The following is a 121896-nucleotide window of genomic DNA, read 5'->3' on the forward strand; positions in this document are numbered from 1 at the left end:
CGTGTTAAGAAGGCTGCCAGAGGAAGAGCACTGTCAAGGGTAATGGTTGCCTAGCGGCTGTTGACAAGATTGGTTCAAGAAAGTAAAGAACTGGTGTAAAGATACGAACGGATGTTCCAGTTGGCATCGCAATCAGATTTCCACAACATCATTCATGACATTTTATTTTCAACCAAAAGATTGTATGTTTCTGAAGGTTGGTAATACAGATTACAATCTAAGTCGTGAGCGAAATCGTGAATGCATTGCCCCATTTCCAAATATTTTTCTTTGGTATAATGAATATGGGAGGTTCAGAAATGTAGAATAGATTCCTTGGGAATTCTGAAGTAAAGGGAAGAAGCTGGTGGTCTGTCTCGTATGTTGCTATATGAGAAATAGATGCAGCTGCAATGTATATCGTCATAGCTTGCTTCTTTGATCGTAACCCTCTGCTGCACTTACACATTCTGTTAACTAAGGCAATTGACTAACATAAATTATTATATTTCGTCACTTACAGTTCACCTACGCGACACGGACCTTCGGAGAGTTGCGTGCACGTACGGCGTGGCTTCTGTACAACGTGCACAATCTGGGCATCGGCAACCAATGCGGCGATCGTCCGTTCTACGTTATTCGTCAGTTTTGTTACTCCCTGAAGGGCTCCTCAAATGTTGGGTGCCAGGGCAGCAACTTTTTCGTCAATTAAACATGTATATATAGCTAATGAATTAATGAATGTGGCTACGAACAAATGGAGACCAAGGTCGGGAGTGCTTCCGTTATGGGGCGTGATATGGGGTGATCTATCTATCTATCTATCTATCTATCTATCTATCTATCTATTTATCTATCCATCCATCCATCCATCCATCCATCCATCCATCTATCCACCCACCCACCCACCCACCCATCCATCCATCCATCCATCCATCCATCCACCCATCCATCCATCCATCCATCCATCCATCCATCCATCCATCCATCCATCCATCCATCTATCTATCTATCTATCTATCTATCTATCTATCTATCTATCTATCTATCTATCTATCTATCTATCTATCTATCTATCTATCTATCTATCTATCCATCCATTCATCCATCCATCTATCTGTGACATACAAAAGAAAGCGCACTCAGGGGAAACTTTGCACGATCTCACAGAGCTGCTACCAATGTAATAAAACATGTATATTTATCAAACCCAATATTAACCTTTCCCCTGCCTTGTACCTGTGCCAAAAATAGCACTAGTGTTTCAAAAATTTCATATTAGCATTTTCAAACATGTCACTTGTCTACCTGTAAGTGCTATTGAAGGCGTCCTAAGGCAGTTGCCAAACTTTCCCGACATCATGAAGTAAGCTTCAATGATTGTTGTTCTGATTTTGTGTCTTCTGTTCGCCAATGTAGTCGTTTCCTTGAAGTCTTGATTATATACACAAATAAAGCGCTATTGAGCGAGATTCTCCTCGATTGCAAACAAAAGATTGTGCGTTCCTGGAGCCTTTCATTTAGGCTTCTGCCCATTTGCCCAGTGTAAAATGCACCGCAGGTAAAGGGAATCCTGTGCACTGATCGTGTACGTTACACTCGACAAGTTTTTCAACGTGCCTGACACCACATGCTTCATCTCTGGCTTTTCTTTTACAACCCGGCAATTCGACTAAATTTGACTGTTCTACAAAAGCCCACCAGTTCTTTGGGTGCCAAGAAATGCACTTGCACACCATTCTGAGAAGCCACTTTTCTCAATCAATGCGCTAAACTATGCATGTACACGGTGGCACTAACAGAGGATTCTTATTTCTGTCATTTAACTTAACTGTGCTGTTGTTCTCTTTTAGGCAGCGTTCTATCTCAGCTGACAAGATCCCGTTTGGATAACCACTCTTTTTTAAGTGCTTTCTTCGCAGTCTCACATTTTGGCCTGTTCCGCGCTGACACAATAATTTATTCGCCTTCAACAAGCAGAATTTTGTAATGCATCATTTCATAAGTTTTGTGTGATTACATTCAAATGGCAACATAGGTTTACCACTGCGTGTCTTGTCCACTCAGCACACGTGCTCCAATCAAGCACTAATTTCAAAGTATAGGAACTGCAGCCAGTTGTCCACCGTGAATTTGACGGTGGCTGCTAGACCGTTATGTAACGGTTGAAAAATAAGAACAAACGCTGTGCATACCAGAAACCATGCTAGTGTCGACAGTAATGCACAAAAGGTAGTATGTTAGGTTTGACCTATTCGGTGCTCTAACATGTCACATCAACACTTATGTCACCGCCCTCAATAATTTATTTGCCATGCCCTCGGGGTGCCTATTCAGTTCAAAAATAACAGCTTGTCCTGTTGTAATCGTGATTGTGTGCGTAGAAAAAGTTCTTAACAATTTAGAGGTTGATGTACTCTACTACGAGAGAGCAGAAAGCCATCCCGTGGGCCTTACGTTGCACGTGCAACATAACTATCGCAATACCAAAGCTTGCGAATAACAGTTCTGGTCTTGACTTTCGCACAGCTACCACTGGTTTGCGTGTAGAATTTTATTGTCTTGCACTCTCTTTATAAGTGACAGTGCTTTGCCGTATTCACATTTTTGATACTACTTTTCCGCAATGATCTTCTGCGAAATAGGCAAAATTTACAATCAATTTGTTCATTTACAAGTACGTGAAAGCATCCCTTAACATTGAATTATTTTATGTGCTGGTGAACACAGAACTGCGTAGCGTCATTTTCATGATGCGAATAAGGTAAGGAAAAAGGCGTTGCCTATTGGTGACAAACAAATCTCTAGAGAAACTGTGACTCAGTTACCAAATGGGTGAGTCGGAAATGCTGATTGCTATTCCACGAATGAATCATGGCATTGCTGGCATGACTGCATTTGACATTCTTTCCACTCTTGACACACACAACGTCACCATCTGGCAGCCATGCAGTGCAGTACTGATTTGAAGTGTTACATAAATCTTTGTGCTAAGCAGGTAGAAGCGAGAATCGCATAGTTTCTTGCCGATAAAGAAATTACGTTACACAGCTTGTGATTTTCAAAAGAAATGGTGGAAAGCTATAGTCTGAAAAGCCGTAGGACTACATATCCTTTCCCAAAGACCGGAGCTATGGCTTACGTGTGCAGTTTTCTCTAGAAACCGGAGAGCACGATAGCATCAGTTTTCCCGGCGGGTGTAGTTATGAAAGTTGACCACAGCTGTCATCAGCTTCATAACGTCACATTCGTTGTTCCAGTTTTGATACCACCCCTCAATCCTATCACTAATTTTCAGCGGAAACCACACTTGCAGTGTTCGAGAAGCTTGAGATCTATAGTTGATTGTTTTGTTAGAATAGCGCCCACTTCGAAAACATTACAGATTATTCTGAAACCAACGTGGGGCCTACGGATAACGGAAGAATATTCGATGGCACGTGTATAAATGCTGATGCATTTTATCGCTTGTCAGTTGATCGACAGCCGACGGTCTGTTCACTGTTATTGGTGTTACAGTGTCCTGCTGTAATTCAACGTTCCGTTTACGGGCCACAACTTCAGACAAATAAACAGTTTCATCTGAACGCACAGTCTGTTCCTTCCTCCACGTCGCGACCCAAAGAAAATATCATAAGACTAAGTTATGAATTTCTCACACAAGCAAACACTCTAAGACTCCTATAAAATATACAAACTTTTGGGTTATATTCACAAAGTTTCCGTCATCACACTTTCCACACTCTTAATGCCTCGTATCACTCCTTGTCGTCCAAGAATTATGTGCAAAAATCACAACTTTAGTCCGTGCCGACGTACTTATCACTTTAACTGCAGAAACGCAATCTTTCTCATCAATATTCAGGTAACGTTTCACAGAAATGTTGACGTTTAAATTAGTAGTTATTACGTACTGTATTTTCAAAATTACTTTTTTGTGTAGAGATTCTGGCTCAGATTACGTCAGTGCTTTGTAGACTTTCAATGTAAATATATTCTTTTCGCGAAATGATTTCCCCACCGATAAGGAAATAATACATTTTCTATATGAATATTATTGCCGCTAATTAGTATCGAGGCTATGAACCAGTGCAACGTACCTCGCAGGTAAACCCGACTACTTCCGCAGCCTAATTTGTTGGAACGTGAGTGAGCTAATCAGCTGAGCAAATGGGCAGCATTATGGTCACGTTTCGAACCAGGCAGAGATAGAAGCAAGGGTCTTTTTCTTTGTCAGAGCTGTTCCTTGTTGCTCATGAATGCGATATCACTTTTGGACTTATGCACTGTGCTTAGAGTAATGATCCGTGTGCTCGCCTTGAACTAGATGACACAAAAATCCACTTTGATTGAATGAAATAAGGAACCGCCATGAACTAAATATCTCTTTTTAGAGCCATTAGGAGCTCCGAGCTACAAATTACCTTCCTTTTTGACTAGGAGCGGGTACGCGCTATCTGAATCGACTTGCCGTCCTGACATATTTATTATTCAATAGCCGATGCTTATTTGCTATCGGCGCACTTTCTTGCCACGGTACCAATTTGCACCTGATATATTTTTTTTCTTTGAAGAACACCACAACTATTTCTTCAAAGAACACCAGGCAGTAGCACAGGTGTTCTTGCCACACACGAGGCGAGCTTCCTCAAGGCGAAATTGTATCGTAACAATACCTTTGTCATCGATACATGTGCTCTCTCGGCCCATAGATAATTTTGCGGCATGTACGTCAGCGTGGTACTCTGTTATCGCGTTGTAGTCTCTTTGCTTCAGTTTTTATTCTTTCATGCATTGATTTGTTATGAATATTTTTGTATGAATTTTAGAGTTGTGATTCTATTATTTGCTTTCATGGGCCACATGCGTGTTTCTTTTTGTATTGTCGCTTTCCGCTGCCTGTAATGTTTGTAATTTTTTTGTACATTTGTAGTTTAGAGTTTTCTGGGTGAAGGGGCCAGTCAAGCTGTGAAATGCAGCTTTTTGGCCTTCGCACCAAACCACGTATACATTGTATTTTCGTGTACTTGTCACGTGGTTGAATAAACTCACTCAAACTCAAACTGCCTCTGCGCAAAATTATTTCGCTGACCTGTAAAGTGCTTGCTTTTGCACGGCTGCTTCTCAGTTATTAGCTTGAGTCCAGCTCGGTGAGTTTGAAGAAAGTGTGACCTAAATCTACGGTTCTTGAGCGCCATTTTTCAATTGAATGACCGGAATACCTTGTTCTGGCAGTCAGCTTTGCTAATAGGTCATACATATCAATGTCATTCAGCTGCGAGAGTTGTTTTGGTACGTGACACATGTGTACTGCAGCTTGGCCGAAGAAAGCAGAGGTACCTAAGAGCCCCTGTAGAATTCTGTTCTTCGCATGATATCGGATCTTGAAATCTCAATGACAGATTAGTGTTAGTGGCCACATTTTTTTGGATTGCGCTCATTCGGGCAAACCTGGTTGAGCTTAAGCCTCCCATCTGGTATGATCCCAAAAGTAAGCTTATGTCAGTTTCAGCCTTTAATTCAGAAATAAATGCTAAATCTGAAAAAAACACGTTTTGATGCAGCAGATCTTGCGCAATCGTCTTCCTGTGTGGAAGTTCCATCAGCTGCTCACAGAGAAATTGTACTTCTATCGCTTTTGTCATGTTTTGAATAATTGAATTGATTCATGAACACCGCCTTGACGATGTTCACTTGTTTTTTGGCACCCCGCCCAATCCTCTATATCCAATTATGCTCATTTCAATGATGCACAATGTTGGTAGGTCTCATTACTGAGATATGTGTGTTCTCTAATGTAAGTTCGTATATTTTTGTTACGAAATACCCCTCGGACAAAGCACGAGTCCTATTCGTGTAGCAATGATGCCTGGATTGTTTGTAGTAGAACCACGTTTACTTTACGTCGCAATGAGTACTTATCCATTTTAGCTTGTAAGCTAGGGGTCCTCGCTTCGCTTCAGCACTGCTTCTGAGCGTATTAGGTGTTGCGAACAACGGTTGCGTGCTTTTCATTGCGCTTAAGACATATCGGTTATTGACAGAATTCCTTAGAGCGATGACCCTTGTTCGTTCACTTGAGTGTTTGCTAGCACTGGCTAAGCGACTATTCTTCCACCCAAGAGCATGACTCCGTAGTGCGGGTTGATGAAAGACAAAAGAAGCAGCTACCTTGTTCATTTCTCACGTGGCTAACCAAAGCAAAAGCTGTAGCTTGAACCTCGTGAAGCGTGCCTTGCCGATGATCTCGGGCAACACTACCATAGGTGTTCACAAAGGCACTTGTCTCACGAGCGTCTACCTTTGTGCAGCCATAAATGAGAAATTCCTGCAGTTCTACTTTTGTTAATTCAAGCGCTTCGACGCGAGTCTTTCGGTTCTTTTGCTTCAAACATTCCACGAAGATATCGTCTCGGATTGCTCTTGTGAAGACCTCGTTGGGCATGACAGCAGAGTACAGCTCTAAGCATCGAGCACTTTGGTTCATCTGATGTTTATGTGGACCCTGTCCAATAGGTTGCACAACGAAGCCACATCAGTGGATGACTCTACTGGGTTGGGACTTAACAGTTTTGCCTAGTATTGCTGCCAAATGATGTTCTTGTTTTAAAATACATTCAATGGAAGATCGATGACACCTCCATAGGACGACTCCGTGGCTTGAATGCCGCCGATATCCTTCGCAGTCTGTCCGATGAGAAGCTTCTTCAAATAGCGATACCATTCGATGTTTGAAAGCCTGCAATTGTCATGGATGAAGCGTTTCTACGCGTCCGAGAAAGGCTACTACTGTGTAGGGTTTCCAATGAAGTAAAGCATCTCCAGTTTAGGGAAACGAGAGCCGAGAAGCTTGTGTCTCACCTGATCTCCAAGGGCGTTGTTTCCTGTGGTCACGATTCCTTCGTTCTTGCCGTCCGTAGTTGCACCACTTCGATGATCCTTGGCGCTAGCGGTTTGAGCTCTTCCATGTAATGGTAGAGCAACAGCAACGTAGTAGCAGCGTTGTCAGCATGTTCAGCTATGGAGAGATTTTATTCTGTGTCTTTCTGACGATTCTATGCGAGAGGGCAATGAAAGGCACCCTATTTCACTCCTAACTGATTCAAAACGGGTCCTTCAAATACTTATGACTCAAAATCGCCGGCACACAATACATCGCATAGTAAAGAAATACTTAAGTATAACATTTTGCCAAAGCTCTCCGCTTATTGTCAAAGGTATCACGAAGCGCAAGGTACAATGTAATATATTCAAGTGCCGTATGCTCCGGTGTACCTTTTTAACCTTTCCCCGTGCGAAATAATGTGTGCTGTTATTTCTTTCATTCTTGCACAGCACGTCCTCCTACAACGACAAGCCCTATGACTGCATCAAGTACAGCAGCGACAAGGGCTACGACACTAAGTACGGCGAATTCAACCATGACACGAAGAACCAAGGAAACAACTCTGACCCCAACCACGGCGATGATCATTACAACAACGACAGCGAGGGCGACTGCGATATGAACCACGACGAAGACGACTACGGCACCAACCACAGTGAAGCGACTACAACGCCAACTATGACGAAGGCCTCTACGACACCAACAGCGACTAAGACGCCTACGACACCAAGCACGATGAAGACGCCTACGACATCAACCACGAAAAATACGACTATGACACCAGCTACGACTAAGATGCCTACGACCCCGACCACGCGGAAGACGACTACCACAACCAGCACGACGAAGACGCCTACGACATGAACGACAATGACGACGGTGACTACAACAACCACGATGAAGACACGTACGACATGAACCACAAAGACGACTATAGGACCAATTACGGCGAAGATGACTACGACGCCAACCCTCCTGTTAACCGCCGCTCGCCATCACCTCGACACCGCTCGCTATCGCAGATGCGTCGTCGTCTTTCATCGCCTGAGCGGGAAAACTAATTGCCGCAGTTCCAGAGGCAGGAACTGCGTCGCTATCGAGAAGACCAAGGCCTCTCACTTCACCAACGAGTGTTCTGGACGTACATGTGGACGGCGTCGCTGCACTCGCTCTTGTCGACACTGGTGCCGCAGTTTCAGTGATAAGTGCTAGACTCTGCCGCTTGCTCAAAAAAGTTATGACGCCACTAGCAAGTATATCACTTCGTACAGCCAGCGCAGAACACGTCACACCGGCCGCTGCCTGTACTGCTCGCATCGCGATTGATGGCCTCATTTATGCGTTCAATTGCTAGTGTTGGAATCCTGCTCCCATGACCTCATTTCGGACTGGGATTTCCTCTCCGATAATAAGGCCGTCGTCGACTGCTCTCGCGCTGAGGTGGCATTTGAAGTGTTTGACGATGCTCCATTATATGATGCTCATGAAACCGGGAACAAACTATTTGTTGCTGAAGACGTCATCATACCGCCGCACTTCTTTGCCCTTACCATGGTGTCCTGCAACTCTCTCGGCGAGTCTAGTGCCCTTTTCACTCCATCTGCTATTTTCGTTCCTCGCAACAGTTCGCCGCTAGCTTACGCCCTTCTATAACTTCATGACGGCGTCAGCAGACTGCTCATCTCGAACCTGTTGTCATGTCCTGTAACAATACTTCTTGGTGAGTGCGTCGGGCGTGTTTACAGTCTCGACCCTTCTGCAATTATCGACATGCTGGCTGGTCCTTCCGCCGCACACGAAGTCGCTGGAGTGACCTGTGCCTCTTCGCCACAGACTACTAGGCCGGACGTACTGAGCAGCTCCATCGCCGACACGTTAACCGTTTCGCAACGTGCTCAGCGTCTACGACTGCTGAACAAGTTTCGTTATTCCTCCGACTGCCAGCATGCTCCCCCCTCGGCCGCACGTCAGCCGTGTGTCACCGCATCAACACGGGTACCAATGCGCCATTGCGTCAAAGACCCTATCGCGTGTCCGCAGATGAGCGCCAGGTTATCGATGACCAAGTAGCTGACATGCTCAAGCGTGGCATCATCCTGCCTTCGAACAGCCCCCGGGCATCTCCTGTCGTTCTCGTTAAGAAGAATAACGGGTGAATTCGCTTCTGTGTTGACTACCGTCGTCTTAACAAAAAAAACTCGAAAGGACGTTTACCCATTACCGAGAATCGACAATGCCCTTGACTGCCTCCAAGGTGCGGAGTTCTTCTCTTCTATTGACTTGTGGAGTTGCTACTGGCAAGTCCCTCTGGCACCTGAAGATCAGCTGAAGACGGCCTTTGTCACACCTGATGGCCTTTACGAATTCTGTGTCATGCCTTTTGGTCTTTGCAACGCACCCCTAACATTCGAGTGGATGATGGACAATCTTTTGCGTAGCCTGAAGTGGAAAACATGTCTGTGCTATTTAGATGACGTGATTATATTTCCACCGGCATTTCCAACGCATCTCCGCAGGCTAGATGAAGTGCTGCAGTGCCTAACTGACGCCGGCCTTCAGCTCAACCTGAAGAAATGCCGCTTCGGCGCAAGTCAGCTCACCATTCTCGGTCATGTTGTATCTAAAGAGGGTATTCTTGACACCGCCAAGTTTCGGGCAGTTGCAGAGTTCCCTAAATCTGCGTCTCTGAAGGATCTGCGCAGCTTTCTTGGCCTCTGCTCGTACTTCCGCCGCTTCAATTGGAATTTCGCTATGATCACCGCCCCCTTGACTGAACGTCTACGTAGTGACTCGAAAAGTTACGCTTGGTCACCCGCCTGTGACGATGCTTTCGAAAAGTTGCGCCGCCTGTTAACCTCGCCGCCAATCTTGCGTCATTTCGACCCAACTGCCCCGATGGAGGTACACACCGATGCCAGCGGTGTTGGACTCAGCGCCGTGCTCGCGCAGCGCAAATCGGGATTCCAGGAGTACGTAGTCGCATACGCAAGCCGTACCCTCACCAAAGCGGAGAAGAACTATTCTGTCACAGAGAAGGAGTGTCTGGCAATTATATGGGCTCTAGGTAAATTTAGACCGTTCCTATATGGTCGCCCTTTCGACGTAGTCACCGATCACCATGCGCTTTGTTGGTTATCCACGTTGAAGGACCCCTCCGGCCGTTTAGCTCGCTGGGCTTTGCGGTTGCAAGAGTTCGACATGCGTGTTGTGTACAGGTCTGGCCGACGTCACACTGATGCCGACGCTCTATCACGCTCACCTATGTCCTCCGAAAGCTCTGCATGTTTATCTGCCATGGACGAAATGGTTGCGTTCCCAGAAAACTGCGACATGGCGTCTGAGCAACGCAAGAATGACTGGATCAGCTCTCTTCTGCGATTCCTTTCAGATCAGTTGACTTCTCCATCTTCTCGAACGTTGCGCCGCCAAGCGGCTCACTTTGAGGTCCGCGATGGCCTCCTTTATCGCAGGAATTACAAGTCTGACGGCCTAAAGTGGTTACTGGTCATACCTCGCCATCTTCGTGCTGCAATATGTTCAGCTTTTTATGCTGACCCTCAGTGCGCACATGCGGGCATCTTCAAAACATAGGCTTGGCTTTCCTCCTGGTTTTATTGGCGAGGCATGTACACCTTTTTGCGCAAGTACATTCAGTCGTGCCCGCAGTGCCAACGGCGGAAAGCTCTGCCTCATCATACCTCTGGTCCGATCCAGCCAATCCTTTGACCAGCCAGGCCTTTTGACCGCATTGGGATCGATCTGTACGGGCCTCTTCCGTTCACGGCTTTCGGAAACCGTTGGATTGTTGTCGCTGTCGACTATTTGACGCGATAAGCAGAAATAGCCGCTTGCCTGCTGCCACGGCACGCGACGTATCTTCTTTTCTCCTGTGGCACCTCATTCTCCGTCACGGCGCACCGCGTGAACTTCTCAGCGACAGAGGACGTGTACTCTTCTCTGAGGTCGTCAACGCACTCCTTGCCGAATGCCGTATCATTCACCGGACTACCACCGCCTACCATCCGAAGACGAATGGATTGACGGAAAGATTCAACCGTACCCTAGGGGATATGATATAAAAGTATGTTGCCTCAGACCACTCCAACTGGGACCTCATTCTGTCTTTTGTGACATACGCCTACAATACTGCTCCACAGGCGACTACGGGCGTTTCACCATTTTTCCTGTTATATGGCCGAAACCCTTCCACCCCACTAGATACCATTCAACCCTACCACCCCGATTCCTCCGAGTCTAAGCCCATCTCTGAAGCTGGCCGCCACGCCGAGGAATGTGCCCGCCGCGGCGAGGAAGCTGCCCGCCGCGCCGAGGAACACCTGCACTTTTCGCCTTCTTCCTAAGATAGCTGCTCCCTACATGAAAGTCCCCGGAATGCACCTCGACAAATACGCCTAAGCTGGCGAGGCCCGCGATGGCCGCATAACAAGTAATAGAGACAAAAGAATTATCACACGAATGCTGATAGATGGCAACCGATGACCGCTTCTGGGGCGTCAAGGTCTTTGAGAACGAAATACCTCGTCGTAGTTATATGTTGGCATAAAAAAGTACGACGTTAGACTATTGGGTGATTGCATGATGGTAGCCACTGATGGGTTATGTTGGCTAAAGGCAGCTTAGCGCTAAAAATGATTTCAGTTGGATTGCGATTTTTTCTGCTTTAGTTTCGCTGTATAGACGATTAATGTGTGCAGGTTCTTATTATGAGTAAAGTTTGAGGGTTAGATTATGATTTGCTATTTTATGCATTCCAAAGATGTGTTTGCTAGGCTACCTCCGATGCTCGCCTCTGTCTCTCTCAAGTTGGTTCGCTGCAAGTATTCTTGAGATAATCGCGAGGCGTCCAGCGGGCTTAAGGCAAAAACTATTGGAAAATTGTGATCTAATTCATTCAAAAAATCTCAGACTTTACAACGTTGTCACCTAAACTTACTCTCGCCAGTGTTCTACCTAAGCGCAAGCACTCCCAGTGAACATCACACCAGTTTCCCTCTGTGTGGCTCGATGGTCCTCTCAAACACAAATAATCATACCAGTCGGACACACATTGTCATGAACTCAGCTTGGGCCTTTATAACCACCAGTATTCTGCCCCGTTTGACTCACTGAGAATGAGATTCAAAGTTTAGTTTCATTCTAAATGCATCTGAGTGTGCTTGATAAAGAGAAAGCTTGTGTTTTTTGGGGGGGAGAGATTCTTGAAATGAAAAATGTTAACGAGTGGGTTAAGTAATGCAGTAGCTGTGTCTAACGTGAAAACACCAAAAGAGCCACACTTGAGGGGAAAAGGAGGAAAAAGGTAGGGAAAGAATTGGAGGGGAGGGAAAGGTCTATACGTGAAGAGTAGAGGCGACAGGAGCTCCTAAGTGGATGATTATAGAACAAAAATGGGAGACACATCAACTGACTGAACCTAGCTGTCGGGTGCCATCTTGAGTTAGATATGAAAAGAGGACAGTGATTTGTTAAGCAAGCCAAAGACCCCACAAGACATCGCGGTTTCTCTTACCAAAACGTGCATCGCCTCACTGCCCTCCTCACTGTTGTTGCTTGATGCCACTTTGGAACGAGTGTCAGTGAACATAGTTCGAAACAGGCACGTTGACACATGAGACTTATGCCTATGAAAAAACGTCAACCACTCCTCCCGTAAACGTTGCCTTTGTATGAGCCGAACGCCACCTATGCCTTGAACTAGCTCAAAGCATCACTGTTAGTTGATTTTGTGCCTGTTTAAACTTGCCTCACGTTCTACATGGCGGCAGATTTACTTTGGGGAAAAGAAGGAGGCAAGCGATCTGCTTAGAAACTTCTTTTGCACAATCATCATACGTCTTCTTGTCAAGAAGCGCAGAACATGTGCTTCGAACCATTCGTATTGTTATGTGATTCCGTCTGACTGAAAGAGGGCAATTGGGGCATACCCAAGTAAGGTGCCTCAGACTGAGAGTGAAGAAGTGGACGTTGTCGGTGAGCTGCGTTGTGGCTGCGGACTCACAACTGTTATTTTCCACGTAACATTTTGGTGGAGGTGCTGGGTACTCTTCTGACAACGGAGCTACGCAGTGGACGCTTCCTTAGGTCTGCTACCATGTCTCCGGGTGAGGATACGGCTTCGCCACCTACCTCAGCAACGACAGCAACCGGGTACGTCACCCTAACGCAACCCCGTGATCCCGGTACCTTTACTGGAGAGGACAACGCGAATGTAGACAAGTGGCTTAGCATGTACGAGCGCGTCAGCAAGCAATATGGCTGGGACCCAACCGTTATGCTTGCGAATGTCATTTTCTATCTTGACAAGACCTCTCGTTTATGATTTGAGACCCACGAGCACGAAATAACAAGCTGGGAAATGTTTAAACAATAGCTCCACGACCTTTTTGGCAACCCGTTTGGACATAAGCTTGATGCCCGAAAGCAATTGGCTGTACGTACACAGACGTCCACTGAGCCCTACTTGACTTATATTCAAGACGTCTTAGCGTTGTGTCAAAGGGCCGATCCCAACATGACTGAGGCCGACAAGATTTCGCACGTTTTAAAAGAAATCACCGACGATGCGTTCAGCCTGCTTGTATTTACCAACGTAACGACCATCGATGCCGTGATCAAAGAGTGCCGCTGTCTCGAGCAGGCGAAGAGTTGACGCATTTTGCAGCAGTTTCAGCGCCTACCCAACACCGCGGCAAAGTCGTCTTGCGAAGCCACTCTTTGGCATCCGTCTACATTCGAAGACGTGACGCGCATCGTCCGACGTGAACTCAAGGCCACTTACCCGGCTGCCAACAAACCGACGTTGCCCGACGCCTCAACGCCAGCTGTCGTCTTGATCCAGGCTGTTGTGCGCCAGGAATTCGCTAACCTTGGTATCCTGTCCACTGCACCCACGCTGGATAATACTGGTCCCTCGATAGCTTCTGTGGACATGAGACGTCGCCGTCCGTACTCTATTCGAACCAGGAACCCGTCTGAATGGCGAACAGCTGATGATAAGCCAATATGCTTCCGCTGTGGTCGCGCAGGACACATCGCTCGTTACTGCCGCAGCCAATGGCCATCTATGTCTTCTGGCTCGTACCACGCTTACAGTAACTCATTTCGTCCACCAAACCACTATTATCCGACCCGCACTGAGTCTACAGCATTTACTGCCCCTGAGGACTACGGCCACCCTGTCCCGTCGTCGCCACCGCCTCAAAGCCGCCCTTCTTGTTCAAATACGCGTCGCCGCTCCCCCTCGCCATCGTTCAACCGCCGCATGTCCCCGGAACACTAGGCTGCGCAGCTTCTGGAGGTGAAGCGTCCCTGTCGACCTTACCAAAAAATCCTCTGTTGCCCTTACGTTTGAACCGGAACACCCTAGAAGTATATGTTGGTGGCACACCTGTTGAAGCTTTGATAGATACGGGCGCTCACGTCTGTAATATGAGTTCGCGTTTTCGTCATCGCATAAAGGAGGTCCTCACGCCCCCCTTGACCAGTTTCGTCTAAGTTGCAGATGGTGCAACAGTCCCTGTCGTCGGCATGTGCACAGCTCAACTTACCGTAGCCGGTCATCAAGTGGTCGTCCTTTTTGCCGAGCTTGCAACATGTCCCCACGACCTCATACTAGGCCTCGATTTTCTTGCCGCCAATTCTGCTCTGATTGATTGCTCCGCTGATGCGCACCGCCTTGAACTGCCACAAATCAGTGCCGCCCCGTACCAACCTACATGCCGATTACAATGCAGCGACTTTGTTTGCCTGCCCTCCAAAACTGTGACGTACGTCGATTTTCTGTGCTCACCAGCTGTGCCCGACGGTGACTATTACGCTACGCCTCTCACCGACGTACTCCATGCGCACAATGTTGCAGTGCCCTATACGGTGCTCAGCATCACAGATAACAAAACTTGTCTACCTCTTGTCCATTTCGGCTACATGAATCATGTGCTTCCACAAGGCATTTCTGTGGCCCACCTGTGTCCGTTGCTCGATTCACAAATTGAAGTGCTTGCCTTAGACACACTTGTTTCACCGCAGCGCACATCACTCGCAACACATTCGGGCAGCCGTCAAATTGTAGACATGATCGCCACTGATCTTCCGCCTCCTCAAGTTGAAGCCCTACAACATCTTCTCGAGGCCTACCAGGATATTTTCGATTTTGGCGACCGACCTCTTGGGCAGACGTCCTTTGTCCAGCATCGCATACACACAGGTGATGCCAACCCTGTTCACCACCGTCCCTACACAGCGTCTGCTTTTGAGCGGAGCATAATTCAGAAGGAGGAGAGCAAGATGCTAGCGAAGAACATCATTGAACCATCCTCCAGTCCCTGGGCCTCCCTTGTGGTATTAGTTAAAAAGAAGGATGGATCATGGCGATTTTGTGTGGACTATCGCCACCTTAATAACATCACCAAGAAAGACGCATACTCTCTGTCCCGCATTGACGACGCCCTTGATTGGCTCCATGGTGCCGCCTACTTTTCTTCCATCGATCTTCGTTCTGGTTATTGGCAGATTGCCGTGGACCCTATGGACCGAGAGAAGACGGCTTTTGTAACACCCGATGGCCTCTACCTACTCAAAGTCATGCCTTTCGGCCTATGTAATGCCCCCGCCACTTTTGAACGAATGATGGACTCTCTGCTCTATGGATTCAAGTGGTCTACGTGTCTTTGTTATCTGGATGACGTGATTGTGTTTACTCCCACTTTTGAAGTGCACCTTGAGAGACTGTCAAAAATTCTTGATGTATTCCGTCTCGCCGACCTTCTGCTGAATTCATCCAAGTGCCCGTTTGGTCGCCATCGCATTACAATACTTGGACATATTGTTAACGCTTACGGCGTACAGCCTGACCCAGAAGAAGTTCGAGCTGTGAAGGACTTTCCTGTGCCAAAAACCGCCAAAGATGTCCGCAGCTTTGTGGGGCTCTGCTCCTATTTTCGGCGGTTCGTCAAGAACTTCGCGGAAATCGCTCAACCCCTAACAAATTTACTCAAACCAGATGAGACGTTTACCTGGGGTTCCTCGCAAGCAGCAGCATTTTTCGACCTGACCACTTTGCTCACTTCTTCTCCTGTGCTGGCTCACTTCGACCCTACGGCACGGACCGAAGTGCGCACCGATGCCAGCGGTTCCGGATTAGGCGCTGTGTTGGCTCAGCGACAACGTGGGCAGCATAGCGTGAAAGCTTATGCCAGCAGGCTGCTGCCCACCTCGGAGCGTAATTATTCCATCACAGAGCACGAATGCCTAGCGCTGGTGTGGGCAGTCGCGAAATTTCGCCCTTTCTTATACGGCCGACCATTTATAGTTCTCACCGACCACCATGCTCTCTGCTGGCTCGCCTCCCTCAAAGATCCCACAAGTCGTCTCGCCCGCTGGGCACTCCGACTCCAGGAGTATTCTTACACCGTAGTGTACAAATCAGGAAAACTGCACAAAGAAGTGGACTGTCTGTCACGCTACCCTGTGGCCGACTGCGATCCTACGAGCACTGATTCTGTGGGCTGCGTCCTTTCCATCTCCCAGCTGCTTCATCTCGGGGACGAGCAGCGTCGTGATCCGGATATCAGCCGCCTAATACAACAGCTCGGATCTTCACCGCAAGACGCTTCTGTTCACATGTTTACCTTAAAGGGCCACACCTTATATCGGCGTAATTTATCGCCCAATAGTCACGACCTACTTCTGGTCATACCAAAGCACCTGCGTTCCACAGTCCTACGCGAGCTCCATGACGCGCCAACCGCGGGTCACCTTGGTGGCTCTCGCACATATTACCGTGTCCGCCGCCGCTTCTACTGGCCTCGCCTTTCACGCTCTGTACGTCGCTATGTCAACGCTTGTGAAATTTGCCAGCGTCGCAAAAAGCCGTCGGGACTACCTTCCGGATATCTTCAGCCCATTGACATCCCATCGGAGCCTTCTTCCGTGTTGGTTTGGACCTTCTCGGTCCCTTCCCAACATACGCCTCCGGAAACAAGTAGGTCGCGGTGGCTACGGATTACGCGACCCGTTATGCAGTTACGCGAGCCATGCCAACAAGCTGCGCTACAGACGTCGCTGATTTTCTACTACGCGATCTCAATTTAGTGCATGGAGCCCCTCGTCAACTGCTGACAGACCGAGGCCGTACGTTCCTTTCGAAAGTGGTTGACGATATCCTGTGTTCCTGCTCTACCCAACATAAGCTCACGACATCGTACCACCCCCAGACAAACGGGCTTACAGAACGTTTAAACCGCACCCTGACAGACATGCTATCGAAATACGTCTCGGCCGACCATCGTGATTGGGACCTTGCACTACCCTACGTGATGTTCGCATACACTTCCTCCAGGCATGACACTGCCGGGTACTCGCCATTTTACCTTCTGTTTGGACGCGAACCAACATTGCCGTTGGATACCTTCCTGCCAGCCGCTGCGCAGTCTACTTCTGAATATGCACGCGACGCTATTACCCGAGCTCACCACGCTCGTCAGCTTGCCCGCAGCAGATTAATGGCGTCCCAAGACTCGCAGAAGCATCGTTACGACGAGCGGCATCGCGACGAACACTTTCCGACGGGTTCCCTCGTTCTTCTTTGGTCCCCTACGCGACATGCAGGCCTTTCAGAAAAACTTCTCTCTCGTTGACGGGCCCATACCGCGTGCTTAGACGAGTGACCGACACTACATATGAAATTGTCCCTGATAATCCATAAACCTCTTCCGCTCTGCTGTCAAGGGACATCGTCCACGTATCAAGACTCAAGCGTTACCACACTGCTCCTGCTGTGGCCCCGTAAACTCGCCGGGTCGGTGCTTTTGCCGCCGGGGGTCGTGTTACGTGATTTCGTCTGACTGAAAGAGGGCATAACGGGGCATACCCAAGTAAGGTGCCTCAGACTGAGAGTGAAGAAGTGGACATTGTCGGTGAGCTGCGTTGTGGCTGCGGACTGACAACTGTTATTTTCCACGTAACACTGTAGCGATGACTCTTCGTATAATAACGTGTCTTTGTACTGTTTATGCCAGAAGCAAAATTTAGGCTTAGGCAAAGGTAGTAGCATACCATTACTGTTTTTGTCGAGTTTTGTTTTTTATAGATGTTTGATAGGGCGCATCGTAAATGTTTTTATTCATGAGCATGCTTCTGTCTTCGCAGCACGTTCATGGCAGACATCGTCGTTGCCATCACTTCAACAGGGTGGATAGGTTTCGAGCGACTTTGCAGCAGCGTGCCACCCAATTCATTATACACGGATAACCTAGGCCATACCGTACTGGTAAGCGTTATTTATGGCAACTATAATGAAGGTGGACTGATATTGCACGAAAAGAAAAACAGAAGGACAGGGAGGTTAGCCAAATTCAGAGGGCAGAAATTGAAGTGATAGATACTTCAGGGGATGCTCTGTTGTTGTTAGCTGCCGTGCAGCAAGTATGACGTGGCTGACGACTAATCATAGTTTAGCAAGCTGTCGATCAGAACTGAACGCATGAACTTGTAAAGCTGGAAGGTACTGTGTTCTTACATCTGCTCGCACTTCAGCACTTGGGTGGGTCAAAAGTTCACCATAAAGTTGCTGTGATGTAAAATAATCACAAAGTCACAGTCACCATCGAGAGCAGCAGCAATACAGGATAGGATTTCTAAGTGGTGGAAGTAGAATGGATGCACGATAGACATTAGAAGTGTACACTTCAGCAGCACAACAGGTTTAAATATTTCGGGTTCTGGCGGCTTTATGTGAAGCACTTTGGCAAACTCCGCTAAATAGTTGGAAATTTGGGAACCGGTTTAAAAATACCAAAGAAAAGTTACAGTTTCGCCGCAAGGGCGAAGCAACGAATGTGTTAGAAACAACTTGGAATGTAACACGGAGAACGGCAAGCAGATCCAAACATGCAGCACGGTGCTCACGCACAAATGACGCGCGTAAACAACACACACGCAGAGAGTGAGCGAACTAACAACGTTTCCCGCTCGACACTTAACGCGCTGTTTAAAAAAATGACGCGCGAAACGTAATCACAGGTTCAGATCAGCAGAATCTAACAGGTAGCCCAGCTGTTACTTCGCTGTGTATGAGAAGTGTGCTCATTTCGCAAACAGGGTCTATGCAGCGAGCGAACTGAACTTTGTGTGCTCAGTAACTAACGCAATCGTGTCGGTGAAATTTCAAGGCACACGATTCTCCCCACCGAGCGAGCGCACTCAAGCATCTCACTCCTGCCACCCCCACCCCCTACATTCTAGGGACAAAATACGCGTGGGAGATAAACGCCCGTCAGCGCATCGCGACGAAATTGGTGCCGAGAGCTGGCGGGTTTTTTTTCTTTCTTGAGTTTTCATACTATATATGTTCTCTCGCGACAATATATATATATATATATATATATATATATATATATATATATATATATATATATATAAGACAACACCCGGTCCCAGGCCAGCTGTTCTTATTCTGTCTTCTTCTTCCTCTACCTTCCCTTAGCTGCCGACGCGCCGAAGCACCAGCGTCTTTCTTGGTCATAACACTCGGCCATGACTGCGCGCGCACGGATCTGGCACGGATCTGGCAAAGTTTCTGGTGGGCGGGTTTGGCTGCATCGTGGTGGTCAGCCCGGACCACAATGCAACATGGAGCGACGGTTTGGGGGAAGCGTCTCTGGTGAATGGCACTGGCTGCCTCGAGCTGGTCGCTTTTTTCCACGCCACGATGTTTCTTGTAAAAGTGCTGTGGACTCAGGCAGCCGGCACGGACTGCCCCGTTGCGGCCGACGCTTTCGGCCATGCCGCGATTTGGTCCCGGTATCCCAAAGGTAGATCTGGCGGTCGTTATACTGGCTGCATCTCGGAGGTCGGCCTTGGCCACGCTGAAACTGGGTGCCAGAGTCTTTCACAAGTCTATCAGTAGGTAGAGACTGGCTGCATCGTTGTGGTCTGTCTCGGCCATGCAGAGACTCTCTGTGGGAAGCAAACATGCACCTGACAGCGCGCCTCAGACGGGCCGCGAAATCAGCGGCAGACGTTGAACTCCAGACGAGGGTAGTCGAAAGAGTATCCCAAAAGACGCGCTGGGTACCTTGGCTTGTGTGGAGAATGGGTACGCAACCTCTGAGATGTGTGCCAGAGAACATAATTTACGGCCGGTTTTGGCGTCTGCGGCAGGATATTTTGGGAAGCTGTCATCGTATTAGCTGCTGTCTGCATCTTGAGCGCCAACTTTCTCTCCATGATATTGGTCAGTTAGACCAGCAGTGGTTACCTTGGGCCCTACCGGCGCCATGACTGTAGGCGATTCAAGCATAGGCGATGCTGCTGTCTCCACTTGCCTCAGTAAAGGTGATATTGGGGCTGACTTCTCTAACTGAGCTGTATGAGGACTGGTATCAGCCTCTTCCACTGACATGATGGCGTCGCGTACCGGCGTGGGTACTGAGAGCAGCAGTGGCATGTCGCACCTGCGTCTGACGTCATTCGTAGGACAGGCGGAAAAGCTTTCTGCCGCACGACTGTAGGGCTCCGAGGAACTTTCGAGGTGTTGCTCCACTTCAGCTCGGTGTGCGAATGGGGGTGTGTCGGTGAATGGCAATGCAGCACAGTCAAGATGATTCTCTGTGGCTGTTTTGTTGGAGCAACGCCCTTCAAGAGGTCCGGCTTCGGTAGCGGCCTCTAACCGCAGTGAACTTGCTTCGGGTATTGACAAAGAGTCTGACTTCTCGTATGGTAAGCTGCAGCGCACAGCTGCAGCCTCGAGGTGGAAAGCCTCTCGAGCTTGCTCCTCGATACCGGCCAGGTTGGACGGGCTGGTGGTGGAGAGGTGGTAAGGATTACGACCAAAATCAGCTATGATCTTGCAGCTCTACTCTGCTCATGACTGCTGCTTCCAGCCTTCATACCGGTGCCACGCCACTGCACCTTCCCGAAGACGGTCTATGGCCATATACCATTTTTGATTCTCTGTCCAGGCCGCGCGCATTGCTAGCGCGTTGACGGTTGCCACCCAGCTGTCGCGTCGTTCCGGGCCCCGTGGAATTCCGGTAGTTTGCAGATGGCTGGTGATTGTGGGGTGGCAGGTGGCAACGCAGAAATCACCGACGCGAATCATCGAGCTAGTGTGAGAGCTCGATGAGAGAAGACCGAAGCTGCCTGCGTTGCTCCAGTGTGCTTGCCTCAAGGTTGTACGAGGGAGCTACATTCAACACTGCGTTAATGTCACACAATGCTGGCAACATTGTAGGAGCTCGCTCGGCGATCAACGCTGTCAGTTCACTAGTCTCGACGCGGAGTAGCACGATGGTACGTCACAGGTCCGCGGGGCTGTCGGGCATTAAGCCCGAAGAGTCAGTGGTCGTGGTCGTTAAGTAGCAATTGCGGCACTCACCCCGGTGAGGTCGACGAGCAGGGAAGCCTGGACCGCGTTCCGTGGCGGCTCGTTTGTTGAAGGAGTACCGCAACGGTAATGTAGGCCATGGGGAACGTGAACGGCATTCCCAAGGGACAGGAGCCGGTGCGGATCCCTGCCGTGAAACGATGGCAGGGTTTCAATGAGGTCATGGCCTAGAACCACAGGGGAGAATTGGACGCCACCCACAGGTGGTCTGAAAGGTGGCTGAAGCGGCGGATGGGACCCCATCGCTAAGGAAGCGTGAACGGCGTTCCTTGATGGAGACGCCCGCGCTGCCGACGAACCACGAAGACACGTACCGGTGGCTTTCTGCAGAGGGTTCACTTGTCGGCTTGCGCTGACGGCAGAATCCATAGCCAAAGACACGTAGACGGCGTCCCTTGTGAAATGGTACCGGTAACATGTACTGCAGCCGCCGAGGGGGCCTTGACGCTGTCCCCGAAATGTGGTGGCAGTGGCGGCAGGTGAAAAGCTGCCGAGGAGGCCTTGACGCCGTCCTCAAGCGGCGCTTATCACGGCTGTCCTGGGTGACGAAGCAGAGACGTAAGACTTCTTCTTCGTCAACTGCGCCATTGTATGCACTAGGCAGAGAACAAGAGACAACACCCGATCCCGGGCCAGCTGTTCTTATTGTCTTCTTCTTCCTCTACCTTCCCTTAGCTGCCCACGTGCAGAAGCGCCAGCGTCTTCTTAATCATGACAACATATATATATATATATATATATATATATATATATATATATATATATATATATATATATATATATATATATATATATATATTTATATATATATATATATATATATATATATATATATATATATATTTATATATATATATATATTTATATATATATATATTTATATATATATATTTATATATATATATAGCTGCCATTTTTTAACGTACCATGATACCGCACAGTACACGTGCCTGTATCATTTTACCTCCATCGAAATGTGACCACCGTAGGCAGGATCGAACTCGTGACCTTTGAATGAACAGACGAGCACCCTTACCGCTTCACCACTGCGGTGGTTTCTCCCGCTCTTCTGATGGAGAATCCCGCACGCCTACTTTACATCGTAATACTTACTGTAACTGGGAGTGGGGAAGGGGGTCACATTGGTGCTAGGTGAGAGTAATTTTATCAACAGGTTGAACCAGCAGTACAAAATATAGTTCTGCTCAAAAAATGGTGTAGGCTTGATTCGACTAGCCGCGGCTGCCCCCTTCACGGAGCCGACAGGCCGAAATATTTGAGTACTTACATCCGGTACTTATATCGATACTTATATCGTTGATGCGCTCATTAGTATGCCTTTATCGCAGGCAAGTGTTCCTCCCTGCGTTCTCTCGCACTATTCTTTTCTTTTGCTCATTATTACTTAATCACAGTTTTTTGCTCACAATAACTGCATTTGATCTATATTTATTTTTATTTCACATGTCCGTTGCCTTACTTTCAGTCCTTCTGTTTGTCTGCGACGTTGCCGATCATCCGCGCTGCGCTAAGCAATATTTCACGTGGTTTAAAGTGGCGATGTCGTAGTGGTTAGAGCATCCGACTCGCATGCAAGAGGTCCGTGGTTCAAATCTCGGTGCCGCGCAGTTCCCAACCGGATCGAAAAAAAATCCGCGTGTTGATGGAATTGCATTAAGAGGCCTGGGGTGCGGCCTCACCGGTAACCACCGCAGGGAACGCACTTCCTCACCAGAGAAGGATTGGCCACCCTGGTGCAGTATCTGGCCACTACCTCCCACATGCATACGTCAAATAACTCACGGCCCTGAGTCCCCAGCAGCTGCAAAACAACTGACCACGGCGGCGGTCAGATCTGCAACGCAGCAGAGGGTGCTAAGAATGTCTGGATCCGGACAGGCCGCCATTGGAACCTGAACTTGGCAACGTTTAACGCTAGTACCCTATCTAGTCAGGGAAGTCTAGCTGTACTATTCGAAGTGCTAGAGGGCGTTAAATGGAATGTCAGTGAGGTTAGTAGGACAAATGAGGCCTATACGGTGCTACAGAATGAGCACGTCCTTTGTAATCGTCACTTGGCTGAAAGAAGATAACTGAGAGTGGTATTCTTTATCCACAAAAACATAGCTGCAACATTGAGGAATCCTATAGCATTAATAAAAGAGTGGTAGGTATTGTAAATAAACTCAATAAGAGAAACAAGATGAACGTCGTACAGGCTTATGCGCCTACGTCCAGCCATGATGACGCGTCAGCTGAAAGCTTCTATGATGACGTTGAATCGGCAATGAGTAAGGTAAAAACACAGTATACAACACTGATGAGAGACTTCAATGCAAAAGTAAGGAAGAAACAGGCTGGAGACCAGGCAGTAGGACACTATAGCATCGGTACTAGAAACGCCAGAGGAGAGCTACTAGTAGAATTCGCAGAACGCAATAATTTATGGATTTTGCATACCTTCTACCGAAAACGAGTAAACCGCAAGTGGACATGGAGGAGCCCTAATGGTGAAAATAAGAAAGAAATAGACTTTATAGTGAGTGCACACCCAGGAATCGTGCAGGATGTGGAAGTGGCTGGCAAGGTACGATGCAGTGACCATAGAATGGTGCGGTCTCAAATTCGCCTAGACTTGAAGAAGGAACGACAGAAACTGATGCGCAACAAGCCAATCAGTGAGCTAGCACTGAGAGGGAAAGTACAGGAATTCAGAGTGTCGCTGCAGAACAGGTACTCGGCTCTTAGTGAGAAAACCAACCTTAGTGTAGATACAATGAATTATAATCTGACGAGTACCATTACGGAGTGTGCAGTGGAAGTTGGAGGCAGGGTAGTTAGACAAAACACTGGCAAGCTTTGCCAGGGAAACGAAGAATCTCATTAAGAAGCGTCAAATCGTGAAAGCGTCAAGTACAACAGACAAAATAGAACTGGCAGAGCTTTAGAAGTTGATTGATAGACGTAAGGTATGCGATGTAAGAAGGTATAACATGGAGAGAATTGAAGACGCTCTGAAAAACGGAGGAAGCGTCAAAGCATTGGAGAGGAAACTTGGGTTAGGCAAAAGTCGGATGTATGCACTAAGGGACAAAGAAGGCAAAATAACTACCAATATGGATAGGATAGTTAAAATAGCGGAGGAGTTTTACAGATATCTGTACAGTAGCCGAGACAACCACAACCTTAATACTATAAGAACTAGCAGTAACCCAGATGACACCCCGCCAGTAATGATAGAAGTCAGAAAAGCTTTGGAGAGCATGCAAAGAGGCAAAGCTGCTAGTAAGGATCAGGTAACATCAGATCTGCTGAAAGATGGAGGACAAATTGTGTTATAAAGACTAGCCACCCTGTTTACGAGGTGTCTCCTGACGGGAAGAGTACCAGAGTCTTGGAAGAATGCTAACATCATCTTAATACATAAGAAAGGAGGTGACAAGGACTTGAAGAATTACAGGCCAATCAGCTTGCTCTCTGTAGTATACAAGCTATTTACAAAAGTAACTGCCAGCAGAGTAAAGAAAACATTATAATTCAATCAACCAAAGAAACAAGCAGGATTTCGAACAGGCTACTCAACAATTGACCACATTCATACTATCAATCAGGTAATAGAGAAATGCTCAGAGTATAAGCAACCACAATACATAGCCTTCGTAGATTACGAGAAGGCGTTTGATTCAGTAGAAATATCAGCTGTCATGCAGACACTGCGCAATCAGGGCGTCGATGAAGTATATATAAACATTCTGGAAGAAATCTACAAGGGATCAACTGCTACCATAGTGCTTCATAAAGAAAGCAACAGAATACCAATCAAGAAGGGTGTAAGGCAGGGGGACACAATCTCCCCAATGCTATGTACCACGTGCTTACAGGAGGTTTACAGAAGCCTAGAATGGGAACAGTTAGGGATAAAAGTTAATGGAGAGTACCTTAGTAACCTGCACTTCGCCGATGACATGGCATTGCTGAGTAACTCAGGGGACGAATTGGGACTCATGATTACGGAGTTAGACAAGGAGAGCAGAAAGGTGGGTTTAAAATGAATCTGCAGAAAGCGAAAGTAATGTACAACAACCTCGGAAAAGAGCAGCGCTTCGAGATAGGTAATAGTGCACTTCAAGTTGTAAAAGACTATGTCTACTTAGGGCAGGTAATAACTGCGGAGGCGAACCACGAGATTGAAGTAACTAGAAGAATAAGAATGGGGTGGAGCACATTTGGCAAGCACTCTCAAATTATGACAGGTAGATTGCCACTATCCCTCAAAAGGAAGGTATATAACAGCTGTATCTTGCCGGTACTTAGCTGCGGAGCAGAAACCTGAAGACTTACAAATAGGGTTAAGCTTAAATTGAGGATGACGCAGCGAGCAATTGAAAGAAAAATGGTAGGTGTAACCTTAAGAGACAAGAAGAGAGCAGAGTGGATTAGGGAACAAACGGGGGTTAAGGATATCATAGCTGAAATCAAGAAGAAGAAATGGACATGGGCCGGGCATGTAGCGGGTAGACAGGATAACCGCTGGTCGTTAAGGGTAACTGACTGGATTCCCAGAGAAGGCAAGCGGGTTAGGGGGAGACAGAATGTTAGGTGGGCAGATGAGATTAAGAAGTTTGCGGGTATAAATTTGCAGCAGCAAGCACAGGACCGAGTTAACTGGCGGAACATAGGAGAGGCCTTTGTCCTGCAGTGGACGTTGTCAGGCTGATGATATATATATATATATATATATATATATATATATATATATATATATATATATATATATATATATATATATATATATATATATATATATATATATTGAGAGAGAGAGAGAGAGAGACGTATTCACATACGGTGCATGACGCTGCCCCCGGCGGCAAAAAGCAGCCGAGAGTATCCATATAGTTTTTATCGCAATAATACTTGCATACGTCATAAGACAAGGTGCATCTGAGAAGCCAAGTGCACCGAGTCTAGTAGGCCAAAACTTTTTAAATACTGAATAAAATTGTAGGGATACAGGTGGATGGTGAAGGAAACAGTGCGCAGCGTGCAGAATTATTAGGCTATAATCACATAGTTTGTTCGGTCTAGCTGAGGCTAGACTTTTTAGGCATGCCATGTTTTGATGGCACATCGTACTTAGCCGATAAGGGCTGCTAAAGGACTCTTCCTACACCCACATCGTTAAGCTTGCTGGCGTGAAACCTTCGCTTCGGGGCTCTCATGGGGGACAGATAAAGTATATAGATATAAGAGTGAACACAGAGACGTGGGCTTGGGAAAGCACACCATTGTATACCCAGAATGCTAGAGAGGTGTAGCTGATCTAGTTTCTGTGACCAGTTTTTTTAATGCAGCACCAAAAGAATGGTCATTGTTGTCGAGAGGTACGTTGGTGGTTGGAGTTTCGTTTATCAGAGAATCACTGCACGTTATAGCAATGATATTCCCAATACGTAATGATTCGGACGAATTAACTGTGTTCAAAATATGGGACCATTGTGGTTTAGGAAGAGCATTTCAATTTTGTGGACCTGTATGCGTGTTCGTGGTGTCGATAACCTCCCATAACGAAGATGTAAATTCATTATACCGTCCCATGTGAATAAAGATGCCTGAAAATCAATTTACTGCGTTTGTCCGCACGTTGTCAGATTGGGTGTTGGCATTATCATGTACGAGAACACTCAGATGTGTTTTTGTCTATGTTCTTTTTTTAGCAAAGTGCGCCCATTTAGTTCAAGGCGTCGTGGCAAATGAAGTGCAGCTAACTCAAACTGCTAGTCGTACAACTGCTAACGGGCGATCTTTTGCACACCAAAACATGTGACAAAAGTGGCTACCATAAAGTAGGCTGTTTTATTGTATATATGACCAAGCGCTGTGTGTGATGGATCTTATGTGAGAGCTTACAATGTGGGCTCAACTTTGCGGCTCGTGAAGGTCGAAGAATTAACTGCTCGCACAGGACACACAATGTCGGTAGAGCTTTCTGACTGAGTCAAAACTACGAGACATTCTTGTTTGGTCTTGGTCATCTCAGAACGCAGAGTTTTAGCAGGTGGCAGACAGAAACAATCAACTGAAAAAGTCATTGCACCACAGCTACATTAGAGACGCAAACAGCGGCTGCATTTGCAGAAGCAAGCTGTAATGGCGTCTATTAGAGCTTCTGTGCACCGCTTTAAATCGCTGCTGCAATTTGTGCTAGTAACCTGCATGCGTGAAGTTTGCATAGTTATAAGATGCCCTCTAACGTGCTGTATGTAGCCCTGGACATGGTCATTTCTTTTCTTAGGGGCGAAGCTCCTTACAGCGGCACCCATTCGTCTTTCGTAGCCGTAGTAGTAGTCGTAGTGTGGAACCAGTATCACATTTTGACCTCCAAGGCGGTGCCGGTGAGTGATTTCTTCTGTGCGTTGTTGAAGAATAAAAGATAGTGCTCAATGTACATGCCAACGGCTGCTAAGGGGAAATTAGAGACAAGAGAATTCGGTTCTTAGTTAATGCGCACGCTGCGAATTTTTAATTGATCGACAACGCACAAAAGACAAGAAAGGGTTGCTACGTAATACCCGCTGGGCTTACCCTCCTAGGCTTTAGAAAGTTTTAGCGAGCGTTGCACCACAGAGCCATGAATACAGTAAACTATTATATACCATGAACTCAAGGTGGTTAAAGGTGGGAAGTAGACACGAAGCGCAAGCCGTAAGAAAGTGTGCGTGTGCCTCCTCTCGTTCACTCCTCGGAATATCCGCTGAAAGGCGGTGTTTCTATATGAGGAATATATGATGATAAGATGCGAGATGGTGGTACTTGGAGTGTTGAATAGGTGGACGAACGGACACACAGACAGATGCATGGATGGACGCACGGATGGCTGCACGGCGGATGGACGCATGGACGGACGCAGGAGTGGATGCATGTACGAAAGCAGGGACGGACGCACAAATGAACGTGCGGATGCATGAACAGACGCACGCACGGACCAGCGGATGGATGCATGGGTGGCCGCACAGACGCGTGCATAGATGGACGGAAGCAAGAACAAATAGACGGACGGATGCTTCGCCCCACTATCCATAATTCAATCCGTGGATATACTGCTATTTTTCTATTTCCTGGATATAGCCAGCGCTGCACCAAAAATGGCTAGCAGTGATGAATAAAATCCGTTGATGCGCACATTATTATGAGGTGAGGACACCTGTAGCGTCTGCTGCAGCACGGCTGCCATACTTAAGCCCACGGTGTCGTTTCGCTGTATAGCAATTCAATAGCGACTCTGCTGAGAAGCGCGAGTTTCGAGGCAAAAAAAGCGGTTTAGCGTTGGCTTCAGTCCATTGAAAGGGTGACAACACCTGAAAGGTGGCGTAGGCACTGAGGCACACTAGTAATAGTAATGCTACCACGACATATACATTGCAAGACAATGGCTCACAATGACTGGTGGAAAGTGTCTCCACCAAGTATCGCGACAGTTGCGAAAGAGGCAAAGGCGATTTGCAAAGGCGGACATAACGTTTGGCGCAAGGGTGATGCGAAAGGGGCAAGGGGCTACGAGCATTGTTTTTCGAGGCCTTTATCCTACGCAGATGATATCCGCCACAACCTATGCAGCAACACTGATGGAAAAACTGCCCGTGTCCCTATTTGGTCACCTGCTTCGACCAATTGTCTTTTAGCGTGTCGGTGTGTACCAACTTTGCTCTTTTTCGTACTGAGCGCTGCTTAGTAATCAAACTATGAGTGTGTCTGGTAGAAGTTCTCCCAGTGCCCCTCCACGGGTAGCCTTTGACAGCACTTCCTTTTATGGCTCTTTTCAGGGATCTCATTGGTTGGCTGTGTCAGCAAGAACTACGTTCATGAAGCCGTCGATAATCACAGGCCTGTCCTTCGAACTGTCCGCCCTAAAATACGTCATGGAGAAGATCCCGGCATCACTTAACGATAGCGTCTTTCAGCCGTGCTTGTCCGTAACGAAGGCTGGACGAGAAGCGGTGTGTACGTTTTGCCTTCATTTACATTCACTTTCTCCGGCACGTGTAATAAACTAAATTGTGGGTGACTGTAATCGTCACTTCGGTGCCTGACACCGTCAACTTAGGTGTCCCCTGGTTTATTAGCCGCGTATATGCGCTTTTCGCTACAAGTAGACACTTTTAGTCGGGCGTACGTAGCGAGCCCACGTACGCAACACTTCCGCGGTACAGAACTGCGCATGTGCAGTACGTAACGTATTCATTCCAGAGATACGCGCGTAAGCCCGTAACAAGACTATGCGTACGTAACGCTACGCTTACTGCGTTATGTTCTCGCGAGACCTACAAGAAACCAGAACGAGAGTATATGGTGGCTGCAGTAGCGTTCAACGAAGACAGAAACAGCTGAACTGATGCAAGGCATGTGCACTTCAAAGTTAAAGGCGGCGTTTTCATGCCAGCGAAGGTACATTCAAGCGGTTCGTTCAGGCATCCATAGAGTTTCCTTATTTAGCAAACTATATGCCGGCATCCTGATAATTCAGAAGATATTGCCTGGCGTCCAACAAAAATCCTAAAGAATAACCTTCGATAGGTAGGATAGACGCCGTTCTTACATTGCGCACCGAAGTTTAAAACAGCATAGGTGAACGCGTGCAGACAGTGCACCAAGGAATGATGCTAAAGATCTACACAACGAACGCCATGGCCAGACTTGTACGCTGGTGGCCCTTACCCTGGGAGTCAAGATGTTTTTCGTGCACTTCACGGAGGCTGAACAGTACTGGCACCTAGCATACTTCTAACGTTGGTGGTGCTGATAAGAATTCCATACCCTTGAATCTCGCAAATCATTTATCTAATCGAGTGAAATTCATCAAGGTACGTCAAACTAAATGTGTTGACACACGCTTCAATTGCAGCGTACGCAACGTAATTTTGTCAGCGTACACAACTCCGCCATACGCCCAACTAAAAGTGCCTAATGTCGTCGAGAAATGACAGTTTTTTGGTCGGCCTACTTTGGTGCTTTACGTAGCATTTTCACCGCACCCTAAAGCACTACTGTTTTGAAAATTATGTAACTATGTGTTTTATATTGAAGAAACATCCGCACAATATCTACGTATTCGCGTTGAACTTTCAATATGCGTAATATTTGCTTTTCCATAGATTACGGTGAGAAGTATGAACGCAGCAACAGTTCAAGATGGCTAGGTGTTCAGCAAGTGCATAAACATTGGGTAGCTTTGTATGACAGACAAATGGATCAAGATATTCATGTTCAGGTGTGTCAAGAAATACTATTGTTCCTTATGATTTGGGAATGAATATAATGCTTCACATGGCTGTCTCGCACTCCCACGTGGACGATTGTCTGACCTGGTGTATTCCTTTTGTCAACTATACGCTCTGTGCACCGCTGAAACCCATTTTAGAGGCCCTGTAAAGAGGCGCGCGTCATTGGGGTGGGCTCTGCCCGATACCAAGACGATCGCATGTGCTCAAACAGTTTTCAGTGAACTTCATTATTTTGAATAATTTGTGCAACTGTTACTTCGGATTTATCTAAAGTAAATGTATGGTTCAGTATTGTATCTACTCACTGTATATATTAACTTGAAACAGAACCATGAATAATTTTGTATACAATGACGCATTTTGAAAGTAAATGTGCAGCAAAATTGATGGCTGTCGATGAAGAGGTACGTCTTTACCAGAGAATAAGTTTTCCGACGCAAGATGTCACTTAAGGCTTTTGTGTAAATGAGTTCACTGAAAATGCATACGGTTTTTGTGTGACCACCTTTCACTTATTTTTATTTTCGTGTCATTACAATTGTTCGAATGCCGTTATATGGTGGTTCCAATCAAGATGGGATAATTTGATTGATATACGAAGTTTAACGTCCCAAAACCGCCTTATGATTACGAGAGACTCCGTAGTTGAGGGCTCCAGTAATTTCAACCACCTGGGGATCTTTAGGGTGCACCCAAATATAGGAAACGGACCTAAAGCATTTTCGCCTTCATCGAAAATGCAGCCGCTGCAGCCGCGATTTGATTCCGCGACTTGCGGGTCAGCAGCCGAGTACGTTAGCCACTAGACAACCACGGCGGGGACAAACAAGATCCAAAAAAAAGTGAAACGAACTTGGTGGTCTACGGTACACCAATTGTAAAATACACAAAAAAACACATTTCAGAAAGATATTTAATAAAATGGGAGAATAGGTACAATGCAAAGAATAAGAGCCAGATATAGTATCCCATGACTCCCGCGAGATGAAGTTGGTGTAATACAAACAATACTGAGAGTTTTGACGACGTAAATTGAATCTAAAAACGAAAAGCTATGTCTGTCTTGCCAAAATGAAAAGTTCACGTATTCCAGTTTCAAACTCACCTACAACATTTACTGTCTGTTGTTCGCGTGGGATTCCTCTGCTGTTCTCGAGAAAAAATATTTATAGGCATATATTTGTACAGGAATAGGTAAAATAAAGTATTGATCTCCACTTCCGATGATTCGGGACCCCCGTTGTTTTATACAGTTTTAGGTATTAAAAAACTAGTAACGATGAATCAAATACAAAACCATTATTTTATGTTTCGTTCAGAAAGTAGAGGCACTAATAATTTATTAATCATCTCAGTTACGGAATAGGCTTAGGGTTGTTGCAACACCTATCAGAGTAGATCTCAATCATTGGTGTCTTTCGACATTCCTCTGCGAATTTGCTTTGGCAGAGAATGAACGTTGACACTAGGGCTAGGGTATGGGTCAGTTGATTATACGTAGCAAAATCTTTTAGCGCACAACAATGAAATCAATCCGGCAAAAAAACGAACAATATGGGGCAACACAAGCGCTTCTGTTGTCCCGTATCACTCTCTCAAGGTCAATTTTGTTTGATTGAATTGGGAAAAACGCTTACACGTTTACTGGAGGAAAAAACGAGGACACACGATAACCAAAATAGTAGTGACACTACAAGATCGGGTTCGAAAATTTCTTCCTCCTTCAATGTTTTTTATGTCTTATTACTTTCTGTGCAAGTGAAAAATTGAGTCGTTTTTAACCACTTTTTGTCACTCTTGCAGCTTTCCAAGCATAGCGATTTCAAAGGTGACCCCAAAAACTACCTCGGTGATCCTCTACATGTATATGGCATTTTCTTCAATACCTCGAAAACGCTTACACTATGCGAATACAAGGACTCCTTAGTTAAAAAGGTCAGCAGGCGCCATCGGCTCTCCTTCGTTTGAAAACTTGCTCTGTTTTCTTCCTCCCACTGCTTGAGATACAGTGGAAATATTGTCAGAAATATTGAGCTACATTGCCATAACGACAAAGCAAAGCATCGCTAATTACTGACAGGAATGATGTAAGACGCTTTCTGGGCCCATTCAATCAGTTAGCAGATGCAATGAATATTTTTAACAGTAACTCAACTAGGCGACACCCGTTTACGTAATTACACACAATGCCGTGACGCAGCATTTGAGGAAAATTTGAAGTATGGGCTGATTTTGGCAGTTGTAGAGACTCTACGGTCGAAATGGGCAAGAAGCAAGACCAACGAATTTACCCAAGTTTGCAAAGCAGACACAGATAATTTTATGTCGCTAGATGAATAGAATTTTTTTTTTCTGTCCTGAGCATTACGAGCAACCATGCGCCGTTACAGGGGGATGTCAGAGAACAGTGTACCACCTACAGCGCAAGAGATTGGGGGCGGCATTTTATACAGAAGCGCTTATTAACAGACACCGACCCAAATAACTGTGTTCGCGGAGGTGAACCAAAAAAGTTGTGAAACGGGGAGACGTAGAAAGACGTCGTGACACGTGCGTTGCTCTCGAAAAAGAATCACGCGCACTTAGTGCGCCGTTGTAGTTCTAGCACAAAGAAAGCAATAGTCGGTGTTTTCAATGGAGCAGGAAAATATTAAACCGTGTTTGGAACGAGTGAACTATGGTAAAAAAAAATCGCGACTTTCATGTCGCTCATACGAGGGTGTGTGATTACGTTTCCATATATCAAAAGCCTTTTGAAAGTGATGTGCCATGGTTGAACAGTTCTACGGGTGGCCTCTAGTAGTTCAAAAGAACCATTTCGTGTGTTTGGCGTAGTGCCCTACAAACGTCAAACAATTAGTTCTGGTTATGATAAAAGAAAGAGCACGTACAATGCAGTGGAGACGCACTTATAGAAGTGGAAAAGAGCAGAAAAGCAGGGAAATGAGCAGTGAAAATATGAGAAGATAAACTCAGACCAACAGTACATAGCTGGCGTTTTGTTAGAACTTACTGCGCATGTGCTATTGCACCCGAACCACTGGCATCACAGATTCTTGCGGAGATGTCGCTTCTGAGCTCGCTCCTGGGGCGGCTTGAAGCAGGAAACCGCGTACAAGGTGTCTACGACATTTTCATTCCCAATTACCTATGTTTCTCTAGACACCGTAGTTAATCTTGAGACAGCTCACGTAGCCATGCACGCTCGTGTTCATAACTCCTTGTACCATAGGTCTTGGCACAAGGCAGCTGGCGGTATCTCCTTACTACTCCCGTGGTAGCCTTTACACAGAAATTGTAATCTCGCTGCTGATGCAGGCGCATTTTTTCGTACGTGCGAAAAGAGCTGGTGCAAAGCTGAGCGAGCTAGTACAGGGCAGAGAAGACGAACATCCCGTGTACGTTTGCAAATCATATTGTAATACCACTCTATTGATATTGCAGCGCAAGTGTTGTCGTTGCAGCCACTGTAGGCCTCGCCGTAAAGTTCCGTATTGAGACGAAATAGGCAACAACCCTCACAGTTTGCTATATTCAATGCACCAAGCAGAGGGATTACCCAACCCCCATTTTCATTCGCGCGAAAATATTATCGGGAGTCCCGGGAGCACCACTTCAGAAATGACTGCGCAATTTCATCTTTTGGTCGCGGTCGCATGCGCGCTATCTTGACCAGAATGAACACGCGGCAAACACCTTAATCTTGCTGGCTTGTCACCTTACTAGCACTCAAGGTTTAGACAGCACAAAATGAACTACCTTAAAATGCCGCGATGACATTTTCTTGCGAGAGAGATTTGTGGATAGATAGATATGTGGGGTTTAACGTCCCAAAACCACCATATGATTAAGAAAGACGCCTTAGTGGAGGGCTCCAGAAATTTCGACCACCTGGGGTTCTTTAACGTGCACCCAAATCTGACCACACGGGCCTACAACATTTCCGTCTCCATCGGAAATGCAGCCGCTGCAGACAGGATTCCACCCTGCGACTAGCAGGTCAGCAGCCCAGTACCGCGGCGGGGCAGACCGATTTGTGGAGTGAGGCCACATGGGATGCTAAAAGAGGTCCGATAGCCTTATTACGTATAGCACTTCTGTTTTTCATCGCAGTCACTGGCTTACCTTTGCAGTGTGTCTGGGCGTATACCGATGAAAAAGGTATCAGGTGCTAAAATATTTGTAAGAAAATGTTTCAGTCAATAGTGGTGCAAATCACATGATTCAGCAAAGCCAGCTGCCTGTTGGAAAAGGCACTTATGAAAGAGAACTCTTAAAGGGCCAGTAAATAGGCACCGAAATTTTTATTACACCCCCCCCCCCCCCCCAAACAAGCTCGCGCATTCTTGCTACGCCTGACCAACCTCCTTCCACACGCAGTGACGTCAACTCGGCGATAAGTGACGTTGACTTCATTACTCTTTGTTGAGACCTGGTTTAGACCGACCGACGAGCTGCGTGCTGCCTCACGCCGATGATCGCCGAGTTGACGTCACTGTGCGGGGAAGGAGGTTGGTCTTGCTAGGAAAGATACGCGAGCTTGTTTTGGACAGGGGGGGAGGGGGTAAAAGAGTCGGAGCCTGTTGACTGGCCCTATCAGTGGGGTTCTGGCTTTTTTTTTGTGTAGCAACATGGAAGAGGTAGGCAGCAGGTTTGTTCTTGCTGTTCTTTGCGATTCCTGTCTCCTTATCTTCAATCTGACCAGCTTTCTTAAATTTTTGTGGCTTGTAGCCAGCGTCTAGAGAGCGGATTCAATTTCGATGTCAGTCGAGCCAAAACAAGCACTTGCGTTTTTAATTACGTCTTTTTTATTTATGCGCATTTTTATAATTGCCTATGCAGAGTTATTTCCCCCTGTCAATATAATTTGAAGTATACGATGCTTTAGAGGTTTGGTACGCTGCGATGCCTATTGTAATCCTAACACCCCAATAACTATATCAATAATTTCATTACAGTGCTTGAGCACGTCTAATTTGCAATGATAGTGGACATGTCATTACATTCAAATGGCAATTGCAATAATATTTGGAACTATTCGGCATCAACATATGCTTGCAATGCACTTACTCGATTGAGTGGTATTGTTCGTGTGCCATGCGATAATTCTTATTAGCGCCTTTTCAATATACACAAAATTATAACTAGTGGCATGGCAGGGCTGACGCGTGTTCAACCCAGCGCTCGGGAGCAGCTTGACAGGTGTATCATTAGAACATTCCACACGATTCAGCCCTAATGCAAAGGACATGCGTTCTACATTGCAGCAAATATGGTCTAAGGCAAAGAGATATATATTACCACTAAGTGATTGAGTCGTCAGGGGGGCGTTGATCACCATAATTGTCACTGAATCTCTATGCTAGAAAACATTTGTATAGTGTATAGCGTGTGATATAGGAGGACAAAGGAAATACAGAAGGCTTTTGATAATATGGATATACTTGTCATATGCTTCGTTTTGAAGGTTTGTTGTTAAATGTGTGGGATTGTTAAATATGTCCTACAAAATACATTTAGGCATCTCTCCCTTCAGGTCGTTTCGTGTATTTGAAAACACATCTGTCTGTTTAGAAAATGATTAATCTCCCATTCAATGTTGCTCACTGTGCGCATATCAGCTTCTCTTGCATTGTGCAGTCGTGTTGCGCAGTTGCGCAAAATAATGAATGACATAACATTTCATCATTCACAGTTCGTCAAAGCCGTAGAGGACATCGCAGTCTTGCGTAAGAGAACTGCGTGGCTCCTCTACAATGTGCACAACCAGGGCCCCAGCACCCAAGGTCCTGAACGTCCATTCACGGTCCTGAAACTCTTTAGTGCGGCACTAAAACGCTCGTAAGAAACAACATACCACTCATAAAGCTGCTGTTTATATGCATGTTATTCAATTACCGTGTTAGTAAGGGAATTCTCACTCAGCTCTTTGTTTTATTTAGAAGATACAGTCTAAATAAAGATGAACACACTACAATTGACTGATTGATGCCTCGAATTTCTGTCGCGGAAAATATACTCGTGGAATTTTGAAAAAAAAAATTGGCAGCATATCCACAGAGCGAATGATGGAGAGTGGGGCAAAGCATCCGTCCGTTCATGTTCATTCATTCTTGCTTCCGTCTGTCCATGCGTCCGTTTGTGCGACTGTCCATGCGTCCATCCACCCGTCCGTGCGTGCGTCTGTTCGTGCGTCCGTCCCTGCGTTCGTCCATGCATCCGCCCCTGCGTCCGTTCATCCGTCCATCCATGCATCTGTCTGTGTGTCCGTTCGTCCATCTATTCAACACTCCAAGTACCACCATCTCGCATCTTTTCATCATATATTCCCCAAGTAGAAGCACCGCCATTCAGCGGACATTCCAAGAACTAAACGAGAGGTGGAACACGCACAATTTCTTACGGCTTGCACTTCGGGTCTACTTTCCACCTATAACCACTTCGAGTTCGTGGTATATACTAGTTCACTGTGCTCATGGCACTGCGGCCCAACGCTCGCTAAACCTTTCTAAAACCAAGGAGGCTACGCCCAGCGAGTATGACGTAGCAACCTTTTCCTGTCAGATAGTGCTCCATGTACAATCTAATGTCTGCTAATGGGGATCGCAGCGTGCGCGTTAACTAAAAGCCAAATGCTCCTGTCTCTCATTCCCCATTAGCAGCCAATGGCATGTACATTGAGCACTATTTTTCACTGTTCAACAACTCACAGAATAAATCTCTCTCTGGCACCAACTTGGAGGTCAAAACGTTTTACTTGTTACACACTACAACGGCTACGAGGACGAACAGGAGCCGCTATAAGGAGCTTCGCCCGTAAAAAAAAAGACAGTTTCGCCTCAAGGGTTGTGTACCGAATGCGATAGCAATAACGTGGAGTATGACGCTAAGAGCGGCAAGCAGATTGAAACGTGCAGAGTGCTGCTCATGCGCAATTGATGCTCGTAAACAACACGCGAAGGACGAGAACCAACTAACAACGCTTCCAGCTCGACATCTGACGCACCGTATACACAAAAAGTAACAGCTTAGCCGCAAAGACGAAGCAATGAACGCGATAGCAACAAATTGGAAGGTCGAGCGGCGAATGACAAGCAGATTGAAACGTTCCCCGCTATAATGAACAAATGACGCACGAAAAGTACTCACAGGTACAGTATAACACAAATAAGCATCTCAGTTGTTACTTCACTGTGTCTGAAAAGCGCTCCCTATTCACAAACGAAGACTGTGCAACTATTGCAGTGACCTTGGTGCACCCAGTAACTACAACATAAACGCTCCAGTGAAAGCCCAACGCCAGCCAAGACGTACGATCATCTCACCCTGAGTTAAAAGCGTGTCAGCGAGCATCCATCTTCTCCACTCCGAAGAACAAAGTACGCGTGGGAGGTGAAAATGCGCTCTGCCATGCGCTCGTTGCGCCATCTTGCTGGTAATGCTGAAAACGCGATAGTTCCCCTCACTTTCCGAGATGCCCATCACTAGCAGTAAGTGGTAGATATAAACAGCTTGCCATTTGAGCGTTTAAGGACGAGCTGCTCGGTGGCTCAGTGGTTAACGCCTCGAACTCACGTCTTAGAGGCTCACGTTTGATTCCGCACGCCAGTGTCTTTTCAGGATTTTTCTTTCTTGCGTTTTCTTATATGTAGACACGTATACACATACGGTGAGTGATGGTGACGCCGACGGCAAAATCTAGTGGAGAGTGTCGATATAAATGCTATCGCACTCAAATGACGCCCGAAACTTTATCACAAGAACATATATGAGGGCGAAGTAACAAGTGTCCCAGTTGGTATTTCGCTGTGTTCGAAAAGCGCACTGCTTTCACGAACGTGGCCTGTCGTGTGAGCAGAGTAATCTTGTGCCACCTGTAACTAAACGCAATTGTTCCGACCGAAACCGCAAGAGCGGATTTTCCCCTACAACAGGATAAGTGCGCGGAAAAGGCTCCTCACCTCAGCACAGCAAAGCACGCGTAGGAGATGAGCGTACGTCGGCGCATCGCGACGAGCTAGGCACCAACCACTACTTCGAGCGCACTTTTCGTGCCATCTAGCCAGTAATGTTAAAAACGCGCTATTTCCTCCGTGGTAGGTATAACTAGCTCTCTGTTTCAACATTGAAGGAGGTGATCCTTCGTCTCTCAGTGGCTGACGCCACGTGCTCACGAACGAAAGGTCGGACGCTCGATTCAGCACACCAGAGACTTTTTTTTTTATTATTTTTAGCTCTCGCGTTTTCATACATATAGATACGTATACATATACGATGAATGATGGCAACTCCGACGCAGGCGGCAAAATTCAGCCGAGAGTGTTCATATAATTGCTTTCACAATGAGGACAACATCGTCCTACTTAACATGCGCTATGGCAGTCATTATATACGGTAGTCTACAAAAACATGCACACTCCACAGTTCTGACTTGGATAGCGTATTGCGTAGATGGGTGTGTAGTGGGTCCTAACTTGCTAACTGTGCAATGTGGTACACAAAGTCTAGTTACGTTTCAATGTAACACTGGGACTCATGTTCAAAAGCAGACAGCAATGCTTGCGAGAATAGGTGGACGCCACGGCGCGCTGAAGCGCGTTTCATATTGTAACGTTGCGAAAGCAATAGAGACGCACAATTCAGATGGAAAAACGAAATGTTCGTTTTGGGTTCTGCAAATATTATTATCATTCATTGCTCACTTCATTAGAAAGTATTGCTGAAATCAGGCCACCCGAAGCCACATAAGGCTTGAGCGGCAGTGCCTGGCAGCAGCGGAAGGCAACAATCGTTGAAGCCATGTATTTTCTTATATAACAAAATACAAAAAAACAGTACAGCAAAAAGAACAACTACTTTGTTTAGGGCGATTTGCCCAAGAACCTATTCTATCTTTTGTTTTGTCCGGTGTCGCAGTACACTTGGAGGCAGCCTATGGAAGTGCATAGAAACGCTAAAGGGTCGTATGCTCTCAGCGTACTTAACACGAGGCCTGGGTACGAAAAATGAGTCTTTGCGACGGAAACATTTTGAAAAAAAAAATCCAAATCGGTTTTGAAACTATAATTCCAAAAGTGTCAAATCGCAACACTTTCCACTAGTGAGCAAAGTCCAGCATACAAAACGTTCGTAAATCAGTGTTTTCGGCATTGAGGTTAAGATCATAACTGATGTCAAAGATATGTCAAAAAATGTAGTTTAGCCTCATTTGTAAGCGTGCTTCACAGTAGCCGTACCCTCTAAATCACAAGCTATTACTATCTCGTGCTGTTTTCTTGAGCCAATAAAATAAGCTAAGATACGCTATAGATAACCAAAAGAAGTTTGTGCTTGACAAAAGTAGTTAACACTGACTGATACCACTTCTACATTGAAAAATGCTTGACGAAAGTTCGGGAGGACTGGAAAACACTAACATAGAGCTATGCAGTGTGAGCCAAGAAAGGTTCAGTAGAAAAAGTCACAGTGTCACCGCCAGTGGCAAGGAGTGATTAAGTTAGCAACAAATTAGTTAGTCACACAATTAAGAGGAAGCAAAGTGGTATTTTAGGAGCTTCGCTGAGGCACGAAGAAGTAATAAAAAACAGGCACTCACAGGACCAGGGCGAAATATCAGCTGTCGCAGCTTGACACTCGCACCACGCTGCACAAACATAAAAAATGCTGCTCCAAAACGCGCAGGTATAGACAGGACGAACGCGAACTGAGCATAGTCACAGTGGCTCCTTTCTGTTTGATTCACGCTAAAAGTGTTGATTACGCCAGTGCCGCCTCGTGAAACCTGTAGTACACGAAGTGATGCACCTGCGCCGATGTGATGCACCTGCGCGAAGTGATGCACCTGCTGTGGCATTCGAAATGTTGCTGCACTGAAGTTCCACATCGTTAGTGGGTACAGAAAAGGGCCCGTTATTAATGCATCTATCAAAGAGTAAGTGTTCTAAACATGAACCACAAACTGACGAACTTTCGCTTCTAGTTCATGAAGCAATGAAGGAAGCAAACAGAAAGGTAGAAGTCAGAGAGGTTCAGCAGAAAGACTTCCGGTTGGCTACCATACATTGGATAGCACCTCCTATGTTTGTGCATCTCCAGCGTTTCTATGCACACCGTTAGAATTCGAAAAAATGAGCGCCACATGGCTAAGCTGCCTAGAGCGGCAGGCGACGAAGTGAGAGGTCGCAGGTTCAAATTCTAGAGGCGCACTTCGCCACTTCTTATTTTTATTTATTTGCATTATGTAATGTACTTGTGGCATCACGAGTTTTCTGCCTCAATACGACTCACGTGATCTAGAACTTGCAGTACTCATGTGCACGTTTATACAAGTATCTACAAGCCTCAGACGAAACGCCATCTATGTTGACTGCCACTTAGACTCTGACAAGGCATAACGGTGAGTGTAGTATGGAGGAAGTAACGCCCAATAAAGTAACGCCCAAGACAGATAGTCGTGCACTGAAGTCGAGGCTTTTCAGACACTTTAGTTTGATACTTCTGTACAGTCGTGCAAATAAGGTGAAAATTGTAGCTGGGAGTTATTCGTCGTGGGGAGAATTTGTGAAAGGATGATAAGGATTGTAAGAGGCTGCCTGCGGAGAATATTAGGGAACTGTTACTTAAATTATCGGGGTGGAGGATGTATTAGGTTGCTCGTGACACGGACTGTATAGACGAAGAAGGGTAGAAGGGTAGGGGTTTGTTTGTTCTTGGACTTTTTGAATGTAAGTAAATCAGTAATAATCGGTTAGGTATGTGGAGACAAACTCTTCTCTCAGTGTACTGCATGTACGTTCGCCCGCTGCTTGAGTTTGGGTGCGCGGTATATGCTGGGGCACCTGCTTATCAGACAAATCCGCTGGAAGTCGTCGAGAGACAAGTATTAAAATCTTCTAAGTTTGTCGCAATCAAGATCTCGTATCTGCATTCAAGGCTTCCCTAACTTACTAGCCGTTTTAAAGTATTAGTGGCACAGTCATTTCTCGGGCAGTAATATTCTACGGTAAGGCCATTAGAATACGTTTTTGTTGCCCGTCTTGACTGTTTTTTTTTTTTTCGAAAAATCTGGCCGAGATTTCATGCGGCCCAAATTCTAGAAAAACAGCGTTTTTTTGGACGTATTAAGTGTTCAAATTCATGTCGCGCGTTCAATCAGTTACAGGAGGAATGCTATTAAAACGCAGTTTGATGATATTTTACCAAGAATTCAAAACTGATACCACCCAGCTTTTTAGGAGCTATAATAAGGAATTACCTCGTATATACGTCAAAGGAAACAGTGGTACGGACTGATGCGTCATAATCTGAAGAAAAGTGTGAAATTGATATTTTCTCTGCGACCATAGATTGGTTCTTTTTTCTTCGCCTTCAAGACATTGTGCCTATTTTTGAAGCAAAAATTTTGAAGCAAAAAATGCACAACAACCCCGGAAGAGAACATTGGTTCGAGAAAGTGTAAAAAAATGGCAGATCCCACGTACTGTGGGAATTGACGATATTCCAAGCACAAATGAGGAAGGGTGATAGGTCACAAGTCAGCACAACGTTAAAAGGCGGAGGTAAATTATGTCATACATGACTTTGGTGTAATGACGTTATTGTAATTAACGTCACCTGATAGCAACTTTGGTATATATGGAGCTAGCGAAATGGCCGCCAGCATGCAATGAGAGTAACATGTAATCATGTTTTACAGGACAAGCATATCGCGATTATCATGTTTGGACGGGTCATCTACATTAGTCGTCAATTCACTTCATGTAATACCAAACTTCGTATATGTAAAAATAGTGAAACGGCTGCGAGAACGCTATGGGCGTAGCATGTAGTCAAGCTTTAGAGGAAACACATATTATGATTATGAGGTTTGTACGTGTCATTTACCTTCGTCGTCTATTCATTTCCCGTGATAACAAATTTGGTACATGTAGAGCTGGCGCAGCGGCGGCGAGCACGTCATGAAAGGCCCAATATACTCCGACGCAACGTTGACGCACGCGCAAGCGGGGCGCAGTGACAACAGGTTTGAAAAACGCGAACACTCTTTAATGTGACACAAGGCGCGACCGGCGCGACCAACGTCTGTCGGCGCGACCCGGTGGCAACCGGCGCGAAATGCGATATGCTGCATTTCGCACCGATGACGTCACTTAGACAGCACCGCGTCTGCCTCTCTTCGTGAAGCAGGGACCCTGTGTGCGCTCAAACGTGCATGCGTCAAAGCAACGCAGCGCTGCGCACGCCTGCGAGTATATGGCATGCAGATCCACACAAAATACCAGTGGGCAGATCCACTTATCTTTAATATAGGGAGATATCAGCGCCTGGCGTGGCATCACGGACACGACGCGATAAAACGAACGTCGGCGTGCACGCGCGCCGGCTCACGTCGAAGTGTATGGGCACCTTGAGTGTGGCGTCTAATAATGTTCCTACATGACACGCATGTCATGATTATCATGTTTGCACCAGTCACATACCTTCGTCATCCATTCACGTGAGGTAATACTAAGTTTTGGCATGTTTGAAGTTAGCGAAACGGCCGCGAGTGCATCATGAGTGTGGGACGTAGTCATGTTATTACATGACACGCATGTCATAATTTTGATGTGAGGGTCTTTCGCTTGTGTTCGCCATGTTGTCATGTCATGCCACACCAGTTTTCAACACATCTTGTGAATGAGACCACCGCAAGAGCAGCAAGACTATGGCATGTGAATCATGTCATTCATGACATACACATCATCATTTTTATGTTATGACTAGTCAAATGTGTCCTTCATACACCCATGTTATGCCATACCCAGTTTAGTATTGATACGATTGTCGAAACGGCCTGGCGAGCTAGAAGTCGTAGGCGACTAGACAGACAGACAGACAGACAGGCAGGCAGGCAGACCGACAGACAGACAGACAGACAAACAGACAGACAGACAGACAGACAGACAGATAGATCCAACTTTCAGGTGTCCTGCATCAGTGATGAAACCGGTCCTCTTTGACACAAGCAATATGAATCTCTGAATAAAAAGTTTGATGTCCCACTTCCACTGATAGCCCAAACCGCGAAAATCAGATAATCACGAGGTTTTCGCGTGTAGGTTGAATAAATGCTATTGTCAAACCTTTCAGTTGCAACTCATCGTTTTTTTTTGGCTTTTGTGGAGCGTTCTTTAGTTATGCATGTCAAGCGTGAAGAACGACGCACGTTGCTTGTGTCCTGTTATTTTTGCAGACCACGTGTTTTCGACGACAAGCCCCCGAACTATGACAACCAGAAGAATGAGTAGCACGACTACTGCGACCACTCCATTGATAAGTACCATGACGACAAGAACGAGGACAATGTCTACAACGGCAAGAACAACTACAACAACGGCAGCTACCACAACCAGAAGAATGAGTAGCACGACTACTACGACCACTCCATCGATAACTACCATGACGACAAGCACGAGGAGAATGACTACAACGGCAAGAACAACTACAACAACGACAGTGACCACAACAACAACCTCAACGACAACTACAACTACAGCTGTTCCTTCTGGTAAGTCTTCCATTTTATGAGGCAGCTTGTACTGCCCCATGAAATGACGTTACTGGTATCCTGTTGTTTTTGCAGACCACGTGTTTTCGACTACAAGTCCCCGAACTATGTCGACCAGAAGAATGAGTAGCACGATTACTACAATTGCATTGACAACTAACACGACGACAAGTACCAGGAGAATGACTACAACGACTAGAACATTAACAACAACGACTACCACCACCACAACGACAACGACAACGACCACAACCACAACAACAACGTCGACGACAACTACAGCAGTTCCATCTGGTAAGGTTCATTTCATGGGGCAGCTTCTAATCTACAACACGGCGCATGCTTTCAAACACGCGCACAACTCAAACGCGCCTCGCAAGAAACCGGGGTTTAAATCCACAAGTCAAGAACGTCGACTTGCGTGCACTCTGAGAACAACAAACTGGCAACTGTATTTTCGTGCAGCCTCGCTGATATAGCTTAAAAGTGTGCAACACAGTTTGGAGCAGTTCCGGTCAGTCAAGCGGCAGTCGGAAAAGGTCATGTTGTACCATGTAGTGCGATCCACCGGCAAAGATAAATGCGAACTCGTATGCAGATAGCAGCATTATCAAGTGAGTGAGGCACATTGTGATGCCAGGTGACAGGCTCGTGGGGACGCGGAAATAAGACAGTAAAACAGCTATCAAAGCACAATGTATGTGTTTGTCTCTTTTCCGTATCAATTTTAGGTGGGTACATCACAAGACAAATGTTCTGAGCAGGCCACCTACCTTCTAATTGACTGGCGGAGAGTCAGATTCAATGGTTGTTACTTTAGCTAAGCTCCTTTGTATTGTATTCTGTTTGCAGTACCGCTGACTTCGTGATGCGCATAGAATGTCACGCCACCAAGCAGGTGTAACGAGAACCTCCATGGAAAGCGTAACCAGAAATTAAACAGGCAACTCTGGTAGCCATTTGCTGGTACGTCTACGCTAGTCCGACCATTAACGTTTTGGCAGGATAGAAAGACTGCAACTTGCCAGTGTCCTGCATCAGAGACGCAGTGTGTTCTCCATGACGCGAAAAACTTCATGTCACGCTTTGAATGTAAGAGCGTGACCAGGCTTTCCGTAAGTAGGGTAGTTGAATGTTGTCGCCTGACCTTATGACCTCAAAAGTGTCGTTTTTTCCCTTTATATAGAATTCTTCAGTTGCGTTCGTCAAGCGTGAAAAAGGAAGGCACGTTACTGTTCTTCTAACGCTTTTGCAGACCACACGTTTTCGATGACAACGCCTCGAACTAGGCCGAGTACAACGAGAAACACGATCACTGCCACAACCGCATTGACAACTACTACAACGACAACCATGACGACGACACCTACAGCGACAACGATGGCAATCACGACAACGACTACCCCTTCGACGACAACGACCTCGACGACAAGTACAATCACAGTAGTACCCTCTAGTAAGGGCGAATTTTACAGGGCAGCTTGCATTCTCACAACCCCGTGCATGTTCCAAACGTGCGCACGACACAGGCGCATCACGCCAGGAACTGGGGTTGCAGTCTATACGTTGAGCAAGCCGGCACACACCTACTGCAAGTGCACTCAAACCGGGTGTCTTCATTTTGTGCAGGTCTGCTCATATTGCTCCAAAATGCGCAAAGCAATCTTGAAAACATTCGGTAAAGTAAGCCGGGGTTGCGAAAAGCCTTGCCCTATCACGTAGCACTTTCCGCAAGCGCAAATAAACACGAACGGGAACTCGTGCGGAGGTGAACGAGAAATATGAATCTCCCTCAGAGTGACTCATAAAATATAGTTTCAAGCTTAGAGCTCCCTCGGAGTCACCGACGCAAACATTTTCCTGATCAGACTCACAAGGACTCAAACTCCACACAATTTTACTCACTCGGACTCACACTCTTGGGTCGATTCGGGTCCGAGTCCTGGTGAGTGGACTTACGAGTCCTCTTACCCAGATTAGCTTTTCCAGCTTTGGTGTCAGTGGTCTTTCGCACCAGTATCCCACGTAATCGGGCGTCTTTTACATGACCCTGTTTACCTTCGAGCACTAGTTACGAGTGATTGCTAACCAGTAAGTACTTTTTGTCTTGTTCAAATGAATAAAGACATGAAAAATATTTATCACGAACTTCTCTAGAAGAGTTGCCGGGATGTAGACAAAGGGTCCGCAACGTAATTTAAGCCTCTGTTTATTAAATATTGAAATTACGTATGAATAATACTGCTTTGAAAAACATGCGAGTAGACGTGAGTGCCAACCTGAAATCTTGTAAGGTTTATTGTAATGCGGAAAATGAGTAAATCGCATCCGAGGTTGCAAAAATTGGGCAAATTTCTCACTCTGGCTCAACAAAAGCATTGTAATGCTTTAGAGAGCAGGATATTGCAGAAGAAAGGAACTACAATAATTTTCAGAGTAGTCCTCTGCTCTTCGAGACTAAAACGGGAGTATTTCGGACCGAGACGTACCGAGCTAAATACGGAGGCACAGACCTGTTATGCAGTGCGCGTGGAGAGGTAGAGAAAACGGTTGAACATTTGGTATTGCTCTGTAAAGAACTCCACCCTATAGTGCAAGATAATGGGGCGCAATTTTTTAAAGCATTTGGGTTTAGAGGCGCTGAAGGCAAAATTGACTTTAAACGGGTAGAATTAACCAGGAGGAGGTAACTGATTGGTGGCTAGACTCACGGCATGCGCAGGTGCAGTGCTTCACCACTACTTCTCTCCTCTTTCGCTCTCTCCTTTCTTTGCCCCACTTTCCCGTCCGCTCGCTCATACGTATATATGATTGGAGTGAAGCGCATGCCTTAGTCTCGACCGTTTGCTGGCTGATGAATGTATAAATAAATGATTCCGGTACAAATCCTCCGGTCAGTAATTTGTCCCACTAAATTTACTGCACCGTGCACCCGGCGCAAAAAAAATGCATTCACATTTCCACACAGTCCCCTTCGGGTAAAGGTGGAGGCAATTTTTTTACTTGCGTATAGCATTCTCTACTGATGCATGTCAAGCGTGAAAAACAAAGCAAGCTGGCATTTTGCTGATCACCGAACATCTTTGCAGACCTAACGTTTTCGACAAGCCTCAGAACTACACCGACTACAACAACGAGAAGCACGACAACGACAATGAAGTCGACAGCTATAACAACGTCAACCACGATGACAACGACTACAAAGACAACCACTACAACAACAACATCGACGACAACTACGACTACAGCAGTTCCCTCTGGTAAGGGCGCATTTCAGTTAGCGGCTCGTAATCTACAACCAGGTGCGCGCTTCTAAACGCACGCACAGCCCAAGCTCGCCTCGCGATGAATCCAGCTTTTTACTCACACGATGGCTTAAATTTGTACTCAACATTTTGTGCAGAGCTGAAAGTGTATAATAAAATTTTGTAAAGCAGTCTTGAGCTCTTTCAGTAAATGAAGCTTATGTCTGAAACTGCGTAGTTTATTATATTAACAATACAGGCGGGAAGTATGCGCGACTTCGCATTGTGCTCGTCTATACTTGAGCAATCTGAAACTGACACTACATTAAAATAGGCTGTATAATGAATTGTCGGAAATCACTGTTATGAAGTGCGTGAGTGACGTATGAGTCGCTCACAGACGCGTTCGCGGGTCCAACGCTCGGAACGTTATCTTAGGAGTACCGGCTGATTTCATTCCTATGCGTCGTGTTGCTTGTTTCAGTACGTCATCGATAGATGACAGCGCAACAGAAACTATTCATAAATTCAGACATAGTGACGAGGAGAAGCACAAGTCTTCCAGAGGGGGAAACTCTCCAGATTGCTTTCTCCAGTACTCACAGAAACCATCTTGGGAAGGAGTATATTTCCCTGGACGTGAAAGCACCGAGATGGACATCCTCAACAGCGATCAGTTGATTGCTCTGGAGGACTGAATTTCACTTCACGTCCCCACGTGATTGAATGTATTTTTCGCACTCGCAAGTCACCTACAATTTACGTAATGTATAATGTTCTTGAGCAGCGTAGAAAAAGCACGATGTTTCTTGCATTGCAAATAGGGCGACTAATTGTGCATGCATCTGACTCCTGAATCGAATAAATTACAATATCTCAGCACCACATCTCTTTGGGATTAGCCTGCCTTTTACCAAGCGCGAAGATCCCGTGGTGACATCTCTTTGACGTTATTATACTATCATAAATTTCTGCAACGTCTGATATCCACATTACGTCACCAGTGTCGGTGGTCTCGCGTCATGATGACGTCATACGGTGAATTTATTAGGTGCCATGTGTCCTTCGTTTAACTGGTGTTCACGCAGCCGACGCTAATGCTTACTTTGTGTTGAGAATAAGTGACATATAATAAATTAAAACAAGTAAGAGATACACAGTAGATTTGTACAATGATTTATTATTACTTCCTCCCAGTGAAGTAGATAATCTGCACCGTAAGCGAGACAGCCATCTCAGAGGACATGTACCCGGACGACAAGTACTGCGACTACCTCTTCTACACCAACGTCATCACATCAAATAGCCACATTCAAGCGGCAAAGAACCCCGTCAGCTGGGATGTTTTCCAGAGGAGGAGCCCAAAGTACAGGCGCGTGCAGCTGGGAATTTCGTTCGACTTTCAGTAAGTCAGAAACTTCAGTAAGTCAGAAAGTCAGTAAGTCAGAAGCTGTCCGAAGATAAATATGTTGTTGCAGGATTTACCTTTGAGTTAATGCGGAGAAAACCTGTGCGAAAGTGCGTTCTGAAGGTACCCTTCATTGCTTTTATAAAAAGCAGCAGATGCAGCGATGGCATACTTGTTAGTCTAACGTACAAGAGCATGGCCGCAGGATCTTGTGTGCTTTGATCCAGCGGGCTATTTAGGCTACTTAGGCTATTCAAAAGTACAGTAAAACCTCATTCTTTTGCAGTTTATGGCACAGGAAAATATCTTGAAATTACTCATTTGTCAAATAATCGAAAGTATCAAAAACCAATGAACTATTGTCTGTTCTATATCTGTATTTTCAATCTCTTGGTGAACATAGAGTCATCTTACATTAGAGTTATATAAATAGTACGCCTTTTGTTCGAACTAGTTCACAATGTGAACGAGGCTCAGGCCCCCGTGTTTTAGGTTGAAATGTCCTCTAAACGATACCCGTTTGCACATCATTACCACCAGCAGCACCACGCGCACGTGCGGACAATTTTGCCGCCGAGAAAAAAAACTGGAAGTGACTGTTCAACTGTACAACAGATTGTAGCTGATCATTTGTACGTAATTGCAGCCTCCACACCATGGCTCTTGTTGTTAACCTACAAAAGCCCAGTTGAATTCACAAAATGCACTTCCTTTTCCTAAAAATTGAAAATACCCGAGAGAATATTCTGATCTTGCTTATTAAAATTTTGAATGATAAAGGCTGCATTAAGATAATCCTAACATAGTATGTTTACCGGGTTCTATTCTTTCCACTCTGAATTGCGCTAAGCATTACAAAAACGTGGCCAGTCAAACGCATTTGGACAGCGCTGCTGTTTTCAAATCAACTTAATGTTTTACAATATTGATACGCAAAAATAACGTCCCAAAACCACCATAGGATTATGAGAGACGCCGTAATGGAGTGCTCCGGAAACTTCGACCACCTGGAGTTTTTTAACGTGAAACCAAATCTGAGCACACGGGCGTAGAACATTTTCGCCTTCATAGAAAATGCAGCCGCCGCCGCCGCGATTTGATCCCGTAACCGGCGGGTCAGCAGCCGATTACCTTAGCCACTAGACCACCGTGGCGGGATAATTTTTTACAATATATATGCGGAACAGGGGTATGCTTACCTTACCAATTAGGGCAGTTGTCCACTTCATTATCCTAATCTTCAATTGTTCCCAACTTATATGCATATTGTGACTTTCCACGTGCACTGCCCCAATTAAAAATCAATGTACTCACATATGACTGTTTCGGTTGTTCGCGAATGCTGTTTCTGCACATTTCGGTCGCAAAGCTTCAAGCTTCTTTCATGTCGTGTTTCGAGGATCGTCTTTGCAATAAGCAGGTTGGGCCCCATATGCTCAAATTCATCATCATCATCATCTTCGGCCTGACTACCTTCACTCCAGGACAAAGGCCTCTTCCATGTTCCGCCAGTCTACTCGGTCCGGTGCTTGCTGCTGCGATTTTATACCCAGAAACTCCTTAATCTCATCTGCCGATCTGAATTTGTCTCCCCCTAACCCCCTTGCCTTCTCTGAGAATCCAGAAAGCTACCCTTGATGACCAGCGATTATCCTGTCTACGCACTGCATGCCCGGCCCATATCTATTTTCTCTTCTTCATTATAACGCCGATATCCTTCACCCCGGTTTGTTCCCTGATCCACTCTGGCCCATTCTTGTCTCTTAAAGTTACACCTACCATTTTCCTGTCCATCGCTTACTCCATCTGCCTCAATTTATGCTGAACCATCTATGTAAGTCTCAAGGTCTCTGATCCATAGCTAAGTACAGGCAAGTTGCAGCTGTTATATACCTTCCTGTTGAGGGATAGTCGCAATCTACCTGTCATTATTTTAGAGTGCTTGCCAAATAGGCTCCACCACAATATAATTCTTCTAGTTACTTCAGTCTCGTGGTTCGGCTTCGCGGTTTTTACCTGGCTTAAGTAGACATAGTCTTTCACAACTTCAAGGGCGCAATAACCTATCTCGAAGCGCTGTTCTCTTCCGAGGTTGTTGTACATTACTTTCGTTTTCTACAGATTAATTTTAAGAGCAACTTTTCTGCTTTCCTTGTCTAACTCCGTGATCACGAGTTGAAATTCGTCCCTTGAGTTACTCAGCAATGCAACGTCATCGTCGAAGCGCAGGTTACGAAGGTACTCTCCATTTACTCTTATGCATAACTGCTCCCACTCTAGGCCTCTGAAAACCTGCTGTAAGCACGCGATAAATAGCATTGGGGAGATTGTATCCCCTACCTTACACCCTTCTTGATTGGTATTCTGTTGCTTTCTTTATGGAGCACTTTGGTAGCAGTTGATCTGTAGATTTCTTCCAGGATGTTATATATAGATGCTTCATCGACGCCCTGATTTCGCAGTGTCTGCATGACTGCTGATATTTCTACTGATTCAAAGGCCTTCTCATAATCTCTAAAGGCTAAGTACAGTGCTTGCCTATATTCTGAGCATTTCTCTATTACCTGATTGATAAGTTGAGTCTGTTCGATTTTTGAGTAGCCTGTCCGAAATTGGGGTTGTTAGGTTGATTGAATTTCAAAGTTGCATTTATTCCGTTAGCAATTACCTTTGTAAACAGCTTGCATACTACGGAGAGCAAGCTGATCCATCGAGTCCTTGTCATCTCCTGTTTTATGTATTAGGATGATGTTAGCATTAATCCGAGGTTCTGGTACTCTTCCCGCCAGGAGACACCTCCTAAACAGGATGGCTAGTTTTTCTAACACAATCTGTCCTCCCTCTTTCAGCAGATCTGATGTTACCGGATCCTCACCAGCAGCTTTGCCTCTTTGCATGCTCTCCAAAACTTTTTCAGACTTCTATTATTACTGGTGGGGTGCCATCAGGGTTACTGCTTCTTCTTATATTAAGATTGTGGTTGTCCCGGCTAGTATACATATCTCTGTAAAACTACTCCGCTATTTTAAGTATCCTAATCATGATGGTAGATATTTTGCCTTTGCCTTCCATGTCCCCGTGTCTGAAGTTTCCTCGTCACTGCTTTGACACTTCCTTCGTTCCTCAGAGCGTGTTCAATTCTCTCCAAGATATACCTTCTTAAATCAGATACCTCAAACTAAGTAATCAAATTTGAAAGCTCTGCCAACTCTTATTTTGTTTGTTGTACTTGAGGCTATCATGCTTTGACGCTTCCGAATGAGTTTGTTCGTTTTCTGGGACAGCTTGCCAGTGTCCTGCGAAACTACAGTACCTCCAACTTCCACTGCACACTGCGTAATGAAACTCTTCAGATTATCATTCATTGCGTCAACGCTAACGCTGGTTTCTTCGATAAGAGTGGAGTACCGGTTCTCAATGTGAGACTGAGAATTCCTGTACTTTTCCTCTTAGTGGTAGCTCACTGGTTGGCTTCTTGGGTATCAGTTTCTGTCGTTCCTTCTTCAAGTCTAGGCGAATTCAGGACCGTACAATTATATGGTCCCTACATTGTACCTTGCCAAGCACTTCCACATCCTGCACGAGGCCTGGGTGTGCACTAAGTATAAAGTATATTTAGTTCTTATTTTCATCATCAGGGCTTTTTCATTTCCTCGTAGCGTTCGCTCGTTTTCGGTAGAAGGTATTGAAGATCCAAAAATTATTGCGTTCTGTGACTTCCACTAATAGCTCCCCTCTGGCATTTATAGTCTGCTTTTTCTCTACCTTGGCATTGAAGTCTCCCATAAGCATAGTATACTTTGTAGCTTACTCGATTTCCCATTCCACATCTTCACAGAAGCTTTCAAATGACCCGTCATCATGGGTGGATGTAGGCGCATAAGCCTGTACCACTTTCATCTTTTATCTCTTGATGAGTTTATTTACGGTACCTACCACCCTTTTAAAAATGTATACTATTCCTCTATGTTGCCAGCAATGCTTCTGTGGATAAGGAATACCACTCCCAGTTCTCATCTGTCAGCCAAGCCAGGATAGTACAGGACCTGCCCAATATGTAGCACTCTAATGGCCTCATTTGTCCTCCTAAGCTCGCTTAGCCCAATTACATCCCATTTAACACCCTCTCGCTCCTCAGATAGTGCAGCTAGACTTGCCTCACTAAATAAGGTTCTAGCTTTAAACGTTCCCAAGTTCATGTTCCAATGGCTGTCCAGATCCAGAGATTCTTACCATCTTGGGCTGCGCTGCCGATTCGTCCGTCGCGGTAGGCAGTTCCTTCGCAGCCACTTTGTAATGAAGGTCGTCAGTTACTTGACGCATGCAGGTGGGAGGTAGCGGCCAGATACTGCACCATCGGGGCCAATTCTTGCCTCGTTAGGGATTGTGTTACCGGCGGTGGTAACCGATGAGGCCGCACCCCAGGCCTGCTAATGCAGTTCCATCACCACGTGAATTTTTTTATCTGGTTGGGAACTGCGAGGCACCAGGATTCGAGCCACGGACCTCTTGCATGAGACGCAGATGGTCTAACCACTACGTGTCAATAAATTCATTAAGATGTCAATAAATAATATCATTGCTTGCTGGAACCAGACAACATATAAAAAAATACGAACTTTCGTTATAACTATTGTCGAAATAATGAGTTTTTACTGCATGTACCGAACAGATACTGAGGGAGAATCGAAAATGGCCAATGTTGCACACACTGGCTGGTGTGGGTCCGTGACACCTATACTATAACTGCTTACCAGAAGCAGTTAAGCTGTCTACAAACAGGACTTAAAACCATGTTTAAAAGAACGGGAACGTCTTTCAGCCCCAAGGCATCCACTTTACCTTGCGATAGCGCAAACGGAAACAGCAATGTACAACATGCGCAAAGTATCACTCTTAGCTTCTCTCCCTTTCTTGTTCCATGGTTGAGCTCTGCATCCAAATGCATAGCAACGTTAGCTGTTTGGAGGGTAATACTAAGACGACTCAATATAATTTTGTTGATATACTTCTAAAATGTAGCTTGAACACACTTAAAATATTTTTTTCTAAATACATCCGGGTATTCGCAAATGACGCTGTTTGTAAGTTTCCTACGTGATTACTCAGATGAGTCTGCTAATACTAAGATAGTCACGAGAATGAGGAGAAACTGTCTTTTACGAAGGTCTATAGAGGAAAAGGGCTTTTATGAATATCTGCCATGACAGTGAATTTCCAAAGTGTACTTCTCACAAGCATATTTTTTGCAGTCATATGCTTTGGTTGTTATAACATGTCGAACGACGTCAACATCTAATGTCGTTTTTAGGAGCGAAGCTCCTTAAGGCGTGGGCTGTGCGTCCCCTGTATGTAGCCACCTCTCGTTCAGTTCTAAGTATTACGCTAGCCACCGCCCGATCTAAAGGGTACAGCCATATCCATCCGTCCATCCGTCCATCCGTCCGTCCATCCATCCATCCATCCATCCATTCATCCATCCATCCGTCCATCCGTCCGCCCGTCCGTCCACCCGTCCGTCTGTCCGTCCGTCCGTCCGTCCGTCCATCCGCCCATCCGTCCGTCCGTCCGTCCGTCCATCCATTCGTCCATCCGTCCGTCCGTCCGTCCATCCATCCATCCGTCCATCCGTCCATCCGTCCGTCCATCCATCCGTCCATCCGTCCGTCTGTCCATCCATCCGTCCATCCGTCCGTCCGTCCGTCCGTCCGTCCATCCATCCATCCGTCCGTCAATCCGTCCGTCCGATCGTCCGTCCGTCCAAAAGATGCAAGATGTTATAAACTAGACGGCAGTACGTGTAGTTGATTATGAAAGATGCGAGGTGTTATAAAATAGGAATGATGCCACCTATGGCGCGTGTCATTGTTCGATATAGTGCGGCGACGTACGCTAGGGGGAGCGTTGCAATAAAATCGAGTGGGCAAAATGTACGGGGAATTCATGGTTTACCAGGTTTACCTCCGGAGCTTCGCCCACTCATCATCATTCACTTCGTGGATATGGCGGCATTTTTTTAAGAACACTCTAAGCGCACGAACGTTTATCCTAAGCATTGAGGATCACGTAGTGGTCTGGCGTTTATTTCGTGTTATTGATCCAGCATATTGAGGTGATTTCTAAAACCGCTGTATTAAGGTTCAAATTTCAATGCAGCAACGTTACGCCGAGTGGTGTGGACGACGGCTCCGGCGACCTGGATTCACTACGTAGGCAGGGTATCAGGCACTACGGACTCCTCACCGTGCTTTCGTTTCAAAAGGACTTCCTGAACACAGTTAGGAGCACGAAGGGCGTGCTTGAGGTGCGTGTGTGATGGACTGCAGTGCATGAAACATGTATATATGGGTATGTTGGGTTGATTGCAACAAAAAATAGCCCACACCTTCTTCGCAAGCGTGAAGCAGCATATGGGACATCAAAGAATCAAACACAGCCAGGCTGGAAGCTAAGTTCTTTAGGACCTGATCAGTAGTAAAAATGCGAAATCGAGGCATAAGGACGTACTACCCCTTTCAGAAACGAACTGGTTGTGGTGTTGTATATCGTCTCAACGCGAATTATGTGGCGAGATCTCACAACGGGCAAAGACAGGGTTCGTCTGCTGAAGTTTTGGGAGGAAGAGTGTGCGACTGCGCCATTTAAATTGAAACTAGCAGTTTGTGCCCGAGGGGCACAGCACCTTTCCCACGGCATACCTTTATATGCCCCCCATGGCGCAGCCGTCCAGCGCGCTTCATAATGGCTTGCGCTACAGCAGCCTGCAGCGTAAGCAAGCTTTCGCTCGCACATAGAGCATAGAATGCGAGCGGCGATGTTATGCAACTGGCGATGTCCTTTCGTACTACGAAGATGCTTTATGTCGCCAAATGTAACTAGGGTAAACCTTGTCTCACGTGCTAGATCGGACGTACAGGAAGGTGGTGACGAAACACACGCCATGTTTTCAAGAAAATTTAGTCAAACGAGCTTGCAGCGACCACGGGAGCGATGACTGCACTGGGTGAAACAGGTTTAAAACTGTCACGTTCTCCCCCCTTTGTACACACCACAAACCTGCAACTCCACTGCTATGCGAAGTAAGCAAGTGTAAAACAAAGTCACCCAACCATTCCCGTTCGTAGATTTGCCGCAGCTTTATTTAACCAACTGTTGATGACGCATAGGTTTAAGGCAAGCATATAGAGTTTCCCCGGCACGAGTTTAATGTTGTCTAGGAGATACGCAAGGTGAGTGCACTACATGAAAGCTACCTTTTGCCTCGTCCTATATCGTCTTCTTACCATGTGAGACACTTTCAATCTCTAGCGAGTTCCATTAGAATGTTTTGCTTCTCTAGATGTGGAGCCGCAGAAACCTGGCAAAAGGAGAAATCGTGGCTCATAAGCCATTGTAAGCACTAGGAGCCGCCAAGGATGTTTCAGTTTGAAGCGCGTTGATTTTTTTCGACATCATTTTTCTGATTACTGGGCAGTGAAAGGCGGTGAAAGCTAACAGCTGTCTTCAAGAAAAGAAACTTTTGGTGTACTCTTTGCCTAAGCTGCGCATTATCGCTGACATAGAAAGACTTCTAAATGCTAATACAAATATTTTTGAGGATCTCTAAATGCGATGATGACATGTCATTTTATTCAATTTCGAACGTATCTTCAAGAACAGTGCACGGGGCTCGACGCAAGTTTTCTTTCTAAACCTTGGAAAGGTTTATTGAAGGCAGGGTGAACCTTTTTTTCTTTGTAATTGTTTGCCAGAATATTCATTACGTGCTTTGCAATAGGTGTGTAAGCTCTCACTGTGAATAGAAATGAAAAATGTACTGTGTATTGATGCTTAGAAACCACTTATGTGTATAAATAGGCGTCAGTTTGCTATGAAAGCAGCTGTCACTGTGCACAACAAGGGTCCATGGGTAATGGTGCTCAAGAGTTCAGTAGACGGTCCCGGTAACCGCATTTATACGCCCATGTGCTTTTAAATGTGCTTTAGGAACCCCATACTGTGGAATTTTATGAAGCCTCCACTAAATGGTATGTCTCATAAACACGTCATTGTTCTAGGACGTACACTAGAATGAAATTCTCTTTTGTTTGTTTCAGAAACTGAAACATATTCAGGGCGAGGATCCAACTGCAATGATAACTCTCGCTATTGGTAGCTACGATGTAGGTGATATTTATAGAACCAACATCAGACAAGGATTCAAAGACGCGGTGAAGTAAGTAACTAAACCACTCTTCTTTTTTGCCTTACCTTCAGGATTAAGCGCGTAACATTTGGCCCATGCGAACTTACACGGGATTGTATTACTGCCCAATCGCTTGATCAAGGCCTACGTTACTGCCTTTGTGGACGTTGAGTTGGTCCTCTCTATCAAATGTATCAACGATGTACACTTCGAAGACAAACTCATTTGACAAGAAAAAGATAGAACCGAAGGTTCCTGATGAAAAAAATAGAGGTAGGACGAGGATTGGTAGGCACACACTACGATCACGCGTGCCAAGCTGCTGATAACTTCGAAGTATAGGCAGATGTGGTGCATTAGGGTGGTCGCATCTGACTTTTGCGCCGCTTTCAAATCGAGGTGCATAAAATTTGCGCTGTTTATTCACGGGGCATGTAGGACATGGTTTTCAAAATTGAGGTGCCTAATGTGTGCTACGCATTTAAAGTGGCAAAGGTTTTATATGCAGGAACAGAAGTGTCGACGTGCCTCTTCCGGTCAGCAACAGTCCCCTGTTAATGAATTGTGGGAAATCTCGGTAAGAAGGCTTTAGGTGGAAGACGCTATGTATGCAAGTGCGATCAAACCTGGCTAAAATTGAAGCCAATATTTAAAATGTATACAGGCAATTGTACACCTAAGAGAAGTATTAAAATTAATGCTAAACAACAAAAAAGATTTCGAAGGAAGGCTACGGTTTGACAAAACACAATTGTCAGCTAAGTGTTAGGACAGTTGCTGAAACAAGTCAAGTTCAATGAAAAAAGCAGATAGTGTTTTGGTGAGCTGCCGGGATTGTTGAGGAGACTCGAGGGGCAGATCTAAATTATGCAGTTTTCTGTCTATTGCCTCTGAGATTCGTGCTGTAGTTCATTGAAACATGAGTTGAGTATTAAATCATAGCATTAACGCACAAGATGGATAGAGGAATGCACCTAAGTGCAGCAGCCCGACACCTATTCTGTAGGTCGAGGTCACTTGAAGTTTTTGTTGAATTCTTCCAAACTGGACGACATATGGGCACCTGCATATTCAAACTTCATAAAAGCAAGTAAACGGAGAACAACACTCGCATTTCAAATTAGATGGGAACCATATTTATATTTGCACGATAGCTGTGAATTCATTGAAAGCCAAGGCGAAAAAAACGTACGTCAACATTTTATGTTAGAATCACGCCTGAAGAACTAATAGGGCCTTGCCCATAAAATGGTAACATTTTATGGAATACTTATACCGAATGCAGTGAAAAAATTATCATTGAGAGAAATACATGCCAGAAGTGTTGATAGCTAGTCGCCCAGAAAACATAGTAAGGTTCTGGTTAGGCCATGCTAGTCTGAAGAACAAGGTATCACAGTTCGAAACACGTAAGTGTGTTCCCTAATGGCACTTTATCGTTCATTATTTTTTGGTCGTAAAAAGAAATATTCTTTAATTAACACAAATGAAACTGCTATACACCTCTATTGTCAGCTGAACTGCTGCAAACACTATGTTTTTTTTTTTAAAATATCTAAGGTGGGATGAGAGGAAGCCATGATCCAGCGTTATGGTGAAAAGTGAGTGGTTATATGGAGGGAAAATAGATGGTAGTGTACAAGGTGGTTGGTAGCTACGGAAATAGTTGGCATAGCTGTGAAATATTTCTCTTTCCATACTTTTGAAATTGTACGTTTTGAAACATATATTCCTGATAGAAGGCACAGAAGTTAACCAGAGAAAATACTTCGTTAACCACCACTTTTGTCCTGAATAAGCTCTCATGTGATACAGTCAAAATAAAGCCACGTTTACACTACGCAGCTCACAAGATGACTTAATAAATAACATGTTTTAGTGTTCCCCATTTCATGATGCAGTTCTTGCTTTTTTGCTATGAAAGCTGCGTCTACAGGAAATATTTTTTGAAAACCCTTAACCCCCTCATCTCGCAGAGTTCTTGGGTCGTTCTAATTGAAATTGCTGCAAAGACATTTATGTAAAGTGACCTGAAGACACAATTGAATAGCACTTTTATTAGAATGTAAGTTTCAGTTCAATGAATAATTTGCTTAGGTAACCTACACTTTCATATCTGTTGATTGATTGATATGTGGGGTTTAACGTCCCACAATCACCATATGATTACGAGAGTCGCCGTCGTGGAGGGTTGCGGGAATTTTGACCACCTGGGGTTCATATCGTGCGCCCAAGTGTGAGCACAAGGGCCTACAGCATTTTCTCCGACATCGGAAATGCACCCGCCGCAGCCGGGATTCGATCCCGTGACCTGCGGGGCAGCAGCCGAATACCTCTGTTACGAGACCACCGCAGTGGGGCCTTTCATATCCGTTAATTAGCTTCTTTCAAACAGTGAAATGTACATTTGGCTTTTGTCACAACTAAGTCACTTCTTTCACAATGCATAAATGATTGTTAAAGAACTGCAGTGTTCAAATATTGATTCAGGTATTCAGTTACTTAAGTTATTTACGGCATTTAGGTACTCTTTGAGATATTCAGGTACTCTTTCACACGTTGAAATATACATGGTTAGCTTTTTTCACAACAAAGTCACTTCTTTCACATTGCAGAGAGTATTGTTAAGGAACTTACTGTTCTGTTCAGGTGTTACAGGCATTTTCTCAGTCTGAGTTGTAAATAGATCGTTGCTGTCGACATAAGGAGCCGGCATATTTAGCAGCCCTCCCGAAACTCCGCCTGTGTCGGCTGGATGGCAGCCTTTGAAAATAGTTTCCTTGAAACTAGAAGTATAGGCAAGTCCTGTCAGTAAATTGATTTTGTACTCCCAAATTGAAAGCGTGCTAGGCTTGCCCGAACTAGAGAAAAAAAAACTGAATTGTTAGCAAACACACAACCCATTTTTTTATGGTAAACACCGCAAATGAAGCCGCTAGCCAGATGACGGGGCTACACAGCTGGCCAGTATGAACTGACGCTGCACAATTGAACCCCATTCCCACGACATAACTACATAACTTATCATGCCTTGGAAAGCTGATTTCGAATATATTCCTGTCGTTTCGTGCTAAAAATGCAAATAAAGCAGCATGCCAGGATAACCAGCTCTGAGTGTTACCTTATCGTCTGACAGAACCCTTATTGCGACTCACCAATGCACAATAACATTATGACATGGTACCTATAAAAGTATATTTATTTGCTTTGTCTTTAGCACAGGCGCGGAAGTTACGCCTTCATCACGTCATTTCGAATGCGTCTGTAAGATTAATGCCTCTTTGGGGCAAACTCCGTTGGGAGTTACAACTCCCTTAGCCAGAGGATCGTGCCCTAGCCTCCTTTTCCACTCTTTTCCCGAAATTTCGATGAAGAGCGGTATTTTGCCGAACATTGTTATAAAAAGTTGGTATTTTTTCAAATATCAATAAATTTCAGATTGTGGGGCCTAAGAAAAAGCAATAGCTGGGGGCCTGCTTTTAGTGCATATTTATGGCTGGTGTGCGTCAGTGTTACCTAAACATCGACTATTTAACAGTAGGATTTAAGCTCAAAACAGTAGAATTTAAGCAGGCTCTGCACAACTGCAACAGCATTCAGCAACAAAGCATTGACTTTCGTTTTTCGATATAGTACACATACACTGCAAACCTATATTAGGCAAGACAGTATATACCGACTGCATTCACACTTGGACGCGCATTATATTTACAGGTGCCGCCTTGAGTAGATATTAATAAGACATCCCAACTAATGACCTATTTGGATGCCTTATCGTTTGTTCAGTTTGTGAGTTATGCTCTCAGGTATGAAAATGCAGTCGACTGAGTATTCAGATCGAAACTATTTGAAAGCGTACTTCCATCAATGATGCTCCTATTTAAGGTCGTTGTCTTCTCATCACAGCAACTTCAAGGCAGATATCGTCATTTTAATAGGTTCGGAGGCATGGGTCAGTCCCCAAGGGGCCTGTATTGCCGCACCTCCAAATGCAGTCACCTCCCCGGAGCTACGCTACTACGACCTGGTGAGTTGTCTCATAACATGCAACAGTGCATCTTCTCCGGGGACCCAATAGCTCACTTGCTTGTAAGCGCCATAGGTGTGTAATATTGTGGTGTGGTAAGCAACGCAGTAGACTGGACACATTGAGCGACCCCAAATACTGTATTGTCATTCTCAAAGTAGGAGCTTTATCAGCAGACAGTAGACCTGGGTTACCTGGTACGCGAATAAATATTGATGTTCATGTCCTCCTGGTACTGTTACCACCACCCACCGCTTTTTTGAGCTAGATAGACATTTAGTTCAACATCAACATTGGTTGCTGCATCCTCCATTAAGAACGTCAGCTTAAGCTAGTGAAGACAACCAGCAAACAAATGTGTCAGCCGAAATTTCCGATTAGCTTCTCTGGGATGTCCTATTTCTTCCACCCTGGGCAGGACGATACTCTTCGTCTTGCGACAGAAAAGAAAACGCTTTTAGAAATGCCATCTCGAACTAAAAAAAGGCAAATAGGGGAAGATAGGAACTTGCGATGAGAAATTTCTAAACAGTGGGCGGTTGCTACAGATGACGTTGCAGCTTTGAAAACGATAAGACCACTTCTATAAATTGCGACATCAGCTCCTATCGCACCCATTGTTTACAAATTCTACATCTTCAACCGTGGAGCCACCGTCTCTGCCAGCATATTTTCTCTTACCGTATTAATGCACTGAAAACATCACGAGAGTAAATATTAGCTGTTTTAAAGTGTGCGCACACATTATGATTCACCAGTGGTGTTTCTTGTTAGGTACTAGGTAACATCGATGTCCTTGACTGGGGCCACTTGATTTACCTACTTCATGCAGAAGCAAAATAGAGGGAGTTCCTGTTTGTAGTGAATTTGATTGTCCGTCTCATCAACTAGTATTGCGACACTATGCGAACAAAAAAAGTAGGTGGGCCACGTGCTATCACAGCACGTGCTCCAATGACGGATTGCCTGCTCCAATGATGATTGCGATGAAGGATTGCCTGCTTCAATGACCTGCTCCAATGACGGATTGAGTAGCGAAATCTTTTTGAGCAATGTTCAACCACAAAGCAGCAAATCCTCGACCTCCTGTATTCAAAGCTGTTTCAGTTATTAAGCTGTTATGCACTGACAAAAAATATCAAGGAAAAATATAATGAATAGCGATCATGAAGGAATGAAAGTGAGAAAACGAGAGCGGTGCTTAACCCCTCCTCCGACATGGGATAGCGTGAGCTATTATATTACGACAGCGCTGTTCCAGAGACACCAAAAGCCGAGATGTCGCAATAGATACAAGAATCTGGGCTGCAGTTCTAGATTAACAGTAAAACTAATAACGTGTGAAAAATCCCTCCATTTTCAAAACCACTTCGGCTTCTTGAACTCTCATAGTGGTTCTGTGTTAGTGTCCGCGATGGGAAACAGCCTATTTTCAACTTTTTATTTTCGTCCGAAAATAACTTTCGCACCCTTATGTGCCTGCATTTAGTGAATAGAACTGCTTCTACCATTACACCTTCTTGTAAGTTAAGAAAATGTATACGCCAAATAGCCTAGCGAATGGAAACAATTTGCAAAATTAGCCAACGTTGAAGAAATTCGCGTCTTCCTAGGTGAAACAATCCAGTGCATACGCGGGAATAAGGCACGTTAAAAATGCCACAATGGTGAAGCAACGATTGCGATAGCAAGACAAAAGGCCCGTTATGTGGTTACTTACGTGACATGGTGCTTATATAACGCGTGTTTGCAAAAAGTTTTGAAGCACAGGGTTGGCTCTGCGCTAGAATGCACGACCAAAAGGCGGAGTACCCATGTTATATTCTTACTCAAGTCATATTTTCTTTCTCTTGTGCTGATCAGCTTGAAATGGAAATCGGCAACGCCGGTGATCAACTGTGCCACTGAAGTCGGCCCTTTAAGAGCTCGTAAAATCATAGGATGCAAAATTACGCTCTTTCACGAGAAGGGATTACCGAAGTTCTGGGATGGTCTAAACTAGGGAGCCTTCATGTGCGCGCATCTCCGTGTTTTAAGCTGGTGACAACTCTGATCATGGTTGCTTACAACTGGCTGAAACGGCCCCCATGTTTAACGGGCCGCCATGTTGGTTCTGAGTGATCGCTCATTTACATTGAAGGCAGCGTGGGTTTCGACGAGAAGAGGGTTTTTTTTTTTTTGTATAGCAAGTGCTGAAGGCTGAAGGGTTGTTTTCTGAAGTTAGCCGTGGTTTGGTGGAACAGGAAAGACATGTTCGTGACTCGAGTTTGTATAAAATACTGTTAAAACAGTTCGTTTTCCCCACTTGGTAGACCCACCGCATTGGTGGAGTGAGGTTATTTAGGGAGCCTATATTTGCGAGGGGGAGAACCTCGATGTCACTATGAATGGACTTCAATGTCTGCGCGCCATTCAGGAAGCATATTCAACTTAGCACTGCAAATACCTCAAAGGCCTCTTAGTGCAAGGCTCGAAACCCTGCTGTTTATATGATGGAACTCGTAACGACTGGGAAGGCAGAACAAACAACCTGGTACCTCGCGATGTTCTCTGTAAACCGAATAGCTCAGCTAGGCTGCTTCTCATACACTTAACATTGCGTTTCTCCGTAATATAATTTCCTACAGCAAGTTCAGTTTCTGCGAACGAATCTGTACAATGACTGCTTAAAAACCTTATAAGCTGTAAGCATTGCCCGAAAAAGTAGGGCATTCAATCACATTACACCGCCCTCCCCCTATGCCCACAAGCCTTTATATTAGGCTAGAAGAAAAGCAAAGGGGAGCAACGTGGGACAAATTAAGTTTGTCAGGTCAGATTTTATTGCAAACAGCATCCAAACAGCATCTGGCCTTGTGTCTTCAAACCATTCTGCCTCCTTTGCTGGAAGCTTGTGTCCTCGCAGTGGGCCTAGAGTAAAGCAATAAGACAAAAAATTATACACGGCTCCGACCACATATAAAGAGTTCATATACATTTTCTCTACAAGCACTAAATAAATGCAGAGTTTACGATATCAAATCATCTGTGTGTCAGGTTATGAAACAAAAGGACGACACAAATAACGATGGACCACATAGGGCATATTTGAGTTATGGGCTGACAACCGACTTGCTTAGTGCACATATATTGCTCCGTTCAGGACCGACAGATAGACAGAAGGATGAACGGACACGAACAGTAAACATGTCGCATTCTATGTCATTAAAGTGAAGTCCTGGTTGCAATTATTGAGCGAGTTTTGGTGTGGTTGCGCGTGTCATTCAAGCGAAGAACGAATACCCCATGTCAAGTCACACAAAAAGTTAGTTGCGTTGCAACTGTGCAAGACAAGCGCCTACAGGGAACGCGTTCGTCGGCTCGTCTGTCTACCTCTCCAAATGCCCTTCTTCAGAAACCGAGGTAAAATTCCAGGAATGCGAACATCTGCCAGAAAAGGAAGAAGCGAACGGGAGTGTCTGTAGGTGGTTTACGGGCTTGGCGTTTTCCGCGACAAATGCAGCGACGGCTTCGGAAACCGACAAAGTGCAGATAGTGAATGCATGCAGGACCACACATTCGACTAGTCATATCATTCGATTGAGGACTGCGCTTCGACTACAAGGATAAACAAGCATACTCAACCATCTTCCGCTCGCACAGCGTAGCCGAACGAAGCATAATTCATTATTATACTGTGCCCGTTGTCGTGCTTACTTTGGTCAAACTGCTTTTCGTTGCATGGCTAAGTCAGCCATTTCACAAAATGTACGGTGATATACTCAACCCACTCGCAATACAACGGGTACTCACCTCACAAACACGGCGAGAAGTAGTCGCCTCCAAGCAGTATCACTTCACCTGTGTATCCCAGCGTTTCCGTTGGCTAGAGCAAGTCGGGAAGCGGGAAGGTCTCCAGATGGTTTTGCATTGTGGCACGCAGCACCCTGGCATATAGACTTCAAAGTTCTTTTATGGGCGGTTAGCACGAGGATGGTGTCGTGGCGGAAGCTACGTCTATGGGGTGATCAAACGCAGCTCATACCGCAGCTTGCACACCCGCGCCAACATGCAGCTGGTGCAGTGCGACGGAGCAGGAACGCCCAGCCGCAAGAACCAACATGGCGCCTGTTGCCACGGAAACTGGAACTGTCAACATTGTGTTTTAGCGGGTGGCGGCAAGTGGTGGGTCAAAGGCTGACACCACCCTAAAACATGGATACGCGCGCATATGAAGGCTCCCTAGTCTAAACATAACACAGTGTTTTGTTGGCAACGTACAACGCCGAATTACAATATTTCTGTGATGCTATTTCATCTACATTTAATGATAAACATTGTGCGCATATGCATCGTTCTTTTCAGGGTTACGATTGGTACGCGGTGTCCCCGGGAAGCACATTCAACAAGCCATTCATAATTACTGGCCTTTCCTTTGAAATGTCCCCGCTTCAGTACGTCATGATGAATCAAACAAAATCACTCAACGAAAGCCTTTACAAGCCCTGCACGTCCGTGAAGCGACTACGACAAGCGGTAGGTGCTTTTCGGATTTATCTAATTCGCTGGTTGCCAGAAGTGAAACACTGGCTTAGCTTAAACAACTGAAAGTTTATGCGTTCGTTTAAGGGATTAGGGCAAGCCCCATACCCGCCATGAATTCTAGCACAAGCTTATGTACCTTTTTATTCATACCAGCAAAAATTGCAGTAATTATTTTACTAGAATTGTGATCATAAGCCATTTCTCTTTCCACTGAAGCAGTACTATTTCGCAGTCTTCTAATGGTATTTTTATTTTTTTATTTGAGGTACCTACTTCACTCGTTATTCAGTACTAAATGTTGTGTTAAAAAGTACTTCCTCACACAACAATAATTCTGCTTCAGTATATTTCATAGCACGTCCTCTAAGTACTGCCTAAAAGCTAAGTTTATAGATATACAGTGGTTGCCGAGAAAAACGTACAAATGTACAAATGAAGCATATTTTTAGATTATCGCGTTTAAAGTGGAAAGTGTGCTTTGTTTTAAAAGTGTCACAAAATACCCACCAATTGAAGGACATTTTTAATAGGCACCAACCGTATACTCATCACCAATATAATTTTTTTCTTTTTGGATGACGCGTCTGGCTTCGTGGGCCTCATTTGTCGCCTGCTTCGCAGTCCTGTCAGCGAAGTACTGTCGACGCAGGTATTTGTGCGCAAGCCCTGCGTTCTGTAGTTCCCAGGCGAAGTTGCAAACGACTTCAGCACAATAACACGAGCTGTATTGCCATCATTAAAGGTGAATACAGTGTCAAAACGGCATATTTCATGCGTTAGGTGTTCGAGAAGCACGTTTTTTGGAGCGCGCTCCGCACACGACATTGTTGAACGACTCGTCGGGGTTACAAGTTTTCCCATGGAGGCTTTTCGCAAGTATTCTGGGATTATTATGTTGCTAATATATTGGCTTAACAGCCTTAAGAACAGATGCCGCAACGTGTCTTTGTGAAAGTATTGTTCACCACTGAACTTGGCTTTGTTCAATTTGCATTAGGCGTGTGGTGGATTGATATCCGTTGATGCAATGTGGAAATTTGTGACCCAGACACCGTTTCTCACGTCCTCTAAGCTGCCTATAAATCTTAAGAAGGCTAAACTATAATACTTTTGGAGCTCTGCAAATAACACGCGAAACGCACTCAAACGAGACGTGCAAAAAAATGCCCGCAAAATATTTTTACCTGCGACTATATCAAGCACTTTTTGCTAGACCGAACATCATTCCTACTAATCTTGTCCAAAAATTAGTCCCCTTCATTACGGTGCGCTTATAGCTGCCCACGTATACACTCAGATGAAGCATATCTAAAGAGGGTGAAGCAGACTGCCGTATAGGTTTCGAAATATTTGATTTCTAGACACAAAAAAGTCGCGCTAGAACAAACACCTACTGATTCTGGTTCAGAAAAGCCTGCACATTTGAAATTAGGCAAAATTTTTTTTTAATATTTTTGCTCAGCCTGCATGCCTCGTTAACACAAAAGTGGTTTATGCTGGGGTTGACTAAGACATCTGAAGCGTATTTTAGTCGCGGATATGACGCCTAAAAATGTAAAGAACAAAAAGTCACAACCTTGCCCCAAAAGCGTAGCTATGAACGCAATAGCAAAAAAAGTAAAGGTCACACGCAGAATTGCAACCAGATTGAAGCGTACCCCGCAATTTTCAGGCACAAATGACGCACGAAACGTACTTGCAGCTACAGAAGAACACGAATAAGCGTCTCAGTTTTTACTTCGCTGTGTCTGAAAAGCGCGCCCTTTTCGCAAACGGTGGCTGTGCAACGAATGCAGTGACCTTTTTTGTGCGCCCCATAAATACAACAAAATTAATCCAGGGCAAGCCCAACGCCAACCAAGACGTATGATCCTTTTCACGAGGAGATAAGGGTGCGCGAGAGATCGTCCAATCCCGATCTCTCCGCGTGAGAGATGAGCCACCGCGCGCTCATTGCGCCATCTTTCTGATAATGCTAAAACACTATAGTGCCCGCCCCCTCTCCCGAGATGTCCACTAACAGCGGTAAGTGGTAGATGTAAATAGCTTGCCGTTTGAACGTTGCGGGAGGTACCCCTCGGTGGCTGAGTGGTTAACGCCTCGCATTCACGATGCGGAGGTCCCACTTTCGGTTCCACGCACTGGAGTATTTTTTCTGGATTTGTTTATATTGACGCCGACGCCAGCAGCGAAATCCAGCCGAGAGTGTCGATATATTTGCTATAGCAATAAACACAAAGATAAACAGTTCTGTGAACGAGAGTCCTACCAACGACTTCCGGCTTCGTGACAGAAGCAGCACACACATCACGCTATGCACTGCGCCATAGTCGCATCTTCTGAAGGGCGTGCAAACGCTCGTTTTTTATTTAACACTGTCCTCGCGCAGTGCTGTTAGTCGGCAGGGTTGATGAGGCATGATGTCTATGCTCCTTCCTTACACCAACCCCAAGAAAAAAAATGGTGGCGTATCTGTGTGTTTCTCAGGCAAATAGTAATGAGAGATGTTAGTGTTGTCTTTAGCGAGAGAATAAAATATTTCGTCGACGTTCTGCGTGAGAAATCGGCGAATACGCACTGCGTGGGATATGGACACTGTCGAGCAGTAATTGGAGGAAACAAAGAATAAATTTTATGTTTTATTTGGGATAAGCAATGCCGGGCCGGAGCTTCGCAAAAGTGATCGGCACCGTCTTTGATGGCTCCGTAGGAATATCGCTTAATTCTGGACGATGAGAGACCAAACACTTTATTTATACTGGTATATACAGCAAACGCTACCTTCTTTGGGTCCAACAGCAGCAAAGCGGGCTTCCAGCCGGCAAGAGTCTTGTAGCTAAAAAAGACCCGCGACCACTCCTGGCAGCTCCTTGCATCCCTTTAAATTAAAAGCAATTCTTAGCGAACTTTCGTGACTTTGAGCGTATCTATCTATCTATCTATCTATCTATCTATCTATCTATCTATCTATCTATCTATCTATCTATCTATCTATCTATCTATCTATCTATCTATCTATCTATCTATCTATCTATCTATCTATCTATCTATCTATCTAACCACCTTCGACTTTTAGCTCTCCTGGCCGTCTTGATAATGACATTAATACACGAATTGGTATGACATAAAATGACTACAGGACGAGCATAAATGACTCTTCATAACAAGAAATTGTTGACATGTATGTCATGAATGTCTTGACTAACATTTCACAGTCTTGCTCCTCCTGAGGTGGTTTGCTTCACGTGACATATTGCAAAACTGGTATGGTATGACATGAATGCATGGCGAACATAAATGTCAGACCCCAACATGGAAATCATGACATGTACGCCATTCAAGTCATGTCTACACGCCATGCAGATGGTGCGCTGGCGGTCGTTTCATCGGCTTCACATATACCAATTAGGTATTACATGACGAGAACGAACGACGAAGATAAATGACACGTTCAAGCATAATAATCGTGACATGCGTGTTATGTAAACATGACTACATCTCACGCTAACAGTGCACTCGCGGTCGTTTCGCTAGCTTCACATATACCAAATTCAATGTTATTTGATGTCAATGATTGACGAAGGTATATGACTGGTGGAAACTTGATAATCGTGACATGCGTGTCATGTAAGAACCTCACCATGTCCCAAACACATGATGTACTCGCCGAAATTTCGCTAGATTCACATATACCAAACTTGGTACTACGTGACAGAAATGGAGGACAAAGGTAACTGACACGTCCTAACATAATAATCATGACATACGTGTAATTTAAAATATCACTACCTGCTACGCTCATATCACGCTCGCCACCGTTCTGCTAGCTCCACATAGACCAAATTTGGTATCACGTGACGTGAAAAACGACGAACGTAAAGAACACGTTAAATCATGATATTCATGACATGCGTGTTATGTAAAACTGGACATATGCTACGCTCCTAGCGTGCTCGTGGCTGTGTTGCAAGCTTCACATATACGAAATTTGGTATTACGTGACGTGAATAGAGGGCGAAGGTAAATGACACGCCAAATAATGATAATCATGATGTGTCATGTAAAACATGACTACGTGCTACGCTCACAGTTTGCTCGGGGCCGTTTCGCTAGCTCCACATATACCAAATTAGTAACACACGACGTGAATGCATGACGAAGGTATATGGCTGGTGGAAACATCAGAATCATGACATGCGTCTCTTGTAAGAACATGAGAACACACTACGTTCATGATGTGCTCGCGGCCGTTTTGTTAGCTTCACTTATACCAAAGTTGGCATTACGTGACAAGATGGAAGACGAAGGTAAATGAAACGTCCAAACATGATAATTATGACTTGCATGTAATTTAAAATTTGACTACCTGCTACGCCCATAGCACGCTCGCCACTGTTCCGCTAGCTCCACACATACCAAATTTGGTATCATGTGACGTATAAGACGACAAACGTAAGGAACAAGTTCAGTGATAATATTCATGACATGCGTGTTATGTAAATCATCAGTACATGCTAAGCTCTCAGCATGCGCGTGGTCTATTCGCTGGCTCCACATATACCAAATTTGGTATCACGTGACGAGAATAGACGACGAAGGTAAATGACACGTTCAAACGTGATACTCACGGCATGAAAGCCATATACGGCATAATTTACGTCCACCTGTTAACGTTGTGCTGATTTTAAAGTCACATATCAACCTTTCTCATTCGATTCAACTGTACGAGGGATTTGTCAATTGTTTCTCCGCGGATCTCCACTCGGCTCCTGTGGTCGTTGACCAACCAGACAGACGAGTCCATGGAAGAGTAGGTGGGGAGGGATGGTTAGTGGAACAGTTTTGGCCACTCCCGCCACCGCGGAATGCCCAAGTGGGCAGGAGAGGGGGGGGGGGCGCAAAGCGCTATTTTACATGTAGATGAGGCCTCCTAGATCGTGGGCGCGCGGCCTGGTTCTCTCCGGCCGTCCCAATCGCCGTGCTCCCCAGCAAAACCAGCGAGTATCGCCTCCCGCGCCAAACGACCGTGAGTGGGCGCGTTTAATGTGGGTTCCTTGAGCGGCGGAGACCACGGCAGAAAGCAGATTGCTGCGGCGTTCACGTGGTTACGTTACGAGCATGCGTCACTGGCATTCTTCATAGAGGAGAGGAAATTTTGGAGTGGAAGTCTGAACGAATGTTTGATTTAATAGTGGCGGTTTATTATTTAGGTTGTCGACCGGTTACCAGTAATTGATGCTATGCCAATGCTGTAGTGTTTTCTAGTTTGAGAAAGTGATCACATCATACTGCTGCGTGCCCTTGTTCACGTCAGATAGGAAAAAGAAGCTTGGGCCCGAGACGCCAGCATGCACAGTGGTGGTGTCAAGGGTGATGCCGACGCCGAATTCGCGAGGAGGTGCGACAATAAAATTCTCACCATTCAATTAAAACTGACCGCCCGATCCACAGGCTAAATGCCGCATCTCGCGCTCACGGGTTACACGCAAATAAATGGGTCACCTAACGTTTTGTTCCGTTCGTTGAACTACCCTAGATTAAAGCTGTAACGCTATTTAGAGATACATAATCACAGCTGCGACGCGTAGCGCGACGTGGTTTTATTTCTTTTAGGGATGAAGCTCTTTATAGCAGTCCTTGGTTGGTCGTCTTTCGCTCCAGCGTAGCAAGCATACCGAAGGAGTGAATAATATGATGAAATGGGCAAAGGCTCCGTTCGTCCGATGCGTGCTGTATTGTGATAACAGTCGACGGACGCATGAACGAACGAATTCACAGACGGACGGATGGATGGTTTGACACTTTACCTCACTAATAATTCACTCCGTGCATATGCTGTGGTTTCGTTTATCCCTCGCACGCCGAACAGCGTTTTGCTCCTCGTGAGAAGTCCCACTGAACGTGTCTCATCTATAGGGGGCATCCCTTGTGGCGAGCATGGCTGGACGGCGGATCTCTTGCAGGGGCATCGCGATTTTATCTGCTCTAATATGGGCGGCGTCAACATACACCAAAATAAAAAACCCCCCTTGATAATAAAACACACCAGCGTTTACTTTGCATCTCGGACTCCTAGACCCGACATTTCCAAACGAACACAGTTATAAAAGCTCAAAACCAGTTTTTTTTTTGTTTTTTTTTTGCCGCATAGAAGCTTCGCCAATAGCGCGGCAGCTTTTTCGACCGAAAGAAAGAGCGCTGGGGTGCGAAGAAAAGAGTGGGCCGCGCTCACGTCTAGAAACACGTGCTCTCCGTGTGATTGGGACGGCCGGAGAGAAACCTGCCGCGCAATCGGTATCTCGGAAGCCATGCATTAGGTTTTTGTAGAACGCAAATTCGCTGGTAGGTTGCAGCATTATGTAGCTATAACGTAATGTTGAAAACACCAGTTTTCGCGGTCATAGCATTGCATTTCCAGCGCCGAATAATAAGTGCTGCGGTCCTTATAGTTACGTATCTATGCATCTCAGAAATAAAGTTACACGCAACCTAATGACCCGATACTGATGTTGCGCCGAAATTTGCCTAATATTTTTCTTTCGATTAACAGTATCAGCACGCATGAAAGCGAAAACAGGTCAAGATGGCGGGTCGCTTAGGAAAGCGTTGAACTTTCGCTATTCTACTGATTCAAATACTGAAGTAGAAACGCAGACGCACTCACAGATAGACATACACTAAAAAATTTACACCCATAAGGTTGCATTTGTTTTGCCCCATGGGCAACACTTTAGGGTGTCTAGGAACACCCTAAACAGTAAGGTGTTAGAAACACTCTGAAACCGTAGGATGTAAAGAACCGTTACACCCTACTTTAATAGGTGTTTATGAACACCCCTAAACTATGGGTGTTGGATGAAGCTACACCCATGCGAGTGGGCTGTACACTGAAAACCCCCATGAAACGATGGCAGTTATATGGATGAGCATACTTGATCAAATGAAGCGCAATTAACGGGCAACAAAACCAGAGACACAGGAGGTGACGCTTAGACTTCTGTGTTGAGGAGAGCCGTTCAGAGCACTTCATTCCATCAAATATGCATAACGAACTGGCCCAAGCCTCAATTGTTCTCAGGAAGAAGCATTTATGAACTTTCTCTGCGGCTGACATGGAAGAAGGAAGATACTGGTCTCACCCACTGCACTTATACCTGCATGCATGCAGGTGATAAAATAAGGTGCCATGGTCTTGGATGAGATGCATGAGACCAGTGTATATATGTGTATGCAGACTGGGCCGTAGTCAACACAGACGCGGAAGGCACGCACACACGCACGCACGCACACACACACACACACACACACACCACCGTAGTCCAAGCAGTAACCTGTAGCGTAAGGTCCAACCGAACATAACGCCGAAGCAAAAAACAATTTTAAGCCCATATGTTAACATATGCCTTTATTTTAGAAAAACTGCAAATCTGACAAACAGGAGTTTGATGACATTCGGGAAAATATTGAAATATGTCACGGGACCATGTTTCTTTCTCTCTATACTAAAAATTCATTTTCAATACAGTAAATCTCCACAACTTTCAAAAACAATTGCGCTAGTCGGGCAAACGAGTGAGACGTATGGCGTTTGACTTACACCTATACAATAGAAAAAAACACGTAGAAAGAGTAAGCCAGTTTCTGGAGTCACATTTACAACCTATTACGTCTCGCAGTATAAATTTCGACACAAAAAAGAGAACATTCAACAAGGTAGTGTAATTGGGATTGTATTAATGTAATATCAGTGTTGGTATACTTCTAACTGCAAAACCACTCGTCACTGCTGCTTGCACAATCATCTTCAGCTGCTCAGATGACTGGTGCCGTCGAGAGAAGTGGGGCGAAGCTGTTCTTCGTGTACAAGAAATTCAATTCCGGAAACCTAAAATAAATATACAAGGAACAATGACTGAAATTTCACAAAGAGTGCAACATACAGTGTGCACCATGCATAACTGCTTTCTTATGTGTAAGTATAAATTGAGTGCATAACAAGCATATTCAGAGGCATTGGGATCCACTGCAGTGAGAAATGGTATAAAAGGTATGCTGAGCAATAAACGCATCAAAAAGCGCGTTGTGGCAAAGCATTATACCTTTCGTGCCGTAGATATGAACCTTACTTTACCCTTTCAGCTTGCTCACGCAGGCAAATAAAAATGTGCTGCTCCAAGAGAGAGAAAGAGAGAGAGAGATAAGTTTATTTACAGAAAGGCAGAGAGGTTGGCCTGACCGATAGCTTGCTCTAGCCTGCTACTCTACACTGGGGGAAGAGAAAGGGGAAAAGAAAGATTAATGGATGACGATGGTGAGATAGAGAGGTCAGTATGTAGTGTTCTTTCTAGCTCAGACACATTTTATAGCCGCGCATATAGTCCAGTTGTTTCCGAAAAGGTTATAACTGCTCTTGTGACCGCAGGTGCACTGTTGGTGTCTGGCCAAGGGCCCAACACGGTCTCATGAGTTAATGACCTACTGCGATATAGTTCAGTAGAAGAAGTCAGTGTTTGTCGTTCACGTGCGTAAGCTGGGCAGAGACAAAATATGTGCTCAAGTGTTTCTGGCACACCCCAGTGTTCACAATTAGGACCGGTGTCACTGCGACCGATGATCTGTGCGTAATGTCTGGTGTACGCCACACCAAGACAAATGCGGTGGATCATACTTGTGAGTTGCCGTTTCATTTTAGGGGGCATGCGGAACCTCATTTCCGGGTCCCATTTGTGAAGTCGCTGGTGTCACCGTTCCGGTTTGGTCCAGTGCTGAAGTGTGTAACTGCGCATCACGCAGCGAAGGAGGGCGTTCGTGTCAGCTCGTGAAAACGCAATGCGTACTTCAGGGGCACTGCTTAAGGAATTTTTAGCTACAGCGTCTGTCTCTTCGTTTCCCATCACGCCGCAATGAGCGGGAATCCACTGGAAAGTTACAAGATGACCATTTGTTGAAGCAACCTGAATAAGTTCTGTGATTTCTATTGCCAAGCTGTAATACGGACCTTGCTTCATGATGCAATTAATGGTTTGCAAAGCGGGTTTGGCAATACAGAAATTGTCCCGGCTCGAGGTCGCTCTCCGGAAATAAACCTTATTGCCTCCCAAATAGCGACAAGCTCTGCGGCAGTTGATGTGGTTTTATGGTCCACTTTGAATCGTCGAGCGATATCCATGTCTGGGATGACAAAGGCTGCGGCGGAGGTGTTTAGCGTGGTGGATCCGTCGGTGTACACGTGCATAGAATCACTGTACGTTGTATAAATGTGATATAGGGTCAGTTATCTGAGGCCAACAGAAGAAACAAGTGACTTCTTCGTAATTCCAGGTATCTTAAAACAAATAGGTGGTTTAGACAGGACCCATGGAGGCACTGCAGGGGTCTTTGGCGGGGAAAACCTTGATGGTATAATATTCTCATGTTGCGATATTACTCTTGAGAAACTGCCATATGGATGAGTGGCGGGTAGTACTGACAGTGGAGGCTGTCTGTGTCAGCTCAGCAATCGGAGGTGAACTCGCAGAGCATGTTATACACTGATGAGACAAGCCCGAGCCTCTGCGATTGTCCCATTTGTTGAAGTACAGCGCTGTAGACCCAAGTATCTTCGTAAGCATTGAGCTTGAACACTCTCTAGCGTCTTCACACAACTAGGTCTCATATTGGAGAGCACCGGCATGCCGTATCAAATGTATCCCACAAATAGAGCATAATACAATTGAAGTAGCGATGATTCTGTAGGGCCCCATCTTGCTCCTGCTACGTGGCGAAGAACGAGAGCAAAGCTCTTCAATTTAGATTTAAGTACTGAGACATGCCTCGTCCACAATAGATCTCTGTCTACGACAACCCCAAAGAACTTGTGGTGCGTTACCGCAGGTATCGATGTCCCAATAATAAATATCGGGTATTGCGATATATGCTTGCGTGCGAACGCAAGCACTGCGCATTTGTCGATTGAAAGAGTGAGCCCCTGACGTCGTAGATATTTGTATGTGATCGTCACTGCACGCTGTAGTCGAGCTCGCGATTTCGGACGGGTAGTTCCGGATGCCCATATGCATAAGTTATCAGCGTATGCACTGATCTTCACCGTGATGGGAAGTTTTGCTGCTAGGCCGATCATTGTAACATTGAATAGGATCGGGCTGAGAACTCCTCCTTGGTGAACACCATGATGAACCTTATATCGATCGGTGTCTCCGTCATTTGTCGTCATGTAAATGGTGCGGTCCCTAATGTAGCTAAAACTCCAAGCATACAGTCGTCCACCGATGTCCAAATCTTCCAGTGCGTCAAGGATCGCATAATACAGCACATTATCGTAGGCACCCTTAATGTCTAGGAAGACCGTCGCCACTAGTCTGCGTCGGCTTCTTTCCTCTTCAACGCAGGTGATCAAGTCGCCCACACCATCAATGGCAGATCAGCCTCTTCTGAAGCCGTTCATAATTGCAGAAAAGGAGTTGTGCTCTAGAAGCCACTCTAATCTTGACAGTACCATTCTTTCCATTACTTTCCCGACGCAGCTGGCTAAGGCGATTGTTCTGCAGGAGAAAAGTGCATAAGGACACTTCCCCGGCTTAAGCAATGCATACGTGATTCCGTCAGGTCCTGGTGCCGATGATCGGCGGGAGGCAGACATCGCAGCGTCAAGCTCATGCATTGTAAAAAGTACATAAAGGCGCTCGTCAGACGATGGAGGCGCAATGGTACCAAAAGGCTCATTAGTGGCAAGACCATCGGTAGTGTCCACAATGAGGCTACAGTAGTCACTGGCTATCGCAACTTCTGTCCGCCCCAGATGTAGAGCAACAGCTTGAAATGGTTGACGTTGTTGGGGAGTTGTCTGCAAATTTCGTACTACCCGCCAGATCTTATAGAGGTTGCCTGGGGTCCAGAGATCCACAAAATATTCTCCTTTCTCCAACGCTGCCTGTCAATCTTGCTAAGGTGCCGAAGAACATGTCGTTGACCTCGAAGACAGGCGGAAAGGTCTGAAGGCGACTTCGTTCGTCTGTATCGGCGTTCGTCACGGCGACGGATTGCACGAAGGGCCTCGTATTGGGAGTCAACTGCTGATCTCTGCATTGGTAGGTTAACCTGCTTGGTTGTGTCACGCAGTGAAGAAGCAATGATGTTCTCTACCTCCGATGGATCAGTCGTGTGCTCAAAGCCAGACTTGACAGATGCCTTGAACAGTGTCCAGTCGGTTTGACGGATGTAGCGTGTGCGCGTGCGGCGAAACCACCTGAACTGAACATAGGGTGGAAGGTGGTCACTGCCGCGAGTGTCCAAATCTGTGCACCAACATGTGGAAGACAGAAGGCTTCGGGAAACGAAACAGAGGTCGAGGCAGCTGCTGTAGGACGTGCCACGAACAAATGTAGGTGATCCGTCATTGAGAACGCTTAGTCCATAGTTGCATATAAAATTCGCCAAATCCCTTCCGCGATAATTCGTTATAGTGCTACCCCAGAGTGAATGATGTGCATTAAAATCGCCAATCACAATGTGTGGCCTTTGTGTCGCTTGAAGAATGGCCCCCAGGTGGAAGCAGTCCATTTGTGCGCTTGGGTGTATATATCCTCCTATTACTGAGAATGTCCGCTTTTTATTTGTTATAGTCAGGCTCACGTAATCATTGCTGGTATGCGACGTGACTTCATGTATCAAGAACGGTAAATCACGTCGTATACAAACGAGAACTTTGCTCGTGCGTTGATCACTGTGGAACCAAATTTGGATATATCCGGATATACGAAAATGTGAAACCATTATCGGCTCACATATAACGATAACAGGAAATTGATATTTACAAACCCATTGTCTGAAGTCTGACAGACGGCCACGTAGGCCACGAGCATTCCATTGCACACCAAGCGACTGGCACATGCGTTCTTCGAACATCAATGCCATGTTCACTTACTGAAGAACCATCAGAAGATGCTCCAAAACCTCAAGTAGTTGCACAGCCGCCTTAGCTGCGGGAGTGTTTAGGCTGCTGAGGATCTTACGCATCGAACCCATCAAAATTTTAAGCATAGCCTTGACATCTGCGTTGTTCATCTTCTTGTTTTCTTCAATGGGGGTAGGGGCACTATGTGATGCTGGCGCTACCGTAGCTCTTGACAGTAGTGAAGGCCACTGAGTCTCCGACGTGGTGAGAGCCAATGAGTGGTTACATTGTGCTTGCGTGGACTGTCTTGGCATTTGAGCATCTGTATCCTCCTTTCTGGCCGACAAAAGTAAGCTAGGAGGTGGTGAGGGCACAGGTTTGTGTATCAAATTCGATAAGCTATGAGCACTGCTGCTTCGTTTGCGTCGGTGCCGCGAACGATGTTTACGGCGCCGTACAGCCCTTGCAGCTTCTCTGTGAGTGGAGTGGTCGCGAACCGTCCTCTTCAGGATACTAATTTCATTCCTCATTTTGGGACATTCCTTTGATGTTGCGTCGTGGGCGCCTGAGCAGTTTGGGCATTTGGCCACAGCATTGCAGTTATGACCATCATGAAAGCCACCGCGATGCTTGCAGGTTACTGTACCCTTGCAAACTGCACTAACGTGCCCAAATTTCATGCATTTATGATATTGCAGAGGTTTTGGTACGTAAGGACGCACCGAGTGCCTCACGTATCCAACTTTTACATGTGTGGGTGACGTCTTTGACTTAAACACTACTTTAGCACATCGCGTGCGTCCAAAGCAAAGAAAACCTAGCACGGGAGCCGACGATGACAGCAGTTTCTCGAGACTTGAGTCTGTTATCTCCTCATCCACATCGTATATAACTCCTATTGTCGTTTCTTCGTCGTACGCTGAGAATGCGCGAACTGGAATGTTTCCTAATTGAATAATTGCTTTCAGCGTGTCCAATAAGGCCTTCGTAGTGACCTCGATGGACAGTATGTTCTTTCGAGTATTTATGCGTATTTCTACGACTTTCGCTGGAGCGATGAGCTCAAAGTACTCCGACAGGCTCTGCCTATTTAGAGAGTTCAAGATTGCTGTCTTCGATGTCGGCACATACGAAATGGTGTGCGACCGCATGCTACTCGTCTTTGTCTGTGCTTGCCGGCCAGTCGGCGATGTCTAGCTGATCTTCCTCTTCAGGCGTCGCCTTGGTACGACCACGTAAATCGCTGTCCGAAGCCATATCTTCAACGGCGGAGTCATCAGAATTGTCAACGTGGACCACGCTTGGGCCGGGGTAAGAACTTGCGTCAGACGCACTATGATGTGGTCGGCCCTGTCCCAGTTGCTGGATGGGGTTTCGATCAACCATTCTAAAAGGGAACGTCCCTCCGAGGTGTGTCGATTATTGAAAAATCTTGTCAAAAGAATTAGAGAACTCACAGAGCTCGAAGCAGAGGCTGTTCTCTGTGACAACTCGTGCTGCTCCAAGTTGATAATGTTCGATTAGCTGCATGCAACGACCAATCTAAATGAATGTCAAGTTTCATGCTTAAGTATGCATCAACACAGCTGCATGTGTATTTCTGCAGATCTACCATGGTACTCATTCGATTAGTTTATTAAAAGGAATACAGTACGACGCGCAACAACATATACATAGTTTATCTGTATTGTACAAAAGCACAATTCCACAGAGCATACATGACGGTATGCGCATTGAGAAGGTATTCAGTGCAGATAACTTGTAAAATTAAGTACTGTACAGTTACTTATAAAAATGCGAATGATACTAGTGTTCATGGACTGGCTCAAATTGACACGATTATATAATAGAAGAATTGGCTATTGGGTCATTCCACATCAGACGTCCCAGCCATTTTGGTGACCACCGCAAATGTATTCGAAAAAAAATCGTGCCGATTTTACTGCATTAAAAAGGTAACTGCTAGAATATTTAGCAAACAAATAATTTATTGGTCACGTGGCTGCCTCCTGAATTTCTCGGAATCTCGTCTGCATGTTTGTGAAAAAACTTATTTCATAAGTATCTCTTCTTCCGTGCCAAATTTGGTCTACAAGTTAAGTGAAGGGCTTGCGTAAAGTGTTTGAAGCTCAGTAATATTATTACCATTTTTTGACCACACACGCCTCAAATAATTTAGTCGAAATGTGTTATATCTGCATTTTTCTATATCAATACTGCACTTTGAATGAATATCGGAAGAGGGAATACTTAATCCACATAAGGTATATTTGGAGGAAAAAATACTTTAGACCTCTCAAGCTGTCAAACTCTACGAGATAAAATCGCAAATTTCACAAAATAATTGTTTTGTCTATAATGAGACGCAACTTGCACCATGTGGTGGTTGAATTAAAGTAGACTTTGTACCTAAATCGAAGCAAACAAACAATTCTTTTCATGTACCAAATTTCGTCATAGCAATTTATGTTTTGAAAAAAAAAAAACTCACAGCATATCCGCGGAGTGAACGATGATGAGTGGGGCGTAGCGTTCGTCCGTCCAGACGCACAAACGGATGGACAGACAGTCTGACGCCAGTATGGACGAAAAGAAAGACGGACGGACTCACGGATAGACCGACACACGGAAGCCTGAACGGATGGATGCACAGACGAACGGACGAAAGCACAAATGTACGGACGAACGATTCGCCCCACGAATCATCATTTTGTCCGCGTGTATGCTGTGAAAATCACTAACGCTATCAATTGTGCAACTCATCAAGTGGCTACATAATACCAGTACGACTACAGAGGAGGGAACGACCCACGGCCTCAAGAGCTTTGCCCCTAAATGATTTTTGAAGTTCCAAGTTCACCATTCGCCATTTGGTCATACAGCAGCCGACGCCTCGAAGTTCCCCATTGCCGTTGATGGGAAAATTTAAAAAAATATATTTTATTCCTTGAAATGGAAATTGTAATGATGAAATTTGTCACATACAAAGAACTGTTTATTTGCTTTCAATTTAGGTAAAAGGTGATTTTTAATTGGACCACCACATGGCGCAAACTGCGTCTCAATACGGACAAAAATGACAATTCTGTGAAATGAGTGATCTTTTCTCGTAGAGGTTAACAGCTTAAGATGTCTAAAAATAATTTTTCATAAAAATACCCTTTCTGTGAAGTAGTCACAGCTCATATATTCATACAAAGTGCCGTATAGCAATAAGAAAATGCAAACATAACACACTTTGGCTAAATTCTTGCAGACGTATGTGGCCGAAAATTTCTATTATTATTGCTGAGTTTCAAACACCTTACATAAGCCCCTTTACTTAACATGTACAAAAATTGGTATAAAAAAGTGCGGTACTTGTAAAATATTTTTTTCACAAACAACTCTCAAACATCAGCCTGAAATGTTTGAAAGGCAACCACGTGACCAAAAACTTTTTTCTCTCCGAAATATTCAAGCAGTTTACTGTTTTCAGTGCATTACCTCAGCACGATTTTTTTTTTCAAACACATTTGCCACAGCTGCAACATTGGCTGGGAAATGTCCAATAAAGTGACCCTGTTACCTTCACTCAATGACCATTGCATACTGCTAAATTAGGGCCATTTGTTTCAATCCTGTTGTCAGGAAGGGAAAGTATAACTCCTTCCCGGTGCAGCGTAGGCTGTTCAGTGGCTGTGCGTGTTGTGTTCCCAGATAGATATGCTGCCCAGTCTTAAATTTTGGCTGCAACACATGCTTAGATACCGTGCACTATGTATAACAATGTGTCTTTGTGCAACAAAAAAACTAATAATACGCTTCACATCGCGAAAATACCTTTACCATCTGAAGTACTTAGCGAAGTTAAACGCCAAAGCGAGACGATGGCAATAAATCTCTAAATAACAAGAATATTTTGCAAGTTACACATGATGTAAATAATCTGAATTAAATGTGCTCGAGCGTGAGCAGTTATGTTCAAACAAGTGTTTGCGCTGTTGAAGTAGACAATTCGACCACACACACAGACTAAAGGTCTGTTCAAACAAAAGTCCAGCTTCAGTGCTCGATCAGCTACATATACACGGCTGTCGGCAGTGTCACGCTACGTTGCGGGTGAACGAAAATACCGGTGCAGACAAATTTAACGAAATTGAATATATTAGCAAGTAGGCAAACTTCGCGAGGCGCACCTAACGCGAAGCAATATGCTGTGTTGTCACCCGATGCATCAACCCGAGTTATCACGGTAGTGTTACCGCACAAAACGAAAAAGAACCGAAAAGAACGACATGGACACCACGCCCTTGTTTTTCGTTTTCGGTCTTTTTGTGCAATAAGAAAAAAAAAGAAAGTAAATGAACTACCGACATACCCAAGCATATGCATCTTACATACGGTTGATGCTCAGAACTAACAGGCGCCGTCCCCACACATGTATTAATTAGTAAACTAAAATTGATGAGCAGCACGAGCGGGCCCAGTTAAAAACGGCTGCCAACAAAGGGCGCCACAAAAATCTGTTCAATTTCTTCGCTGAACCTCAGCGGCGCACGCTCACTCTGCTTTGTACTCCAAACAATCTAAACAAAGAAAAACACTCGCCCATAATCACTCTTCGCCTTCATCCCCATGAAACAGTTCGGACAAATATTCTCGCTAAGTAAACAAATGCTGATTTGTCATCAACTAGTTGCGAACAAAATTCTTTGAAGGGGTTATTCTCCTGCTCAAGCAGTTAACAAAGCACTGAACAGAACAACGTGAGAGCGGTACTCACTATTTCACTTCGAGTGCTCCACGATATGAATCCACAGATCCAGTCTTCAGGATGGTGCACCTTCGCAATAATCAGCACTGACACAAAACATTGGTGGAGCACAGAGCGCAGGCACATTTCAAACTAAACACCAACTAATAAACTCTACCGACCGAGAAGCCACATGCACCACACGCACACACACGGGAGAGTTTTTCGCCAGCGCACGCAGTGACAAGTAAGACGATGCCGACCCCTTTCCCGCGCTGTGAGCCAAGGTTGTCTAGGCGACGAGACTTCCTGACATCGGCTCGCTTTCAGACCGGCTAGATCCGGTTTGACGCTAGCTCCGGCCCTCTGCTGATAGCGCGGGCGCTGCTTTTTTTTTTTTTTTTTTTTTTGCGGCAGCGATTTGTTGCGTTATACTCGTTCTTTAACTGTGCATCTGAATCGTAGTGAAGATTGTGACGGTGCAGTGCGGCCCGCACGAGCTACTAGTCAGAACGCGCATTTGTAATATTCAGGAGCGATGTTTAGCGCACCTTCACCGACCTAATGTAATGAATTTTGGTAAAAAAGCTAAGCTGATGCTTTTTGCTTAGCTCTATGGGTGTTTAGGGACTGCCCATTCGAGGTCACGCAGGCGATATTTTATCAGCACTTTCATTTCGATAAAGACATTGCAACATTGCATGCATCGGCCGTCACACTATTTGATGAGAACATATTGCCGCGTGCGTTCTGCTACGAAGGCGAAGACGACAGCGCAAACGCGCAGCTGCACACTTTTATACAGCAAGCAATAACAAGAAAGAAGAGGAACGTTCTGGCGCGCAGTAAATAAATATAATGACCTGCTGCTACTTTCTTAACCTGTTAATTACTACTTCTCTCTTCACATTGCGGCAATACATTTGTACTTAGCTTGCAGTCCTTGGAACAAGACCACGGTTGAAAATATTTCATCAATGTTGTTTTCTCACTACCTACAAAGTCAAGGCTTTGACCGAAGCACGTCTATTGAGGAAGTTGCATAAATTAAATGAAGGGGATCCACAAAAAAAAAACGGAGAGAGAGAAAGAAAGAGAACTAGAGAATGCGTTTCGGCTCCTCTGAGGAGAGCTTTGTTCGCAATTTAGTCCACAAGGCTCCCGTCATTGTCAGCAAGGTTGCGTCAAGGTCACCGAAATGTCCTTATTCTGCATTTTCCTTTGTGGTCAGTGTCCTCTTCCTAATTTCCATGACGCACTCTTAAGGACCCATGAAGAGGACCATTCGCAACAGTAATTAAATAAAACGTGCCTGCTAAAAATACTTGACGTCAATGTTCGTTTTTAAGGTATGTCACCACCTTTTTGTAAATTTTTTTAAACTTTGACCTTTACGATATTATTTTAAAATGGGCTTATAAAGGATGTTTTTAAATGATGTTCATATGCAGAAAAGGGTGAAAAAAATCAGAATTGAATTTGTTATTGACAAAACATTGCCCAAACTCTGCCTTTACGCGAACAGTCATAACTTGAGAACGGAGCGCCGGAATTAGAAAGTTTTTGGCACAAGGGTAGCCAACTCACGGTACTGTGCAAGGAACTAGGATCTTTGCCATTTGATTATTGGGAATCAAGTTACAGTAAAAATACAAAGGAAAACAAAAAATTGTTTTTTTCCCTGCAATGCTTCAACTTAAGCATTTTTACATAAAAACTTACCAATCGTTTTTATTGATCCTAATTCGTTGCACAGTTCAGTAATAAAGGAACGAACATACAAAGTTTCATTGAAAAAGATTTATTGGTCATGAAGTTACAACTGCTGGCGTAACAAAAAAGTGCAAAAAATCAAGTTTTGAGCAAAACGAGTTTAAAGTTTTTCAATGCTTGTACAACAGGATGATGGCGCCCTACACAGTTAAAATCCACCAGGCACATAGGTAGGGCCCTCCCTAGATGCCATAAGCTCTTTTTTAGCTTTTGTTGCTGCCCGTCTTTTCTTCCGGTGTTGTTTTGCTTCGCCAGTCGACGGACGCTGGGCCTTCCTTACACGGGGCTGGTCCCTAGAGTAGCATGCTACGATAGTGTAGTGGCCAGGTTCGATGCCTGCTTCTTTCCAAATAGCCAGTACACTTCTGTTACCATCATTGAAGTGGCACACTGCATCGCATAAACCAAAAAGTAGGATGGGCAGGCTCACGTTAACGTCTTTGGGAACCCGTTGCCAAATCATACCGTTGAAGCACTCGTTAGCGTTTTGGGTTTTCCCGTGCAGGTACTTCTTCAAAAGCTCATCCGTACAAAGGTCAGCGTACATAGGCTTCACTTTGTTAAGAACTTCATTAGATAGGCCTCCCTTGTGCTTGTGGTATCCACTTTCCAGTGCGTTCCGTCGGTTTAAACCGCACCAACTCTCAGGGTCAAGAGGGCACAGACCATGCCTTGGAGTTTCATCTGTGGAACTGCAATGGAACAGGCTCACTAATGTGGCTTGCTTCATTGCCTGCAAGTCTCCCACATTTTTTCTGATGGCAATACCATAATAGCTCTGCAGCCTGTCAATTAGAACATCTGTTAATTTTCCTTTCAATTAGAACATCTGTTAATTTTCCTTTCCCTCCAAGTCCGCGAACAGTCTTTTCGAGCTTTCGTAGGCGGCATCCTACACGCTTCTGCACGTGCCCGATACACTCAAGTTTGCGCACACTATTTGGCCCATATATGTCCTTTATGGCCGCATGTCTCTTGGAGTCACCATCTCCATAGAAGTCTACATATTTCAAACCACGACTTCTTTCTGCACGCTCAAACATACGGTAGAGCCCTACTGCCTCCATAGCACCAGCACTACCGGTATAGTTGGCTTGGCACTGAGTATGGTTTGCCTTCCACTCCAGAAATTCAGCACTTGTGGGACTCAACTTGCTTTTCGAATGACATGCCCTGCATTTGCTTGACATGCCTTCTACATTAATAATTTTCCCAGTATCAATCGATATCAAAGACACGCAGGCATTCAATGAGGAATGCCCTCGCCTTTGCCACGTACCGTCACCTGACACACCACATTCAGTACTTCGCACAGCACAAGGCACTTCAGTAGCGGCATTCATAATTGATTTACATGCAACATTCTCCGCAGCTTTACAAAGCTTTGCAGATATCTTTTGGTAGGCAGAATGCCAAGGCGGCGGCGGCATGTTCATGACTTTCGCCAGTGTCACAGCTCCAGAATACCCCTTGCCTAGCTGACGCATTGCGTATACCAGACGCAGGTTGTTCTCAATAGAACTTCCTGTCTTCTTTGATGATTCAAATGAGTGTACATATGCGCATGCACCACACACAACAGCATATGAGAAGGATATTTCATGCTGGGAGCACTCCTCCAGGCTCAGCGAGGTGTTCTTGCATTCCGGGCAGACGAACATTGCAAAAACGGATGAAAGGATCTCCATGTCAATAATCCTATCACCCTGCAGTAAAGGGTCTGGCATCGGCACTTCACAGTTGTCGCCCAAGTTCGCAAACTTCGCAGCACTCGCCGATACATCCCCGTCCACATGGCCGACGGTCGGAGCATTCACAGTGTGTCGATTGCCAATGAACTTTCGTTTCAGCCGTCGTTTTACCCTGAACTTCGCCATACCTGCTTACTTTTTCAGCCTATATTTGCACCACTGCTACTAAAGATATCTCGTGTAAAAAATACAAACTACGCAGAATTAACAGCAGCAGCATGAAGCGCGCGCAAAGTAAACAACAGAAACTCTCGTAGCTTCACGCGTCCCCCTTACGGATATTTAATGCAACGTTTGAAAAAACAAAGACTTCTAAGTTGTCTTTAAACAAGTTTATAGTTATCAAACCAATACATAACAGAAAAATTACAACATTTGCCGCTGATGTTCGCTAACTTATCAGTTTCTGTTAGCACACAACACTAGTTTCGGTTTCGCAACCGTTTACCACCAGTTCAAAAATTGGCTATAACTTCGGAACTAAATAAGATAGAAACACAATTTTTTCGGCAAAATATTTTTGAATGATTGGGGATTCTTGGAACATAAAAATTAAAAAATGTGTTTTAAAGGAAATGCGTTTTCAAAGGTGGTGACATACCTTAAGGGACCTGAAGCCTGCTGACGTGGTGGTTATGGGTAAACAACTGTACTGTTGTTGTTTTTTTGCGGTTGGTGGAAGTTTTATCTCCAGGCTTAAAAGCTTCAATCTTATGGGGGACGGGGGGAGGGGGGAGTGTTCTATGCATGGCTACACCAATGTGCGCCACATTACCTTGTTCAGGCAAATCAGTGCACTTTATGAGTGTTGACTAATCACGCGAATGACGCAGATGACAGATGAAAGGAACAAGTACAGGAGAATTGGCCCTTACTCTATTGAACAAGCGTCGCTCCTATTGTATCTTCCATCTTATAGTAGTTTGCGTGCTTTATCGATGAAAACTACGTTTCGCTCACATTACTTTCTGCTTCGATTTATTACTAGACTCGCAAGCAGCTAGTAGTGGGAGCCTTGCTTGTACCAAGATGGTTAACGTAGACTTACAGTATAAGGAAAACGGCTGAATATGTCGTGCATTTGTAGCCTTGTAGGCACGTGTGCTCAGATTTGGGTGCACGTTAAAGAAACAGAGGTGGTCGAAATTTCTGGCGCCCCCCACTACAGCGTCTCTCGTAATCGTATGGTGATTTTGGGTCGTTAAAACCCACATATCGATCAATTATTTTTAGCCTTGTTCATTACACGCCTAATATAAGAGTCTAAATAGGGTGTTTTGAGAGTGTTTTAATTAAGAACACCTCAAATTTCAAAATGGTGCGTAAAAAGGGTGTTCATATGAGTGATTGTCATGTGTACACCCATTTTACACCTTTTAGGGTGTACAATATTTTAGAGTGTACCTAAATTTCTGCGTTGTTGTATCCTAAAAAAGAATACCGTCTTTAAAAACGTGGCTGGTCAACATGGGTGATACGACGTGCTTTGTGTTTGTCTCTATTCGAGCCATTGTGGGCCACGATGTGACATTCAGCTTCGCTCTTCTAGCCGTCACATCGCTTTCTCTGATTCCGCTCTCACCGATAACTGCTACAGCTGCCACTACGGTCTGTTTAGGCATTGAGTATTGACGTTTATCATAGGTATGCGGATGTACTTCCAAGCGTCAACGTCGATGCATACATGTTAAATGTGCTATTACGTGTCAAACACCAAGATATTTGTTAAGCTTTCCAGTATCAGTGTGCACAAAACAACACAGTACTTCATTAAGGGCGTGTTTAGCTTTCATATTTTAACTGATTTCTATGACGAAGAAATCCAGCAGATCTTCTTTTTCTTCGTTTGACGCAACATAATCAAATGAAGACAAAAACACATTGAAAGTATAGGAATTGTCATTTGTAGCAATTATGATTAGACTTAAACAAATTAAACTAGATAGAAGATAACCTGCCGGTCACAGGAACGGAATCAGTGATCATCATATAACGCGTTCGTTGCTCTGTAAACTCTGGTACAGTGGTGGTCATGCCACCGTCCGCTTTATGCGTTATATACGTGCATATAAATCAGTGAGTACTGGTCAGCGCAACTAAACCACGAAGGGGGTGTTTGAAACTCCTTCCTGTTGGCGTCACAAAGCACGTGATTTTTTCCCCTTTTGATTTGGCAGCTGATAAATAATTCCGTGTACACTACCACAACGGATACAGTATCGCGAAACCTGGGTGCTATCCTGGACAGCCAGAGTTTGCTGCGAGCTTCTCTCACGCGGCCACGGCAAGAATCACCGTGCAGAAAGCGAAAATGAAGCGTTGCGTAAATCGGCTAGGACAATGGACGTGGCTTCACAAACGCAAATGTTGTATCCGGGACGACTTGGGTATGCTACACCATGCGCAAACGCATCAGCGGCTCTGCTCAGCTTACAAATCACCAGTGCAGTGACACTATTTTATGCAAGTGAATATATCTCGGTCTACTTTTGAGTGAACAATGAGACCGTTCGCTTCAACCTACTGTGACATAGTTACCGAGCTTTTAATGGCAATAATTTTTTCTATCTAAAAGTGTTTGAATTCACAAAGCAACAAATATATCAGGTTTGTGAAAAGGTACTAATTGGCAAATAGGTAATTAGCAAAATCATGATTAGCACGATATTGATGCGTAAGTTATAAGTAGCTTGGTTTTAGTTGGCAAACTTCCAGTTGGCTTCGTTAGTAAAAACAGTCTTAATTAGCTCAGTATAGGCTTTATGCGGCTTCCTCTCGATGGTCTTATAAGGTGTGCCTTAATTAGCATGATCTTAGCAAGACCTGACCTAATTACTCTGGTCATCGATTGTGTTAACCTATACAGATACGAATACTTCCAGACCAGCCAACTAACCAGCCGGGCGCACCTGTTCGAGGAGAAAGCACACAATGACGAAGGGAACGAAGGGGCCGCGTGCCAGACAAGCAACGCGCTATGATACAAAGAACTCCCAAGAACTTTATATGTCATTGATATGTGGGGTTTAACAAACCAAAACCACCATATGACTATGAGAGACGCCATAGTGGGAGGTTCCGGAAATTTCGACCACCTGGGGTTCTTTAACGTGCACCGAAATCTGAGCACGCGGGCCTACAAAACTTCCGCCCCCATCCGAAATGCAGCCGCCACAACCGGGATTCGATCCCGCGACAAGAACTTTAGATTGTACAGGCCGATTATGATGTTAAGACTTGTGACCTCCATGGTTAGCTCCGGTCACGGTATTGCAAGTCGCCCGGCCAGAATTTTGGACACCATAGTTTTGATTATTGTAACGAATGCTTAGTGAACTAATCAAACGCTTGAAAGTGAACTTAAACGGCAGGTAGCTCTAAAAGTTTTATTCAACAAATTTAGTTGCGCGTCCGCAGCATCCGTGCGGACGCAGCCTCCCATTGCGAATGGCTGGCAGGATGCGTCCGAATGGCTGCTGCAGAGGCGCATCGAAATCTTTGATTGATATGTGGAGTTTAGCGTCCCAAAACCGCCATATGGTTATGAGAGACGCCGTAGTGGAGGCCTCGGGAAATTTCGACCACCTGGGGTTCTTTAGCGTGCACCCAAATCTGAGCACGCGGGCCAACAACATTTCCGTTCCCATCGGAACTGCAGCCGCCGCAGCCGGGATTCGATCCCGCGACCTGCAGCCGAGTACCTTAGCCACTAGACCACCACGGCGGGGCCGCATCGAAGTATTTCTATTCACTTCCGCACTCAGTACAAAGACAAAGGAAAGAACATGCCTCCGTTTTCAAGGCACCGCCCAACTGTATATGTTGATTCTTGAAAAAAAAAGAAAAAAGGCACTAATTTCTGCCTACACAATGACGACACGGTTAAATACCTTGTAGAGGGGGGAATAAAAAGAATAGAAAAAATAGGTGAGAGATAGAGAAGGCAATCGACGGAAAATAGAAAGATATAGGATAGTTGGGAGCCGGTAGAAGCAGTCCAAGGACGGGGCGCCACTCAGCGAGAGGCTCAAGGCGTCAAGAGACCGCGGAGGGCAAACCAGTCGGTGGGAGCTACGCTGTGGTCGGAGATTGCGGGGGCACGACCGTTCGGCTTGCAATGTTCCGCGAGACCACCCCTAACGTGATGCTGCTTTCCAATGAATAGCAGCGTGCGCAGTGGGATGGAGTTCATCTTCCCGTACTGTTAGCTTGTTGAAGATGGGGTGTCGCCAGAGCTCGGAAAATCTCGAGTATCGCCAAGCTTGGGTCGTACTGAATAGCATTCCCAGACCCTTGCTATGAATGAATGAAAGATGTGATAATTTAAGTGCTCGTATTGAGAACCGACAGACAAAATAGCACCAAGGAAGGCATGGAAGATGTTAGTTGTAGTACTTGTGATATGAACACCAAGAAAGTCAAGTGGACGAATTATTGCGTGATGCTGGCCGGGGTGGAACCTTTGTGGGCTATAACAGCTGCTGTTGCTCAGTTGGTATAGCATCGCACAGGTAAATTGAAGATGCCTCGTTAATTTCAGGCAAGCGGCAAGTCATGTTTTTGTACATTCTACTTCGCACATAATTATATTGTAGTTTAAACAAACAACATCCGTCACATTTGCTCTGTAATCAGTTCTTGTACATTCGCGTTAAACTGCACCCGGTAACACCGAACGGCTTGGGAAAGCCCTGCCGATATAGGTGATGTTTTTATGCATTCTGACGACAGTAAAAGAAAAAAAAACTCATGGCACATGCAAGACTCCTCTCTAGTTTTTCTGAAAGAATACTTGATACACACAAGCACCCAAATTCTCAAACCCAAATGTAATTGGCAAGTCAATTGCGTTCTCATCAATTAATACACGTGCGCCCCACAGATAGGACAATTTATTCTGAGCTATAATTCGAATTTGTGCCCTGTATTCACGTCCTAACGAAAATGCGATGGGCATCTGAGTTCTCATATGTACCAGTCGTCTATGCGTGTATGCTCGTATGTACGAAGTCGATGTCTTTGTTACAACTCACTTGGAGTGAAGCCAGTTTCTTGTCCATCTTTTCTTAGTCTAAGTGCTGTACTTCACCTATACGTCATCACGCTTAAGTACAACTAGCCCAGAATAAAATCGTCTGTGAGCTTGCTATTTATACACCTCGCCGTTTTGGTATATATGTAGAAAAAAGTTTGGCGCCTAAGTATTGGTGCACTGTGTAAAGAAAGTGGGAAATTTTCAGCAAGTTTAGTTCAACAAAGCGGACCTTATGTAGGAAATATATTTTGTTTAAATGGAAAGCTTACAAAGTGAAGGCATGCTTATATATCTTGTGCAAATAAAAAGAAATGCTGCGGAATTAATATGTTTTACCTCCAATGATATTCTCTACAGGTAAGGCAAGGTTGAGAAGAAGGTAAAGGTGATCTTCATTTTATTTTGTAGATTAGGAGAAATAAAAAGCAAAGGAAAAGAAGACGACCAAGGCTTTCGATGTCAATCTCAAATTACGAAAGGTGCCTGCCAGGAATACAAAAAAAAGTGAAACTCACCAGTTTATAAAATCCACTTCAAAAACATTTGTTCTAATGAATATTTTCCATATACACATTACGGTAGTGACTGCTGCAAGTATGTATAACGCTATTTTAGTGTGGAAACAAGTGGTTTTTCATATATTGCAGTCATTGTCGTCACGTTATTGCCAGGTCATTTGGTAGCCTAATTCAATGCGTTCTTGACATGCGTCTCTTTTTCTTGTCTGCTGTGCCACGGAATAGCTCAGCTTTTCTTTTCTATTAGCAATTTTTTAGCAGAATTGATGGATATGGCAATCGCAACGCTTGTTAAGTGAAGAGCACTCTTTAGAGACCCCACTTGTTATTTATGCGTGCGGCTCATGTGGCGTGACCACTCTCGCAGTGAACAATACAGGTAATATTGCGGCTAACAATGACCGAAATTCTGTTACGACAAACCAGAAAAATCTAAAGTGTCATATATCGCAAACTAACTGAAAAGTAATCGTAATTAACAATATAAACGTGCTAAAAACGTTTGAGAAACATTCACAAGACTGCGCTGGCGCAAAAGAAATTGCGCCACCAATGCGCAAGACACACAGTAGCTCCCCCCACGAGCACTTTGCCGGTGATACGTTTGACCCGGCAATTTGTCTGGGCAGACGCCATTGTGCGTAAGCCGGTCTACTGGGGAGGCTTTCAACACCATCGGCGCCCTGTCTGCAAGACGCTGTCCGGTAGACGTTCCAGGAAGCAGTCAAGTCTCAGCGAAAGCTTCGCTAGGCAGGCCTTTTGTTGAACGGACTCGTACAGCCAGCGGGGGAACGGCGCCACTGTGGCGGGCCTCCTTAACACTCGGCTTTTGTCATGTACGCGTAGCCATTTCAGCGCAACAACAGCCCGGAAGTGTTGGAACAGCCCGGAACGTGGGCTGTTCCAACACGTGGGCTGTTTCAACTAAACGTGGGCTTCCAACAGCCCGCAAGCGTGGGAACGTGTCGAAGAAGCCGTTCACCGGAATCAAGCATTTGGACTGCCTGAAGCTGAAAGCAGTGTGGGCCGCTGCTGACGGTTCGGTTAGCAGCCATCTCCCCGGAGGAGCTCGACTTTTCTTCTCCGGGCTCTATGTCCTCGCCCTGCGGTGCCTCAAAGCGTGGGCCAGGTGCGTGTTTGTGTGGTGCGTTCTTGTTATCATTGGACCGTTTCGCCAGCCAAGTGGTGCAATATCTGCACCTTTTCTGGTTGGTGGACCACAAAAACTTCGTTCCCTGCTTTGTGGCAAGAGTGATCACCACCTCCTTCTGACGGCGGTGATGGCGGGCTATAAAAGCCGAAGCATTTTCGTAAATAGAGTTGAATCATATCAGCGGAATCTTGTACGAAATCATGAGCTGAACCTCTGCTGTACATATAGCGGGATCTTCTGGATCCCAGTACAGTTCCTTTCCTCCTTCAATATTGTAAACACATCTTCGTTCTACCTCTCTCACGAACGCGTCTCCTCACTGGCGAAGATCAGCTATGCGGACGACGGTGGGGTTCCAGCTACCCTAATGAGAAGTCCACCGTTCCTGCCATCAACTTTCCTAATCATAACACCGGCAAGTGGTCGCCAGATCCGAAGCGTAAAATAATCTGAGAGACCTCGGTACAGACGACACAACTCCCGTAACATGCTGGAATTCAATAAAGCTAGACAAGACAACTCTCCACAAGGTGCACATTAAGCTTGCGAATCTCCTTTACCTGTCCCAGAAAAACTTTGTGCACATACCTCAAACATAAGCATCTTTGATGGTGCAGTAAATAGAGCGTGGGCAACCACAGGGTAAATATAAAGGTGCAGCTAGCTGAGTCATTCAAGAAATGCAATCCCTGTTGAACGCTCACTGCAACTTCGCCTCACCAATATTTACTTCGACCGGACTTACTAAGACTCGGGCTCTCGAAAATATTACTCACCCAGACACCCTCCGGCCTCATACTCATGGCCTTTCTTTAGTGTAAAAGACTTGGGCCGAGTCGACAAGTGAGCGAGCTTCGCGACCTAAGGTGGAAACTCTACGTACGGCAATTACTGCGCGATGATGCTATGCACTTTCACAGGTGTAATAGTAATGAAGTTTTCTTTGATTTTTTATGCAACTTTTTCAGCTTTGCCAGCCAACGAATGACGCTGGTAGCACCACCGAATACTTGGGCACTCCAAAGTTCACGTACGGGATTATATCAAATTCGTCGACAATTCTTACTATGGGCGAGCTGAACAATACACTGGCTCTAAAGGTCAGTACTTTCATGGAGTGTCTCCAGTCTCTTTGTGCGAACTTGCATGGCAACTTGGTTGTACAGTGTATGTGAAAAAAAAAAATGCAGCGGAAAACTGATGCAAGATGTGCGGCATGACATGCCTACTCCGTATGATTGATATCGCTTTGCATTAGTGAAGCAAGAGAACTCTAAGGGTCGTTTTGTCATTGCTGTTTGCACAACCTTAAAGAAAAGCAACAGGTAATGCAGTCAAGTGCACTTTTCAGTAGGAGACTGTTCGTTAGACTGTTCTACTTGTATTATAGTAATGGCAAGATTAATTTGAAGAAATTAAAGTAGAACGAAAGATAACAGGCCGCTAGTAGAGAACAAACCTGTGTGTTTTAGATTACGCACCCTTTTTTCGGTCGTTCAATCAAGCATTTATAAGGAATCTTTGTGCATCCGAACCTTTGAGTGAAGGTGCCACTCGTCACCACAATGCTCAGTGTGGAACACACTGCGCAACACTCACCCTCTATATTGCCCTTAAATCATTATTTGTTGCTTTTCAGTAAAGCTCAAATAATGAAGAAACATGTCCTTGATTTGTCTCCACGCCATTCGCCTACGTGCCTTGGGAGATTTGCTACTGTAATCCCAAAGACTCATCTCCTATGACAGTCGTTGTCAGTAGCATACTTGCCCAACAATACAGATATAAAGGCTTTACAATTTTGATGCATTCAACCGATTATATAAATGTATATCTTTTATAAATGTGCACAAGGCTACAAATGCATTTGAAGCCTCACCTGTGCAAATGTGAGTCTAGAGAAATATAACGGATTGTAGATGACGAGGGCATGATGTCAGAGCTTTATTGAGCGTAGCGAGAGATTAGGCGGTAGCTCTTTTTGCGACGAGAAAGGCCAAGATCCAGAGTGTTCTGTCTGCCTTGTGGACGCACACATTCGTAGCCAAGCAGTTCTCTTCTTTTTTCGCGCGGCCACCTTAGTAAGACCAGGGCTGCGCAAAATTGGCTCACCATAGCGCACTGCACAACTTCGAAATGACTTCGAATGAAATAACGAGAAAAACGAATACTGAGTGGCGATTCATAGGTTGGTCGTTGGGGAGTGTCAGTAGTCACCGTAAAAATCATTGGCTATATGAGAGAGATCAAAGTGGTTGTGGCTCACGTGCCCGGAAAGAGCAGGAACCAGAGTGTTCTAATTGTACTTGGTCACTCAGACTCCTCGAACAAGGCTGCTTTCTTCTTTTTGTTTGTTTGACTCGGTACTACGTGTGCGAAGAACTTGCGAGTAATAAATCGAGAAACTAAACACGTGAGGAAAAATTGAGGAAGATGTATTCGAATTTTTAAGTGCGCGTTGAACACCTCCAGCTATAGAAATTCGCGGAGTCTTGGGGTACGGCGACCGCAATATTGTTGCGCGAAAGATGCAACTACAGGAGTGCGCAACAATATATTATAGTGATTTCGGGGCATAAAACACTAACAATTACGTTGCACTATATCTGCCAGGGTCGGAGATGGTGTATGAAGTGTTCAGATGGTTGCCAGAGGAACAGTGTTTCAAGGGGAACAGTTAGCGGCCATTTAGAAGACTGATTGGAGAAAATTCGAAAATGCAGTGGTCGGATAAACGAAAGTTCTAAATAGTAATGCAATCAGTATTTAACAACGTTATTCATGACATTTTATTCTCATGTAAAAGAACGTATATTGTTCAAGTCAACAATATACATTACCATCATAGTAAGATAACGAAGGTTTTCCAATATAATGTACAATTATTGGGAGCTCGTGATCAAAATTGTGGATGCATTACCCTTTTTCAAAATCTTTAGCTTTTGTGCAATGACTATTGGAGGTACAGAAATAAAGGATGAATCTTCTACAAATTGTGAAGTAAAAGCAAGGAGTTCGTGCTATGTTTCATATGCTGCTAAATGAGAAATAGCTCGAGGTGCCGTGTTTATCGCTCTAGCTTGCTTCTTTGACCGTAATCCTCTGCTACACTTACAAGTTTTGTTAATTAATCTAGCTGACTGACATAAACTGTAGTATTTTGTCCCTTACAGTTCGCCTACGCGACACAAACTTTTGGAGAATTGCGTGCACGTACGGCGTGGCTTCTGTACAATGTGCACAATCTGGGCATCGGCAACCAATGCGGCGATCGTCCGTTCGACGTTATTCGCCAGTTTTGTTACTCCTTGAAGGGCTCCTCATATGTCGGGTGTCGAGACAGCCACACTTCTATCTATTAAAAATGTGAAGCTCCTTATTCATTTAATGTGTCTGCGAGCAAACAAGCAAGCAAGCAAGCAAGCTTTAAAGTGCTTCTGATGTGAAACGTGATATGGATCAACGTGGGGTAATATGTGGCTATCTATCTATCTATCTATCTATCTATCTATCTATCTATCTATCTATCTATCTATCTATCTATCTATCTATCTATCTATCTATCTATCTATCTATCTATCTATCTATCTATCTATATCTATCTATCTATCTATCTATCTATCTATCTATCTATCTATCTATCTATCTATCTATCTATCTATCTATCTATCTATCTATCTATCTATCTAGCTAGCTAGCTAGCTAGCTAGTTAGCTTACTGACAAATTCTTTACATGGTGTATAACAAATGGCATTTCGACTTAGCAGAAATTACTCTTTGCGCATGTGGCAGGAGTTTCCGTGAGAGCATTAGATAAAGGAAATACAAGTAAGTATGCGGAGTCCCAATTGGGTGGATTGAAGCGAATGGTGGATTTTGAAGAGGCGCAATCGACGCCTAATGAATAAAAAGGACAAGCACTTCGTCGGTTGATCAATGGCTCATGTGCATTTGTGCAGAGTGCACGAATTTACAAACAGCCATGGGCTTTGGCGAAAACATTTAATGTGTAACGCATGTTCTGCCACGAAGAAACAAGCGAAGATATCATGGTTAGTGAATGACAAGGAGAGTTTGGAAGCGCAGCAGATTTCTGATGCGTCCACTTTTTTTTTTTACTAATAGCCGTACTCGCTCTCTCTGGAGCTACATTCACCTGATGTTTAGCTTGGGACAGCTAAACATCAGGTGAATGTAGCTAAACATCAGGTGAATGACCAATAGCAGCTTGGACAGCTTGCTATTGGTCAGTGGCAGATGCAATTAAAGGGCGGAGTTTTTCTATGAGACGCCCTTCTTGTCAAAGGGTGCAGCCGCAAGCCAGAATCACCATTCATAGTCTGCTAGAATTGCATATTAGCAACACCAATTGACAGGAGGCACGGAGAGAGTGAGTGATCACCTTGCATCACTCGAGCTGAAGGTCTCAAGTAGTTGTGACATAAATTCTTTTCTCCGTTCCATCACTCCCTTCGTAGCTAGCAGTAAACTTGGAAAGAGAGGAAGGGAAAAGTGCTTCAAGCATGAGCAGATACCTTTTACTCCCAATTAATGAGAAATTGACAAAATTTCGCGGCAGTTGTTTCTAGACGAATAGAAGGGAGACGCAAACGTCATTTGAGAGATGCATGCCTAAGTAAAGTGGTGAGTGTTGCAGTTCACATACAGGTAACGCAAATTTAATTTCCTGTTCGAATGCACACGCCGCTACCAACTAGATTAGCTTCTACTTTCCGAATGGTATGCAGACGTGATTAGACGTAGTTTATAAAACTATTTCCTCTTGTTATGCCTGCGAGTCCACAGCGGACGTCCGTGCCTCTGAAAAAGGCCATCTGTGTCAAGGCCAGCCCGCGTCGCCCGCCTGACGCGATCAACAATTCAACGGCGCCTTTCTGGCGTGCACGTGCAGTGAGTCATCTCCGCAAGCGAGCCCGTCGAGTAAACAACTGGCGCCTTCCTGTATGGCGGGTCTGACGCAATGCCTTGTGACGTCACTCGTCCTTGGGTGCAGCCACCTGCAGCGCAGCCTCTCCAGATTTGAGGAGAAAGAAGGACGCGGCCCAGCGGCGACCTCATTGGAGGATTCTGACCTCGCGACCAGCGGCGCTTCGGGTTGGACGTTTGGGTTGGACCCGGGGCATATAAAAGAAGCCCTGCGGCACGTCGAGAGAGACCCCATTTGACAGAGACCCATTTGAGAGTAGAGCTATGTGTTAGAGAGAAGAGCTCGGCTCTTCGAGTCTTTGTCGGCCCCAGTGCCGAATTTGTAACGCCTCTGTATATATGCTGTACATAAACCTTGTTTAACTCACCGTCGTCTCGTCCGCTCGTCTGTCAGCTCTGCGCAGAAGCAGTCGCGAGTTGAGAAACCTACGCTACCAAACGGCTGGTGACCTTCCCGGTGGAATTCGAAGCAGTGGCGCCTTCGGGACCGTGTTGGCGTCGCCGTCTTTCGAAACAGTGGTTGCAGCGGTGAGATTTCGAGGCGCCCTTCGTAACGTCGTTGGAGGTGGGCGTCGCAACACTCTGTAATTGGAAGGTATGAGCCTTAGTTTCGAAAGTAATGATCATTATCACCAGATCAACTTTTTTGTGTTAATAAATGTTTTATTTTAATAGCGGTAAAGAGTTCGTTTGGCAGAAATGCCAATGTGGGCATTGATGTTGGCATGAACATCGTTTTTGTGAGCGAAAAATAATTTTGCGCGACTAAAAATACAGCGTATTGTGTTACAGAGACATCAAAAAAGATGCAAATAAAATAAATAACAAAAATTTTAGGTATGAGCCAGGGTTTTTCCCGAGTCGTTTAGGTGACAAGTGGATATTCTACCACACAGCCAAGCCTCTATTGTTTTGTTTCTTTCACGCTGCTTATTAAATTGTGCGCTAGAATGAACATGAAATGACAATTAGTTAAATGGATCCTGAGTACCATAACACAGCGCCAATAAGCACTCTTATCACTCTTATGTTACTGAGGAAACACTCGACGATTGAGGAAGTTCATTAGAGCAGGGATAGTTTTTCAAATCAAGTTATGCAAAAAAAAGTGGCAAGGCCAAGGACGTCCCCAAAATGGGGTACTTCTTACCAAGACGGGGTGCACACAGTCCGGTATAAGGACGATTTCATCATGAATGTCCTTTAGGTGAACAGCCACCCTAATAAAATATGTGTTCCGAAAAATGGTGGGTCTACCGCCAGGCCTCTACTTGTGAATACAGTGAAACTAAGTTTGTCAGCTTCGAAATGCGTTGAAAGTGATGTTCTTGCTTTACTGAACACACACATTTTATATACATATGCTTCACATTATAACATGAAATATTGCTGTAAAATGCGTGGTACAAGCGTACATTGCCATCGGGTGTCAGAACATGGGATTATCACAGTTTGAAGCTTGTCACCCACTACAGAAGGCGCACACGCTACTGCACGCTTAAGGCCATGTAGTGGGTACATATGCAGTTCGAACAGATTTTGCAGACTAGACCTTTTATGTTCAAACTAGAAGCAGGTTATCACTAGTGCGTTCAACTTTTAAAGGCGAAGCTTTAGGACGCCCCAAATTTTTATTCTATAACCTCCATTACTGAGAAAGGTCACACGATCTCATAAGACCATCATTTTTTTCGCCTATTCTTTAATGCTGGTGTGAGCCACGAGAGGAGGTGGACAATAATAGGATCATGTTTTTTTCCTTGAGGTATCGCCTATGTCCCATATAATTCTTTAATTTTTTATATACTCTACATGACCGAATAGTTCCCTTTTCGTCGTCTCGTTGGTGAAGCTTTCCCTCTTTAGAATGATCGCCGACTTCATGGTCTGTCCCTCGCAGTAATTATTAATCAAATTTCATGGCTCAGGCAAGTAAGCTAGCAAGCTCCCACGTGTGAGCTTGCCAAACGTTTCTTGACATTTGCAATGCAGAAACATGGTGAACATTTTGTGTCTTTTAGGATCACCCAGTTTATTGAATCTTTGCCTTGTATGGGAGCCAAGAAGGAGGATAACAAGAATAAACGCTAGGTACCTATTACTGACAAAAAAGCATTTGGTTTTGTACACTTGAGTAAACATTAAAACTGAATTCTAAAATTTGTTTTGTTTATTCAAACCCCTATAATATTGTGAAATTGCATAAGAACTTATGAAACCACTGACTTCACGGCCGATTCCCCACTGTGGGTATGAGCCACAAGAGAACAAAAACAAGAAGAAGAAGAAGTGCTCATTTATGCCGTCAGGATTGTTATGAGCCTGGGTTCTCGAAGTACCTTGCAGGTAAATTGCGTAATTCTTTTAGTATCTTTTCATAATAGGGTGACCCAGCCGTCGTGGCTAATAGCCGGGATAATGGTCGTGGATCAACGCAGAAAAATGTTAATGAGATGCGGCTGCGTCTTGTGAGGTCTATTCTTCTGTGTGCGTAGATGCACACAGTCATGTGCAGTTTACCGTAAAAATAATTCTGCTCGCTTCCACTAGGCGCGCTGCGATTGTTTGTTCTGTATTGAACTTGGAGAAACAATTTGAGTGAAAAATGTTGAAAATGGACTTGGTTGCTTTTTTCAAGTTCTTATCTCTCTCGAACAGCAGGCCGTTCTGCCACGTACGCGTCCTGCAACGAACTGCAGGAGCAACTGTTGATCCAGTGAGCCATATCTGTTGATTGCAAAGATTACCGCAGAGAAACATGGAGATGCGTAAGCTGTAATTTTTTTTTCTATTAGAAATATAACTGGTGATCTTGAAGACAAGCATGTGCAGGCGTTTGTGCGCAGCCCTGTATGCGGCCCGAGAAAAGTGGCGATGACACAAGACTAAATTTGTCCGCGCAAACAGGATGTTCTAACAGAAATATTTAGGCAGCAACACTTGAAAGGTTGTTGTAGAGAAATGCGAAATCTCGGTCAGTATCTCCGAGGCCCGACAAAACCATAACTAAGCCAGAGCTACATGCCTTATAAGGAAGCGAATGAAATGTTTAGGAAATACCGCCAGCATTTGAATGCTTTAAAAAATACCGCTTTGTAAAAGCGGAACCTTTAGTACTCTTCATGGAATAGACCTCGAACATGATTAAGACAATGAGAGCATTTGAGCAAAACTGACACAAGCAACTCGTGCGGGGTTTCGGCCCAGTTGTAAATATTCTGCACATTGTCCTACCCTTGCCTCTCTTTTCCGAAAAACATACATGCACTTTTCACCTGGCTAGAAATTCGCCTAGCTCATTCGAGCCAGTGCGTTAAAAGGCATGGCGCGTTTCCAGAATCACGACAGTTTGCGCCGTGTTTTTTTCCACAAGCACACCATTGGCGAGGTGAATGTTGTGTTATGACTTGCCACACTGGTGACCAGTCTAACTTTCTTTACGATTGCTTTACGCTACCCCATAATTTAACGTAGTGGTGAGTCATTTGTTCAGCAATTAGCGCTGAATTGGCAATGACTGTCCTCACTTCTATATAAAAGCATCATGCTATTATTTCGGTGTTCCAGAGAAACTCCGTAAGCTAGGTATCAATGCTAAACAATGTTCGCAGTCACGTTAAGTTACACACGTAAATGAAAATAGATGCATTTATTTGCGAGCGAAAGGCCCTCTACTATTTGTAACTACCTATCTATCTATAGAGCCCCATATGTCCAGGCGCTATTACAGTCGTCTGCTTCGCTTGACACATCAAAATTTGGATTGGAGGTCATAAGTGCTTGGGGAACACAATGAACAGGTCGTTATACTGGTTGGGTTATACGTTCGTCGCATACATCGTAAACGTATTGCTTTTAGTTTCTTGGTGCACATACCATAGCCAAAAAATGCGGGTATGAGGGGAGGGTGATTCACAGTTACTATCAAGCCATTAATAGGGATTACCGACTGTGAAGAATATTGTCGCAAACGCATCACGAACAATGCATCTCCGAAAATGTGGGGCTGGTATCGAAAGCATTGTCGGTTTAGGAAAAAATTGAAGAGACGGCAAAAAGACTGTGAGAGCTAGATTTGAACCAAGGAATTATGCGTAACACTCAAGTAATCTACTACACAGCTACGTCAGATCTTTAAGGCGCTTAGGAATAAGATCCCATAATGACTTAGTAGAGGGAGGCTTTGCGTTAGTTGGTATATATGAATAACACGATATTCTATAGGAGGACGCAAAAGAAGAAACACAGACGGCGCTTGTGTCCGTCTCCTTGTCTATGTTTCCCTGTCTATGTCTCCTTTTCTGTGTCTGAGGAGGCACACACAGAGCTTGTCTTTGTCCCCTCCTTTGTGACTTCCGTATACAATATCGCACTACTTGTACTTCATCATAGTATGGCGTCCTATCGCAAGAACTTGAATGATGCATGCAATATTCGCTATTATTATTTATAACAATGAAATAATCATTGCGTAGTACCTATTAGCCTTGGCAAGCAGAGGTGAACAGTTATAAAGATAGAAAAATACGGTGAAAACGGCTTGTAATAGGCATATGCAGGATATGTAGAGAAGTGCCTTGGTGTTGTATTCAGTGCGCACATGTCCTTGGAAGCTCACGTGAACTCAGTGCTGACAAAATCAGCTCGAATAACTGCAATGGTCGGTCGGCTCAAATACATTCTCTCTCCAAAACTTCAAATCTTAGTTTACAATTCTCTTTTTTATTCACATATCAACTACGGTCAACCTGTCTGGCGTACGACTTCATTCTCTAATTTACAAAAGGTTTACGTTATGAAGGAACGATAGCTACGAAATGTTTAAAACGCTTATTACAATGTAACAACCATATGCTTCCTTCATAAAGCTGGTATTGTAACAGCTCACAAATTATACTATTATCGGCTGAGTTGTCGATATAATCATGAAGTAAGGCATAAGATACATAATTTAGACACCCTAGCACTATGGTAAACAAATGACCGCTACTATAAAACGAGACACAGAGAGTATTGAAAAGTTGTCACACCCCATTTGAATACTGGTAAGAGCGTTTATGTTATTCTTTACCATCATTGTTGTATGCTTGTATGCTTTTTTGCAGGTGTATATTGATTTTATTCTGCACTAACCATATGTTGCCTTCTTTGCGTTTTGAGATCTTTTTTTTTGCTGTTGCCCACATGCCACGCATTATTTTGGGCTACGAACTAGTGAAGCCGCCGCTCGGAAGCTTTTTTTTTCCGTTGTCTTCCATCTGTGAGATCGTACAAGGTGGAAATAAATTTGAATTTAAATTTGAATTTTGATAAAGCTGATTTCCATGCTGTAACGCAAATGCCAGTGTTTATTCGTACCACATATAATCTTCTGGCGTCACTGTAGTCCAGGAACTTTGTAAGCTTATGATCAATCCTATTGTGGGAGATATTCCTAGTATCCCATTTAGGTTGAAGCTTCCTCACATAGGTACTTTTCTCACAATAGGTGCTCTCCTCGAAGAGTTCGGGCCTTAAGCCACTGACCGCCGTCCCCCTCTAAAAAAACTGACATGTTTATGGATCTGTCTCCTACATACCCTTAATTTACCACGGGGAACAAACAAAAAAGTCAAACGTGCTGCACTTGACTCAAAGCAACTAAATATCGGTGTACACTCACACACTGGTTCACATGACTTTTACTCGCAGATCGACAAGAATTTAGCGAACTTATTCCTTCTGTTTCAGATGAGACGTCACTCGTTCAACGTTTCCCGCCGCCCTCCCGGCCAGCTACTGTGCTCCTGTGTAAGTGTTCTCATCTTCATTTGGAAGTGCTTGAACTGATAGGCAAATTTTAAAAATTAATACGTAAATCTCAAATTTTGAACAATGCAAAGAGTCGGAACGCAAGTGGGTCTTAAAGGCCTATTTCACAACCTCAACAAAAAGAAGAAGCAAAACGCAAACAACGAAAATATTTAAAAAACCAGAAAGCGCCACAGTTTCTAGCAGTTGTGTTCCTACTACACAAACCAGCCATAAAAATTTACCCACTATGCACGCATGACGAAAGCGTAGCACGCCAAGGCCCCATGCTATAATGCATTTGATATTGTGGTAGTAACGCTTGTTTTGACTTTTTAACTCGCATGCAAACAAAGTTTGACATGCTAGTATATATACGTAAGTACTTAGAGTTTCATTCTCAGACTTCAGCAAAAAATCCCAAGGCTAATGGAGTTAAAGCAAGCTTCAGTAAAACAGTAGACATGTCAATGACAACGTGATGAGAATGTCTGTTTTTAAATTTCTGATTGGCGACGTATTATCATTAAGAAGCCCAGAATTCTCCCAAAAGACTCGTTTTTTAAAGATGATAGTCTTTTTGGGGAACCTCCACGCAAACATTGTGATCTGTCTGTCTGTCTGTCTGTCTGTCTGTCTGTCTGTCTGTCTGTCTGTCTGTCTGTCTGTCTGTTTGTTCACTCTTAACAGCACAGGGTACTTGGAACGGCCAACACCATCCGCAGTGCCCACCAATGTTGCTTAAGATTTAGCATTCATGCTTGTGCAATTGTCAATTAAAAACCTATTGTTGCACTTGTCTGGGGAACCATAAGAACACGTATATATTCTGCACGTGCGTCTTTTACTAGAAAAGGCATACATAAGTAATTTTAAGGCCTGTAGCGCTTATCACGCTGCGCTGACCATGCAACGCTGGCACGAAAAGGCGAGTGTTTCCCACGCTTCGCTATGACTAGATGGTGATGGAACCTACCCGTCGCCTTGCGATCTACACCTTATCACCTCTGAGACGGGGGCGCACACCCGTCTCAGAGCCACGCGCTTCGTTTTCAAAAAAAAAAAAACGGCCAGATGACGTTTATGTCTTTCGTGCGACGTGACTTGATGCGCTCGTTTGCCTCTGCTGCACGCTTGAGGCACTCTAACGCAGTGCCTTCAGAATACCATTAACAGATTTTCTTGCGCAGAACATCAAATAATTGTTTTGTTCGCTCTCTCCACACGCAAGACTATCGTCTTTCGACGACATTTGCAGATTACCATGCAGATACCGGGCCAATTATTTTTAAGCGTTCTCAAGCTACCATCAACTATGTTTGATTCTCGACTGTGCTCTTTCATGCACAGCTATGCTAAGTTTTCTTTACACGTTGTTATAAACACACGTTAAGGAACACAGCGGAAACAAGTTGCAAAAAAATGTGCATATCTTTGCAGAAAATGTGTAGGACAAGTATCGTCTTCTACGGCAATTTACTATGCATTACTCTAAAGGAATCAACGGCTAAATTCAAAACATTGGCAGAAACATGTACATTCTGCTCAAGCACTGACGTTTCAACCTGTGGATGCTACATTTCTTTCGAGCAATGACAGATAAGCAGTGTCTCAATAGCGCAAACAATTCCCTCCAAAATAAGGTCATAATTATTACATTATGTCATGTTTGCGTTTATGTGTTTGTGTGTTTTATAAGTTTATGTCATGCTTGCTTTTTTTATGCAGCCTCACAAGTCCGCGAGCCGTAAGCAATTGTTTTGCCAAGCTGATTTTTCTTTTCAGTTCTAGAGATGCAGGATACATCCAGAGTTTGTCGGGACAACATCGCTAGCAGCGTACTAGTAGGTTTTTCTTGCGGTCACTTGTTTGTGATTTCTTGACGCAAAGGCTCTCACAGTAATGTGTGAACAATGACAGCTGTCTTTATTAAAGTTTAGGACAGAATGCAGTATTCTCGACTTAGTATTTTCAGGAACTGTAAACAGTAGTAAGCGTACAAATGCCCATCTGCTGTAACCACGAAGCTCGTAGCCACAAAGGTCCACCTGTACCACCGTCCGGCTTTAAACCAGCTGATTGAAGAAACAGAAAGAGTAAACGTAAAGATATCTCAACGCAATGGAAGCTGTCGAGACGACAATGGTTTTCAAAATGTCCTGCCCGGATTCATCAGGTATTATTTCAGAAGTATCAACAGTTAATGCACTGCAGCAGCATTATTGATTTAAAGTACAGTTATTTTGTGATCATTTTATTGCTTCAATGCACGAATCCTTGTCTTAATTGAAAAAACTCTTGGTAACGTTTTCATTGGTGTTTGCGTATGAGGCAACGAGTTCGCAAGTCATCTTTTGCTTATTCAAATATTCTTTGAAATGATCTGGATATATAAATAAAACCAGTGCAGTTGTTCTCACATGACCTGATTGCTGATCGCTAAACTAGCAACGTTTACGGCATTTGTCTCAAGTAAGCTACGTTAAGTTACTTCTTGCAATTTTCGGCCATTTCCGTATTTTCAACTCGGTAACACCACATACAAAAGCGGCTCTAGCAGAACCATTCGTTACGCACGTGTTCATGCATTGCACTTTGAGTTTTCCTAAACACATGCGTAACGAGAGTTCTGGGTACCCGAGTTTTTGTCACTGCTTGCGAGTAGACCACTAAAGTTTTCATCATCAACTCGTAAGCATCGACTACCGTGTTTATGAGCGCAGTTTATCGGAGCGCAGTGGATCAACAAAAAAGATGTTAGAAGACGCTTGAGCATCGCCTTTGAGAGCAAGCAGTAACACCTCTTTCGAGCCCCGTTATCAGCACATTCCCTATCGGCAGCCTTGTTTCCACTCTTGTTGATCGCAAATTAAGGACTGCCTACGCGAGTAAACTCATCGGTTTAAAAATATCCTAGAATGTATTGTTGAGAAGTTGACAGGTTCCCCTAAGCCATATTTCTTGACTTTTCGAATTGAAGTGCCCACCAATCATCCCTAAGCCAACGCACGAACGACCGTAACTGCTCACTAAGTCGGTGCTCTTGCAGCTGATGATTCCCAAATACCCCAGCGCGTTTTTCACGTGTGTTGACGTCTGGTGCAATTCAAGCCTGAAGATGATAAAGAAATTGCCGTTTTGCATGAAGATGCATGCATATAGGGAAATTCTTATAGGTTGTTTTTTTCGCCAATAGTTCTAAGAAACGGTCATGCCAGGTCGTGAAAAACCAGTCTGGCACGCAGGCCACCAGGCTTTTAGTACCGCTTTGAGTAAACTGATTTACTTATTTTTATTTGCATGTATATCTAGAATACGCTCTCGGACAGCGCAGGTATTTTTCACTGACAAGAAGCCAAGCCGATGCCGGCAGCGCTTTTTTCCGCAATATATACGAGCTCGTTAATGTTGCGAAGTTATTACAGGTTGTGGTGAGATGTGCAGTTTTGTGCACCTGTGTTCTACTCGGCTGATGCGGAAACCAGACAATGCCCCAAATTGTTTCGCACACTGTTACGTCAGCCTTTGCTTTCTTTTCTGAGTGATACCATCCGTTTATTAAAAAAGAAACTATCGCATGGTCGCGCATTAAGTCGATACAATATGTGTTATACACCCGCTCATGATATTACTTGTGTAATGAGAGAAGTACCTAAATGAAAGGCTGGTTTCGTTGATGTCGTATAACAACCCGGCACTCAAAAGCTGCAACGTAATGTTTATTTCACGCATGCGCGTATTCTCGTTCGTTTTGTTGGTGTGCTCTGTCACCCGCCACGTATCAACTCGGCCGTCAACGCTCGCGCTTTCAAGGTAAAAAGAAAAATAAAAGGGTGTACACGTTCGGATATCACTCACACATTGCTAGTGAACTTTAGTGGTGTCTCGTAGCCAGTCATCCCCAAAACAAGGCAACAGATTGCTCTTCACCTAAACCATCAGTGAAGCACCAGTCGACTTTTCACGACACATAGCTTGTTATATATTGCACCAACAAGAATATGAAATAGCCACACCTAACTAACATAACCTGTCGATTCAATGTTTAAGCTTGAGAAAATGGCTGCTATAAAAGTAGTAAGTGTCCTTGCGACGCTTACAGTAAGTTGCTACATGTGTCTTCCGATTAGATAACGGATTCTTGCCTATGGCTTCGGAATTCATAAATCGTGTCCATCTCACATGTATTTCATTCTTACCCTGCCGCCTTCCCCAACGAAGTTTTACATCATGAATGGCTGGAAATGTTCTGCTGGGAAAAATTTCACATTACAAGGTCTCTTTGTAAGCTACATGAGCTAAGTATTTACATTGTAATGAATACCTGCGGATGATGGAGTCCTGGAAAGTTTGTAGAGGTTATTTGTACTGTATTCTGAATGTGTTGTAGTTTGTGTAACGCGAGTCTGAATAAAGTAAAGTTAACAAGAAGAGAACTTGCAGCTTTCGTGTACGATACTTCGAGCGTAGCATCTTCTTTGCTGCTCAAGAGGTAATTCTCCGTTGCGTCCACATCGCCTCATTTGCGTATGTGCAAATACTTATCCTTCCTTGTCCCTTAGTGCATACATCTGGTTTCCACCTATCTCAAGTTTTTTCTTCACTGCTTCGACGCTTCCTCCGTTCTTCAAGGTATATACAATTCTCTCCATGTCATACTTTCTTACAACGGATACCTCACGCTTATTAATCAACTTTGAAAGCTCTATGAACTCGAATTTGTGTGTTGTACTTGAGGCTTTCATGCTTTGATGCTTTTAATGAGATTCTTCGTTTCCTGGGAAAGCTTGCCAGTGTCCTGTCTTACTACCCTGCCTCCAACTTCAACTGCACACTCCATAATGTTACTCGTCAGATTATCATTCATTGTATCTATGCTAAGGTTGCTTTCCTCACTAAGAGCCGAGTACCTGTTCTGAAGCGAGACTCTGAATTCCTGTACTTTCTCTCTCAGTGTTAGCTCATTGATTGGCTTCTTGCGTATGAGTTTCTGTCGTTTCTTTTTCAAGTCTAGGTGAATTCGAGACCGTACCATTCTATGGTCACTGCATCGTACCTTGCCGAGCACTTCCACATGCTGCACGATGCCAGCGTGTGCACTCAGTATAAAGTATATTTCGTTCTTATTTTCGCCATTAGGGCTCCGCGATGTCCACTTACGGTTCCCTTGCATTTGGTAGAAGGTATTAAAAATGCGTGAATTATTGCGTCCTGCGAATTCTACTAGTAGCTCCCCTCTGGAATTTCTAGTACCGATGCTATAGTCTCCTACTGCCTGGTCTCCAGCCTGTTTCTTCCCTACTTTTGCATTGAAGTCTCTCATCAGTATAGTAAACTGTGTTTTTACCTTACTCATTGCCGATTCCACGTCTTCATAGAAGCTTTCAGCTGACGCGTCATCATGGCTGGACGTAGGTGCATAAGCCTGTACGACGTTCATCTTGTATCTCTTATTGAGTTTATTTGCAATACCTACCACTCTTTTACTAATGCTATAGTATTCCTCAATGTTGGCAGCTATGTTTTTGTGGATAAAGAACTCCACTCTCAGTTATCTTCTTTCAGCCAAGTCCCGATAATAAAGGACGTGCCCATTCCGTAGCACTGTATAGGCCTCATCTGTCCTCCTAACCTCACTGAGCCTTATTACATTCTAATTAATGCCCTCTAGCACTTCAAATAGTACAGCTACATTTCCCTCCCTAGATAAGGTTCTAGCGTTAAACATTGCCAAGTTCGGGTTCCCAATGGCGGCCTGTCCGGATCCAGAGATTCTTAGCACCCCCTGCTGCGTTGAAGATCTGATCACAGATCTACTGCGATGCAGACCTGAATTTTACCATCTTATCCATATTGGTAGTTTTTTTCCCTTCCTTGCACTAAGGTACAACTAAGGCAAAGTAAGTACTACTATGGATAGGATAGTAAAATTAGCGGAGGGGTTTTACACAGATTTGTACAGTAGCCAGCGCAAGTACGACCTTAATATAAGAACTAGCAGTAACTCAGATGAGACTCCACGAGTAATGATAGAGGTCAGAAAAGCCTTGGAGAGCGTGAAAAGAAGCAAAGCTGCTGGTGAGGATCAGGTAACATCAAATTTGCTGAAAGATGGAGGACAGATTGTGTTAGAAAAACTAGCGACCCTGTTTACGAGGTGTCTCTTGACTGGAAGAGTACCAGAGACTAGGGAGAGTGCTAACACCATCCAAATACATAAGAAAAGAGATGACAAAGGCTCGAAGAATCACGGGCCAATCAACTTGCTCTCCGTTCTATACAAGGTTAAAAAGGTAATTTCTAGCAGAATTAAGACAACATTAGAATTCAATCAACCAAAAGAACAAGCAGGATTTCGAACAGGCTACTCAACAATCGACCACATTTACACTATCAATCAGGTATACAAAAACAAGCATACATAAACATGGTAGAAGAAATCTGTGGGCATCAGCTGCTACCATAGTGCTTCATAAAAAAGCTACAGATTATCAATCAAGAAGGGTGTAATGCTGAGGGATACCATTTCCTTGATCCCATTTACCGCGTGCTTACAAGAGGTTTTCAGAGGCCTAGAATCATGAGATTTAGGGAAAATAGTTAAAGGAGAGTACCTTAGTAACATATGCTTCACCGACGACATTGGACTGGTGAGTAAGTCAGGGGACGAATTGCAACTCATGATTACGGAGTTAAGACAAGGAGAACAGAAAGGTAGGCCTTAGAGTTAATCTGTAGAAAACAAAAGTAATGTACAAAAACCTTGGAAGAGAACAGCGCTTCGAGATAGGTAATTGTGCACTAGAAGTTATAAGAGACTATGTCTACTTAGGTCAGGTAATAATTACCACGGAGCCGCATCATGAGATTCAAGTAACTGGAATAATAAGATTGGTGTGGAGCACCATTGGCAAACACTCTCAAATCTTGACAGGTAGATTGCCACTATCCTTCAAGAGCAAGGTATGTAACATATGCATATTGCCGGTACTTAACCACAGATAAGAGACTTGGAGGCTTACAGAGAGGGTTCAGCTTAAATTGAGGACGACGCAGTGAGCGATCGAAAGAAAAATGGTAGGTGTAACCTTAAGAGACAAGAAGAGAGCAAAATGTATCAGGGAACAAACCGGTGTTAAGGATGTTGAAGTTAAAATCAAAAACAGAAAATGAAAATGGGCTTGGCATATAGTGCTTAGACAGGATAACAGCTGGTCATTAAAGGTTACTAGCTGGATAGCCAGAGAAGGCAAGTGGGTTAGGGGCAGACAGAAGGTTAGGTCGGCAAATGAGATTAAGAAGTTCGGGTATAAATTGGCAGCAGCAAGCAGAGGACCGAGTTGACTGGCGGAACATGGGAGAGGCCTTTGTCCTGCAAAGAATATAGTCAGACTTTGTATTTTTCAAGGTGAAAAAGTCTGAGAGCTTTATTCTCTTCCGCATTAAATGAAAAACCATGTGAAAGGAATAAGAAACCAAATAGTAATCCCTATTTTGACGCAGTGTCACGATAAATTTATCTAGCGTTACATTTATCTAGCCACAGGCCTGGGCCTCCGCAGTCATATCCGATCGCAATAGTTCTGAGACACATATAATGAACTAGTTCACTTGAAAGAACAATGGCGGGATTATGCGGTGAGCACCGTTTTTCGGAAGCGTTAAAGTGCCCCTTTAAGTCAAACTTCACACTTAAAGGGGTCCTGCGATACTTTTTGAGCATAGCCAGAAAACGCTGCAGATAGGTAGCAGCGGCTTCCGATAACATTCGAGCCAAATAATTCACAATCAATTATCAAAGTCAGCTAAAAATTTCTGTCTCTTCTCTCGACAAACCACGTTATATGCCCAAAAAGCACACGTCAATGACCTATCTATCAGCCATTGGCAGATGTGAACATGGTGCGCTCGCTCGTTACAGAGATCAGCGTGGGAGGTCGTTACTTGTCCACACGTGCGCGCGCGATCACACTGAAAAAGCCGCGTTTTTGAAGAAAAAATGCTGAAAGTCGCGAAGCGTGCGTGACGTTTTTCTGTTGCCCTGCAACTCCTCCCTGCTTAGCTTTCAGAGCTTTTGTTGGGACGAGAGATGATATAACACAATTTTAGCATGCGATAAGCCATTGCAACTCCACTCGCACTGGCGATGAATTGGTGAGGTAATATGCTCTTCCAGTGAATTCGTTCCAGAGTTAATTGAAAAAGTGTTTCAGGGCGCCTTTAACTTGACTGACCACAGTGCAATTGCTTGACTGAAAAAGGCTCGGCTGTTCTCACGAACTGATGCCGGTTATTGCTCAAATGCAGCTGAAATTATTGTCGAAAGGTGAATATGCCATCAACATTCTCAAATAAAGGTGGATTTCGAAGTGAAGGAATGTTCTAGAACACGCGAGTTCGTACGCTTGCTGAAAAAAAAAAGAACGTGAAATAAACGTTTTTGCAGAGTGTCTCAAGGAAGAGCAATCTTGTTGGTAACTGTCGCCTGCGTGTGCCTAGGAGTCCTGATGTGCCTTCTGATTGTACTCGCCTTTGCTACAGCCGATACCGGTGAGCTATTTTCTCACTACTTAAATGAAATGCACAATGCTGATCACGTTACCAAGAACACGTAAAAACCTCTTTACAACAGCTTTTATTCATGACTATATTCAAAGATTTTTCTTCAGTAGCTTGATTTGCGTAGTATGCCGTTACCTTTAGCGCTTACGATGCTGTGTCTGTAAGACAAAGTAATCTTTTCTCTGCTCAAGCAATCGTTATTTTTTTCTCTGCTCGGCTCTCAACAGTTTAGTTGTGTTTGGACATGTCTGAATGCCTTTTGAATGCAAAAGAAAGTCTTACTGGGATTGTTTGTGGCTTAAAGTTACGCAAAAAGATTATCAAACGCCTGGAATGTTTTCCAGGCGGTTTGGGACAGCGTATACTCCGAAGAGAGTGAACCCTTCGGGTTACCTCGCGAAGCGCTACATTTTCAAGCAGCGCCTGGACGACTTTAAGCAGGAACAAATATGTGGCATTATCCATACCTACGAGAATTCATTTCTTCGTGGCATAACTCTCCTGTGGATGTTTCCTATGAATGTGACTACATTACCAGGAAAGCGCGAAATTTATTTGCTCCTTATGTTTCAGCGTGAATAAAACAGAGAAAACTTTGAGGTACACTTACTACTGGACACAGAACGCGATGATGCAAACAAAGCACACGGACCAAGTAAAAGCCTAACAAAATTGGCGTGTCGGCTTCCTTATGAAAACGTTCACAAACCTTTAAATTAAAATGCTGTTTCTGCTTCCGTACGCAAACCTTGTGCAATTTGTATTGAAATAAAACAACGTTTCAGCTTCCATATGGTAGTCTTCCTCAAAATATCTTGAAAGAAAACGGCATTTGTGCTTGCCTAAGGAAGCCTTCTTCACAATTTATTAAAAGAAAACGACGTTTCGGCTACCATACAAAAAGCTCGTGGAAGGTCTCCTAAAATGAAACATCGTTTCTTCTTCCACACTAATACTATATTCACAATATCTTCGAAGAATTCCACGTTTCGGCTTTTGTACAGAAGCTAGGATCTGCGAAAACCAGTGACCTAGTCGAAGGGGGCAACCACTTGTTCCGACCTCAAAATATCTGCAGTGTGTTGCAAAAGGAGAGTATGCATTGATTGTTTTTCAGGACGTACATATATTAATGCATTGCACTGCAGAAATTGCAATGGCAGATCATATATTCCCATCTTCGCCGAAGCCACGGCTTTGTGCAGACTCTGGATACCTTATCCAGAGAAATCATAAAAACATTCTACATGAAAAAATGCCCATTCCACCAAGAGCAAATTAATAATTGCGATAGCAGAAAATTCAAATGTCACAGGAAGAAAATAAAATAGCTAGAAGGTTTATGGTCGCTGCTCAAACACAAACAAAGGCAAAGAAAAAAACGCCCAGGCATGGGGAGGAGGTGCGTGAGTAGTCCTATTTGGTGCTTAGACTTACTCTTATTTTGGCTGTTCTAGCTAGGAAATCATTCCTCTCGCGAACACTATTGCTGCAGCAAACAAAATGACATTCGCTCGGTTGGTAGCTTTCACGCAAGCCTAGGGGTGAGCGCACTGCTAGCGTTCACTGTTGTCGTTGATTCTGATCACTAAAATAAAACTTCCTTTGGGTCTAGTCGATACATATTCCCGAGGCCAAAAGTACAGCGCGAATGCAGTCATTCGTCTACCAGACACACTGTCATGATTGTTAAACATTTTGGTTTAGAGCTATTGTTTATTGCACATTTATGGTAAGTTTTCTTGGGGCTTGTAGAGAAGCGATTCAGCTTGTAGAGGAACATTCAGTTTGTCAGCTACGCTCCTAGAAGCTAGCTGGTAAAAAAGCAATATAGAAATGGGCCCGGACATTTCAAAACGCGGTGGGCTCGTCTGCGCCCTGCATTTGTGGGCGGTTTATGGCTAAGCTGAGATAGGACACGTCTACGCGTCTATTTTATGCGTACTCTTATCGGCCAATGTCTGCAAAATCGGGTCGGACCACTTCTTGCAACACAGCTCCGTCTGGTCAGTGGATCGCGCCCTGTTAGGCAACGCTTGTGTTGCACGTTTCTTTTCTTCTTTGGTGTTATGTGCATTTGCGCTGTTCTTTCAGGCTCAGGACCCTGGTCGAGGTGTTAGTTATTTCCCGTGATTCTGATTCAGGCCACTTGTTTCTTTCATTTTTTTTTGTAGCGGAAGCCTTGATGAACCAATTCGTTCCCACTAGCTCGCACCTCGGCGAGCCTCAAGTCGCTCTTTTTTCTTGGCCGACTGGCACACCAGTGGTACTGCACTACGATTAAAAATGGAAAACCAGCATTGGTTACCGCCAGTACGACGCAGGAAGAAGCGTGGGCAACGATGGAGCATGACCTGCGTCTAACATATGTTTATATTCACCCCATATGGCTTCCCGTGATTTGAAGGCCACTCTTCACGTTTTCAGAAGATGATGAGTGGAAGGTGCCCCGAGAACTCCTGTTGCCATGTGCTGCAGATCTGGAGAACGTCTCTCGGTGCGTACCGAGATCGACGGCTGCTCTCTGGCACCCTCACGCCGCAACCTCCAGATCTGGTTTATTAGATTTTTCGCCATAGCTGCGACGCTTCTCCGCTCGGTGCTCGGCAGGACAATAGAGAGTTTGAGAAGCTTGCGACGCGCCAAGGCGCATGCGCAAAACTCAAGCCAATCTTGGGCTCTTGCGCTAATACTGACCCAAGACCCAAAAACTCCCAAGCATTTACCCGAGGGTGAACATGGTTAAGTGCGAATACACGGGGTGATGCTATGAGGGGTATTTATTAATTCGCACTATTATATTTATTAATCACACTATGGTGCCTTTATGGTGTAATGGTTCCTGGGAATCGCAATTCGATCACACGGGGGAGTTTACGTTAACTCACTGGCGAATGCCAACGGATTTTAACTTTACTCCCCCTCATGACCCGCTCTCTACGGGAGACTGAAGGAGAAGGTGGGCGCACGAGAGAAAGGGGTGCACGCGCAGCTGCAGCGAGCGAGGAGAGCGGAGGAGCGAGCGAAGAGGGACGGGGTATAAGGCGCGTTACTGACACCGATATCAGCGTCGCGTCCGTGGCTTATTCGGTAGAGCGCCGCGCTGCGGCCCGCCAAGTCCTCTTTCTTTTAAAGATAGAGAGAAGACTGCGGACGATGCCGACGGCGGTGGATGGTTTGGGGTCCCTTATAAAGTGTATTCACACTTAAAACATTTTGGTTCAGCACTACCAAAGCTATGGGGTGTAAGAAAGCCACACAGTTGCGCATAAAAACATCATCTCATATATATTATGTGCCTCAAAGTTGACCGGGTTGACTAAAATTGGAGTTTGTTTGGTGTATGTCACGCGACATTGTTATGTGATACATTTATTGTTCGCATGTAGTTCGTACGCCGGAAATAATTTTTGTCTCTCACTCCCGGTAACTGCGTTTGCAAATCAGCATGGCAGCGTCCATGCAGAAGCAACCGCCCACGTTTCGGGCGCGTCGGGTCCTCCTTCAATCCAACAAATAAAGAGAAAAAAAAACATTGCAGTGGGAGAAGGAACGCGTCGACGGAGAAGCAGTTATGCGAGAGCCACGATAAGCGACGGAATGAAACGGGCACAAAGTGAAGTTATCTGCAGGCATGAGCACCTACCGATCTTCAGCATGCAGAGCAGCAAATCCATGCTTCAAGTTCCTGGCGTGACTGCTTGTTTTACAGTTTTACTATATTTTTTTGAGTTAACAAACCAGCCTTATCTGAAGTTAGTGTGTATAGACGATTAGGTGAGCAGATGCCGTAAAGACGGTGAGCAGAGGACATGGCGCGAATGAATAGACGGGGAGAGGCTGATCGCCCTTTCTATTCGCTTAGGAGCCCTGTATTCTCCACAGTACTGAAAGGTGAGGCACCAAGGCGCCTTGGATCACCAGCGAAACGAAGCAGACGCAGCGCAAGCCACGGCGCCATTTACCCCATGCCTCGCATAATTTAGAATTTGACCACGGGCTGCATCCCATACGTTTTACCCAGTGCAGCCTGTGTTGGACCCACTTCTCAAACTCTTCTGATCATGTGAACGCAAAAGCAACCTAAGCAACGAAGCTCGGGGACCCAGTGTCTTGGGCCCCCAATTCTCAAACTGTTTAATGTCACTTTATCCTCTGGTGTTTTCCAACACGGCTCGGGCCGCCATGCGCCAGGAGCGAGCGAAGAAGGTTTCATTCGGTGCAGCAAAACGTGATAATATGAGCACGGGCTAATCCCACGACGGCACGGACAGGTCTAGCTTGCATGCGCGATCACGGGCCCACTCGACAGCCAGCATTCAGTCTTCATGGCCGTGACTTCACCAGCGCATCCCACTCTTCCTTGGTGAACCTAGGGCCGAACGACCCGCACTCCCAAAGCATACGACATAAAGTAGCAGCCTCGCCACAGGCTGACCAAGAGCTATTGGGGTAAATGTCTGGATATATGCTATTCTGGTTCACCGGATTAGGGTATGAGTTAGTTTGCAGGAGTCTGAGCACCAGGAGCCTTTCTGTGACTACTCGCGTGCGCGAATATGAGGAGCGCATACCAACGAGTACTTTTCCGTGGATCCATGCGCGATCGCCAATCCCAGGCCTTTTGCACGTGTCTCATGCCCATTTATTTATGAGATCTTGCAGATGAAGGCGTGGCGCACTATGGGAAATGCAAGGGAAATGCGAAACAGACGCACACTGAGTGCTATGTGCGAGTGTGATGGTTTTTTGCTTACGTGAGGAGTATTTTTTTGCTCACGGGTATGTCACGCGTCCGGCATCCACACTCACACTATGGATGCACGAATCCCTCCCGTCCCTCTCTTCAACAGCTGCGCATTACTTCCTCCACTCTTCTCTTAAGACGCCATGGAGAGGAGTGATGCCCAGGGGAGAGGGTGACCGAGCATAGGTCAGCAGACGCAGGGAGTGTCTCCTGACGTACGCTCACTTCCCCTCTTCCCTAGGCCTTCCTCCCTGCGGCGCCTCGCAGAACCTACGCAGGCTGCGTCAGCTAGCGACTTTCTTGATTGAAAAAAAAAAAAACAATTGCTGGTGCTCCACAATCCTTCACTGGCCATCCATTATTATGGCAATCCTTCACTGGCTTCCCCTGAAATATAAGCACTGGATCTCTACCTTCAAAGTAGTGCTTTCGGAAGATGTTTCCTGTGGGCTATTCAACAATAAAAACTCACAGCGTGCGTGTTAAATGAAAGTTCCAGCAACTCCCTGAAGGAAACCATGGGGCGACGCGGGACATCGCGGATGTCTCCAACGCAACAGTCACGCGATGCGTGATAACAAGCTATGTTATAGCAATAACACGCAATGTTCACCGCAAAGGTTATATTGCAAACCGGTAAACACCTCTTAAAAACTCCCCGTGGTGCTCCGCACCACCCCAAGTTCCCCTTCGTGGAGATGGTGTAATTTTTTTCGGTGCGCTGCATAGTACCTCTATCCAACAAACTACTTTTTGCCCTGCAGAGTCAGATGATTCTAGCGCCACCACCGCGGAGGACCTCTATGACAGTAGTGGACCTTCATCATCTACACCAGACGCCACAATAGTCATAAGAACGGCTTCACAGATGCCGCACACAGGAGGCAGTCGAAGAGTAACGGCACAGGCGATTTCTACCTCAGCATCCACAGGTAGCTGTACATTTTGTGATTTTTTGTCATGGGTCTTCACGTTTTCATGCACAGAGCTGAATTTCTGGTGGGAAACAGTTTTATTAGGAAATATTGATGAAATGTTTTTCAAAGTATACTTTTCTTGCAATAAACAAAAACTTGCAATAATAATTCATAAACTATGAGGTAGTTACTTCTGGTGAATATACAGCTGTTCACTTCTATAGCCCTTAGCGTTAGCTACGCATATAACTTGCTCTCCTGCATTATCAAAGCAATAAGTACAGGATATCTATAAACATATCTTGGTCTGCCACCTAGCACGCCTTGAGGATGATAGCAGTCCAAAGAAAGCAAACATAATGTGTCGCATTCAACTCTAAACGAAGTGGCGTCGTCTCTGACAGATTTTTAAAAAGTTTAGACAATGGCCATTTATAATCCAACATGCAGGACTCACTTGTTTCAAGAGGGAAAATAAAATAAGACAAAGTGGTTACCTGGGGTAACCTCCGTGCTCGAAAGAGTTGAAGTGTCTTATAGCGCGAAGTGTTGTAACTGCATTCGAATATACGGGTGTGTAGTAATGTCTACATAGACCGTGATGTGGCCATCCACTGCGAATGTGATAAAAATTGTCACTTTTATCATGCCCAACCACACGTCTATTGCTTCATGAATGCCTATATTATGATTTGGTGCTTTTTCCTGCTCAATAGCTTTCAATAAATTACCTTACAACCTAAACGATAGTCGCAAACATTCTACTGATTATGAGAATTTCACCCTTGTTAAGTTGATGCAAAAGGTTGTGCTTTGTCGTGAAAGAGAGAACGCGGTTATCAGTAAATGTTGATAGGAATAAGCAGCAGTGATTCGTGATGAGTGCATAAAGGGCATTACCAGGTTTGGCAACGGGACAGGAAATTCCGCTATGTCCTTAATCCAGGAAATTGCTTGAGCCCTATTGATTTCGTGTTCATGCAACGGCAGTACTTGTTTCGGCGTTAGACATTGAGCGAAATATCAAGAAGCAGAGACTGGCTCGGAACACGAGGTAAGAGTGGACATAGTGTGATGGAAGGCATTTATTTGTTTTTGTTATGAGACTAATTTTAGATGTTGATATGGCGGTGGATGGAGCGATACTGACCAGACAAATATAAATAACATTGTCCATGATCGAATGGCAGTAGTGGTTATTTGCCCATAATATTAAATCGAGTAAAACACGAGTATGCTAGCAGACACAAAGAAACTATTTCGGTGCTGCAGTACACTATTGTCATGGCAGAAACAATCGGTCCAACACCTGTCAACTCACCAGGAAGCTTTCAAGCCACTTAACGAGCAAAGCTAGAGATCATGTGATGAGCTTTGCTACTATTGCTGGTGACTTCGATTTATATAGTGAAGATGATTCAGTATGATACGGCCGAGACCTTTAGAGCAGCTGGAGGCGGCATTGTGTCTGTTGCTGATCTAAAGGAGCAGCGCTCAGTCATAGAAGCTGGCGTTGAGTCTGTGGCAGAGCCTCTGTCACGGAATCCCGGTGCTATCTGAGCTCTTTTCTTGCGCACGATAAAACTTGATTGTCACTACAGCAGTGTAATCATTATATTCATCATGATCAGCCTAGCTACGCCTGCAGGACCATCGTGTTCAAGACACAGGCATCTCCCGTGCTCCGCCAGTGAGCTCGGTTCGGTGCTTGCTCCTGCCACTTTATTCCCGCATACTTCCTAATCGCATCTGCCCGCCTAACTTTTTGTCCTCCCCCCCCACCCGCTTGCAACTCTTGTAATCCAGTCTCTGATCCTTAATAACCATCGGGTATCGTGACTTCGCGCTATGTGCCCAGCCCTTCACCATTTATTGTTCGGTATTTCGAATATGATGTCCTTAAAACCCGTTTGTTCTCTAACCGAACACACCTAGTGGCTAAGGCTACTCGGCTGCTGACCCGCAAATCGCGAGATCGAATCCCGTCTTCGGCAGAAGGAGGTGAAAACGCTGCAGTTCTTTGTGCTCATATTTGAGTGCGCGTTAAATGGTTCCAGGTGGTCGAAATTTCCGGAGCCCTCCACTACGTTCTTTCTCAAACTCGAATGGCAATTTTGGGTCATTGAACCCCACATATCAATCAATCATGTTCCCTAAACCACTCTGCTCTCTTCTTTTTCTTCAATATTACACCTATCACTTCCCTTGCCATTGCCTGTTGTGTCATTCTCAGCCTAAGTTGAACTCTCTGTGCAATCCTACAGTAGTGTAGTTAGTATTAATATAAAAGTATAATTGTAGACTGTCAAAGTGAGTGAACTTCAAAGTTTTGATATGAAATTATTTTTAGAAAATCACAGGACATCTGTAGAGCCTTCAGGAGTAGTAATGTCTCTTAATAAATACAGAGCAAATTAAAAACCGCACACCACACGACACGTACGTACGTTGCCAACTCTGTGGAGCTCAGGACATGCGACTCTTCCTGGTCATGGTTGCACACATGCAGCTACCCTGGTGCTCACTTACAGACAACTGAACGAAGGCCTGTTCCCAATGCACATGAAAACGATAGAAACTCCGAAGGTCCAGGATATCAAGAAACTCTCAGTTACTGATACAAAAGTAACTGCAACACTCTCGCGTGATGTTTTCATTACAAATGAAAACATCACGGCGCTCATACGTCACGAAAAATGAACTACCATTATCCTTACTATGTGTCACAAGTTTGATGCATATTTTCAAGGGGAGTGCGACAAACTCGAAACATTTTTATTATCATCAACACTGCTGCAGCACCTGTTTCTCCACAATTGTAGGGATATATAGTGTACTGTATGCGATATGTGCTTCGAGCGTCACATTTAGTGCTGTCTAAAACATTTCGCAGGCCACATGTCTCTAAGTACAAGCCCCGGCAGTATAGCGACTACAGCAGTGGCTATGACAACGACAGCTGCAACTGCGAATACCGCGACTACGACTACAGAAAGCGCGACTATATCGAGCGCGCCAGCAGCAACCAAGATTGCACCTACCACAAGATATGCAACCACGACTGCTAAATTAACAACGAAAAGAACAACATCGACTGCAACCATGAAACCAACCTCGACAACTACTTCTACAGCAACAACAAGCACAACCACGTCCACCACGATCACTACAACGACAAGTTCCACTACAACTACCACTACCATGACTACTACAACGACAACTTCTACTACAACTACTACTACCACGACCACTACAACGACAACTTCTACTACAACTACTACTACCACGACCACTACAACGACAAGTTCTACAACAACTACTACTACCACGACGACAACAACTACAAGTTCCACTGCAACTACTACTACCACGATGACTACAGGTAAGGGACCATTTTTTATATATGTTTACACCTATCTTTTTAACTATTTTTTCCCAAGAAAGGTGTCGCACAAACGCAATCATTTCAAATAGCTATTGGTATGTGCAGCAGTACGCATGCGAGCTTTATTGAATTGTTCACTGTTGTTTCGGCGGCAATATGGACGGCATTGTTAAGCGACTTCTGAAATGCGTTACATGTCGTTATCGATAAAAGATGGTATCTTACTTTTGACTTTTTAGTCATATAGTTGTGCGCTTTCAAGCGACTGTTACGATAAATGACTGAATTCTTTGTCCTTTGCTGTACAGCTTGGAACTACGTGTAGCTAGAGGTTAAAATGTTTCATAACGCATTCTATTTAGTTGACTCGAAGCTACAGGTAAGCCACCATCTAACTTTTTGTACTTATGCGGTTCCATTTACCTTTTCACTCCAAAGGCTCCATCTATTTATTGTCAATTTTCAGTCTCTTGGATAGCAGACATTGCAGGTTTTCGACGCCTCACGCCACTTCCGGAACATGCTACCTTTAAACAAGCAGAAATGCCGTGTGTTTAATGCCCGTATGGCATCAGAACACCGCAATTGTCACTGTGTGTTGTCCATATGACGTCGCAAGTCTCGGTGGTCTGGCGTCATCATGGCGTCATAAGGTGAATTGATTGCGCAATGAGTATTATTCGCATCGCTAGTGTTGACTACAACAACATCGATGCTCACTTTGTGTCTCATGACATACCTTAGCCTTTCACCCTGATAACGAGAACAGGTAATAGATAAACGGAACAGTTATCCTCTAATTCATTTTTACCCACTCCCAGTGAAGCTGATAATCTGCACCGTAAGCGAGACAGCGATCTCAGCAGACATGTACCCGGACGCCGAGTATTGTGACTACCTCTTTTACACTCGCGTGTTTGCATCAAGTGGCCACATTGAAGCAGCAAAGGACCCCGTCAGCTGGGATGTCTTCCAGAGGAGGGGCCCAAAGTATAAGCTTGTGCAGCTGGGAATTTCATTCGACTTTCAGTAAGTCACAAACATCGTATATACTTGAAGTCATACAGACTGAGAATATATTATGCTGTTACTAGATGCACTTTCAGTTAACACAGAGGAAAACGGTGGGAAACTTGCTTTGGGACGTACGTTCATTGTTGTCATAAAAGACAGACGCTGGTAGCAGTCGATGCATGATAAC

General features: G+C 44.8%; 3 long non-coding RNA genes across 5 annotated transcripts; 1 reads left to right on the forward strand and 2 right to left on the reverse strand.

Annotated features, from left to right (window-relative positions):
* Positions 1 to 63763: 63763 nt before the first annotated feature.
* LOC142769235 (uncharacterized) lies at positions 63764 to 69354 on the reverse strand. Its single transcript, XR_012885718.1, has 2 exons — positions 64757 to 69354; positions 63764 to 63874 (listed from the first exon to the last, which is right to left on the reverse strand). It is a non-coding gene; the product is annotated as an uncharacterized LOC142769235 (long non-coding RNA).
* Positions 69355 to 72876: 3522 nt separating this feature from the next.
* On the reverse strand, positions 72877 to 82434 carry LOC142769234 (uncharacterized). The gene is made up of 2 exons (XR_012885717.1): positions 82147 to 82434; positions 72877 to 73373 (listed from the first exon to the last, which is right to left on the reverse strand). It is a non-coding gene; the product is annotated as an uncharacterized LOC142769234 (long non-coding RNA).
* A 14834-nt stretch (positions 82435 to 97268) lies between these two features.
* Positions 97269 to 121669, forward strand: LOC142769237 (uncharacterized). 3 transcript variants are annotated; one of them, XR_012885720.1, is made up of 7 exons: positions 97269 to 97889; positions 99953 to 100062; positions 103025 to 103084; positions 111531 to 111634; positions 117158 to 117325; positions 120204 to 120692; positions 121517 to 121669. It is a non-coding gene; the product is annotated as an uncharacterized LOC142769237 (long non-coding RNA). The 3 variants fall into 3 exon arrangements; XR_012885721.1 differs by lacking the exon at positions 99953 to 100062 and having other exon boundaries at positions 97271 to 97889; positions 121517 to 121668; XR_012885719.1 differs by lacking the exon at positions 97269 to 97889 and having other exon boundaries at positions 99220 to 100062; positions 121517 to 121667.
* Positions 121670 to 121896: the final 227 nt, after the last annotated feature.

The sequence above is a fragment of the Rhipicephalus microplus genome, chromosome 8 (genome assembly GCF_043290135.1).
Source record: "Rhipicephalus microplus isolate Deutch F79 chromosome 8, USDA_Rmic, whole genome shotgun sequence".
Taxonomy (NCBI): domain Eukaryota; kingdom Metazoa; phylum Arthropoda; class Arachnida; order Ixodida; family Ixodidae; genus Rhipicephalus; species Rhipicephalus microplus.